General features: G+C 45.3%; 1 protein-coding gene across 2 annotated transcripts; it reads right to left on the bottom strand.

Annotated features, from left to right (window-relative positions):
* Positions 1 to 5,335: 5,335 nt before the first annotated feature.
* Sel1l3 (SEL1L family member 3) lies at positions 5,336 to 119,140 on the bottom strand. Of its 2 annotated transcripts, none has more exons than XM_042674814.1 (24): positions 118,961 to 119,140; positions 106,182 to 106,752; positions 95,696 to 95,822; positions 93,756 to 93,877; positions 92,134 to 92,249; positions 88,763 to 88,821; positions 80,125 to 80,257; positions 77,542 to 77,674; positions 75,118 to 75,249; positions 59,631 to 59,842; positions 56,476 to 56,655; positions 48,197 to 48,316; positions 47,353 to 47,493; positions 42,915 to 42,977; positions 39,435 to 39,611; positions 36,938 to 37,065; positions 32,712 to 32,795; positions 23,089 to 23,179; positions 22,858 to 22,942; positions 21,270 to 21,379; positions 17,455 to 17,582; positions 16,776 to 16,878; positions 16,636 to 16,699; positions 5,336 to 6,489 (listed from the first exon to the last, which is right to left on the bottom strand). In XM_042674814.1, the coding sequence occupies exons 1-24, from the start codon at positions 119,138 to 119,140 to the stop codon at positions 6,338 to 6,340; spliced, it is 3,411 nt and encodes a 1,136-aa protein (XP_042530748.1). In that variant the 3' UTR covers positions 5,336 to 6,337. The 2 variants fall into 2 exon arrangements, with proteins under 2 accessions (XP_042530748.1, XP_042530749.1); XM_042674815.1 differs by having other exon boundaries at positions 5,336 to 6,477; positions 16,627 to 16,699.
* Positions 119,141 to 144,179: the final 25,039 nt, after the last annotated feature.

Below are 144,179 nucleotides of genomic sequence, written 5' to 3' on the forward strand. Positions count from 1 at the left end.
GATTTCACTATAAGAAGTTGCATTCTGACATAAAGTTGCTAATGAAGTCTTCAAGGACAAAGTGTGAGTTATTTTTGCTGTATCTTCTGGTAGAAGATCCTCCAAAATAATAAAAAGCTGTCCAATTCTTCAAGTGCTGTGGAGCCTCACAGAAAGCCCAGCTCTTTAGGGGCTTGTTTATATGTAATCTGCCAGGATACCCATAGTGGCACTTGTTATAGGCTTCTTGGTGGGAAGGTAGGAGGAAAAATACACCTGACCAGTGTATTCTACAGTGATGGGCTGGGTAGCTTAGTGGTAAAGTATGTCCTTTGCACCTCAAAACAAAATATTGTTGACATGATGAGCAATGTGCTTTCTCTATGCCTGCATTGTGCAGTGCTGGGGGTGACCAGAAGTGCCCTGCCTTAATAACTCACCAAGTCCCCTGGGGAGACAAAGCAAACCCTGAAGAACTAAGGTCTAAGTAATGACAGGGGTATGTGATTAAGTGCTTCATTGAGTGGTAAAGACAATGAGCCAGGGAAATTCTCAGAGGGGGCTTTAAGGTAAACAGCTCAAAACTTTCCTGTTCGACAAATGAGAATACCCCTCCCACTTTTATAGGAAACATATACTTGTTTTGTTTCTTGGCTTCTGCTTACTCATCTAATTTGCTTTGGCCAAGGAAATAGTAGGCTGAGATATAAGGATCACAGTTCGAAAGCAGCCAGGGCAAGAAAGACCATAAGACTCTTATATCCAATTAGCTACCAGAAAACCAGAAGTGGTGCTCAAGTGGTAGAGTGCTAGCCTTTAGCAAAAGAAGCTTAGGAACAGTGAGCAGGCCCAGAGTTCAAGCCCCAAGAGTGACAAAAATTTAAAAGACTTCAAAACGCAGTTGCTCTATTGTGCTTTTGAGCCTTTTTGTCTTGAGATTTCTGAGGAGGAAAATCATACCCTCTTAGGTTATTCCTGGGGGCTTGAGAACTAAATTAACAAAAGAGATGAACAAGAGGAAAGGCATATAATTGTTATAAATATGTGTCAGGCACAGGCGTTTATAGGAGAAAAAGTTGAAGTGTGAGCACTAGTATATATACTTTTTTTTTTTTGCCAGTCACTAAATCAACTGAACTATACAGTTGACCTACACATTTCTGGGTTAGAAAGTATTTCATGTTTGCCTATCACTTGGTATATTATAACAATAGTTTATCCCTCTGCGAAATGGGGAAATGGTATATCTTTAACTTGGAGTGGTATTGTGAAGATTAGTGAAATATAAACCAAAGGCCTCAGATTTCAACACTCTGAGACTGCTACTGTGGTCACATGATGCAGCTACCTTGTTTGGAATGATTCCTCTGCTCAAGGGGAAAGTCCCCTCCCAGGAGAGGATCCATAGATAGCTGATGTGCTCTGTATCATGGTGTCCCCCCCCTCCCTCCTACCCCCACCCCCACCCGGACCAATGAGCAGCTGGAGCTCCACTCTGCCAGGGTACTAATCCATGATCAGGTCCAGGCTGATCATCTGTGGAAGTACAGTGGAGACTCACCAGCAAAGAGCACTGGACTTGTATTTCATGATGCAAGACGACCCAACTCACTTATTGACTTAACAGCTATCTATTGTGAACCTTATACGTGCCAAGTGGTGCATAGAGGCATGCGAAGCCAGATGCAGGAATTACAGTAATTGCTTTTGATCAGGAAATGAAAAGAGAAAATGTTCTTCCTCTTACTTGTCCTCAGTACTGAACTCCACGGTCTGGTCAAGACCCAGAGAGTCAGAATTTAGTAACTCTTCAAATTTGTTTGAAATGCTTCTACAATGACAAGTTTAGAAGAAGAACCTTCATCTGCAGCAGCAGGAACTCAAGCCTGTTCTACCTGAGCCCTTAGGGTCTCTGACGGGATTGGATGAGAAGACAGCACCTTTGCGCTTCTCATTTTCAGCTCTTGATAGTTTTCATTGTATTGGATGCCTCTGCTTCCCATTGGTTCTGCCCAGGTTGCTCTGCCCTCTCATTGCTGTTGCCAGTGTCACGGTGGCCACCTTTTCGACTGCCATCACTTTTTCCATTCTCTTTTTGAGGTACCAATGATAAAGAGCAAAAGTAGGCAAGAAAAGACCACCAGAGAGAAGCATTTTGATTATGTTTATTGCTGCAACACTAAGAAGCAGCACAGGAAGATGTCTCCCGGGCAGTTCCTAAAGTGAGCCTAATGGTCCGTTTACTTAGCCAGAAATAGGGTGTGGCAAGGGTGTCTGTACCAATCAGAGTAGTCCATGGCAAAAGAAGGGTTACGTTTGCACCAATCAGAGCACAGGCCCTCATTCAACACTCTGTCTGGGGTTTGCTCCTTGGTTTTTTGGGCTTGTCCTAGCTGACCATATCTCTGGTCGACTTCATGGTTCTGATGTCTTTCAAAGCCCAGTCTTTGCTTCCCTTTTCACTTCTGGGTAGGAGAGAGAGAAAGCTTGGGGCGTGGGGGGTAGGGAAGTGGGGAGAGAGTATGTGTGTATGCCCTGGGCTACAGAGTGACAATATGTCCTGGCTGGCTGAGCTGGAGGAAGTCTGAGCCCCGCTGGCTCTTGATGATTGATCCAGACTGTCTTGATGGGGTGAATAAGAGCAGCTCTCAGCCCAGGGCGCCAGGCAGGGTTTCACGCCCTTGTTTATGCGGTCTTGCCAAGGTTAGAGAGGTAGGCATGACCTTTGGTGTTTCTCCTGCCCCCTATCAATACAAGACTCTCTATTCCTCCCACTGACTCTGGAAGCTGTTTGCAGCTCTGAAAATGATCAGACGGCCACTTTCAGCCTCTTGACCCGAGGGGAAAGCAACCGGCCTTTGGGTGGCCGCAGCCGAGGTTTTCTTTGCAGTGTCTTGAAGGCAAGTCCAGGGCTGAGGAGAGCCAGCCTTTCCTAAGCTCATGCATGGCTGACTTTCTGGGTCATTTTAACCAAACTTGGGGCCAGGCGCTTTCTCCCTCCCTCTCTCCCTCCCTTCCTCCCTTCCCCCTTCTCTCTTTCTCCCTCCCTCTCCCTTCCTTCCCCCCTTCTCCCTCCCTCTCCCTCTCTCTCTGACAACAGGAGCCTTCAGCTCCCAGTCTCCTTCACTGTTTCCGGTAGCAGACACACAGGTGCTGCCTTGGTGCCATACCCCGTTGTCCCCATTCCCTAAGTTCCCTTTTTCTGTTGTTTCTGTTCCATCCTGCAGGCAGAGAGAAGTGTGTTTTCTCCTCTATTTCCCTAGTCACAACTGCCACGATTGTCCAGAACACTCCGAAAGAAAGAAAGAAAGAAAGAAAGAAAGAAAGAAAGAAAGACCTTAAGTTCTAATCAGTTTTTTATATCATCTTGATCTTTTCTAAGTAGATATAAGGCTCGTTTTATCTTCAATGGGATTCTAGAAACTACTCAGAGTAAACTCACACAAGAAAATTAACAATCAAATTAGTGCCTTCCTTGAGGTACATTTGATCTATAATACATTGCACATATTTAGCTGGATATTGTAGTACATGCCTGTAATCCCAGCTACTATATAAATAGAAGCAGGAGGGTTATGGAGCTTGAGGCCAGCTAAGCAAAGTTAGCAAAAATACAATTATTATTATTGTGCTGGGGCTCAAACTCAAGGCTTCAGGAATGCTAGGCAAGTATTCTGCCATGGGGCCACACCTTCAGCCTCTGGATTTGGGTCTTTGTTTCAGACAGATTCTCTCTAAGTAGTTCAAAACAATCTGAGAGATGGGTTTACAGGTTTACCACCTGGGATTATGGTTTACTACCTCAGCTGGTTACGGTTTAGATCTTAAGTATCTCTCAAAGAGGCACAAAGTTTTGGGCACTATTCTGTGGCACTCTGGAGTTGGAAGAAGAATTAAAACAAAACAAAACTTGTGTCCAGCTGGGTGCCCGGTGGCTCACACCTGTAATCCTAGCTACTCAGGAGCTAAAATCTGAGGGTCAAGGTTCAAAGCCATCTTGAGCAGGAAAATCCATGAGACTCTTACCTCCAGTAAACCACTCAGAAAACCGGAAGTGGTGCTGTGGCTCAAGCGGTAGAGTGCTCGCCTTGAGCTGAAGAGCTGAGGGACAGCACCCAAGCCCAGAGTTCAAGCCCTATGACCGACAACAAACAAACAAACTTGTGTTCAAGCTACCCAGTATGTGACCCTTAGTTGTGGCCACCTCATCAAGCTAATCTATTTGGGTTTCTTGGAGCTGAGGAATGGGGCTCAGGGTGAAGGTTCCGGATCAGTGTTATGAGATGGACAGTGAGAAGCTGGATTGCAGCGATGCAGAGTTCTGGAGCAAGGATGCCCTGTGGGTTCTCCCAGTTTGAAGAAAGGGGACTTTCCTGTGTTGATTGTTCTTCTATGCAGGGGACAGTGGGGTGGATGGGACTTTTATTCCCAAGGGAGTATTTGGCAATGTCTGTTACAGCTGAGAAGAGTGGGTACTAGTGATATCCTATAGCGGCCAGATGTGCTGCATAGCATCCCACTTACACAACAACCCCCTGAAACAAAAAGCCATCAGTCCAAATGTCCATAGGTCTGTGACTGAAAAGCCGTGCCCACTGTGAGCCCATGGCTATGGGCTGCACTTGCCAAGGCATGACCTTGAGCAGGACCTGCAGTCCAATGTGTCTTCCAGGAAGGAGCATCACTGTGAGTTCTCAGCAGCCCAATTCCCAGCAGCTGTGGGTGAGTGTGCTTTTTGAAGAGTTCTGGACAGTGCTAAGTCTCCATTCCCCGCCCCTCCATTCCACTCCTCCTTTCCCTCTCCTCCTCCTAATAGTAACAACAATAATAACAATGACCTGGCCACACCCAGGACCTTGTCCTGTGGGCTTGACGCAAACAATCTCACATAAGCTTCATGAGAGGCTCTTTTACAGCACAGAACCAAAGAGGGTCCTTTCAATCATGCCCCAAATCTGCCGAGTTAGTAAGTCACAGACACAGAATTTGAACCCATGACTGTTAGATACCTGGAATCTGTTCTTTTGCTAACAATCAGGGATAACCTTTGGGGAAATCAGAGCAGCAAAGGAAGGAGGAAGAGGGCCAACCGTGGATTTATTCTAGAATTAATGGCAAGCCCCAAAACAATGCATCCTGCAGTGCAAACATCACATGCCGACACTGACTGAGCTCAGGGTTCCGGGAGAGGGGCTGCCGGCCACCTCCATCACTCATGTTAATGGTTACCAAGAAACAGTACCTCCCCCAAGGGGAATGTGAGGGAACTTAGCACTTTGTATCCTGACCACAGAAACTGATAAAGAAAAGAAAACCAATTTCCGGTAGTCAAGTGTATAAAAATAATTTTATTTACTACTGTAAATAAAGTAGTGCAAAGAGTAGTTTGGACCCACAATATTGCATTACTGATTTATTTACTACCTTAGCAGCATACCGTAGTCAGACATTCTGCCCTTGCTTGTCCTCTGACACACGCATGCGCACACACATATACATACCGACACACACATGTGCATGCTCATGCACGCACACGCGCGCGCGCGCGCGCACACACACACACACACACACACACACACACACACTCCTATACAGACTCAGGCAGGCATAGAGGGGCTGGAATGAATCTATGAGCTAAAGGCTTGTTTTCTGCATATTGCATTGCCGCCAGTCTATCCTCATGGGTAATTCATGGAGAAGGACTACACTTAAATACTAAGGATTTGCTAGATGTTACTTTTAGGGACTGCAATAGAAACATAAAACAATGTCCTCCGATGATTTGAAAGCACTATGACCTTAGAAAAATTCAAGGGGAAAAAATGTAAACCAATTTACAAAACCATCGCCTTCCTTGTATTTCTAGCCACACACGATTCATTCCTAGATGCCTTCTAACTATTGTGTTTGGAAATCAAGGAGCAATCTGTCAAGTGGGCTATGGCAAATACTGGGAAGGAAACATTATGGGATTTTCTGTTCTCTGATAAAAGGGAATATACAAAGGATGAAGACACTTCCTTGTGTGTAAGCATCCTGCTGTAACACAGGGCAAACTCTGACTCCCAATCAATCACCAGGAACAAGTGTATGATGATCCGGTTATACAGATCCTTCTCTGATCAAGATATTCCTTGGATCTTGATAACCTCTGGTAACTGTCTGTTCTGGGAACATCCTTGTAATTTGATTAAAAGTGAAGAAAAGAAAAGAACAAGACACCAAGTGCAAAAATCTGTATCCAGCTGACAAGACTTTTAAGGTGTTGGTCAGTATAATGCCCTAGCTCCCAGCCTTTCAGTACCAGCTGTTATAAAGGTTTTTCTCTTGGCCGGGGAGATAGATCTGGATACACAGTTCACCCGTGTGGCTCAGGGTTGTTAGTGATTGAGGGCTGGTCCTGGTTAGAGATATCTGCAGCTGGAGGCACAGCTGGATTTGCTGTGGGCATGGTGGACTCTGGTGAGGCCCAGGCTGGTGCTGGAGGGGATCCAGTGGCTGCAGAGACAGGCACAAAATGAGGCAGAATATGTAAATTAGCATGTGAAAGGCTGCCCGCCCCCCCCGCCCCCCCACCCCCTCCGGTCTCCAGGAGAGATGTGAATCCAGGGTCATTATCTAGGTTCTCTGGACTTTGTTACATCCTTCTATAAAATGGTAGGTTGGAATGGATGTGCAAAGATCTCTGAGGTTCAGACATCCTGGGACCCAAAGCCAGGGCTTCTAGGCCCAAATCCCTCGGATCTGGGTGGTGGCCATACCTCTGGTTTTTCCATGATGATAATGCAAATTAAGCCATAAATCATTCCGTTGGGCCATGAGCCAAATTGTCTAGAAATTGTTTTATTTAAATAACTGTATATAAAAGTTTGCAAACAGCCAGGTGCCAGTGGCTCACACCTAGCTACTCAGAAGGCAGCCCAGGCAGAAAAGTCCATGAGATTTTTATTTCCAATTAACTCAGAAAGAGCTGAAGTGGCACTGTGGGCCAAGTGGCAGAATGCTAGCCTTGAGCAAAAAGAAGCTCAAGGACAATGTCCAGGCCCTGAGTTCAAGCCCCAGGCCCTGGGCACGTGCGCGCGTACACACACACACACACACACACACACACACAATTTGGAAACATAATTGCTAGGTTTAATTATTTATCCATTTATCTTTAGGAGTGCTTATAGTTTTTGTGTTTGTTGTTGTTGTTGCTATTTGTGGGGCTTGAACTCTGGGCCTGGGTGTTATTCCTGAGCTCTTCAGCTTAAGGCTAGCGCTCTACCTCTTGAGCCACAGTGCCACTTCTGGTTTTCTGTTGGCTAATTGGAGATAAGAGTTTCACAGACTTTCCTGCCCAGGCTGGCTTTGAACTGTGATCCTCAGATCTCAGCCTCAGTAGCTAGGATTACAGGCATGAGCCACTGGCACCGGCTTGTGCTTACAGTTTTATATGTTGGTATTACTCATTTTCAAATGAGAGTGGCTTTTGAGGTTATCTATCAGTGTCTAGAGATGCTGGTTGCCATAACCCCAGGATGGGAAGATGAAGTCTGGTGGGCAGAGCCCAGGGATGCTTCTAGGCCTCCTGGCATGCACAGGACAACCCCATGACAGAGAGCAGTAAGTTGTAAATGTCAGCTCCTGGAGCTGATAAGTCCTCCTGTATGTACTGAGATGTAGAAATGTTCAGACTGGGCTCTGGAGCCTGTCTGGTCTGTCCTATCATAGCTGTGTGATCTTGGACACGTTAGCCATCCTCCCTACCTCCAAGGAAAATGGAAGAAATCAAAGCATCTCAACCTCACTGAGCTGGTGTAGGGGTTGAACAAGTTAATATTTACAGAGTGCTCCAATCAATATCTGACATGAATGAGTACACTGGGCAAATGTTAGCTATGACCTGGGTTACTGAGGAAATGTGTTAAGATTTGTTCATTCCAGGCACGTGGCTTTACAGGACTGATAGTGAATTTGATTGTGTGATGTCTACAGTTCTCTTTGGGGCCACAAGAGCCTAAGAAAACAGCATCAACTTCAAAGCCAGAAAGGCCAGGAGACAAATAGTTCTGATGTTTATCAACTAGGTAAGCTTGAGCCAGTTTCTAAACTTCTCTGAGCCTTCGGATCTTTATCGGTAAATTAGGGGAAGCAATTTTCAGAGCTGGATGGTTAACTTAGTAAGCAAATTTTGTGCAAATAATTGTCACTTTGCCTTCAACAGGGATCCTAATTACTCTCAGCAATGTCCTGCTCTTCTGTTCTTAGTAAGTAGGTCTATTTTTTTCCTCTTTGAAACACAGTCTTACTATATAGCTCAGGTTGGCCTTGAATTCACTCCCTTTCCCTCAGCCTGCTGAATGCTGGGGTATGGCAACGTGCCTGGGATATGGGGCCATTTTGAAAGGTTCTCAAATATCTGTCGGGGTTCTATGATCCAGCCACAAGGTGTCAATGATTTGTAGGTAAAAGCCTTCAGGAGTTACGCCATGGCTGTGAGGAGCCAAAGGCCCTTGCAGGAAGCCCTGGTATGGACCTCACAAGCCCTTGGCTTTTCTGGACTTTTCCATCAAGCCTCTCCCAACACCTTCAGAAGAGGCTGTGGAGCCCGAGGCTTTTCTAAAAGAATAGAACAGTGGGAGCCGGGTACCAGTGGCTCATGCCTGTAATCCTAGCTACTCAGGAGGCTGAGATCTGAGGACCATAGTTCAAAGCCAGCCTGGGCAGGAAAGTCTGTGAGACTCTTATCTCCAATAAACCACTAGAAAACCAGAAGTGGCGCTGTGGCTTAAGCGGTAGAGCACTCACCCAGAGCTGAAGAGCACAGGGACAGCGCCCAAGCCCAGAGTTCAAGCCCCACGACCGACAAGACAAAACAAACAAACAAACAAAAAACAGTGGGGGGCTGGGAAGGTGGCTCAGTGGTAGAGTGCTTGCCTTGCATGCTCAAGGCCCTGGGTTCGATTCCTCAGCACCACATAAGCAAAAAAGAAAAAAGCCGGAAGTGGCGCTGTGACTCAAGTGGTAGAGCGCTAGCCTTGAGCTGAATTGCTGAGGGACAGCGCCCAGGCCCAGAGTTCAGGCCCCAGGACTAGACCCCCCCCCCCAAAAAAAACAAAACAAACAAACAAAAAACAGTGGGAGCCGGGTACCAGTGGCTCACGCCTGTAATCCTAGCTACTCAGGAGGCTGAGACCTGAAGATCCTAATTCCAAACAAGCCTAGGCAGGAAAGTCCTTGAAATTCTTATCTACAAGTAGCCACCCAAAAGCAAGAAGTGGAGTGGCCTAGAGTTCAAGCCTCAATATCTGCACCCAGACAAAACAGACAAACAAACAAAAAGGGTAACAAGGGGATGGGAAGATGGCTTAGTGGTAGAGTGCTTGCCTTGCATGCATGAGGCCCTGGGTTTAATTCCTCAGCATCACATAAGCAAAAAAGCCGGAAGTGGCACTGTGGCTCAAGTGGTAGAGGGCTAGCCTTGAGCTGAAGAGCTGAGGGACAGTGCCCAGACCCAGAGTTAAGGCCCCACGACCGCCCCCACCCCCCAAGACCACTTGACAGCAGTCAGGAGACCTACTCTAGAAAATCTCAATTATCTGCCACTAACTCACTTTGGATGGATACGGAATGGTGGATGCTTCAGTTCTAAAGTGCCTGAATCCCATAGGACTCCGTTTCCTCCCCTGTGAATTGTGGGACCCCGATGGTGTGCAGATCTACTTGGTCCCCAGGCTTTATCTTTCTGCTGATCTCCCTGGATGTGAATTCCACACTGCAGCCTGGAATTGTTCGAGCTGAGGGAAATGTTTAAATCACCATGGTAACAAGATAACTCAGCAATCACTTTTCTGATTAAAACAAAAAGTGCCAGTGTGTAAATGTAGAAGGAATGCCTAATTAGCACTGTCACCATTTCAACCTTCTGATAAGAACACAATAAAAACCTGCTAGAAGGTTTTGCAGGGAGTTTATTATCCAGTGAGAGCTGGATTGCAGGCTTTGTAATCACCCCCACTTCCCCCACCGTCTGTCCTAATTTTAAAGTGGTCCCTTTGTCTCTACTCACCTGGAAGCCATGCTAATTTTATTACTGGACTGGAATCAAGGCAACCAGGAAAACCAGTGCGCTGTTCAAAATGAATTACAGAGTAGATTCCAGAGCCAAATAAAAGGGATTTGTGGATTCTCTGTACATTAGTGAGCATAACCAGGGGTTTGCTCAAACTATATAGGAGCTAAAGGTAGCCCCTGTTTTTACATGGTCCTTGAGTTAAGGACTGGCTTTTACACCTAGAATGGGTGAACACAAACTAAAAAAGGAAGAAGAGAAGAAGAAGAAGAAGAAGAAGAAGAAGAAGAAGAAGAAGAAGAAGAAGAAGAAGAAGAAGAAGAAGAAGAAGAAGAAGAAGAAGAAGAAGAAGAAGAAGAAGAAGAAGAAGAAGAAGAAGAAGAAGAAGAAGAAGAAGAAGAAGAAGAAAAAGAAGAAGAAGAGCAGCAGCTGCTGCTGCTAGTGTAAGCCTATATTCCTAGTTACTCAGGATGCTGAGATCTGAGGATCGAGGTTCAAAACCAGCCCCAGGCAGAAAAGTCCATGAGATTCTTATCTCCAATTAATCAGCAAAAGGTCCAAAGTGGAGCTGTGGTTCAAGTAGTAGAGTGCTAGCCTTGAGGGAAAAAAAAAGAAAAAGAAAAAGCAAGCAAGCAAGCTTAGGGACAGCAATGAGCCCTGAGTTCAAGTTTTAGGACTGGCACCAAAAAAAAGTTTGAAGTGGAGCTGTGGCTCAAGTAGTACAGTGCTAGCCTTGGGCAAAAAGAGGTAAGGGAGGGCACCCTGGCCCGGAGTTCAAGCCCCAGTATCACTGCACACAAAAAAGAAAAGACTTTTGAAATTTAAGTAAGTCTGACATGGAGTTGGGCATCTGACAGAGATAGCCAGAAAACTCAAATAATTGCTTATCTATAGTTTTGCAGAAAAGTTTGCCAATCTCTGTTGGGACAGTTGTCTCCATCTGCTTGCCAGCTGGAAAGAACATGGGGCGTGCACTGAGTTAATGCTGGAATGGCAGAGTGCTTGCAAGAATGAGGTGCACCAGCGAGACCCTGGAAATCTCACACTTCACAGTGGCAGCACTCTGCGCTGGCACAGACTCCTGTCAACAGTTTAGAGTGTCAGGGCAATGAGCCAAGGCAACACAGGATGACCCGGACCCAGAAATCCCTGACTCGAAGGCCATTGCCTTCCTCCCCTGCCTTGTGCTAGGCCAGGAGCAGAGACTGTATTAAATGTAGATTCAGTGACAGAAAAAGAGCAAGGAAAGGCTTAATTAATCCCACTCAGATCATCTTACTCTTTTCAAAAGGATCTGGGGCTGACCATTCATCCAGAAAGGATAAAAAGGTTTAACTGGTTTAAATGGTGAATTCGGTGATTAGGATGGTCTAGGATGGGCTTGCCTTGTGGTGCTTTTGACTTAGACATTAACACCCAAACGGCAGGCTGAGTTTTCCTTATCTGAAATACTTGAGATTAGAAATAGTTTAGATTCCAGATGTTCCTGGATTGGGGTCATTGGCATACAAGTAAGGAGAGATCTTGGAGATGGGACTTAAATCTAAACATGAAATTCACCTGGGTTCCGTGTGTGCCATTTACACGGACAGCATGAAAGGCAATTTTTATACAATGAATAAATGGAGTTCACCTGTAGTTTGACTGTAACCACACAACACGAGGTCAGACCAGGTGTGGGCTTTTCCACTGGTGGAGTCGTGATGGTGCTCACCATAGTCTCAGAGTTTGGAGCACTTAAGATTTTGTACTTTCAAATGAGCAATGCTCAGTCTACAGGAAGACAGGATTCTTTCTTTGAAATGGCATTTCTATCTAAATCGCCTCTCTTCCTTGACCTCCCTTGGGCAGCCAGTCAGGCTCCAGGGTTTTTTTTTTTTTGGCTATTGTTTTGTTTTTTGGCTGTTGTTTCCAGGGGAGTTGTGGGCAGAGTGGACAGAACTCTAAATGTATTTTACTCTGGATTCTTTTTTCATTTTGTTTCTCAAAAGCCTGCTCCATTAAAGTAATTATGTCTGGTATCCTCAGTGGGGTGGGTGGGAGAGAGTACTTTTGAGATGCAGTGAGGCAGGGAAAGAGCTTTCTGGAATCTGGAGAGGGGCCGAGCCTGTCCGCGGGTTGTCCTTGCAGCTTTCTGAAATGGGAAGAGTTGATGGGAGAGGAAGGCAAATGGTGTTTATCTTCTTCAAAGAGGGTAGAGCTGCCAGGTGACCCAGAAGTTATGTATCTGATGGACCCCAGAGGGACAGTCTAGGCCAGGGAAGATGTGTGTTTTGCTCTCTGACTAGTGACAGCGAAGTGACTCCAGGACTACAAGAGGCCCAGGGACTTTTCTGCTATCCTGGGAAGCATTAAGCTCATGAAAGATGAAGCTGCCTGTGGACTACAAGCTCAGAGTGAAAAATAAGGCCCTTAAAGGAAACGCAAGATGTGCACAGTCATGCACTATCTTCGTACTTTTGATAAATTAGTTGTCAAAAGTTTAAATGCTCTGAAAAAGAAGCTTACAGTGTAGAAAGAGTCTCACAAAACAGAAAAAAAAAGTTTGCTTGGGCTAGGAAAGTGGCTCAGTGGTAGAAGTGCCTAGATTGTATGAAGCCCCGGGTTCGATTCCTCAGTACCACATATACAGAAAAAAGCCTGAAGTGGTGCTGTGGCTCAAGTGATAGAGTGTTAGCCTTGAGCCAAAGCAGCTCAGAGACAGGCCTTGAGTTCAAGCCCCATGACAGACAAAAAGAAAAAGAAAAAAAAAGTCTTGCTATAGGCACTAGTAATTGTTAGCACTAAATGAAGCAATTTAAGGGCAGCTGCTCCTGGTGGCAGCACCCTCTAATTGCAGGTGAAATGCTCCATAAAACCTAACTCCTTGGGAGTACCACAGGTGAAGATCTCAGCACTACGCATGGTGTCATTTCATGAGAAGACAATGTGCTACTCTTGTGCAGTAAAATTACACCTTAAATCAGATAGAAAACCAGCCATGAGAATATGGAGAAACCACATTGAGAGGTCGAGTTCTGGAGTCTTTATTTGAGCACTAGCGAACTGCAGATGGCCAATTACAAAGATCTGCCCTCCAAAACAGAGCTTACACCAAGCTTTTAGAGACAAAGGTTAGGGCTAGGAATATGGCTTATGGTAGAGTGCTTGCCTAGCATGCATGAAGCCCTGGGTTCAATTCCTCAGTACCACATACACAGAAAAAGCTGGAAGTAGTGCTGTAGCTCAAGTGGTAGAGTGCTAGTCTTGAGCAAAAGAAGCTCAGGGACAGTGCCCAGGCCCTGAGTGCAAGCCCCAGGACTGGTAAAAAAAAAAAGCAAAACAACAACAACAACAACAACAACAACAAAAAACGAGAGAGAGAGAGAGAGAGAGAGAGAGGAAGAAGGAAGGGAAGGAAGGAAGATCAAATCACTGATTTCCTCATTTCTGCTGTTATAGAAGAGGAAACTGAGGCACAGGTAGGATCCTCTGATTTTTAAAGTCACCACAGTTTACGGTGGAGCAAGAATCATAGACGCCTACCACTGATTTCTAAGTGAGTTAGGCAAAGGCTAGGGCAAGCCGGGTGCTGGTAGCACCTAGCAACTATAATCCAAGCTACTAAGGAAGCTGAGATCTGAGGATCACTGTTCAAAGCCAGCCAGGCAAGTCCTTGAGACTCATCTCCAATGAACTACTACAAAGATGAAGTGGAGCTGTGGCTCAAGTGGTAGAGTTCTGTCTATGAGCAGAAAAAGCTAAGGGACCTCCTCAGGCCCTGAGTTCAAGACCAAGACCACACACACACACACACACACACACACACACACTCTCTCTCTCTCTCTCTCTCTCTCTCTCTCTCTCTCTCTCTCTCTCTGAATTGGTCCAGTGGGTAGGGGGGTATGCTGGACAAAGGCTGAAGGAACAAGGGGAATGTGTGACCCAATGAACGCAGGAGTCACAGAAAAGGAAGGATATCTCAACAGACAGGAAGGACAGGGGGAGGAGAATGCAGACAGACTGACAATGGAGAAGAGAGAGAAGACAAGGGAAAAAGCCGACTTCTGAAAAAGCTCTTCACCGCCCATGAATTTTCATGGCTACCAGCTGGTATAAAATCATCAAGGCAATTTTCAGCTCCTCTAACGGAACTGCATTTGTAATAATCATAACAATATTTCTACAGAGTGAAAAAAAATGACAAAGATAATTTGAAATGGAAAACACTGACAAGATGCAAAATAAATGTGCCCGACCTGGCAACAAATTTAGCGATGGGACACAATCTGCATGAGGCAGGTTTATTAACTGGGAGGGCATGAGCCCTCACGTGTGGAAGGGCTTTGAATGAGCTAAATCACGGGAAAGGACTCTGGGTCACCTTGCAAACAGCCATTTCTTCCTCCTCAAGAAGAGGTGTGGCAGCGGCATTCCTTTCCTTTTCCTTGTCGACTACATAAATAATGGCCACAATAATACACAAATATCACCGTACCCCTGATTTATCTTTTTGTACGTCTCTGTTAGTCTTCATGAGTTTATACGCCTTTGGTCACAGTAAGGTCTGCCCTGGGCCTCTGCAGGCCCTGTGCAGTTGCCTCCCAACATCTTGGCTAAGTTTCTGCCCAGTATCTGCGTTACCTAGGTAACTGGCACACCTGGAGGCAGTCACCTCCCCTTCCGGCTAGGTCACATCTTGGGGCCACCCCTGTTCACAGGCCTCTCATCTGACCATAGGAGAGACCTAGACCCTGAGGTCACATCCCATCCAGTGTGGCCACACCTTTCCTCCACCTGGCCACACCTCTTCCTTTCCCAGGTCTAGATAAATCCTGGCTTGGGGGTAGGTCATGGCTGGGGCAGCAGCTTGGTAAATAAGCTTCTTTTCCTGCCTGAATACCATGAGGTGTTCTCTTCATCGGTTACCTAATTAAGCCTATTTAATATCCCCTACAGTCACCACCATGATGGTGGAAAACTGCAATTTTTCCACCAAGAGACATTTATAGGGCTGACATTTGTAGTAAGAGTTCTTGTGAATGCCAGGCTTAAGCCTTAGCCTTTCCTCTAACTCAGCTTACCTAAGTTAGAGAGAATACAATCAGTAATGGCTAAGCTTTATCCAGAGGGCATTATATGCCAGAGAAGTATAGTAGCTACCATTTAACCCCAGTTGCCATTTAGATAAGCATCTTTTTTTTTTTTGGCCCAAGACTGGAACTTGAACTCAGTACCTGATGCTTTTATTCATTGGCTAGTGATCTACCAATTGAGCCATGCTTCCAACCCCTAGATAAGCGACTTTTTTGTTGTTGGTCATGGGGCTTGAACTCTGGGCCTGGGCGCTGTCCCTTAGCTCTTCAACTTAAGGCAAGTGTTGTACCACTTGAACCACAGCATCATTTCCGGAGCTAAGAGTCTCATGGACATTCCTGCCTGGGCTGGCTTTGAACCATGATCCTCAGATCTCAGCCTCCTTAATACCTAGGGTTACAGACATGAGCCACCAGAGCTCTGCTTAGGTAAGTATCTTAAATACAATTTTTTTTTTTTCCTGCCTGGGCTAGCTTTGACCATGATCCATAGATCTCAGTATCCTGAGTGTCTAGGATTACAGGCGTGAGCCACCAATATCCAGCTTACATTTACTTTTAAATGCAATTTTTATATCTTCTATCCTTGGGAAATGGCTATTCTTAGAACTTCCATGTGGCTTAGTGGTAGAGTGCTCGCTTAGCATGCATGAAGCCCTGGGTTCAATTCCTCAGTACCACATAAATAGAAAAAAAAAAAGCCGAAGTAGCACTGTGGCTCAAGTGGTAGAGTGCTAGTCTTGAGCAAAAGAAGCTCAAGGGACAGTGCCAAGGCCCTGAGTTCAAGCCCCAGGTCTGGGGGAAAAAAAAACCCAAAACAACAACAACCTCCAAAACAACAACAACAAAAAACTTCCAAGAGAAACTGGGGATTAAGTAGGTTGAATAGTTTACCTAAGTGACAAGCTAATGAGAAGTCAAGTTTGGGCTTAGCCTGAATGGAAGGGATGGAGGAAGCATGTCCTTAAAGATCCCTTACTACAGCTCAGAAGAACAGTACTTAGTAGTGAAAAAAACAAAGGGGAGAATGCTACTTGGACCCTCCTTCCGAGTCCCTGCGGCTTGGCCTGTTTGTTCAGTCAATGGTGGTCCAACCTTTCTTGCATTGGATGCTTGATTGGAATAAACAAAAGGCTTCACGCAGGCTTTGGAAGTGGATTCTCAAGCACAGGGGGAGAATTTTGGTATATGATGTCTTTTTAATGGGAGAAAATATTCTAGACTAATTTCTTTCACTGGTTCTGGGGCTTGAACTCAGGGCCTGAGTATTGTCTCTTACATTTCACTCAAGGCTAGTGCTCTACCACCTGAGCCACACTTTTACTTCTTTAATTTCTTAAGCTCTTTAAACACACACACACACACACACACACACACACACAACACCTTACTTTGACAAAGTTGTTCAGTGGCTTCCTGACAGGGACTATATATATACCCTAATAAACCCTAGAGGAGACTCCCCCCCAGAGAATTCCCCTTTCTATCCTACCTTGGCTTTTTGTAAGACTTTACCTGAGATGGACTGGAAATGGTGCACAATCCAGGCAATCAACGCAGACAGCAGGAAGGTTCCCAAAAAGTAGATCTGCAAACATCCAGAGCATGTGTTAGATGACTGACAGGGTAGGGACCGGGAGGACAGGGCTGAGGGAGATACCTACTAGGGCAGAGTGCAGGATGGCACTCCAGATAAGCCTCAAGTGCAGGTAAAGCCAGGCCAGGGTACAGGGGCTGAGGGATTCCTCATTGCTGTGGCTCCAGCACCTACGGATGAAGCCCGGATGTGTCAGTCAGTTGTCATGGCACCATTCACAACCAGCCTTTCAGACTCTCCCACCCGCACTCAGGACTTGGCACCGGGAATGCACTCCATTAGAGATGCAGAGAATAAAGTAGTTCTGGCATTCTGAGATCCTAGCAGCAATTTCTTTCCCAAAAGGTTATTGCCATCCTTCGTTATTAGGGAGGACTCTGAGCCCAGAACTTGCCAGAATGATATTTCTGAGTCTCTGTCCAAAGTCCAAGTGTAGGCACGCTTGCTATCTTTCTGGAAATCGTAAGCCAATCAAGTGTGTTCATTTTCCCACTCTGCATGGAAACTCTTGGTCAGCACTTGAACTTCAGATCAAGTACATTCTCTATCTCAACCCTCAGATACTACAAAAGGGAAATGAATGTGGGTTTGGTTGAGTGCTTTCCAAGCAAAGCAAATCCTGAGTTCTTTTTTTCCAACACGTGATATCGCAAAACAAGGGAGTGGCTAACCTGAATCTTAGAGCAAGCCCCACCCACTGGGGTCTGCTGGAGTTCCTGGTGTTAGAGGAGAAGCAGAGGACTGACCTTTCGTACAGCTCTCGGAGAATGGAGACATTATTAGAATGGAGTGTTGGGTCAATTTCCAAGAAATCCAAAATGTGGTGTGGGATTATAGCACCTTCCTCAATTAGCAGGGCCAGGTTAAAAAATCCCTGAAAACAAGCCATAAACCAAACTTACCAAGTTTTCAGAATACATATAATAACCCAGACACACATACACGTCCTTCACTAGAATATAAACTTTTATAACCCCCTAAAAATATTTTTTTCTGCAGTCCCTAGAGCCAGATGGCTTTGTCATTTCATTGATGAATTGTTTCCCTAAATATATGCATCTGAGAAATTTATTTGCAGGAGAACCAGGAGGTTTACAAAGGATGCTGCGTCCCATCTGCTCAGCAGCCAGTCAACCGAGAGATCTGGCCTTTTCCATCCAAGCTCGGGAAACAAAACTCGTTGGAAAACATGCCAATGGACCAGCCGCAAAACCAAGACACTAGGCCGTTGGTCACCATCAACCTGTCAGAAATCTGACAAAATGTTTTGAGGCTGGGGTGCTACTCATGCCTGATGATCTTATGTCAAGTGTCTCCTTTCTATACATAAAAATGTACGGGTTGGGCACGGGTGGCTCATGCCTGTATCCTAGCTACTCAGAAGGCTGAGATCCGAGGATCAGAGTTAGAAGCCAGCCTGCAACGTCTGGAAAGTCTTTGAGACTCTTTATTGCCAATTCACCAATAAAAAGCCTGAAGTGGAGCTGTGGCTCAAATGGTAGAGCACTAGCCTTGAGCATAAAAGCTCAGAGAAAATACCCAGCCCCTGAGTTCAAGCCCTAGGACCCATCCCAAAAAGTGGGGAAAAAAAGCATTAAGATCCATTTGCTCAATGAAATCTAGGGCAGCCTGCCAATGAGTAATAAAGATACTATATCATTAATTACACAGTGTTGTGATTATTGATAAGGCAGATTTAAAGTGGCAGTCACACCACAGATAACACAGCAGACCCATGTGCTGGTAGGCCTGGCCTGGAAGGTTACATGAAGACAGAAGGAACTGCAGACATTCTTTGCTACTTTTCTTTTAACATTATCTTTGTTGTTTATGGAGTATTATCTTTCTAAAAAATAACCAAACTGAAACCCAAATTATCCAGGCCTCTTTTAAGTAACAATGGTTATCTTCTGAGGGAGTTTGTACCTCAAATCCCTTGTGCAGTAACTGCTGTTGCATTCCAGTGGTTATAATAATAGAATCGCTGGTGTTTATTGAATGTACATAGCGCGGGGCCCAGAGACTTGCACCAAACATTTAACTTAACCCTCACATCTGATGAATTGGGCGCCGTTATTACTCCAATGGACAGATGACAAAACAGAGACTTGAGGACTCACTGTGTGCAAGCAGTTATAAGAGGAGAAGGGAAAAAAATGGAAGAATAGAGAGAGGGAATAAAGAAATTGAATACTTCCATAAAAAGAAAGGCAGAAGAAGAGAAATGGAAAGAAGAGGGGAAAAAGGAAGTAGAGGAGTAGGAGGAGAGGGGAGGAATCCAAGAAACACAGAGGAAGGCTGGGACAAGTTTCCAACTTCTGCTCTGTGATCAGAGTACAAAGCATACCACCATAACTTGCATAAACAGGCCATGGCTATACCAGCTTCCTATGTGGAAATGACCCTGAGATCCTCACAGGAGAATTCCAATTAGCAATTGGAGAGGGAATGAGGGAAATAGAAAAATTATCATTACAATACCAGGCTAATAATTATTGCTGGGGTGCAATACACTTAAATCTCAGGGGCAAACTTTTGAGGCCAAGCATGATCTTTGCATTGTCTCAAACTATCCCTTCAAGATATTTACAAATTAGCAAGGAAAAATAGAAACTGTACAGAGGAGAGATGCAACAGAAACCACTTAACTAGGTGCTGAATTGCACCTTGCTGGTCCCATATACCCCTAATATGACCCAACACAAACATATTCCCCTGTAGTATTCTTGCTTGCCCAAATCTTCAATCTCAAAGTTATTCATGAGAAAACAGAAGATGGACCAAAATCAAGAGACCTTCTACAAAACACTCAACCAAGTATGCAGGCCATTACTGAGACTGAAGGGCTGCCTCAGGCCAAAGAAGAAGGATGGCACCAGGCACTGGTGGCTCGCACTTCCAATCCCAGCTACTCAGGAGGCTGAGATCTGAGGACAATGGTTCAAAGGTAACCCCAAGCAGAAAAGTCCATGAGACTTCTATCTCCAGCCAGCAAAAAGCCAGAAGTTTTATCTCTAATTAACCAGCAAAAAGCCAGAAGTAGAGCTGTGGCTCAAGTGGTAGAGTGCCAGCTTTGAGCAAAACAGCCACAAATACTTCCCACCTACCAACGAGATGTCATAGAATCCTGCATTGGTTATGGGACAGAGAGGGAATGTTAGTAACAAGGCAGATGAAACCCAAAGTCTGAAGTATAAATAATATCACTGTCCCCTAGTGAATGGTTTCACTGGCATGGCTTCATTCATATTAAAGGAAGGAAGTAGCTGGGTACCAGTGGCTCATCGCTGTAATCCTAGCTACTCAGAAGGCTGAGAACTGAGGATTGTGGTTGAAAGACAGCCCAGGCAGAAAAGCCCATGAGACTTTTATCTCCAATAAGCTACTGAGAAAAAAAAAATGGAAGTGATGCAGCTCAATGTGGTAGAGTACTAGCTTTGTGTAAAAGAAGCCTAGGGACAATGTGTAGTCCCTAAGTTCAAGCCCCAGGACCAACACACACACACACACACACACACACACACACACACACACACACACACACACACGAAGTAAGTAAAGAGTACACAGGAACTCTCTAGATTCTTTTTGTGCTTTTCAATAAATTGAACATTATTTTGAAAGAAGTTTCAAGCTGAGTGACGGTAGCTCATTCCTGTCATCCTAGCTACTGAGGAGGCTGAGATCTGAGGATTGTGGTTCAAAGCCAGCCCGGGCAGGAAAGTCTGTGTGATTCTTATTTCTAATGAACCACCAGAGAACTGGAAATGGTGCTGTAGCTCCAAGTGGTAGAGTGCTAGCCTTGAGCCAAAGAGCTCAGGGACAGTGCCCAGGCCTTATATTCAAGCCCCAAGCCCAACAAAATTAAATAAATACATGAAATAAAATAAGTTTAAAAAAAAAACCCAGTCATGGGGCTGGGAAGGTGGCTCAGTGGTAGAGCGCTTGCCTTGCATGCATGAGGCCCTGGGTTCCCTTCCTCAGCACCACATAAGCAAAAAGAAAAAAAGCCGGAAGTGGTGCTGTGGCTCAAGTGGTAGAGTGCTAGCCTTGAGCTGAAGAGCTGAGGGACAGTGCCCAGGCCCAGAGTTCAGGCCCCATGACCGGATCCACAAACAAACAAACAAACAAAAAACCAGTCATTGAGAAGTCTTATTACAGAAGCATGGTCTAACCATATATAAACCACACCCACCGTGATGACGTCGCTAGAGTGTCAGTTACCACCAGGTGAATTAGTTCCACGGAATCTGGTAGAAGCATCCTCAGGCTTAGAGCTATACATACCCGGTACTATGCTCTGGCATCTTTGCTTCCCCTGAGTAATTTAGCCTTAAGAAACCCATTACCTGGCCTCTCAGATTAGAAAGGAAATGACAGAAATGCCCCCAGAGATTGTAAGGAGGGAAAGCCACAGAGTAGGGGCTCAACCAAGGCCACCATGCTAGTTGGCATTCTCTAGGAGCTGCTGCACTCTGCGTAGATGTCAGCAAGCTATGCAGCCTAAGGACCCAGAGAGATGCTCAGCCCTTGCTTCAGAGCGGGAGCTGTGGATGCTCACCTGGGAGTCTCCATCCAGGGCTGCTTGGGCGTACATCTGCACAGACAGCTCCAAGTCTTGGGTCTGGTTTGGGTGGCCATAATAGTAGAGGTCTCCCATTTTCAAATATGCTGCAGAACACAAGACAATGTACTCATTGGTCAAGTAGTTCTATTCTAGACCCACTGGGGGTGTGCTCGCTACATACTGTGAATTCAGAACATCTTTATGTTGCCCTGCTGTCTAGCTTTTGGCCTGACCATCCCTCATCTCTGGATATAGCTTGTCTTCCAAGTGGCTTATCATCCAGGTTGCCTTTAGTTCACATCTAAAGTATTGCTACCTGTGTTGGCTGTCTTTGTTCTGTGTGTGTGTATGTGTGTGTGTGTGTGTGTGTGTGTGTGTGTGTGTGTGTGTATGTGCCGGGACTTGAACTCAGGACCTTGGGCTCTCATTTTTTGCTCAAGACTGGTGTTCTCCTACTTAACCCACACCTCCATTTCTGGCTTTTTGTTGGTTAACTGGACAAAAGAGTATGTCAGATTTGTCTGCATGGGCTGGCTTCAAGCCTCCAACACTCAGATCTCAGTCTCCTGAGCAGCTAGGATTATAGGCATGAGCCACTGGTGCCTGGCTCTTTTTTTTTTTTTTTTTTCATTTTTGCCGGTCGTGGGGCCTAAACTCTGGGCCTGGGCACTGTCCCTCAGCTCTTCAGCTCAAGGCTAGCACTCTACCACTTGAGCCACAGTGTCACTTCCAGATTTTTCTGCTTATGTGGTGCTGAGGAAGGGAACCCAGGGCCTCATGCATGCAAGGCAAGCACTCTACCACTGAGCCACCTTCCCAGCCCCTGCCTGGCTCTTTACTTTGGTTTAGCCATGCATTTCCTTTTTTAAAAAGTTTATTTTTATTGTTATTGTAAAGTTGATGTGTGGCTAAGAGGGTAGGTACCAATGTTCAACTGGAAGAGCAGAATCCATCATGGGGAGCTAGAGAGAGAAGTTTCATCATGGAAAAGTAATTGCTAGGCTTCGGGGGTGGGGGGGGGGGGGGGGGAGCTATAAAGCTAAGCCTGGAGGAAGCTAGGTCTGAGTGTGGCTGTGTAACACCAGAGCCTCTTGGTCCTGCGGGAGCAGAGGGGGCTGGAGGGAGTGGGTGGAGCCACGGAAGGGCAGTCAGTGGCAGAAACTGGGCACAACTGTGGACAGAGGGAGGAATGCCTCCTACTAGGCTACCCGCCCACCAGGGCCCCCATTGGCTGAAATTCATCAGAAGCCCTTGAGCAACATCCGGGTCCTAAAGGCCAGACTCCGCCACAGGGAAGACAGTAACAAAGCAAAATAACCAGCCCAGGAACCTGCATCCTCATAGCATTCTCTTGAGAAGTAGTCATGGGTTCCCACTACACCTCAGGACCAGGGGCAAGGAGGAGGGCGTGGGCCTGGCGGCGGAGAGCAGTTTAGCATTAACCTTCTTAGCAGAGGTCTTTCACTTCTCTTCCTAATTGCTTAGCAATATCACACGCCACACAAAGCTGTCAGCTGTTCCCCATTACAGAAGATGAAAAGTTTCCAAGGCTTCTGTTCAGCACCTGTTTTTCTATACATACCAAATGAAGGCGCATCGATCTGAAACACAGAGAAGTTATAGTATCTCCAGACACAATTCACACCCAAGTATCTCCCAGCCAGGTCCTACGAGGTAAACCAGGAGGAAAATGTTAATTCATGAATATTTTGGTCAAGTGACTAATTACCTCCCCCAACCCCCCGCCTCGTAAAACTCAATTCATGATCTTTGATCCTGGAGATTCTACTTGGAAAAGTATTCATGTACTTACCGGCCTCTCCTCACAGATGTGGGCTAAATTCGTCTGTGATATTTCAATGCCAGTTTCTGCTGCTAACACATAGTACAGTAAAGCTTCATGCCTAAAAATTTAGATGATTAACAATAAATTTCATAAACGGGTTCTTCCTAATATTTGCAGAGAGCTTTATATTCAAGCATAAGAGTGCAGAAAATAGGCAGTTTTCTTTTATAAAACCACAAAGTCCTGAATTTGTTGTGTCTCTTTTTAAAAAAAACAAAAAACTGTTAAAAATACTGTCTGCACTGATTTATTTTCTATCTTTAAGTCTGAAGTTGCAGATTAAACTGGGAGCTAGTCAATACAACAGCGACCTCTACTGGCCAAATGGTAGGCCAAGCGCAGGCTTGGGGATGTGTTTATCAATCCTGAGCTCTTGAATTCTTCCTTCTTGGCTTAGAGGAGATAAGAGGTATTAAGAAAAAGCTCTGAGCTTTACAGTTCTGTTTTGTGAAAAGCTTTCTAGGGCTTAGGATTCTGAACAAGCTTAATTAAAGCAGAGCTTTTGTCGTGCATTACAAGTTTGGCAAAGGACAGGCGCTTGATAGCAGTGGCCAAAGCACATGACTGAATGAATGCTGGATGTCGTTGGCAATTACAGAACAATGAGAGACTACTTTACAATCCATTCAAAGACTGACGTAGGATTCTCCTGTGCAGTAATGACAGGGGTTGGGGTAGTGGACATACCCCTCTATCCAAGCCCTAGTGTGCACACCAATTGGCAATTCTTGCAATGGCTCTAAAGGACCACCAGGTAGCCATACTAATTTGGCAAGTTTTAGGAATTCACACACCTTTTAGCCCTATCCTTCTCCCTGTGATGTTGACTGGAAAGGAACAGTCAGAGATAGGTTTAGTTGCCAAGAAGTCCAGAGTAGAGATGTTCATGCCAACAATGACAACAAAGCAAACCAGAAAGAACTTGAATATCTGAAAGTCAGTGACTGGTTTAATGAGTCCACTTTCACTGTGGCCATTCAAAACACAGAAAGAATCTGGGTGTTGGAGGCTTACAGTAGGCTAATCTTAGCTACTCAGTAGGCTGAGATCTGAAGATGGCAATTTGAAGCCAGTCCTGGAAGGAAAGTCCATGAGACTCTTATCTCCAATTAACTACTCCAAACAACCAGAAATGGTGCTGTGGCTCAAGTGGTAGAATGCCCAGCCTTGAGCAAAATGGCTCATGGACAGCACCTAGGCCCCAGAGTTCAAGCCCCAGGACTGGCACACACACATAAAACCTTCCCCCATATGCAAAAATATGTTAATACACAATTTTCCATTCTGTGCACATTTTTTAAAAAACAGAACACAAAACAGTATATCCCCTTTTCACAGCAACAATAACAACAACAAATAAGTCAGACACTGGAGGCTCATGCCTATGTTCCTAGCTGTTCAGGAGGCTGAGATCTTAGGATCACAGTTCAAAGCCAGCCCAGGCAGAAAAGTCCATAAGACTCTTTTATCTCCAATTAACCAAAACACTGTGGTGGATCTGTGGCTCAAGTGGTAGAGTACCATCCTTAAGCGAAAAAAGCTAAGGGACAGTACCCAGGCCAGACCCCAGGACCAGCACAAAAAAGCCCAAACAAACAAACAAACAAACAACAACAACAACCCAGGCTCACCCCCAGACAGAAGAAAGGCCAGGAAAGGCTCAGTAGAAAGCCCCATCTTTTATAACAAGGTCTTGTTGTGAAGGCTGTGTAATCTCACAATTGTTTGGAGACACATGGGCGTGCTAATGCCTCAGTTTCCAGCAGGGACGATGGAGGGAAGGAGAAGGTCAAGGTCAAATATTAGACCAACACCCCCTGCCACCAGGACTGGCTGGACCGACCATGACTCACATGATTAAAACGTAACACCCTGTGTCTTGGTTGGACAGCAGAAACCCATTTTGCTATAGCTATTAAAACTGAGGTGCACCGAGTGCTGGTGGCTCACGTCTGTAATCCTAGCTACTCAGGAGGCTGAGATCTGAGGATCACGGTTCAAAGCCAGGCCGGGCAGGAAAGTTTCCTAGATTCTTATTTCCAATTAAGCCACCAGAAAACTGGAAGTGGTGTTGTGGCTCAAGTGGTAGAGTGCTAACCTTGAGCAGAAGAGCTCAGGGACAGTGCCCAGGCCCACAGTTCAAGCCCCACGACTGACTGGAAAAACAAACAAACAAAAAAACCCAACTGAGGTGTGGGAGATGGGCATGGGGTAAGAGCATTTGCTATGAGAAACTTTATGAAGACAATATCTCACCTCTGTGAAGTTTCCTGGGAGATAGGGGAGGGTGGAAAGGAACAAGCTTTATAGGAAGACTTCTTGCTCTCCCTATTATTACATAAACCAAGAGGAGATTTTCTAGGATGTGTAAGCATTTCCATCAAAAAGGAACCAAAAATCTATCAAAATTTGATGTCTGAAAACACTGATGTCAACAGAAGTACTGAGCAGAAACCCGCCTCTGTCTTCCATCTGCAAAATCAATCACGACGCGGTGCCCGTGTGCATCAATGCCACCATCATCCAATTCACTCTGTATATTGAAGCATGAGCTCACAGGGGCTGGGGGGGGGGGTGGATGTCCCTCACCAGCTTTTCCAGCTTATTAAAATTTGACAAAGATGTCACTCCCACCCCAAACAGCCTCTCCGCATTCCCTTATCCATATCTCCATAGAAGCCATTGCAATACCGGGTGCTGGAAGCTCATGACTCTAATCCTAGCTATTCAGGAGGCTGAGATCTGAGGATTGAGGTTCAGAGCCCAGGAAGGAAAGTCCATGAGACTCTTATCTCCAGTTAACCAGTGAACAGCCAGAAGTGGAGCTGTGACTCAAGTGGTAGGGTACCAGCCTTAAGCAAAAAAGCTAAGACAGCACCCAGGCCTTGAGTTCAAACTCTAGTATTAGCACACATACACACAAAAGCCATTCCCAGTATTATTGGCAGTGATTTCTACACTTATATTTCAGATCAAGCACTTGCTCAGTACTTGCTAATGGCTAGAAACCCAAAGACAAACCTCAAAACTCTCTTGCCCTACCATGATTTCTTTCCAAGTGGGAAAACACTCAGGCCTCAAGTTTCATTTCCATTACCCTGAGCTGAACCCCCTATACCCCAACAATCATGTGACTGAGATTAAGAATGGGTACAGATAAGAAAGACATGCACAGAAAAGAGGTTCGGGTTCGCCTGCTACGCTCTCACAACAGACCTGGCACAGACTTGTCCTAGAACTTTTAGAATACATTTATTTGTTTGTTTGTTGGTTGGTTGGTTGGTTGGGGGTCATGGGGCTTAAACTCAGGGCCTGGGCATTGTCCCTGAGCTTTTTTGCTCAAGGTAGTACTCTACCACTCTGAGCCACAGAGTCGCTTCTGGTTTTCTGGTGGTTAGCTGGATATAAGAGTTGTTGTTGTTGGTCCTGGGGTTTGAACTCTGGGCTTGGGCGCTGTCCCTCAGCTCTTCAGCTCAACGCTAGCGCTCTACCACTTGAGCCACAATGCCACTTTCAGTTCTCATGGACTTTGCTGACTGAGCTGGCTTTGAACTGCAATCCTCAGATCTCAGCCTCCTGAGTAGCTAGGATTATAGGCACAAGCCACCAGCACCTGGCTAGAATAATACATTTCAAGAATCAATTCTTTGGCTACTTGCTATGAATTGTGAATTTGAGAACCTCTGAGCAGTTTCTTGAAAAACCATATTATTTCCTCTGTGGTTTTTTTTTTTTTTTTCTGCCAATGCCTGCTGCAGCTCCGATAGGAAGGGTGGGGGAAAAGATCCTGGGGTCTCTGTGGAGTTCACTTCTGTACTGAAAAAGGTGAATCTCTTTCAGCAGGAACTTCTATCTCTTTGTCTTGCTCAAGCTTCCCCCGTACAGCTAACCTCCAGGGTTAAGTATTTGGGGTTTGTTTAAGTCAAAGGGCAATAAAATATGCATCTCCCAGATAAAACATACATGGGTAAGGCAGAGAGAAATGAAACATGACAGCTGGACTTTCCTTGCTAACTCCTTCTGGTGTCCAAGGACCACCTGCGGCCTGACAGCTTTTATTCTCCCCATTATGCCAATACAGCAGAAAGCCTTCTTTTCAATCACACTCTTTTTCAAAACGACCCCACATAAATCTTGGAACCACACAGACAAGCCCAAGCGCAGCAAAGTGACACATGTAATTTGGAAATAACACCCAGAGTAAATTCACTCGCATGAAAATGAAAAAGAGGGATGAACTGGGGACATTGATGGATGCTTCCGTTCAGTTAGAACAAAATAGATGGCATAAAGAAGTCACATCGTAGGTGAGAGAGAGCCAACCACGTCTGTTTCCTATTTACCTCTGGGGAGATGAGAAGGTCATGAGAAAGAAGCCAAGAAACAAGTTGCCTTGACTCCATTTTTTTTTTCCAGTCCTGGGGCTTGAACTCAGGGCCTGGGCACTGTCCCAGAGCTTCTTTTGCTCAAGGCTAGCACTCTACCACTTGAGCCACAGCACCACTTGCAGCTTTTTCCATGTATGTGGTACTGAGGAATTGAACCCAGGGCTTCATGCATGCTAGACCAGCACTCTACCACTAAGCCACATTTCCAGCCCCCATCCTTGACTCCATTTTGACAAAGATGGTTCCAGTGGTATGGGTACTAGATGTTTCTTCTGTGGAGACTAAGAGTTCTCCAGGCCAAACAGAATCTTCTCTTCAGTCATACTCAGCAAGGGGCCAGGACTGGTGGAATCTTAACTAATTAGGAGGTTGAGACCTGAGGATGGAGGTTTGAAGCCAGCCCAGGTAGACCAATCTGACACTCTTCTCTCCAATTCACTAGCAAAAAGCCAGAAGTGGAGATATGGCTCAAAGGATAGAGTGCCATCTTTGAGAGGAAAAAGCCAAGCAAGAGCCTGAGGCCCTGAATTCAAGCCTTAGTACTGACACAGAAAGAAAGAAAGGAAGAAAGAAAGAAAGAAAGAAAGAAAGAAAGAAAGAAAGAAAGAAAGAAAGAAAGAAAGAAGGAAGGAAGGAAGGAAGGAAGGAAAGAAAGAAAGAAAGAGAAAGAAAAAGGCCGAGAAGGTGGCTTAGTGGTAGAGCACTAGCCTTGAGCTGAAGAGCTGAGGGACAGTGCCCAGGCCCGGAGTTCCGACCCACAACCAGACCAAAAAAAAAAAAACCAAAACCACAAAATAACCTCAGCAGGCATATGGAGAAACAGATATTTGTAAGTGGTGGGAAGAAGACTAAATTAGTTAAAAAAAGAAAAAAGAAACAATCTTGGAAAACAACTGGTATTGGCTTGAAGGTTTGGCAGGTGCCTATTCTGAGGCCCAGAGCCCTACTCCCAAGTTTATACCCTTTTTTTGTTGTTGTTGGTCCTGGGGCTTGAACTCTGGGCCTGGACGCTGTCTCTCAGCTATTCAGTTCAAGGCAAGCGCTCTACCAGTTGAGCCACAGCGCCACTTCCAGTTTTCCAGTGGTTTTATTGGAGATAAGTGTCTCATGGACTTTCCTGCTCAGGCTGGCTTTGAACAATGATCCTCAGATCTCCCCCTCCTAAGTAGCTAGAATTACAGCAGTGAGCCACTGATTCCCAGCCCAAGTTTATATTCTACAGCAAATCTTCCTCATATGCCAGGAGATACACAGAAAAATGTTCATGACCATATAGTCCTTAAGAGTAAGAGGAAACCGTGCAAGTTAGTGTTTACATGAAAATTCATAAATAAGCATGTAAATAAATTGTAATACATGGAAGCAAGCTGCAGGTATCAAAGTGTAGGAATCTTAAAAATAGACTAAGTTTAAAAAGAAGTGGAAGAATGACATATGATTTTAATAACATAAAGGTCAGACATAAGCCCATGTCAATCCGTTGCATAGGAATATATGGATAGGTTGCAGAATGTATAAGGAAAATGAGAAAAGGACCAGAAAATTCAGTGATGGTTATTTCTGGGGAGGGGAATTTAATCTGTGACAGACACAAGTTGGGAAGGAGTAGCTGGTACTGGTAGTATTATTTTCTCAAGTAGGATGGATGGTTTACAGGCATTCATTTTATTCTTATGCTTTGGAACTTACAAATGCATTGCCTATGATTTCATGTGTATCACTATGCAATAAACAAAGAAAAGCTACTTAACTGGTTCAAGCCACATCTTCAGAGCAAATGCTGGCTTCCTTTTACCTAGATCTCAAACCGGCCCCACTTCAGCTTCTTGCTTGACTACTTAAGATAAAGTAAAAAGTGTATAATCTGCTATTCCAAGTTCCATATGAGAATATTTCTTTGGCATACATATACACACACACACATATATTTCTATACTTAATTCTCATAGAAATTAAATGACTTTAAAGTTTCCAGACATAGAGGTATGTGCCAGGGCTCACATCTGTAATCCTAGCTACTCAGAAGGCTGCAGTCTGAAGATGGAGGTTTGAAACCAGGAAAGTCCATGAGACTCTTATCTCCAATTAACCACCCAAAGGCCAAAAATGGAGCTGCAGTTCAAGTGGTAGAGAGCCTGCCTTGTGCATAAAAGCTAAGGGAACAGTGTTTATAGTCCCTGAGTTCAAGCCTTCACCCCCCCACTTCCAGACTTACCCCAAACTTATTTCTGCTTTTGTCCCTCAATGTCCCTTTAGAGTAAATGTTGTTCCTTGCATGGCTAAGGGGAAATCCCATCCATCCTCCAAGGCCATACTACCTACACCTCTGCCATTAAGGCTCACAGGAGTGACAGACAGACAGCAGCCTTTCTCCTCCAATCCCACAAGTTCTTTGTACATTGATCATGGCCCCAGAGTTATGGTTGCTCTGACTTTTTGCCAAGTACCAGGATACAAGCCATGAGATAGACCAGCCAAGATTCACATGGGAGGTCAGAAGGAGTAAGGAGTAAGGTGGGATTCCTGGGGTAGAGGAAACAGCAGGTGCTAGGGCCCTGAGGCCAGCTGGACATGGAGCATGTGAGAAAATGCATGTGGAAGGGCGGGGCAGCAAAGGTCCCCTGTGGTGTGTGTCAGGACGCCTGCATTTGAATCTGCTAACTGGAATAAACACACACACACACACACACACACACACACACACACACACACACACACACACACACACACAGTGCAAAGTACACTTCTCCTTCCCTGCTACCCCAAACAGGGAGGGGAATCCCATGTTGAATCTCAGAGCTCTGAGAAAGGAAACAAGACATTTTAATTCACCTAACTTTCCGTGGTATAGATTTACACGCGTTAGCTCACGCGCACTGTGAGGTTAAATTGAAAAGTAGGCAAGAAAGCTTAGCTATGAGCAAACATTCTCTTTATGGGGAAAACTGTATCATTTCAGGGTGTGTGTGTGTGTGTGTGTGTGTGTGTGTGTGTGTGTGTGTGTAGATATGCTATGCACAGAAATGCTTTGAAATTAGAACATTGATTTCAACCTGAGAAGCTTTGGGGGAACAGAGAATGTATATGTGCACCACATACACACAAGAGAGAGAATGAGAGAGAGAGAGAGAGAGAGAGAGAGAGAGAGAGAGAGAGAGTGCTCAAGTTGGATTTGAGAGATGGTTTTGCTTATTTTTTGTTTGGTTGGAAACAGAGACACAGCCAAGCACTGGTGGCTCATGCCTGTAATCCTGGCTACTCAGGAGGCTGAGATCTGAGGATTGAGATTTAAAGCCAGCCCAGGTAGGAAAGTCTGTGTGACTCATACCTTCAGTTAACCAGCAAAAAGTGAGAAATGGAGCTTGTGGTTCAAGTGGTAACACCAGCCTCTAGAAAAAATAGATAAGGGCTCTGTACACCTTTACAGCATCTTAGTAATAACAATAAAATTATATTTTTAAAAAATAAGGGGAATGTAGGCCTTGAGTTTAAGCCCCAGTACATGCACGTACACGCGTGCGCTCACACACACACTCACAGAAACAAGTCTCACAGTGAAGCCTAGGCTGGCTCTGAACATGAGTCCTCCTACTTCAACCTCCCAGATTGTAGGATTACAGTCATGCATCACCACGCTCAGCTCCAGATTTGAGTTTTATGAGATTCACTCAGGAAACAAGATGACATCCCACAAAAATGGAAAGGTATACTTATAGTTGGAAAGCAGCAGTTTCATTTAAGGTAATTTCTTTCCGATTGTGCAAAGTAAGGCCACAGACAATAAACTTTCAACAACACACACTCTGTATTCCATGCCTTTTTCACTGGGCTCATTTCTCCCACGTGCTCTAATGTACGATTCTTGCTTGCCAAGATGGTATCTGTGGATTTGTGTGTCAGTGATGAGCCAAAAGGGACAATAACGTTCTTTCAGATCTGTATTTTTATTTTTAATTAAAGTTCAGATCAAGGTGTGATTCACACCCGGCCTGCTCTTATGTCCTGGAGGGGTGGACTGAAGGCATACTTGCTGATTTGCATATCCATTTTAGTGAGAATGGAAATACCCAGATCATTTGGGCAATAAAACAGCCAAGCAAATGTGGCCCGAGGGGACACGAAGGAGGAGCACCAGCCCTGACAAGACCAGAAAAAGCAGCCAGGTAGTGTTTGAAGAGGTGACTGCTCATGTGCAAACCACTCTGCACAATATGGACTCTGTAAGTCGTGTGTGTGTGTGTGTGTGTGTGTGTGTGTGTGTGTGTGTGTGTGTGTGTGTATGTGTAGAGAGAGAGAGAGAGTTCAAATTTCTTACAGGACAAGATGGGACACATCAGTTTTAAGAGAAGGTCAAGCTGGGTGCTGGTGGTCCACACCTGTAATCCTTGCTACTTAGGAAGCTGAGATCTGAGGATCTCAGTTCAAAGATTGCCTAGGCAGGAAAGCCTATGTGGAGTTTATCTCCAATTAGCCACCAAAAATCCAGAAGTGGGGCTGTGGCACTAGCCTTGTGCAAAAAGCTCAGGGAATACATCCAGGCCCTGAGCTCAAGCCTCAGAACACACACACACACACACACTCTCTCTCTCTCTCTCTCTCTCTTTCTCTCTCTCTCTCTCTCTCTCTCTCTCTCTCTCTCTCTCACACACACACACACACACACACACAGAGTAGATTAAGAAGGGGACATCATTTGGTTTTAACACAGGAGACTGGCAAGTGACTTCTAGCAAGTCACTTCTAGACTCTAGACTCTCGGTCATGACAAACACAGTAAACCATCTATGAAAAGAGGTACCCAGAGTCAGCCTTAAGCATACTGATCCTTATTCCCAAGAAGGGAAGATACTGGACTTCAAGGAAAGGCAGAGGCTCTCACCTCTCATGTGGTCCCCAGTTCTAAAACCAAGAGGAAGGAGCGGAAGGATCAATGTATTTGTGTGTGTATGCCGCAACTTGATGGCTGTGGACACTCGGCCTAGAGAACTAATTTTTGTGTATAATTAAACATGGAAATGCCATGTTTTCCAATCAACAGCCAATCAGTCTGTGATGCTCTGAATAGCATTACTGAGAAGCTCTGATTTCCCTGCAAATTACTTTTTCAGTTGCATTTTAACACATTCCCTTTCCGAAGCCTCTACTGATAGACCAAAAGGTAAGGGGCAAGAAAGCTGGCTCTAACATGGAACCCAAGCTTACCAGGATCCCTCCAGGTAGGCGTTAAGGCCTTTGCGAATGACGTGGCCCAAGTAGCCATTTTTCTCAGCTACGTGCTTTGCCCATCTGAAAAGGAAAGGGAACGGAAAAATAAGCAAATTGTGGCAAATTAAATAATCATTTTTTTCTTCATATGATCTCGATAAATCCCATTTGGGGAATATTTTGCTTGTTAGAATTTTTACAAAGCAACAAGGCGGAACTGAATGTGAAGAAGTTAAAGCAAATGCACTCTGAAGGCTTTGCACTTAGCGGCCTTACTTACGAATGCTTAGCATGGTGTTCAATGGAAACAAAGACATGCGACATACATAATGAAAAGTCTCTATTGCCACGGAGAAAATAATCTCCACCAAGAGTTCTATATTTATTGAGCCTAGTAGTGTAGCTCCGTGGAAGAGTACTTGACTTTCAGGGGTGAGGTCCTAGGTGCCACAAAATATAAATTAAAATAAGTAAAATATATTTACTAATTTATCATATGATTTCTGTTTTTTGTCTGTCTCCTAATGTGGGGCTTCATGAAATGGTAATATAATCTTTAGACTTAAAAAGAAAAAAAAGACTAGTGTAAGAACACAGATCAAGAAGTAAAAGGGATGCCGGGCGCTGGTGGCTCACGCCTGTAATCCTAGCTACTCAGGAGGCTGAGATCTGAGGATCGCGGTTCAAAGCCAGCCTGGGCAGGAGAGACCGTGAGACTCCTATCTCCAATAAACCACCAGAAAACCGGAAGTGGCGCTGTAGCTCAAGTGGTAGAGCGCTCGCCTTGAGCTGAAGAGCTGAGGGACAGCGCCCAGGCCCAGAGTTCAAGCCCCACGACCGACAAAAAAAAAAAAAAAAAGAAGTAAAAGGGAGAAATAGTCTTAAGGAAAATCTTAACTAAAGCTGGGCACTGGTGGCTAGCCCTTCAGGAAGCTGAGACCTGAGGAACACAATTCAAAGCCAGCCTGTGCAGGAAAGTCCATGAGACTCCAATCTTGAAGTAACCAGCAAAAAGCTGGAAGTGGCCGGGCACTGGTAGCTCATGCCTGTAACCCAACTACTCAGGAGGCTGAGATCTCAGGATCTTGGTTCAAAACCAGCCTGGGCAAGTCCATGAGACTCTTACCTCCAATTAACCACTAGAAAACAGGAAGCAGTGCTGTGGTAGAGCACTAGCCTGTAGCTGAAGAGTTCAGGGACAGAACCTGGGCCCAGAGTTCAAGCCCCATGACCAACTAAAAAAAAAAAAAGCTGGAGGTGGAGGTGTTGTTCTAGTGAAAGAACACTAGCCTTGAGTTTTGAAAAAGGCAAAGGAGAGCCAAGGCCCGGAATTCAACCCCAGTACTAGCAAACACAAAACAAAACAAAAAAACCAAAAGAACCCCCCTTCAAAAAAAAACAATAACAAAAAACTTGATTAATACAAATGAAGGGCAAGACAAGGCACAAACAAAACAGATGAAACAATATATTTATGACTACATTAAATGTAGACAGAGTAAATGTAACTGCTACAAACTAAAAGTGCCAAATTGAGTAAGTAATGTACATAATCCTAGTTATATGTGACTTATAAGAGATATGCATTAAAATTAAGGAACAAAAATATTCAAAGCAAAAGGATGGGGGAAAAAGATATATATCCTCTGACAATAAAATGGTATTATTGAATGAGCATCAGAAAACAGAGGCTAAGGTGAGAAGCATCTATGGAGATAAACTCTAAGCTGATAAAAGTATCAACTCAAAGGTAAAAAAAAATCAATCTGTGTGACTCTATGTCATAAATTCAAGATACACAATGCAAAACTGACAGAATTGAAAAGAGAGACGAATAAATCTATAAGCACAATGGGGAATTTTAACACATTTCTGTTCATAACTAATACAGTAAATAGACAAAAGACAAATCGGAAAGGATGTAGGTCTGAGCCATATAATTAATGAACTTGAGATAACTGATGAATACACTGACATTGAATTCATCAAGTTCACAAAATGGACCAGAAAGTATTTATCAAAAGTGACTGCATTCTGATCATGGAGTAGTTCTCCATAAATTTCAAAAGGTTGCCACCATTCAGAATATGTTCTCTGAGCATATTAGAACTAAGCCAGCAATCAACAGTAAAGGACAAACAACAGGAAAATCTCCAAAACAAGAAGATTCACACCAGTTCTGCCACATGACTGATAAAAGCCTTCAAGCCAGGGTTAGTTAGTTAGATTACCATGTTCAAGTCAGAATGGGTTGATGCTACACATCTCATGAGGAAAGAAAAAAAACAAACACTTTGGAGAACCAATGTGTAGCTAGGAGGTAGCCTGCAAGACAGCTAGGTAATGGGGTTTTTCTGTTAAGGGCAAGATGGAAAATATTTTCCTGTGTGGCCACAAGTGGTCTTGTTACTGTTCTTCCTCCTCCTCCTCTTCCTCTTCCTCTTCAAAGAAGGAATGCTTAGCACTTGGTGCTACCCACAACAGGCCTGATTCACATTTTATCTGTGGGTCAAGGTTTGCCAACCCAAGAAAACATTTTCAGAGGCAAGACCTCAAAAATGTGCCTCCTGGTGGCCATTCTTCAAGAAATTACTTGATAGGCTGGGCAAAAACCTGGATGTAAGCCAGGAAAGAGGAAGAAAGGGGTCCAGCAAAGAAGGCCAAAGAAGTCTCTCCAAAACAGGTAGATGGAGGAAAAGAGAACCTGCACGCTGGTGTCCAAATCAGCCTCCGGTCATAGCACTGTCCTGAGAGATTCTACCAAGAAGGTTCAAGAATACCAAGTGGTAGCCGGGCATTGGTGGCTCACACCTGTAATCCTAGCTTCTCAGGAGGTTGAGATCTGAGGATCTAAGTTCAAAGACAGCCCTCGCAGGAAACTCCATGAGACTCTTATCTCCAATAAATCACCAGAAAACCAGAAGTGGCGCTGTGGCTCAAGCAGTGAAGTACTCGCCTTGAGCTGAAGAGCTGAGGGACAGCACCCAGGCCCAAAGTTCAAGCCCCACAACGAACAACAACAACAAAAAGAATACCAAATGGTTCTGGCTATATCAAGAGGAGATTTAGGTGGAGGAGAATTTGGAGATATCAAAGGGTAGAGAAAAAAAGATTAAAATATATATAAAGAGAGGGCTAAGCAAATAGAGGATAACTATGATTGTTGTCTCGTAGAAAGAATACATCGCCTAAGATAGGAAAGCAACGCATCGTTTGCAACGTGGCTCTGCTCCACGTGGCAGTCACATGGCCTTGACAATGTCAACCCTGACACCAGGTAATTTTCTTGGGAAGATGGAAGCATGCAGAGAGCGTCAGTTGCTGGTAGAGAAGATGGCAGAGGAAAAGAACCACAGCGGGGCTTTCCCAGGGCATCACTGGACAAGGCCTATGACACCACCACCAAAGACAGTGGCATGAACATGAGACAGGAAGACAAACAGTGAGAAGATTGGAAGTGATTTATTCCAGGAGCAGAAAGTGGGGGTGGGGTGCGGTGGGAGGGTTGGAAGGCAGGGATTGCCTGTTTTCCTTGATGACTTAGTTAATTTTTAATTTAAAAAGACTAAAAATTGCCTTGTCAATGATTGGGCTCTCTGAACTAAATACATATATAAGTGATAAAAGAAGAAACCTAGTTTTAAAAATGCAAAGGAAGAAGGCAAGAGGGAGGGAAAAGGAAGCGATAGAGGAGAAGAGAGAGAGGGCAATGGGGAGGAAGGGAGGAAGAAAGATGGAAAGTGGGGAGAGAGGGAGGAAGAAGAGAGGAAAGGAAGAAAGGAGGGAGTGAAGGAAGGAAGAGAAGGAGAAAAGGACAGAGGAAGGAGCAAGGAAGGGAGGGAGAGGGGAGCGGAAAGAAGCAAGATGGATAGAAGGAGAGAGCAAGGGAGAGAAGGAAGGCAGAAAGGAGGGAGGGATGGAAGAAGGAAAGAAGGGAGAAAGAGGATAGAAAGAGGGAGGGAGGGAAGGAGGAGAGGCAGAAAGGAGGGAGGGAAAGGAGGTAGGGAGGGAGAAGAAGGAGGGAGAAAGGGAGAGAGGAAGCAAAGTATAGGAGGGAGGGAAAAAAAGGGAGGGAGGGAAGAAGAAAGAGGCTGGTGGGAGGGAAGGCAGGAAGGAGGGACGGAGGGAGGGAGGGAGGGAGCGAGGAAGAGGGAAGCCCCCCTTTCTCAGGTGGCATAAGAGGACATGGCTTTCCCATCCCAGGCAACATTGGTCATTCTTACACGACAGCTTTCTCCGGATCTCTAGGGAAGGTCTCCAGGTTGCCAGTGATGAAGTAGAGGGAACACCACAGGGTCCCCTCGATGTGTCCCCCCTGGGCAGCCTTGTGGAAATATTCCCCGGCTAAGGTCTGTGAAGAGAAGACCAAACAAGGCTGTCAGTGGTGGCACCCAGGCCCAGCGCTTCCACCACCAGAGCCAGGGCGGGGAGGATTTTAAGGCCCACATTTACCAGGGCTTGTGACTTCTGACACTTGTCAGAAAACCAGGACAAGCAACAGTTCCAGGAAGACAGCTCATCACCAAAGCCAGGGACATATGACCTGGCCAAAAGCTACTGTGCTGATTAAATTGACTCCATACATAAGACACCCTGAAATCACAGAGCACCAGTGACATCTTGTTCTATCGCCACCCCTGAGCGCTAGACCCGAGACAACGTCACAGGTTATGCTGGGTGAAAACTCAGGCATTGGCTTTTTAACCTTGCTTAATACCTCTCTAAACTCATGCACAAAAACTGCATTTCCAGTAGGCAGGTGAGAATTAGAATATGACAATAAAATAAATCCATGCTCCCAGATGTGTGGGAGGGTTACCAGACATTTTCAATGCCTAAAAATATCAGCCTTGTGGGTAATCAGAGAGGTGGAGGGAAATACAGAAAACAAACACTTACATTGGCAATGAAAATAATGAATTTCCATCATTTACAGAGCAGTGAACTGCTTTGTGTGTGTACATGTACCTGTGCGCATGTGCATGCAGGACTTTTGTGTGTCTGTACTAGGGTTTGAATTCAGGACTAGGAGTTTTCCCTTATCTTTTTCACTCACAGCTGAGGTTCAACCATTTGAGCCACAGTTCTACTTCCAGTCTTTTGGTGGTTAATTGGAGATAAGTGTCTCATGGACTTTCCTGTCTGGGTTGGCTTCGAAATGTGATCCTGACCCATAAGAAGCAATGAGATCAAGGAAGTAGTAGAGTCTTCCATCAAGGAAAAGTCTAGGTCCTGATAGATTCACAGCTGAATTCTTCAAAACCCTTAAAGTAAAACTAGCACCAATACTCCTCAAGCTCTTCCATGAGATATAAGGATCACTACCAAATACATTTTATGAAGCCAGTATTACACCTGTCCCCAACCCAGGCAGGGACCCAATAAAGAAAGAAAACCATAGACCCATCAGCTGATGAACATAGATGCAAAAGTTCTTAATAAAATACAAGGCAACAGAATTCAACAATGAATCAAAATCCTTAGACTTCAGGCTCTCAAGTAGCGAGGATTAGAGGCGTGAGTCACTGGTGCCCGCCATGAACTGTTCTTTTTGGAAGCATTGTGCTTTGCAGGCAGTTAGGTTCGAGGTTCTGGCTCGGTGGACGAGCCATGTGGCCTCTGGCATGTTAATGACTCTCTCCAAACTTCCTTCTACACTCAGCACACGCCTGCTGCAGGAGTGTGTGCACTTCCCGGCAAAGCTGGGTGTCAAGGTGAGATGGTGATCCACCTCCTCAGCCTCATCTCCCATCAGCCCGCTGACTGCTCCTACTTCTAGTTCACAGAGCCTGCCTCCTTTTGTAGGGCCTTTGCCCCATCTGCCACCTCCCACTGGAATGTTCTTCCATGTGACCAGGAGACTCCTGGAGCCTGCACAATGTCACTTCACCTCATGAGAGGCAACTTCCCCATCTCCCCTTGTGAAATAGCATCTCTCCACCTCTCCCGCCCAGTGTGCTGCTTTAACCCCCGCCTCCCCTCATATCAGCTATCTGTGATTGTCTTTGTCCCCCAAAGGGGCATGGAAGCTGGCCCAGAGTAGGGCTGTTTGGCCTGCTGTTGTGGCCCTGTACAGACCAGTGCCTGGCAGGGGTGGCTGTTCACCGGCTGCTTCTGGATAGAGAGGGTCCCATTCCCCTGGGATTCCAATGCTGACTCGGCCTAGTGTAGGATGCAGTTACCTATCTGCTCACAGATAGACTCTGTCACTGTGTGGTGCATGGGCATTGTCATAGTATGATGTGAGCTGCTTGTTGTGTGAGGTGCAGGGCACACACAACACCAAAGACCCACTGCACTTCTGCTTCAGTATTGTGGCACAAGGGAACCCTAGGCAACCCCAGCTGCACCCACTCTTGCACTGCTAGTGAGACCGGTGTGGTGGTCATGTCTCACTCATTCCCACCTGCCTCACTTGCCTGCCCTCTCCTAGCTCACGCCTCAGCCTCCTCCACACAGCCCTCCTGGTTGCGCTGGCCTTTCCCAATTTTCCTCTCTAGATCTGTTTGCATGGTGCCTCTATGTCTCGGCACCTGGAGAAATGCATCCTTTGTTCTTTACCCTCCTGGCCCCATATTGGATCCTGAGCTCGGTGAAGGCAGACCACATCCTCATGCCTTGATCCTCTCTGGTATATAGTTCAGGCTGGCACACAAGGCACCTTCCACAAGCTCTCATGATTGGATGACGACATCCTCCGGTTGGTCTCAGCTCACTTACCAGATTCCTTCCAGGAACTCCTGGGAAAATGCCGTCTAAATATAGGACCCCCAGATTGTAGGATGCATCAGGGTTCCCCATTTCTTCTGCTTTTAACCAGTACTTTGCTGCTCTGGCATAATTTTTCTTGAATTTGTGGTAATACCATCCCAGGCCATTGACTGCCTGGTGCAACCCCTGAATTTTAAAACAAGAAAGAAACAATGATTCTTATTTTGTTTGTTTTAAATGAAATCTAAAGAGATCTGGAAGCCGTTGCTGTGGATTCTGCTTGAGCCTGAGCAGAACCTTCCCTTTCTTGGGAGACTGGGTGGATGGAGGGGGCGGGGTGGGGGGGGAGGCGGGGTGACAGATGGCACTAAAGACAATCTAAGTGTGAGAAACATGAGCCCGTCAAGGAGACTGCCCTGGTGGGGTTTGCCGGCTGCTTGCTGGGATTTCTGCCTCCCAGCTCAGCAATGACATGGGCTTCTAAATCGTCATGCAGAGCTACAAATGCCTCTCCTCACCCTAAGGATCCACAGTGCCCGTGAAACTCAGGAGCCCTGCACTGTGCAGGTGGCCTGAACCTGCCCTTGCGGCACGGTTTCAAGGTGAGCGGCTGCCCATTGGATCCTTCGGTCTGCCTGAACGCCATCAAGCCCTGCTAGGGAAGCAGCACTGATGACCCACTTGCAGAGCTCAGTACGGCTTGTCGCCAGCTCTCAAGGGGTTCAGAGTCCGGAAGGGGCTGAGGCAGAAGGGGAGGGTGGAGAAGGAAAGAAGGCTTTCATAGGAATCTGGAGCTGATCAAAGGAAGTGTTCCTTCATGTTACACTAGCCTTGTGTCTCTTTTTGTTGTTGTTGTTGTTGGTCATGGGGCTCCAACTCAAAGCCTAGGCACTGCCCCTGAGTCCTTTTTGTTCAAGGCTAGTGCTCTACTACAACACAACTCTACTTCCAATTTTCTGGTGGTTAATTAAGTTTCATGGACTTTCCTGCCCTGGCTGGCTTTGAACTGCGACCTTCAGATCTCAGCCTCCTGAGGAGCTAGGAGTACAGGCGTGAGCCACCCAGCGACCAGCTAGCATCTTGATTTTTTTTGGGGGGGGGGCAGTCCTGGGGCTTGAACTCAGTCTGGGCAGTATTCCTGAGCTTCTTTTGCTCAAGGCTACCACTCTACCACTTGAGCCACAGCACCACTTCCAGCTTTTTCTGTGTATGTGATACTGAGGAATTGAACCCAGGGGTTCATGCATGCTAGGCAAGCACTCTACCATTAAGCCACATTCCCTGTCCCTAACATCTTGATTTTTATCCCATGTATAGAGTAGCTACTCAGCAAATACTGTGTCAAAAAATAAAAGTCATGCTTTAACTATTGATACAAAACCAAAGGGACTCCACATCCTACATCTCCAGGGTTGAGAGTAGAGCTGCCATCCCCAGGCTACCGAGATATTCAGCCTGAGAGTGACACTCAGGGAGCGCCAATGCTGTGGACACAAGCATTCATGTCTCCTTCTTCTTGTGTGTGCTGGGCTTGGGCTTGAATTCAGGGCCTGTCTTTGAGGTGTTTTTGTTTGTTTGTTTGTTTTGCTCAAGGCTAGGGCTTTACCATTGGAGCTAACCCTCCAATTTCAGCTTTTTTATTCCCTTACCAGCAACAAAGAAAAACCTCTTGTTTCCATTTCCTGAAGTTCATTTCAATAATACGATCAAATGTACTTCCAGCTTTTTGCTGATTAATTAGAGATAAGAGTCTCATGGACTTCCTGCTTGGACTGGCTTCAAACCAAGATTCTCAGATATCAGCCTCCTGAGTGGCTAGGATGCTGGGGCTACATGCATCCTTCTTGAGCCCAGGGAAGGTAAGCTCTCAGCAAGGACTACAGACTGCATGTTACTGGATGAATTGACAAGGTCATACCCTAAAGTGGCTGGAACCTGCTTTGGACATGCCTACAGAGGGAGCTCATCAAATGGCTTTTGTGCTCATCTGGAGAGGCCATGTTCTGATGAAGATGTACTTGCGTTTGGCTAAAATCTCTACAGAACTGCTTCTCCCAATATTGCAGTTTCTGAGCCCATAAGAAATCTTGCCTTATTGCTTAGTACTCAGACTTCACTCTGAACCATTTACCCAGGTACATCAGTAGATCTGCCTGAGTGTAACTTCTAATTCCCAAAATCAAGCTCTATGCATCTTTCACCACAGTGCCTGACAAAGATTAGGCTGAGTGGGTAAATAAGAATCACACTTCAAAGACATTAAGACTCCAGGGCACAAGACTTCATTTCTCCAATCCTTGTGTAAGCTCTGGTGAGGTGGTGGGTATTGGAGGGGTTGGGGGGGGGGAGACACTCAAAGTGAAGCACCTAGATGTGCAATTACCACTAGGGGGCACTAAAGAGATGCCCATTTCACCTGCTGGGGAACCCTCTGGATGCCCCACTGGAAGCCCCTCTGGATGCTTTGGGCACTGTGCTCTCATAGACCACCATTGGTTTGTTGGTTTGCTTTTTAATTCCTGTTCTGTTACTGGGGTTGGGTCAGAAGTAGGTGTGCACATCAGCAAGGTCCCTCTTTCTGGATCATGTTCCCTCTTCACAGCCCCTGGCTAGAGAGATGCCTCTTGAGTTTTTCCCTCCCTGGTCCCACTTCCTGGAACAGGGCAGTCTGAGCATCTCAAGAAGAATGGGGAAGAAAAATCAGCACAGCTACTGAGTCCTAATGAGTCAAGCTAGTATCAGCAGCCCTGGAACAGAGGCACTGCCAGGACTCAAGAGTTATAACGTTGCCTTGTCAAAGTATAGAATCAGTGGTTTCTGCAAATCTATGTGCTTGCAAATCTGTATGCAGATAAATGTATGGAGCACATGAAAGTACATGCTGTACATGCATTGGGTTTGTATGTGCTTGCATGAGGTATATATGTGCACACATGCACCCACAAATACACACCTCTCTCAAGTGCTATAAGAACCTCTATTCTATATCTTTATGTAGAAACTTGCTGACTTGAAGACATGATGGAAGCGTTAACTAGTGTTAACTTGGCAAAATAATTCCCAAAGCTGGTAATGACCTTAGTAAACAGCTCAGCATCAAAGCGCAAGAAGCAAATGCGAATTGGACAGGAGAGGGTTAACTTTTCAAAAAATTAAGACTTTGGGTCTCCCTAATTCAATGGCATTTGTACCATTCAATTTCAAGGAGCCCTGCTGCTTGTTATCAGGGTGGCTCATGATGATAATTTCAGCCTTCAAACAAAATCAGCCTGAATTATATTGACGGGAAGGTGAATTTAGCTTTTGAATGTTGCTAATCCCAATGTGTGTGCTGTAACTCAAAAAACAACCTATCAGGGAGCCGGCCAGCCCCTCCCCACCCCGTTCCCACCTAGGCCCCGTGGAAGTGGCTGGCTATTTCATCACCCAGACTTGTGAGCGTGTGGGGCTGTGGGGGACCCGTGTCTGCTGACCTTGCGCATGCGTTACCTTGGAGGCTGCTTTCTTCATCAGCTCTAAGGCAAGCCGTCTGTTCTTTTGTACTCCTTGACCCTAAACAGTGATAAATAGACATGATTAGGGGGGAAATAACCTCCGAGCATCCCCAGGACCACCACAGACATACTGGTATGCAGTAGAAAGCACAACTCCAACCTGAATCTTTTTAGTTCCACATTTTATCTTACATGCATCTATACCTAGCACATTCCATCACATCTCCTTGGTCATCCTCATTTTGCTCCAACTCATAGCCCCCAGGCCACAAACCTCTATCTCCAGCTCAGCAGTGAGGCAAGGTCCCCTACTGATCACTTCTCTGGTTGTGTGGGGAGAAGCCAAGAATTGGTGAATGTGTTTGGTCATCCTGAATGCTTTCCTCTGAAAGTACTGTCTGATTGGCCAGCCATAAAGAACTTAATCTCTGCTAGATGGTCAGGAATTATTAGGCTGTTACCTGCACCCTTCCTTATCCTGGCTAAGGCCCCAGAATGTAACATTTGTGGCTTCAAAACCAGCTCCAGAACCTGCTATGAAGACAATAGGACCCCCATGAATCAGGCTGAGTCACAGGCAACTAACAAGCTTCTTCCAGAAAAGTTAGGATTTTCCACAAGCAGTGGTTTGTCCTTCACAGACAGAAACAATCTTTGGCATGCTTATTGCAAGAAAGAAATTCTGTGGACTTGGGTGTTGAAGGAGTTTGTAGGGAAATGGAAGGCCTGAGAGGAATGGGGCGGGGAACCCCAAGGCCTTTTTGAACCAAATGTGATGGCAAAGATGCCAGGTAAAGGGAGCCAGCTGGAAACAGCTGCAGGTCCAGACTCATCTAGAACTTCTTTTTTCCCCCATCTAGATTCCTATGTTAATTAATAAATATGGGTCACACAAACTGTCCAACAAAAATGTAACTTTTTACCTGACTTATGTAACTGTAATCCCTCTATACATCACCTTTGTAATAACTATATGTATGTATGTATATATATATATTTATTTATTTAAGTATGGGTCACACATGGTCCTGTCATGTCTAATCATGATATCACACCTCCAGGGTGGTTTACAACTCCCATCCCAGAGTCTCTCACTGTGGGAGAACTGGAGGCAAATTTAAACTCAGCCAAGTGGACTCAGGCAGGCATGTAAGGTACACTTTCCCACTGCTGAGAAAGCACAGTGACTCATACCTCCCTCAGGATGAAGGAGAAATACAGCTTGCCTGACACTGTATTTATGATTCGAATTAAAGGTTAACTTACATGTAGCAAGTTTCTACTAAGTTTTTATAACTTTCCAGTTAAATCAAACTGGCAAATCAAAGCCAAGGGGATGATGAAGATATTTTTCAGAAGCGCATCATTACTTCTTCTAATTAGAGGGAAGAGAACATGGAAAAACTGGACAAGAAATGAAGTGGTTTTTTGGTGGTTTTTTTTTTTTTGGCTGGCTAGGACTGGACTCATAGAATGTCAGACCTGGGTTAGACTCGCCCTTTGTCTCCTCCATGTTTTGAAGGAATAAAATGGATCCAGAGAAAGTGGTTTATGTCAAGCCTCACAATTAAGCCGCATTTATATATTCCCATTTCCAGGCAAGGGCAGCTTCCTGTGTGCCTGCCGGGTAGTTGCTCAGTATACCTGCTAGCTTCCTGAGAGGACTTCGTACACAAACGCAATGTACACTCTCCCTGGCTATGAGGAGAATCAGAAGCTGTCAAAGGAGATAAATGCCAAGTGCAGGTGAGGGAGGTCAGTTGCTACAAAGTCACTTAATTGTCACGTGGATGAAAGATGGGATGTATGTGACTGCCTTGGACAACCCAGGGCCACTATCCTACCACCATCTTTGCACACAATATGTTTTAGGGTGTCTCCACAGCCAAATGCATGCCCTCCTCCTTTACATTTGGAAAGCCTGTTTTTCCATTTGGGGGTTCTTTCCCATGGAATGCACTTAGAAAGACCACCTGGCCAGAGGTGAAATGTTTCCCTGAGATACCAATAATAAAGGACTTCCTTTCCCCCACCCAGAAATAACTGGGTACTCCAGAATGCAGAACAAGAGGAAACATTAAGGTATGGAAAATGAGATCCTGAAGAGACATGTAGCCTGCAGAGTCATTTACTTATGCATTTGCCTCTCCCTCTAGTCTTGAAGCTCTTGGTAGGCAGATTTAAGGCTTGATTTTACTGTATTTATTGTTTGCCAGTATTGAGGCTTGAACTCAGGGCCTAGGAGCTATTTCATTCAAGGCTAGCACTCTACCACTTGAGCCACAGCTCCACTTCTGCATTTTGGTAGTTCAATAAAGATAAGAGTCTCACAGACTTTCCTGCCTGGGTTGACTTTGAACTGAGATTTTCAGATCTCAGCTTCCTGAGTAGCTAGGATTACAGGTGTGAGCCACTAGCATCAATCAGCCCAAGGCTGGTTTATGCCTTTATCTTCATACTTGGCACAGTTAACAGCCTCAAGTCTGGTGGATGATGTCTTGCTCTGTGCCACCCCTATCTGCTGTCTTCTTCTCCAGCGTATGAATCCCCGAGGCCAAGGATCTGACTCACGCATGTGTAAGTCCCTCCATCTTAGCATTTTTCCACCTGGAGTGGATGTTTACTGAATAAATACATGGATGCACTGGCATATGGCAAAAATTCAGAAATTTCTATGCTGATTCGATGCTTTGGAAGACAAGGTTTAGCCTCTTAATTTGGAAACCATAACAACCAATAGGTTTTCAGGCTTCAACGGGGTGTTCAGGTAGAAATGTCTCTAGACTCTTGGTTGTTGATTAATGAGTGGCCCTAGCTAGGATTCTGGACACAGGCCTGCCTGCGTGAATATAGGTCATCATTGCTCAAAGACACACACTTCTGGGGGCAGCTGCACTCTTGGGCATGGGTATAAGGTTTAAGGGTTTCTTTCCCACAGCTAAAGCTTTTCACTTTACAAGACTGGTAAAGATGCCAGCAGTTGGTAGCTCACGCCTATAATCCTAGCTATTTAGGAGGCTGAGATCTGAGGACTGCATTTCAAAGTCAGCCCCAGCAGGAAAAAGTCCATGAGACTCTTATTTCTACTTAATCACCAGAAAACTGGAAGTGGCGCTGTGCCTCAAAGTGATAGAACACTAGCCTTGAGCAAAAGAACTCAGGGAGTACCCAGTCCCTGAGTTCAAGCCCCGAAACTTATAGGAAAAAAAACAAAAAGATTGGCGAAGATGAAGAATACAGATGGTAAAGCTTTGCCTGGATCCCTGTCCCAAGGGATCAGCTAGGCAACGCTGGATAAGTGACAAGGCCTTTCTGTGCCTGTTTCTATATAGACCATGATGTGGTCCATAGGTGATAATACTTGGCTAAGGGGCTCTGGAGGTTCAAGGCATTTATTCATGGAAAGCAAGGAACAAGGGCTCCTCAGTCGGCGTGGATGACTACCTTTTGTGTAAGGCAAACACATTTTACAATCCTCAATGGACACTGGTTATATTCTCTCATCCAATCCAAGATGATGACCATCATCCCCTCAGACCGCATGTCTCTGAAGACATCCACGATTGCTATAGAGATGTTTTCATCCCTGTCCTCTGTCCCCAGCTCTTGCCAGCTCCTCCTTCTTACTGTTCCCTTGGCTCAAACCCAAGATCATTTCCATTCACAGGCTATAGGAATCTGGCCCAAATAAGCCCTCTCCCTGGGTGAGCATTCGGTGGCAAGTCTGGTGGTCACTATGCTGCCCTGGGATGAGTGGCCACTGGGTGCAAACCAACGAAACACGGGCGTCAGAAGGCCACAGTGCTCGGGAAATCATAAAGACTCTAGGTGCCACACAGAAGGTTGATGGAAAAAAAATGCAAATGGGAGGTGATAGAGTGCCTTCTTTGGAAGTATGAGGTCCTGAGTTCAAGCCCTAGTATCTCAAAAAAGAAAATAAAATGGAACCAAAAAAGGCTTCTTTTGTTCAAACTTGAGCCTTTGTGCATGCTGGGCAGGCAGCCCTTGCTCTGATTATTTTGAGATGGGGGTCTTTTTTTTTTTAAAGGTAGATGGCAGGGCTAGCTCAGTTTTTAATCCCCTAGTTATGCTTCCTGCTTATCTGGATGACACACACATCACCACCATGCCTAGTCTCTTCTGTTGAGATGGAGGCCTCATCAGCTTTGTTTCTGGGCTGGCCTGGAACCTCAGTCTTACCCATCTCAGTCTCCTGCTTGTAGCTGGGATTACAGATATGAGCCACTAGACTAGCCAGAGTAGTGCTTCAGGCTGTCTTGTCTTCTAGCATCCTTCCCTATCGTAAGTGACAGAAGCATGTGCTACATGTCTTCTGTGACAGACCCCCTGCTTGCCTGCACACCCACTGGAAATGACTCAGGAAGTCTATTATCCAAATTACACAAGTTCAGCCCCAATTAAATCATTCTTACCTTGAATAACACAATGGCGTAGTCGTATATTAATGCAGGATCCTCTGTCTCCAGAGCCCCCTTGGCGTACCACTCGATGGCTGCTTCCGGGTTCTTGGCCACACCTTGTTGCCCCCAGAATAGCATCTGGGCTAATCGTTGCTTAAAGACAATAGCAATTTAGAACAGTGATTCTTCCTGTGCACATGCATGCAACAGAAGACTTTAAAAAGTGGGAGGACAAACCTGATATATAACGCTTTACACAGAGAATTAGACATATTTGTCTTCTAAAGCCTGAAGGTGGGTGCCTGTAATCCTAGCTACTCGGGAAGCTGAGATTTGAGGATCACAGTTCAAAGCCAGCCAGGTCAGGTAAGGTTAGGAGACTCTTATCTCCAATAAACTACTAAAAAAGTGGGAAGGAGAGCTGTGGCTCAAGTGGTAGAGAGCTAGCCTTAAACACAAGAGCTCAAGGACAGCACCCAGACCCTAGGTCCAAGCCCCAGGACCAGCACACGCATACAAAAGAAGAAAAATCCAGCAGGAGTCTTGTGCCGCTCTCTGGGTGGGTGGTAAGGCTATGCTCTGCCCACGTGGAAGTCAACTATGCTCCAGTGACATGCTTTGGCCAGTGAAATGGCCGTACAGTAGTGGCTCACTGATGGATGAGCAGGGGCCACCACTCTACCATGACTCTGAAAGCAGGTGTAGAGGAGCCTGGTCAGCCTGGGCCCGAGGGGCTGTAGGAGCAGAGCCCTTGCCCATCTCCATTACTTCCATAGGATAAAGAAGAAATACACAGAAAGTGTTCGAAGGCTTTGGCATTTGGGAGGCTTTGTTGTACATCTTGGTCTCGTTGTACCTGGGCTGCTGCGTTGCCTCGGGTGGCTTCATGTTTCAACCACATAAAGACATCGCCATCTTCTCTGGTTTGCACCTTGAGTACTTCATCGTCTTTTAATCTGATGGTTTCCACATAGGCCTACAAGGGAAGGAAGAAGAGGTGGAAAAAAGGGAGGGTGGGAGGGAAAAAGGAAGGGGGAGAAAAGGAGGAAAAGGAAGAAGGGAGGGAAATAAGGAGGGAAGAAAGCAGGGAAGAGAAGAAAGAAAAAGAAAGGAGGGAACAAAGGAAGGAAGGAAAGAAGGAAGGAAGGAAGGAAAAGGTAGGGAGGGACAGGAGAAAGAAGGAAGGGGAAAGGGAGGGGAAAAGGAGGGAGGAAAAGGAGTGAGGGAGGAGGAAGGAAAGAATAAAGGGAGGGAGGTAGTGAAAGAGGAAGGGAAGGAAGAACGGAGGAAAGGATTCAAATGGTTATGGCATGCAAAGAACATGACTTGTTTTAAAACCAGCAGTTGTTAAACAAAAGCCATATGAATAATTGAAATATGAGGCAAGCCTACAGTGCCACAAGATCAAATTCTTTTGAAACAAATGTCTCACATCTCACATCTCATATATGTATATGGGCATTTGTTCTTATCGAAATGTTTGCTTTGGAATGAAGCATTCCCCCTTCCCCTCCCCACTTCTGTTTCTATTATTCAAGCTTGTTCGGAACTTCACTGCTGTTACTCACCTCAATGCTAGCTTGATCTCTGCTACTCTCTCTCTTTCTCTCTCTCTCTCTCTCTCACACACACACATACACATCAAAGAGGTAAATCAATATTTTCTGAGTATCTCTTTAATTTTTCATCCCCAAATACGCCTACCCATTTTATTTTTGCAGGCTTTGTTTCAGATACTGTGTGTGTGTGTTACATTTTTATTAGCTTTCAGTAGTTGTACTAAAGGCTTACCCTCCAACAAATCAGTTTATAAGTACCAGGCATTTTGATCATCTTTTGGTATTTCTAGCAAATTTTAAATCTATTCTGAAAAGAAGTGGGCATGTTAGCTCTGAGAATTACAAAAAAAAATACTCTGGAGATGAACATTCACAGAGCGACTCGAATTTGTGCCCAAGCTTCTAGCTATTTGACACCTTTGAAGAAAATAAATTCATTTTGGTGTATCCATTGTGGCTGTTTATTAGAAATCTGGTCCCTTTGTTTCATGGTTTCTCCTTCCGCATAGTGAAGGCCATGGAACCTTCCTCAAGGGGACCCTGGAGAGTGTTTTCTGTACCCGCACAGGCCATAGGCAGGTGTGAGAAATTGCATTGGGTAGTGTGCAAAAGCAGCTTCAGAACAAGGAGCCAGGCTGGAATTTCCTTTGGCCACCAAGGATTGAGAGTCTCAACTGTCACTGTACCTGTCCTTCCGAATATCTCTCAGTTGCCTCTGCTTTGTGGCCCTGTAGGGTCTGGGGTCCCTTTGTGGGGCTAGGGGACATCTTCTCAGAGAGTCTCGGAGCCCAGCCAGAATGATGGCTCACCTCAGGAGGTGACAATTAGAATAGTGACAGCCACTACCTTTTATTGAGACCTACCAAGTACTGGGCATCTAACGAGAGCTTTTTTATTTAATCCTCACGGAAAAGCTGTGACCTAGGTATCACTTCCCCCAGTGTCTAGGCAAACCAACCAACCAACCAACCAACCAAGAGCCCTGAGAAAACATGGAAAGCCAGTTGGTTGGACTCCAATGACGCTCAATGGCGCCCCCTAGAGAGGCAGAAGCCATGTTGCTTCATTCTTTGTCAAGCGCATGGCTGTGGGGCTGTGTGTTGTAGGTTTGGCATGAGCTCTTGCTTGGGGAGACACTGTCTTCTGTGAGGAGCCTGGGGTTGGGCCAGAGCTGGAGCCATTCTGATAAGGAACTGTCAAATGGGAGATTTTGTGTTTGGGCATTTTGCATTTTGGTTTCCCTGTTCTGTTTTCTTGCTATGGGTCCTGAATGAGCGGCAGGGAAGGTTAGAATGCTGTCTTGGCAGAGTTCATGTTTTGGAGTGACCCGGCATACCTGAAGAAACATCACAGTTGGTTGTGTGGACCACTGGCCCCTTTCCACTCTCTTGAGTGGTGGCGTTGAGTTTTTCCAGCAAGGCAGGGCCTTTGGAAGCTCGACCTTGCCTACCTGACCCAGGTGATTTGAATTTGAACTCATCACCAACTCTCCCTGCAGGCTTTGGGCCAGTTACTTCATTTAAACACTCCTTTTTTGTTGTTGCTGGTTGTCAGGCTTGAACTCTGGGCCTGGGCGCTGTCTCTGAGCTCTTTGGCTCAAGGCTAGCATTCTACCACTTGAGCCACAGTGCTACTTCCAGTTTTCTGGTGGTTTATTGGAGATAAGAGTCTTACAAACTCTCCTTCCCGAGCTGGCTTTGAACCACAGTCCTCAGATCTCAGCCTCCTGAGTAGCCAAGATTACAGGTGTAAGCCACCAGCACCCGGCAATGCTCCTTTTTTTGTATTTATAAAATGGAGCTTTACCAGGCGCCGTGGCTTATGTCTGTAATCCTAGCTATACTCAGCCTGGCACACAAACCTGAGAGACTCATCTCCAATTGACCACGAAAAAAGTTGGAAGTGGAGCTGTGGCTCAAGTAGTAGAGCGCCAGCCTTGGGGGCAAAAAAGCTAAGAGACAGTGCCCAGGTTCTCTGAGTTAAATCCCTAGTAATGACATATACACACACCAAAAAAAAGGAGGAGTGGGAGAAAGAAAGAAAATGCGAGGATGACAGTTTGGGGAGAGGGTGCAAAGGCCATACATCTGAAGAGCTCAGACTACAAGCTGGGCTCGGATCAGTGTTGTACTGGAGACAGGGGGCGGGGAAACCAATGGTTTCACCCAATGAAATCAGGCTTAGGACTCATGGCAAGCCAGTCTGGAGTCCCCTACTGCTTGCCTCTTCCCACAGGGGGTGTCTCGACATACTTGTAGGCTAACCAAGGCAGCCATCAGCACATGGCAGAGCACATGCCTGGGCCCGCTGAGAAAGTGGGTGACTGTCAGCCACAGGCCATCTGGAGACAGAATGACTTAAAAGGAACAACAGCCAGTTGTTCTTTCATCGAAACAGCAGCGTGGTGGCCAGGAAAGAAGCCAGGTGGAGAAGAGCAGCAGTAGAGGGGGTGGGACAGGTCATGCAGCCCTGGGGTACCCGTAAGCATCCAGAGCCCCCAAAAGACCAGTTCTGGGATCTTCCATGTTTTCTAGAGTCAGAGTCTGCAGAATGAGCAGCTGTGATTTTCCAGTCTTACACTGTGGGGTTAACATGTGCTGCCAGCTCCCAGGAGGCATAGTGAGTGGAAAGCAAGCGGTCCTCAGGCCCCACTGCCTCTTCCATGCACACCAAGCGCCAAGGAGGCACCACATGGGCCAGGAGATGTCCATGCTGGTGCCTTTGCTTTGCTTGTGGCTGCCCAGCCTGTAGACACCAAACACAATGTTTCTGTCAGACCAGGTGGCTGCTCTCACTGATTTCTGGGAAGGCTGGGAGGAGGGGGAGAAGAAAAGGAGTAGGGAGGGAGAAGGCAAGAGAGCGAGAGAAGAGAAAGGGGACAGAGAAGGGAAAAGAAGGGGGGATAGGGATAGAAAGGAAAAGAAAGAAGAGAAGAAGGGAAGAAAGAGTGGAGAGGGCTGGGAAGGTGGCTCAGTGGTAGAGCGTTTGCCTTGCATGCCTGAGGCCCTGGGTTCGATTCCTCAGCACCACATAAGCAGAAAAAAAAAAGCCAGAAGCTAGTCTTGAGCTGAAGAGCTGAGGGACAGCGCCCAGGCCCAGAGTTCAGGCCCCATGACCGGACCCAAAAAAAAAGAAAGAATGGAGAAAAGGAAGAACAAAAAGAGTGAGGAAGAAAGGAAGGAAGGAGAGAGAGACAGAGAAAAAAAGGAAGAAAAGAAAGGAGAAAGAAGGGAACAGGGGAGGGAAGAAAGGGTGGGAAAGAGGAAGGGAAATAAAGAGAACAATGGAATGAGGGAGACAGAGAGAGACAGAGACAGAGAGAGACAGAGAGAGGCAGACAGACTGGCAGAGAAGAGGAAGAAGGTAGAGGGAGAGAGGACAAGAAGACAGAAGAGGTCAAGCAGGTAAAAGTCCCCTGGATCTGGATCTGAAGACCTTTCAGCAGCCCCAGATCAGAAGCTTCTGCAGCTCTGCAGCTCTGAAGATTTTTGTGAGTTAAATGGCTCAGCCAGCATTCTGGGATCCAAGGAACTGCAGGCAAGAATGGGCAATTTCCTAGGCTCCATTTGCCCCACCCACCTGCACAAATGTCCTGCAGAGCGCCCCTGGCAACTGTGAGAGGAGCTGCCTCCAGCAGTGTTCAGGGCTCCTCAGGAGGGATGCTCGTGCTTTGTACTCTCTTCCTGTGCTGGGTTATGCCCATGGAGTCCAGCAAGCTTCCAGGGGGGCTGTTAGCATAGCCCAGGGGGAGAGGATGAAGGACAAAATCAGGCAATGGAGCCGGGAGCTGGTGGCTCACACCTGTGTTCCTAGCTACTCAGGAGGCTGAGATCTGAGGATTGCTAGTTTGAAGCCAGCCTGAGCCAGGAAAGTCCGTGAGACTCTCATCTCCAATAAGTTATTCAAAAATTGTCGGAAGTGGGACTGTGGCTCAAGTCACAGAGTGCTAGTCTTGAGCAAAAGAAGTTCATGGACAGTGCCCAGGTCCTGAGCTCAAGCCCTAGGACAGGCAAAAAATAAAAATAAATAAATAAATAAAAATAGGCAGTAATGGTGGGGATGAAGAGGAACTGGCATGGGTGGAGAGATCAAGGATGACTTCCCAGTTTCAGCACCAACAATGGTAGAGGTGCTGGAGCAGGGTGGGGGCAGGTGGAGGGGTGCTTCTAGGTGTGATAATGACAGATAAGGAAGTATAGAAAGATCCCAGCCAGAGATCAAGATGGAATTCCACCCATGCGCTGGGCGGCTGAAGCTCCCAGAAGATGCAGAGAACACAAATCTGGGTCTGAGCCTTAAAGAAGGACTTTTGGAGAGTGAATGAGAGACATGATTTGCAATTTAAACCACAAACAAACAGAAACATTCCCCTCTTTCTGGTTCGTGTGAAAGCAAAGCCTTATTCCATCACAAAAGAGGTGTGCAGAAAGAGCTCTGATACAGAAGAAGGATCAGGGGAAGGGTGAGTTCCACAAAAGAGAAGATGAAACCAGAGTCTAGAAAAGGAGCTATTGACAGATTCTTGGTTTGTTAATTAGAGGTCTGGCTTTCGAGAGCTCCTCTTGGTAGCATTATGTTTGTGAATTAATAGATATCTCAACAAAAGGACATTTAGATCAATGCATGGCACCTGCTTAAATGCTTAAGAAGTCATTAATTACACATTCTTAAGAAAATGAGCTATGACACAACCCATCTAAGTGTATAATTCCTATCTGTGATTCTTCATCACAGGACTTTTCAGCTGCAAGATGGATCTGTCCTGTTCATCTCTCCGCCCCCCCTTCTGACCAATTAAACATTTCCTTTCATAATCATAACATTTCATATGCCAAATCTTCAAAAGAAAAGGAGCTTGTTAGCAACGTATCATTTCCTGCTGCTAATTCATGCTGAATTAGAAGTCTTAAAAGTATAATCTATACATACAGGACATTATTAACACATTCGGGTTTAGTGGAAAGACAAAGGCGGTATTATTTTGTGGCTTGATTTTGTAAAATTGTTTATATATATATAAATACAGGGCTAGGGTGGAACTCAGGATCTCTACCACTTGATCTATGCTCCCAGCATGCAGGATATTTGTAGTTTGTTTTTTTTTTTAATTATTGATTAAAAGCCAAGCTCTGGTTCAGGGCTGTAATCCTAGCTATTCAGGAGGCTGAGAGCTGAAGATGACAGTAGAAAGCCAGCCAGGCAGGAAAGTGCATGAGATGTTTAATTCCCCCCAAAAGCCAGAAGTGGCGCTGTAGCTAAAGTGGTAGAGCACTAGCCTTGAGCAAAAAAGCTCAGTGAAGGCCAGTTGGTGGTGGCTCACACCTGTAATCATTGCTACTGAGGAGGCTGAAATCTGAGGATTGTGTTTCAAAGCCAGCCCGGGCAGGAAAGTCCATGAGTCTCTTATCTCCAATAAACCACCAGAAAACAGAAAGTGGCACTGTGGCTCAAGTGGTAGAGCGCTCGCCTTGAGCTGAAGAGCTTAGGAACTGTCAGGCCCAGAGTTCAAGCCCCACGACCAACAAAACAAAACAAAACATAAAAACCCTCAGGGACAGTGGCAGGCCCACCCACAAAAATACTGATTGCCAGGTGCTAGTAGCTCACACTTGTAATCCTAGCTACTCAGGAGGCTGAGATCTGAGGATCACAGTTTAAAGCCAGTCTAGGCAGGAAAGTCTGTGAGACTCTTCTCTCTAATTAATCACCAGAAAAACTGGAAGTGGCGCTGTGGCTCAAGTGGTAGAGCACTAGCCTTGAGCTGAAGAGTTGAGGGACAGCACCCAGGCCCAGAGTTCAAGCCCCACAAACGACCAAAAACAAAACAACAAACAAACAAAAAAGAAATTACTTCCTATTAAGTTAAGGCCATATAATTCAATATATTTTTTGTGTGTATATGTCCGTGTGTGTGTGTGTGTGTGTGTGTGTGTGTGTGTGTGTGTTACTGGAGGAAAGAGTCTCATGGGCTTTCCTACTAGGCTGGCTTTGAACTGTAATCCTGAGCTCAGCCTCCTGAGTAGCTAGGATTACAAGCATGGGCCACTAGCACCTGGCCTGGCTAGGGGTGTGTGTGTGTGTGTGTGTGTGTGTGTGTGTGTGTGTGTGTGTGTGTGTGTGTGTGTGTGTGTGTGTGTGTGTGTGTGTGTGTGTGTGTGTGTGTGTGTGTGTGTGTGTGTGTGTGTGTGTGTTTAAATCTGGAGCCTTGTGATTGCTGAGTGTGTGCTCTGCTACTTGACCTCTATCACTAGCCCAAACTGGAGTCAAATTTTGTCTATCATTCTATACACTGAAAGAACACTCACTCTAGATAATATACTAGAGAATTTATAGAATCCTTATAGAGGGACCATCTATCTCCAAATAGCAAAGCATTCATTTTCTGCACTGTAGGTTTCTGGCATCATCCAACAGCACAGCTAGAGACAAGTGATCTGGCTCCCAGTTAGTCACTAAGCCTGAGATTCAATAACCCTGGCCTAGCCAGGCCTCCCCCTGGGCCTGTGCAGCAAGCAGGGCAAAGTCCAGCTCACAGCCCAGATCACAGCCAAATCCTGCCACACAGTTGCATACCACCCATGGCTGCACAAACCCAGGCTTCTCAATTCTCTCTGTATTTCCATGGCAGAGCTGAGCAGCTACCACTGCTGAAGAGGGCAAAAAAGCTCTTCTCCACATAGACAAAGCCCAAAATAGTTACCAGTTGATCCTTTATAGAAAAAAAAAGAAAGAAAAGAAAAAAGTAAAGCCAGTTCCTTGAATAGATCATTTGCACTTCTCAACTTGACCATACACGTGTAATGACCACAAAGTCAGTACCTCACTGCTCCGATACCATCAAGAGGCAGTATGCCTTCTCTTCTCACTCACCCATCTTTCTTTCGTAAGAGTCTTTTATTCTCTGTCCTCCAGAGAAGTCTGGAAACAAGCCACCGGTGAGTCTAATCTAACACATTACGGGATTTTTTTTTGGCAGATCTAAGCCATTAATTTCTTTGCCAATAAGATTTGTCAATACGATTCAAGAGCCTACAAAATGAGGGGCTAGAGTTAGTGACCACATCCAGTCCTTAGTTCTTGCAAAGAAAAAAGTGTTAAGCGTCACTTGTGAGAGTATTATGCCAGAAGGATCATGGGATGGGGGCAGACATTTCTCAAGTGCCCATTCTTGGCACCTTGGCTGGGTATGGCGCTGGCTTTGTGAATTATAGAGCCTGCTTGCTCGTCACATGGTAACGGGAGCCCTGGGAGATTACTGCTTCCACACAATTTGACTCCATCCTTCTTAACATCTCCAGACCTTGCCATCTCTCATAATGTCTTCGGACAAGACCAGATGCTTAGATGTTTCTGGTGCCTACTTTTTACAAAATCAAAATCTGTCCAGAGCCAAATCACCCCTTCATGTGCCAGGGAATTGCACCCAGAGACAGGAAGGAAGCTTGTCTCTCTATTTGATTATGCATTTTTCTCTATAAGCCAACGAATAAGCCAGCCACGGGTGCAGACCCAATGAAATTGTGCAGGAAGCCCTGGTAAGCAGGCCCATAGCCACCTCCGACCATCTCTGTCCTACCTGGTCTCCCTGCAGTGTGTGTTGGTCAAGCGGGGTCTTTGTGGCGATGTTGCTGTAGTAGGCATAGGAGAGTTCCCAATCTAGAGGATAGTTGTCAACCCCCTGGTAGTGTTTATATCCAAGATTCATTGAAGATAGTCTCTCGCTGCCCTGGCCGCCAACCAAACTATATAACATGCCCTGTTAGGAAGAAATGAACAACATGTTTCCCAAGATTGTTGCTCCTGTAGGGTCATAAAATGCTAACACTGAAAGTTCATGCCATTCTAGCTTAACTTCCCTTTACAAATAAATAATCTTAATTTTTTTTTTTTTGGAGTCCGGTCATGGGGTCTGAACTCTGGGCCTGGGTGCTGTCCCTCAGCTCTTCAGCTCAAGTAGGCTAGCACACTACTACGTGAGCCATAGCACCACTTCCATTTTTTTTTTTTTCTGCTTATGAAGTGCTGAGGAATCGAACCCAGGGCCTCATGCATGCAAGGCAAGCGCTCTACCTTCTCAGCCCCTAATCTTAATTTTTTTTACTGTTTTCAAAAGGTGATGTGCAGAGGGGTTACAGTTATAGCAGTCAGTTTCACCCTTGCTTTCCTTCTCTTCCAGTTTTCCCTTCCCATCTCCACCCACAAGGTGTATTGTGCATTTTCCACATGCTGTCTAGTGAGTTCCACTGCTGCATTTATTCATCCTTTGTCTCTCCATTTCTGTGCCTACCCTTACACTCCCAAAGACATATAAGTGAACAAATATGACTAAAAAGAAAACAAAAACAGCAAAAAAGAAAAAAAAAATCTTGTTTCCATTTTCTGGAATTTATTAAATAAATAAATCTCTTTTTTTGTCAGGTGTGGGGCTTGAACTCAGGTCCCTGGAGCTTCCTTGAGCTATTTCCACTTAAAGCTGGTGCTCTATCACTTTGAAGCCACAGTTTCACTTCCAGTTTTCTGGTGGTTAATTGGCGATAAGATAGACTTTCCTGCCCAAGCTGGCTTTGAACCACGATCCTTAGATCTCAGCTTCCTGGTTAACTAAGATTACAGGCATGAGCTACCAGTGCCTGGCAAATAAATCTTGAATAAAGAAGTTGACCCAACTCTCTAATGGATTCCTAATTCCCAGGTGTTTGATTTTCCTAATGTTTAACACTTAGAATGCTCTTTTGTCATTTTTTGGTAGAAACAGAGTTCTTCCTTGGCTTCTCTCAACACTGTTGTGTGTACCTTCACTGTATGAAGACCCCTGTACAAGAGCTATCCAGTCTATGAACTCATGATCTACATAACACATATGTGCTCCAACCTTCCACTGTCAGAATACTAGTGCTAGACAGGTCCTTACAGACCAGCTGGTCCCACAATCTCATTTCATAGTTGAGGAAACAGAAGCCTAGAAAAGTGAAGTCATTTGCCCATAGTCAGTGGACAGGGCTAGATTTTCTACACCATTCCATTTGTGGGGCTGCCTCGGGGTCTCAGGAAAACATTCCATCAGTCAGGAGCATCTATAAATCAGAAAAGCAACAATGAACCAACCCTGGGGAAGTCTAAACAGAATGAGTTTCACCTAAACAGAGGCAAAAACCTTAAAAAAAAAAATTCAAAAGGCGGTCATGTGAAGGTCATTAGGTCAATTTGGCTACCCAATTGGGTGCTACAAAGCTTTAGCACTATTTCTTGGTTTATCTGGGAGGGCGTTTCCAGATAAGATTAGCATTGGTAAGGCTGGGAGTAGTGGTACACACTTGGAATCCCCACTATTTAGAAAGCAGAAATTAGGAGCATCAAGGTTTGAGGCCAGTCTATGGGAAGAAGTTAGGGAGAACCTATCTCAGTTAATAAACCAGGGTTGGTAGTTCATACCTGTAATCCCAGCTATGACAGTTATCACGGAGGCATACATAGGTGGATTGAGGTCCAGGCTGGCCAGAGGTAAAAAGGCTAGACCCCTAGTTGAAAATTAACTAAAGCAATTCACTAGGAGTAAGACTCAAGTAGCAGAGTGCCTGCCTGGCAAGCATGAGGCCCTGAGTTCAAACTCCAATTCTTAAAAAAAAAAAAAAAGAATTTGGACGGAGTGGAGTAAATGGCAGTGGTGGGTACATAGCAGCCAATCGCCTGAGATCCTAAAGAGACTCAAGGCCTGCATCCTGCCGACTGCTTTGCCCTACGGGATACCATGGCCCTTCCCACCCCTACCCCCACTCGCAGTGGATCAGAACTTCACACTATCATCTCTCCTGGCCTTCGGGCTTGGGCTGAAAACACCAACACACTTCCCAGCTTCCCTCTCTGAGATGGTAGGTCACGGGACTTCTCCTCTCCAAGAGTATGCAAACCAATTCTTCCTAATCAATCTCTTTCTATCTACATAATCCCCTTGGTTTCGTTCCTCAGGGGACCTCTGGCTGAGGCACTTATGAAGCTGGGATTCTAAATGTTAGACAAGTTGCATCATCAATTTCGATTTCCAAACCTCCCTCCCCCCGCCCCCCACCAAAAAAAAATCGAGTAGAATGTCATTTCACTCTGATGCTAGATGGCTGGCTGTCACCATACTCTCTTAAGAGATTCAAATGGCTTCTCTTAGCTAAAAGTAAAATGGGATGAATAGGAAGCTCACAGTGAGCGGAGCTGCACACATCAGAAGCCTCTTATTTTCTTTTCTATTTTTTCTTTCTTTTTGAACTAAGGTCCTGGGCACTGTCCCTGAGCTTTTTATTTTATTTTATTTTGCTCAAGGCTAGCGCTCTACCACTTGAGCCGCAGCACCACTTCCGTTTTTTTCCGTGTATGTAGTACTGAGGAATCGAACTCAGGGCTTCATGCATGCTAGGCAAGCACTCTACCACTAAGCCACATTCCCAGCCCAGAAGCCTCTTATTCTGAAGGACTAGAATTCTGGCCATCCTGACCCAAATGGTCCCTTAGATGATACAACAACCATACCCTCAAGGCCCAGAGTGGAAATGGATGATGTTCCCTTTCTGCTCATTGGAAACTGGCTATCCTATATATTTCCACAGCCCAAGGACATTTTTTCTGGGTGTAAAGACTTTTAAGGGACTCCAAGGAGCCACCACACGTGGAAGTCTAGCAGGGGCATTACTTGGCAAGCATAACCCAGTGACAGGTGCTCCTGGACCCCATGAAATACTCCACCTGCAGCGGGTCTCGGGGTACATTTAATCCGGTTTCATAGAAGACGGCGAGATAGTAGGATGCTTTATGGTATCCACAGCAGCTGGAATCCATCAGGAAGGGGACGACCGAGCTAATTTGGTGAAGCCCGTCCACGCTGGAGAGTCTCTTTACAGCCTGCTCAAATATCTTCCCACCGATTTCTAATACAGATTCATTTTGGCTCCTCGGCACTGTAAATAACACAATCCACAGTACACAAAATTAATTACCACGGGATTGACGTGGCTTGAGAAAGAAGAGGCAAAAGCCAATTAAATCACCTGAGTTATTGATACAGTTGGTTTTGGCATACCTTGAAATATACCACCTTCTGGGGACATAAATTAAATCCTTTGGGGATGCCGTGGTGTCATTCTGTTTAATAGCTTTTTTCTTTGGCACTAAATGACAGCCTAGTACCCTGGGAAAAAGGATGTGCCTAACATAGCTGAGAAAGTACCTCGAGAGAAGAATTCACTCTATGTAATTCACCACGCAATCAGGACCACTGAAACTTCCAAGAGCCTTTTTTCTCCCTTTAAGAGTCTCTGGAAAAGAATGTGTCTTATCCCAGAAATAGTTCCCAAATAGTTCTCAAAATTTTGGGGACAGACAGACAGACAGACAGACACACACACACACACTCACACACACACACACACACACACACACACACACACACACACACACACAATCTAATTTTGAGACGCTCCTTCAGCATCTTTTGCTTTCTGGTTTGTTTTGTGTGTGTCTGGGGAGGGTTTGGTGGGTCTCTGAATTCAATACAAAAGATGGGTGAACTTTCATGGAAGCCTTACCATAAGGTGTCCAATATCTGGGAAAGTAGCCTTTGCCAATTCTGTCATTTGATCTGTAAACTCTTATGAGGTTGGTCCTATTATTAGCCTCCTTGTTTTTCACAAGAAGAGACTAAGATCTGGAGAAGCAACTCTGTAACTTGGCTAAAGTTACCAAGGCTGGCAAAGGGCAGTGGGACCAACCTTTGAACCCAGCTTTGTCTCCATCGCCCATAAAGAGCTTGCATGCAATCTGTAGTGCCAGTCGTGGTGGACAACCAAGTGCTGGTCTCCACCTGCACCTTTGTGCCATGAAAGGAGTATTATGCACACAGCTGCTTTAAGCTACATGATTCCTTTTACATAATCCTGCCACGAATCTATAAACTGACCCATATCTAAGCAAACAAGTTTAATAGCCCTGTGATGTCACTGGTAGAGTCAGCTAAAATCTATCTTTGTTATTCATCTCTCTTGTTGATTAGTTCAGTCCAATGAATGTTTACTTTCTAGGTAACAATTTCTTTTTTCAATTTTTGTGCCAGAACTGGGCTTGAACCCAGGGCCTGGAGATGTTCCTTAGATTTTTGCTCAACATTCATACTCTACTACTTGAGTCATGCCTCTACTTCTGGCTTTTAGGTGGTTAACTGAAGACAAGAGTATCTCAGATTTATCTACTGGGGTTGGCTTTGAATCTTGATCCTCACATCTCTACCTCCTCTATAAGTAGGATTACAGGCATGAGCCCCTAAGCACCCAGGGGACTAGGCAACAGTTTTGCAGGTGTCATGTTAACAAAAGACCAGACAGGATCCAACATATGTTATTTACATGTAACTTACATCCTAAGCTACATGTAAATAATGTCAGCTTGAATGTTAAATATCAACACAAACTAAAATTTCACCTGCCTAAAATCTGTTGCATGTGACATTTTTCCATTTTTCTTTATTCTATTCAAAATAAAAGTGTTATTTAAAAAGAAAAAAAAATTTAGGTGGCAACAAGAGACTCACTACTTGGACAAAGAAGGAGGGGAGAGGAGTTGCCTGATATAGGCAAGTTTGGGGTTCATTTATTTGAGGTCAGTTCCCTTGCAGAAGTCCTTGTAGATGTCAGAGATCAAGTTCAGAAAGGTCAGGGTGAGGGAGTGAAAGCTGACACCACGTTCATGAGCAGGTGCTGGTCCCTGTGGACACAAAGGTGGACTGGGCTGACCCTGAGAGGGGACACTGTGTTTGTCCTGACAGACTCTGGGCTGTGGGGCCAAAACAAAACTCATCTTACTGAATGAACAGATTGTCCCTTCTTCTGTATTTCTTGTATAGCTGTTTGTTGCCAGAAAAAATAATAGTAATAAAATGTGCTGGGTACTGATGGTACCAGCGGTTACATGCCTGTAACCCTGGCTACTCAGGAGGATGAGATCTAAGGATTGTGGTTTGAAGCCAGCCCAGACAGACAAACCTGAGGCTCTTATCTCCAAATAACCAGCAAAATGCCAGATGCAGAGCATGGCTCAAGACGTAAAGTGCCAGCCTGGGTAGGAAGGTCTGTGAGACTCGTAATCTCCAATTAACCACCAGAAAACCAGAAGTGACACTATGGATCAAGTGGTAGAGCGCTAGCCTTGAGCTGAAGAGCTGAGGGACAGCACCCAGGCCCAGAGTTCAAGCCCCATGAGTGACAAAAAAAAAAAAAAAAAGGTGTCAGTCTTGAGTAAAAAAGCTAAGTAAGAGCATGAGGCCCTTAGTTCAAGCCCTAGTACCAACCCACACACACACACCAACACATAAATTGGTATGAAGCAACAACAAAAATCCAGAAGTTTCCTCTCCCTCTGCATATATAATTCATCTATATATGTACATATTCATTTTCTTTCAAAAATGGTCTATTTGCTATAGATTATGACTTTTTTTTGTCAGTTGTGGGGTTTGAACTCTGGACCTGAGCGCTATCCTTCAGCATTTCAGCTCAAGGCAAGCGCTCTACCACATGAGTCACAGCATCACTTCCAGTTTTCTGAGTGGTTTATTGGAGATAAGAGTCTCACAGACTTTCCTGCTTGGGCTGGCTTTGAAGCTCGATCCTCAGATCTCAGCTTCCTGAGTAGCTAGGATTACAGGTGTGAGCCACCAGCACCTGGGTCTCAACTTCATTTTCTAAATTAATTTTATAGTATGAGGAGCTGTCAGAGCCTGACAGATTATTCTTTTCCTTTTGTTTCCATTGCTTAAAACTGAACCTAGGGCTTTGCATGTGCAAGGCTATTTTACAGCTGAGACAAATTTCCAGCCTTGGAGGCTTGTTCTCTCCATTGTTTCAATAATACCATCATCCCTCGGTGTCTGGGGTGGGGGAGTGGTTTTGAGATCCCAAGACCCATATATAAACCACGCTGTACTGGCATATGATGTACACATCCCTACAATGCACACATCTCTGTGTGCTTTACCTTTAAATCACATATTTAATACAACGGAAATGCTATGGAAATTGGTGCCATGCTATACCATTTAGGGACTGATAGCAGAAAAAACATGTCTGTCTATGTTCATTATAGATGTAATTTTTCTCTGTGCGTGTGTGTGGTTTTGTTGTTTGTTTTTTCTCTCCCAATACTGGGGATTGAACCAAAGGCCTCACACACACCAGGCAAAGTACTTTACCATGGAGCTACCCTCCAGCCTGCTTTTCCAAATATTTCTGCTTCATGGTTGATTGAAGCTGCACAAGTTGGTAGAAAGGACCAACTGTGATGCCCTTTAGAATACCTCATGTCCCCAACTCATTCTTGATTGTTTTAGACCTTCGGATTGCTTCCAGCTCTGTGTGTGTGTGTGTGTGTGTGTGTGTGTGTGTGTGTGTATGTGTGTGTGTGTGTTCTATTGGTCATGGGGCTTGAACTCTGGGCCTACACTCTTCAGCTCATGACTGGCTAGTGTTCTACCACTTAAGCCACAGTGCCACTTCCAGTTTTCTGGTGGTTTATTGGAGTTAAGAGTCTCACAGATTTTCCTGCTTGAGCTGGTTTTGAACCTGGATCCTCAGATGTCAGCCTCCTGAGTAGCTAGGATTACAGGCGTGAGCCACAGGTGCCTGGCTCCAACAGCACAGCAGTGGGCCACCTAGAATGCTTTTCCTGAACTCGCTCACCCCTTGGGACAGAGCTAAATGATAACATCCGTCCCCATCTGAATCTGAGATTTCCCTTTGCAGAGTTGGGGCAAGAATTCCATCCCACCCAACCAACTGCCACAATCACAAAGTCTCCTAAAGGGTTGCAACATAAACCCTTCCTCTCTTAATCTGCGTATTTAGTTTTAAATGTGCTCATTTCAGAAGCCTCCCTGTGAACATCCCCAGCAAAGCAACACTGGCATTTTCTTAACAATTCATCTTTACCTTACCTGCTCTACTAATGCCTAACTAAGAGGCCCAGGTTTGCTGAGCATGCCTGGGCCTGCACTTTGTGGACTCAGAGGAAGAGAGAGACTTCAAACCAAATGAAGTTCTAAAGGAAACAATTGCCCTGCTGACCCCTCATACAGAACTCCAGAAACCGTTAATAGTAATGCCCAGGAAGCTGAGATTGCTGGGAAAATCCTTCACAAAGCTGAAATTCTTAGAACAAAAATAACTTCACAGACTGAAAGGACTTCATTATTTCTTTCCTATATGAAAACCTTTCACCACGACCAATATTACCAATCAGTATTTTCTCTGCACAAGAATCTAAACAGTGTTCTGCACTACCAAATTTAATTTAAAAAAAAAAAGTGATTCTAAGGTAAAATACTCATTCAGCACATTTGTTAAAAGTTTGCATTTCTAATTGTTGCCTAAAATCAAAACTATGATGTCTTTTGGTTGGTATTGCAGAACTGGTGATGTGAAAGTTGGTTTAGTGAAACTGTTAATTTCACCCATCTGGTTTAGCATATGTATTTTTTCTTAGCTGATCATTAACTAAAAACATGCCTTGTTTATGAAGATCGATGGAGCCATAAAGAAATAAACAAACAAAATAGCTGAAGCCATATCTCTCTTTCTTTCTTTCTGTACCAGAAACTGAAAAAGAAAAGTTCTAGCCCTACCTATTAGCCACTACAATTGTCCAAGTAGCACAGTTAGCACTTATTCTGCCATTTTCCTGTTTTACAGTAATGCCATAAGGTCAGCATTTCTGGGCTCACTGGTAAAAGAGTAAAGAAGCAGATGAGAGAAGGTAGCCAGCCGCTTGTGGAAGGCTCCAGACAGGCCAGAGCTGCAGCTGATTGAGAATTCAGGAGAAAGACTCCTTCACTCCTTGTGAGAGGAATGGAGACATCAATAGGAAAGTCATTTTTAGTTTCAGGCTTCTGAAAGGTGTAATGCATTCAAAGTAGAAGTTTGAAAGAGGAAAAAAATTAAGAGGAGAAAATGTCACTTGACCACTAAAAGGCATACTCTTCATCAGGTTTATTGGTTTAAAACACACACACACACATGCACATGCACACACACACACACACACACACACACACACACACACACACACACACACACACACACAGAAGAGCCAATGGCTCCTGCCTATAATCCTAACTACTGGGGAGGCTGAAATCTGAGGATCATGGTTCAAAGCCAACCTGGGGAGAAAACTCCACAAGACTCCAATAAACCTGCAAAAAAGCTGGACTACAGCAAAGTATCAGTAGCTCACACCTATAAACCTAACTACTTAGGAGGCTGAGATAGGAGGACCCTGGTTTGTAGCCAGCCCTAGAAGGAAGGTCTCTAAGACTCTTATAATCACCAAAAAAATATGCCAGAAGTGGAACTGTGGCTCAAATGGCAGAGTGCTAGCCTCAAAATCTCATAAATAGCAAATCAGACCCTGAGTCCAGCCCCAGGACCAGTACACACACACAAAAAAAGCTAGAATGGAGTGGAGGTGTGGCTCAAGTGGTAGAATGCCAGTCAGTCAAGCCCCAGTACTAGGATATGTTCATGTGTCCGTGCACACGCGTGTGCACACACACGCACACATACACACAGAGTCCATTTTTTATTTGCATGGTAATCTGGGAAGGTCTATGGATCCTAAAACTTAAGGAGATGGCTCAACTCTCTGCAAGGTAAGGTATTAAAACCTTTTGGTACTGTGCAAATTTCCTAGTTGAATGCATGTGATTCCCTTTCCTCTCTCCTTCAGATCGGTCTCTCTGTCTGTCTCTGTCTCTCCTCCATGTTTCATTCTTGGTTTTCTTCTTCATGTATTGTTTAAAAAAAACAACAACTACAATGTATGATTTAAAAATATTCCAGATGGCATTTCTTCAACAAATGACCATGAAAATAGCTCATAAAGAAAAACAGTATCCTGGCGCTATTCAGTAACATAACTGTATGTCTCCCGTGTCCGTGCTCTGCATTTTAGGGTCTCCGAATAAACACTGCAATTGTTGGCACGAACAAAATTGAGCTTTTCTGGTGCAGCCAGCAACCCCTTGGCGTATTGCAAGGGGACATGTCTTCCCTCCTCAGCTCTCCAAATCTTCCCTCCGCAGCTCTGCAAAGCCTGGGACAAGAGGCAGACAGGGGTAGGAACAAGGCAGATGGTGGCAGGCCTGGGAGATGAGCCCTGGCCTGGATCTGGCCTCATCCCAGAGAACCAATGATTGGCAAGTCCTGGACTTCCTCTAGCCACAGGTACCAGTGCTGTGGGCTCAGCAGTGCCCAGTGCGGGGTGAAGGGACAGAGAGAATAAACATGCTGGCCAGCTCACCTCAACTCTATCTCCTGTCCCTCTCAGACCCATGTTACTGCTCAGAAGACTTGATCCCACCTGCCTGGGCCTGGGTCTTTTATGTCCCTGCTGTTCCCAACCCTCTTGCAGCGAGCTGGGCTTACACTGACATCCCTGAGGTCTCTCTGCAGCCTGGCCAGACATCGTAACTTCCCTTCGTACCGGGGATCTGTTCAAAGAGCTTTTGATTTCAAACCATTCAGTTTTGACAAGGATTGCATGACAGGAGAGTAGAAGAAAGAAATAGCCATCTTACAATAATGAACTGCAGGCCCACTAAACACCCACTATTCCAGCATTTGTAAAAAGCCCAAATGCTAATAACAGGGCAATTTCTACCCCAGGTAGAACCATTTTCCTGGAGAATCTGCAGTGTCCCCAGGAAACCACCTAGAGGTTGGCCTCTCCAAATGCCTCCCCCAAGTCCTGATGGGGTTGTTAAACGTCACATTGGTGCCACCCCAGAACCAAGTGAATGCTGGCATAGACAATTCCCAGGCCATGCAAGGTAATCAGGATGCAGAGTGAGTTCTGGAAAGCCAGGGGGCAGGAAGGGCCTGGCTCCATCTATATGCATTACAGCTGGGCACCCCTGGGGAGTGCTGCCATCTTTAATTCAAAGGCTTGGGAGATGCTGGGAGGTGAGGGAGAAGTCCTGTTACACATCTTACACAGTTACACATCTTACACATCCGAGTGGGAGATGCTGGTGAGACCGGCTGGGCTTCCTACGGCTTTCGCATATCAGCTGTCAACATTTAGCAAGCCTCCCCTTCTGGCCCCCAGGCACTTGGCAGAGAGCTGTGTGGGGGCTCATCCTGCTGTTCACTGTGGTTGCCGCAGGGCCTAGCACAGTGCCAGTAGGTACCCAATACACGGTCCCAAGCTGGATCAGCAATGTACCTTGGGGCTGTTCTACAGCTGGGCACCTGTATAGCTACCCGAGTACAGATAATAGGAAGCCAAGAACAGCCAGACCTACATTTCTGGAATTCTTCAATTAGTGAGTACGTACAGCCTGAGAAGGATTTTGGGCTGTTTTTGTGTATCATCGAAGAAGGCTGACAGGGCCCTGTTAGACCTGGGGACCAGGATTGTAGCTCCTAGGCGGGAACAGCCTCAGGAAGAATGGAATAGAGAAGAAACATATAGAAGAGGTTGGGAAGGTGGCTCAGTGGTAGAGTGCTTGGCTAGCATGCATGAAGCCCAGGGTTTGATTCCTCAGTACTACATAAACAGAAAAAGCCAGAAGTGGAGCTGTGGCTCAAGTGGTAGAGTGCTAACCCTGACAATGCCCAGACCCTGAGTTCACAAGCCCCAGGACTGGCAAAAAAGAAAAAAGAAAAAGAAACACATAGAAGGAAGGACAAGATGTCCTGTGAACTCTTATTTTGTGTCAGTCCTGGGGCTTGAACTCAGGGCCAGGGTGCTGTTCCTGAGTGTTATTGCTCAAGGCTAATGCTCTACCACCTACGCCACAGCTCCACTTTCAGGTTGTTGTTGTTGTTGCTGTTGTTTTGAGATTAATTGGAGATAGTATCTCACAGACTTTTCTGCCCAGGCTGGCTTTGTACCAGGATCCTCAGACCTCAGACTCCTGAGTAGCTAGGATTTTAGGCAGGAGCCACTGGTGCCAGGCTTCCAGAAACTTTATGAGTCTGGACTTGAGCCATGACTTGGTTAGTGCTGAAGAGCAAATATTTGACCTGAGTTAGGCAGTTAGGGGTAGAAAGTGACTGGGACAAAGGCCCATCTTGTTGTAAACAAAGAAAGGACATAAATTTCTTTTTCTTATTCCCCCACAGGTTCCAAGTCCCAGAACAAGTACAAGGGCATAGATGAACACAGAAGCAGAAGGCAAGCCCTCCCACCTTTACCCAGGATGGGAGAGGTCCAACTTACATCCAATCGTAGATGCCCTTGACAGTGAGTAATCACTGCTTAACAAATCAAATCAAAGACATCTCCCAAGAGGGAGGGGACTAAGGACCAAATATCTAGCAGAAACAGACAAAGAAGACTTGGACTTTCCTTCATGGGATGACACAGGGGTCCCCTCCACACTTAAGAGAGTCTGCTAATTCTTCCTAGTTGGCTTCTTTTAACTTCAAATAAACTTAATTTTGTGTACTTTAAACATGTTCCTCCCCTTATATTCTTTAAAGGGCAGAGAAAAGGACTGGAACACTAGACTGTAACAGTACAGAACTTGAACTTAGGTCTCCTGGGAGCCATTCCTCATTCTCTTAGTGAACCATTAACCTCACAGAGATATTCTGAGCACAGAAGGTACAGAGATCCATTATGCATTTGAAGACCACTCAACTCCTCAGCAAGCAATTACTGAAGTGAGGCCCTTGCGCTGTGTTTGAGGAGCTTGCCTAGTTTCTAGTGTGGAAGCAGGCAAATACACCGTCACAGTTACCTTACTGTTAAGGGGTATTCCTATATGATGGCCAGGATATATGCAAGAAGGGAGAGGCTGTGTGCCTGGAGAGAGAACCTTGGGGCACTGTTGGTGGGAAGAGGAAAATGATGTGGCTGATTTGTGCTTCTATACTCAGAGTAGCATTATTCATGATAGGGAGAGGTAGAAGGCACCCAATGAACACCAGTGGATGAAAGAATAAATAAAATGGCCCATATACATACAATGGAATATTTTTCAATGGAAGGAAGTAAAGGAAGGAAGGAAGGGAGAGAGGGAGAGAGAGCGGGAGGAGAGAAGGGAGAGAGGGAGGAAGGAATTGAGGGAGAGAAAAAAAGAAGTTAGGCTCAGAGAAACGAAGGACCCATGTTTTCTCTCATATGTGGAAGTTAGATCTAATTTATACATATATATGTAAAGATATCCAAGGTCATACACATACGTACACAAACATATTGACTAAAGTATGGTATAAGGTATGCAGGGGAGGATTCTAATGGTGTGACTCCTTTGAACAACTAACTTATAGTCCTAACAAAATGAATACCAGGAAGCTGGAACTTGAGGTGTTGTTGGGGGAGGGGGATGAGGTCAAGGGGAGGGGAGTAGACCAAGGAAGAGAAGAGGGGTGGGCAAACACAGTCATAATATTGTGTGTGTGTGTGTCTGTGTGTGTGTGTGAGAGAGAGAGAGAGAGAGAGAGAGAGAAATGTAAACTGGCAACTTGAGGGGATGGGTTGGGGTTGGAGAGATGCATTGGGCTCATAAACTGACATGTTGAACTGAAACTCCTTTGTACAACTACTTAAAAATAATTTAAAAAAAGAGGGAGGGAGAGAAGGAAAGAGGGAGGAAGAGGAGAATAGAAGAAAAAAGAAAAGGAAGGAAGGAAAGAGAAAGAAAGAAAGTAAGAAAGAAAGAGAAAGATAAAAGGAAAGACAGAAAGAGAAAGAAAGAAAGAAAAGAAAGAAAGAAACGAAGGAGGGAAGGAAGGAAGGAAGAGAAAGATAGAAGGAAAGACAGAAAGAAAGAAAGGAAGACAGAAAGGAAGGAAGGAAGGAAGGAAGGAAGGAAGGAAGGAAGGAAGGAAGAAAAAAGAAAGAAAGAAAGAAAGAAAGAAAGAAAGAAAGAAAGAAAGAAGGAAAGAAAGAAAGAAAGAAAGAAAGAAAGAAAGAAAGAAGAGAAGAGAGATTTCTGTTTTTCTAGATGCAAAGTCACCCATGCAAGGATACTGAACTGTATTCTTGGAAATGGTCAGATGGCAAATTCTGCACCATGTGTATTTCAGTACATTAAAAATTAAACAATACAAAATTCCAGGTGTCAATGCTTGGTGATCCTCTCATATGTGAAGGAGAAAGTGGTCTGGGGAACAAGCGGAAGGTGCTGGTCACTGCTGACCCCACCAGGCAGGATGCTGAGACTCCTGGCTCTTCAAGTACCTCCTACTTGACATGAAGCTGCAGCCCGGCACGCTCCACCCCTGCAAGGCTGCCATCCCTCCTGTGAAGTGTGGGCTTGGCTTAGATGGAGAGCAGATGAGCCATCTAAAATCACAGTGTGGGGAGAAATCGCTCCAGTCTGAAACGTGGAGAAGTAGCAGCCTGGGAGCTGAGTGTTGACTGTGGCTATGAGGAGATAATACCCAGAACAAAGAGGACTCCCTCAGAGAACACCAGACATGCCAGGCATGGGTTCTGTCCATCTAATCTATTAAATGCAGGAAAGACAATTCTACAGATTAATTCCCTTGGGGGAATGAAGGGAGTTGATGCGTTTCCTTACTGTTGGTTCCCAATAACTCTTGTTTAAACTCAGCCTTGGTTCATTCTTTGCTCCCTCCTGGCTCAATCTAAGCCCGCAGTGTGGAGTGAATGAGTGAGTGGGCAGTTGAGAATGACTTGAGAATGTGCGCTTCACTTCAATGCCTTGCCTTCGTTTTGCACCTATTCTGTTCCTTTGATAAGAAGTCCAAGCATCAAATGCTGACACTCAAGTTGGTTTTCCTAGCTTTTTTCAGGTATGGAAAATGCAATGCCATGAATGTATTAGTCTGTTTTGTGTTACTGTAATGACATGCCCAAGGCATGCTATCTTTATAAGGAAAAGGGTTATTTTAGCTCATAGTTCTGGGGGTTCAAGGGATGATGTCTGGCTTTTTTAACTGTACTTCTATTTTTTTTTATTTTTTGGGTCCGGTCGTGGGGCCTGAACTCTGGGCCTATGTGCTGTCCCTCAGCTCTTTAGCTCAAGGCTAGCGCTCTACCACTTGAGCCACAGCGCCACTTCCAGCTTTTTTCTTTTTACTTATGTGGTGCTGAGGAATCGAACCCAGGGCCTCATGCATGAAAGGCAAGCGCTCTACCACTGAGCCACCTTCCTAGCCCCTAACTGTACTTTTATGATTTGTTTTTTTCTTTCTTTTTTTGGTAGTGGGGACCGAAGCCGGGATGTTTCACTTTCTGGGAAAGTGCTTTGCCACTGAGCTCTATCCCAGCCCTGGTGCCTGGCTTTTGGGAAAGTCTCATGTTTGCACTTGGTGCACATGTGAGAGAAATCATATCACTGAACAGAGAGTGAGCCAGAGGCTGGGCTTACTCTATATAATAAACAACTCCCTCTCTCAAAGGCTCAAGGGTGCCATGAGAATGACCCAAACCCGCCCCCCCCACACACACATACCTTTTTGGGGTCATAGGGCTTGAACTCTGGGCCTGGGCACTGTCCCTGAGCTCTTCACTCAAGGGGAGCACTCTACTACTTGAGTCACAGTGCCACTTCCAGTTTTCTGGTGGTTAATTGGAGATAAGGGTCACCTAGACTTTCCTGCAGGGGTTGCCTTTGAACTGAGATCCTCAGATCTCAGTCTCCTAGGTAGCTAGGATTACAGGCGTGAGCCACCAGTGCCTGGCTCCATTTTTGAGGCGTCATCCCCCCCACGACCTAAGGATCTCCATCAGGCTCCAACTCCTCAAGATCAGCTCCCTTCTCACATCACTATGCTGTGCCTGCGAGGCACAGACTCTTAGAGAACATGCCAGGAGGATGTTCTAATAAAGTCTGTTCATCAACAGGTCGGGACAGCAGCAGAAAGCAGAAGCAAGACACAATTCCTATCAATGAAACATGTCCTCAGCACGCGAGGCCCCGCTCGACACTGATGGAGGAAGAGCCCTGAGAGAACGGGCAGGGAGAGTCATGCCAATCTCACTGCCATTCTCTTTGTAAAAGACCAAAAAGATGCTCCAACGTGAACTTAGTGTTTTTCTTTTAGCCTCAATGTATAAGATCTAATTTTCTGCCTTTTTCTCAACCTTGTTAGGAAGCTGGGTACATGGTACATGACACTGGTCTCTCTCTTGAGAGAGCTACAAGATGCTATTACAGCTCTAGGCTAGGGCGCTGTGCCAGGTACAGAGATGAACTGGGGGGAGGGAGTGGAGAAGAATGGCCCTTGCTTTGCACGAGGCTCCCCAGTCCTTTCTAACTTAGAAAATCAGGCACTGAAGGCAGAATGGAGCCTTGGGAATGGTTCTGAAGAGTGACTTGTCTGTCCACTTTCCCTTCCCTCTCTTCCTAGTGCAGGAAGCAGGTGGCTATGTGCTCTGGTAGCAGGAAATGTGCTGTGTACATCTCTCATGGTATACTCTAGGATGCTATTATAATTTGTCCCCAGGAACGTCTGACTGGCAGGTCTAGCACCAACAGTGACACATCTGGGCTTTGCCCCTCTCCCTGGCAATCTATGGGGATCTAAGTAGCCAAATTGTGGTCAGTGGAACTCTCTGGGATCTCATTATTCTTTAACGATAAGATCCTGGGAGTTATTGTGGTTACAGAGCTCATGATTTGAGTTTTTAATTAGATCCCATTTCCAGGCCTCTGTGGAGAATAAAATAGTCCTGTATTTTTATAAATAAAACTTTGAGCTATAAAAATATATATACAGCATAAAAATATTCTTCCTGGGAATATTTTTCTTTAAAAAGAATGTATTGTGAAAAATGATTCACTCCTCTTCTCACCAATGACACTATATTTAACAATGATTAGAAATCGCATAAAAGTAATTTTAGATGGCTGTGGTCCTGGCTGCAACACTGCACACCATCTCCCTCCCCTCCCTGTTGGAACCATCTGGGGGGCTGAGGGAAGGGAAACCCAGAATTATTTCCATCCAGTAATCCTGGCAGTACCCCCAACAGTAGTGGTTCTCAGTCTAGTGTGACTTGGCCTGGTGCCTGTAGAGGCTTTTGAAGGAGAGGGGGTTGGGGAGCTATTGAGTATCAGAGTAGAGGCCAGAAAGGTATCAGAAGCAACCCCAAACTCCCTCACATACACACACACAAATACCCATACACACACACACAAATCCTCCTGTCCAAAATGTCATAGCCCCAAGGTTGGGAACCCCTACTCCCTGGGGGCCAAACACTGCCATGACAGCTCCCAAGCAGTCCACACACATGCCAGGTCTCTACCCAGCACCAGGACAGCCTATAGATGAGGAAACAGACGCTCACAGAAACCACTTGTCCAAGAGCACATAGTTAATGAGTGTTAGCTTAAACTGGAGCCACAGCACCCTACTCCGAAGGCCATGTTGTCCAAGGACTTGACACCATTTGCCAGCGCCTTGCCCTTCTTACCCATAGACCAGCGGTCATGGGTCCTCTGGGGACTCTTTTCCTGTCTTTTAGGTCTGTTTCAATCTGCCTGCATGCTTGCCTTTCTGGGTTCATGTCAATGCACCCCTTGCCTCCAGCTCCACTCCTAACCCTCACCCTAGTCCTAAATCCCCAACTCCTAACCCTCACCCTAATCCTAAATCCCCAACTCCTAACCCCTAACCCTAACCCCAACCCTAACTCTAAACCCTAATCCTAAACCCATAACCATAACTTTAAACCCTAACCCTAACTCTGAACATTAAACCTAAGTCCTCACCTTGACCCTATCACCACCAAAAAAAAAAAAAAAAAACCCATTATCATGCTTTTCTCCCTGCCTGACACCTCACAGACAGCCCCAGATCCTCAGACTGTGCTCGAGTTGCAGCTGGATTCCTCCTTCTCCAGGGCTTTCAGCTCCTCATGCTGCAACTCCTTGAGAATCCCTCTGCCTCCCACACCTGCCTCACGTACCTGGCAAACACCTTCAAGAATCAGTCCCAATGTCACCTCCTCCAGGAAGCCTTCTGGCACTCCAGGTAGAGCTGACCACTCTGCTACTCTAATTAAAATGCCTTACAATTTGTCTTTGCTTTCAAATCCATCCCTGGGGACTCTGTGTCCTTAGGTGTATCTCCCAGCCAAGGGACCCAATAACCACTCAAGCAACTATTGGGAGAATAAAAGATGGGATATTCCATTACAGGATGAATTCCTCCGGGCAGAGAGTCCCTTTTTACAAAGCAGACCCATGTCAGTGAATACTAGTATTTACTTTTCCCCCTGCTGGTACTGGTACTTGAATTCAGGTCCTCATGCTCTCACTTAGCTTTTCTGCTCAGAGCTGGAATTCTACCACCTGAGCCACACATGCACTTCCAGCTTTCTGTTGGTTAGTCTTAACTATTCTGCCTTGTCTGGCTTCGACTGGCAATCCTCAGATCTCAGCTTCCTGAGAAGCTAGGATTATAGATGTGAACCAGTGGTGCCTAGCTACTGTACTTCTTAGTTAAGTTTCTGCCACTTTGACCCAAAGTGTTGTCTCCCTGCCTAGGAATACTACATGTAGCCCCTGACTACTGAGGCAGCTGTTACAATCCCAGCTTCCTCTTCCTGACAGGCACAGTGTTTCTAACCCTCACAGCCTTCTAGTGCACACTTGATTACTAGGCCCAATGGGTCTAACCAGAAGCTGGCCCTGTGTTGCATGCAAATTCCTGGTAGTCAATCAGCAGTCTCCAGTTGAAGTACCTAAGGGCCCAGAGAGACAGATCCTTGAAGGTAAGAAGTGGGAGGTAAGGCTCGGGGAAGAGGGTAGTGGATGCACACAGCACATCTAGGCCCGAGCCTCACCTCCAGTCTTGCTGCCTGGAGGAACATATATCTCTGGATATCTGAAGTAGAGCTAGAAAGTTACATTTTGTTTTCTACAACAGATCCTTAGGCTCATTTCAAATACACAGCAAGGTATCTTGCAAATCAACTGCATTTGAGAAATCAGCTCGGCCTGTGAGCTGGTCCATTTGTGGCCTTGGCTTTAGATAAAGCACTGCCTGAGCGATTCCTAAATTTAAGTCTTTATGTTTAGCATTGGATATGTGCTTAGATATATTGAGAGTTGTGGGCACACAAGGGCAGAATTTAAATTGAAATTAATCTAGAGCACTAGGATTAAAAATAACACAGAGTCCTGAATCGCCAAAAGAGGGTGAGTAAAACAGAAAAACAGAAAAGCATTCTAACCAGCATCCAAAGGAACCCAAGGCGCAATTACCTTCCATCTCCAGCAACACCTGGAACAGGCCGGGGTGTTTGCCTCTCAGCTCCTTCTCCCAGGGGAAAGTGGTGCACATCGAGGGTCTCCCATACCTGCGCCACAGGTCCAGGTAGGAGTTGTGGAGGCCACCTACACAGTAACAAGCATAAGCTGTTACACCTGTAGAAGATACTGAGCCTTCTTCCCTAGCAAAGTACCTTTCCTGCCAGGTGTCAGTGGCTCACATCTGTAATCCTATCTACTCAGGAGGCTGAGATCTGAGGATTGTGGGTCAAAGCTATCACGGGCAGGAAAGTCTAGGGGGGTTTGAAATGGATCTTGATGTCACTGTCTTGAGCTCAGCGTTCAAAGCCAAGGCCACAAAAACATGCCAACATTGCTGATGGCTGTTGACTACTTCTTCAGCACAAGCAGCTGGCCTTGGACCGGTCCCCGGGAAGCTGATATCTAAGCAGCTGCTCTGTTGTCATGTGGGTTGAAGAGCCAAGCCCAAGGACACCCCCGCCCCAGAACAGCGGGTCAGAGACATTAGGAAAATCTCCCTGATGCCCCCCAGCATAGCAGCACTCAAGGCTGGACTTGATGGGGAGAACTCTGATGTGGCATTAGTCACCGAAATCAGAGTTTTCCCCATTTCTGACAGTGTCATAGTTTCTGGGTGCCTCAGCAGTGAGCACAGAAGCTGACCTGCCAGGACATTCTATTCTGCTTTGTTTGGTTTGGGTGGCACTAGAGTTTAAACTCCAGGCTTCCCTCTACCACTCTACCGCTGAAGCCAGGCTCACCTGTTTTGGCTTTAGTGGGTTTTGGGTTTTTTTTTTTTTTTGGAAAGGGTCTCTTACTTTTCTCCAGAGCTAGCTTTATTTTTATTTTTTGTTTTTTGGGGTTTTTTTTGCAAGTCCTGGAGCTTGACCTCTGGGCCTGGGCACCATCCCTGAGCTTCTTTTACTCAAAGCTAGTACTCTACCACTTGATCCACAGCACCACTTCTATTTATGTGGTACTGAGGAATCAAACTGAGGGTTTTGTGCATGCTAGGCAAGCACTCTACCATTAAACTACAGTCCCAGCCCCCAGAGCTAGCTTTGGACTTTGATCCTCCTATCTCTGCTTCTTGTATTCCTTGGATAATAGGCATGTACTACCATAACCAACTTGGGAGTTAAGATGGGATATTGCTAACTTTTTACTTGGGCCCTGAGGCCTTGAAGCTCCATCTTCCCTATCTCTACCTCCCTAGTAGCCAGGATTTCAGGACAGTCTATTCTCAACTAGAAGTAACTGCAGGGGTGCTACCTTGTAGACTGGGACATGATCAGGACACACTCATCCCTCCCATAGCCTGGAATGGAAAGTTCCACTTCAGATATGATTACATATGCCAGCAGAACTTATTTGCTGTGTGTGTATGTGTGTGTGTGTGTGTGTGTGCACACGTGCGCGCACTTGCACACTTGAACTCAGGACCTAGACACTATCCCTTAGCTTTTTTTGCTCAAGACTAGCACTTGAGCCACAGTTCCACTTCCAGCTTTTTTTGCTGGTTCACTGGAGCTAAGAGTCTCTTAAACTTTATATCCTGGGCTGGCTTTGAACCTTGATCCTCAGGTCTCAGCCTCCTGAATAAGTAGGATTACAGGCATGAACCACCATGGTCAGCTTCTCCGGTGGCGAAGACTCCACAGGAATTTCCCATCTGGACAAGCCATATATAGCTAACTCTGGTGCCACATATCAAACAAGATTTATAGCACAGAGAAATTTATAAGTTTTCAATTGAAGTTGGGACCCTGGGAGACAAGACAGGAAGGAATTTTGTAACTGATTAACACTCCTAAATGAAAGAGGTTGGTGAAAAGAGTCTAATCTGTATGAGATTCATTCTTTCTCCTGAAATTTACTAATGTCTTCCAGGAGTCAGATTTAAAAGAAATAAATCAGAGCTCCACACAACAAAGCCATTGTTCACTATTTTTGAAAGCTCATCTTTAGATACTAATGACCCAAGACAAAGGCGAGCGGATGGGGAAACGCTTCTAATGATTAATTTATTTTCCAATTCATTTTTTGTTTTTATTTTCTGAAACTAGCCTTCTGGATGGAAATAATACCATGCAAAGCTCAAAACACCCCTTTGCATTTGTATTCTGAAACAAGATCAGGTTTGGCAGAAGCGATGAGACAAATCTTGGTTATTCTTGGCTGTTGTTGGTAGGCTTTTGTTTTTTTGTGTGTTTTGAATCCAGGTGGAATGTTCATTTTCATTTGCATCCATCTGTAGAGGGCTTGAGGTCACACTCGTCCCTACTGGTATCTGAGCCAAGCCATACGTGTTCTATTTTAGTCCATTAGGAGAAAGCTAATCATGTTACTACAGATGCACTGTGTTTAAACATGGCCCTCCTAGAGCTCCATACTTACATGCTTCTTGCCTCTCTCGCCCCACCTGTGCTGTTGAAGTATACACAGATATTATTTCTTGCACCTCAGCACATCGTTCATAATACAACTTGACTTGTTCAGCTAGCTGCTTCTGGAGGAAGGGATTATGGATCTACAAAAGGAAGATAGGATGAACAGAAATCATCAGATCCCACTGACTAATCTAGAAGGATACAACCTATCTACTTCATTCTCCTGAGATACCACCACGGATCTTGTCTGAACACCTATCATCTTCTCTCAGTGTGTAAATCAAGGTTATTACTTGGGTTCAAGGACACCTCTGGCTTCTTGTGACATCTCCCTCCTTTGTCAGGATTTCCCAGAGACCAGGCCTCTATCTTTTTCTTTGATCCTGCTATAGGTGGTCCCTAGACAATTGGATCTAACTTGGTCTTCCTTCTCACACAGTGATGCCAATTCTGACCAGGCTGCGCCTGCTGCCTCCCACTTCTTTCTGCTTGACAAGCTCCTACTCAACCATCAAAAGCCCAGTAAAAGCACAATCAGGAGTCACTAGATAAAGCCATAGTTAGGACGCTACTTCTGGACACATTTCCCTACAGTACCCCTTCTGGCCTGCGGGTGCACACATGCATCTTCAAATGCTCAAACACATGCTTATGTGAGATTTAAAACCTGTCATGTGTTCTTTTGTGGCCTATCCATTGCAGGCCCAGAAAGGGAGCACCTCAGGAACAGGGGATCTGTCTTAACTCTGAGTTTCCAAATGCATCTTTGGGCCCAACAGGAGCTCATGAAATGAGCTTTGAACTCATGGTTTCAGAACTATGCCATTTGATTGTAAGGTGTTGGTGGCTCAAGCCTGCAATCTTAACTACTTAGGAAGCTGAGACCTGAGGATTAAGGTTCAAAGCCAATATGGGTAGGAAAGTCCTGGCTCTTATCTCCAATTAATCACCAAAAAAAAAAAACAGAAGTAAGAGTTGTGGCTCAAGTGATAAGAAGGCTGGTCTTGAGCAGGGACAGTGCTCAGACCCTGAGTTCAAGCCCAGGTTGGGTGCACACATACTCTATCCCCATAAAATTGCTACCATTTGAGCCATACCCCAGCCCATTTTTTTTTGCCAGTCCTGAGGCCTGAACTCAGGGCTGGACACTTTCCCTGAGCTTCTTTTGTTCAAGGCTAGCACTCTACCACGTTAGCCATTGCACTATTTCTGGCTTTTTCTGTTTATGTGCTACTGAGGAATGGAACTCAGGGCTTCATATATGCTAGGCAAGCACTCTACCTCTAAGTCACATTCCCAGCCCCAATTTTTTCTTTCCTTTGTCATTGCTGTTGTTGTTTTAAACTGGGGTTTGAACTCAGGGCCTACTGCTTGCTTCTCTTGCTTGCTGGCTGGTACTCTACCACTTGAGCCACACCTTCAGCCTGGCATTTTGCTAATTATTTTAGAGGTGGCCTCTAGCAAGCAGACTTTTCTGACTAGGCTGGCATTAAACTGATCTTCCAGATCTCAGATTCCTGAATGTGTTTTCTCTGAGTGGAGAATACAAAATACCACAGTACATTGTATGTACATAGCAAGAGTATGTCTTCTTAGTAAAAACTTTTGGGTCCATTTTGTATAAATATATGTGTGCATATGTTTGCTGATGCTATTAAATAGACTGTCTTCAAAAAATATTTAAAGCACCATTCCAATCTAGCTCAGTATCTAGCCCAGAGTCTGATGTGCAGTAGGTATTCAGTGTTTACTGCACAACCAAATGAATTTCCTCTTTCCACCTCCTAGAATTTTTACGATGTCTCTATAGGCAGAAGGACTTCCCATTTGTTCTAATTATGACTTTGCCTAGTGCTTTCTGCATTCTCCAGAATAAACCCTGCAGGTCAGGAACATGAGAATGAAACTTCCAGAGAGTATGTGGGGATTCTGATCTCCCTAATACTGCTGACAAAACAGACTCCCCTGAAGTTTTATGCTAGAGAGCCCCCTCCTCTGTCCCCCAGCTGGCTGGAGCCACCAGCAGCTACAAGGTCCCTTCATGGGTGGGAGCTCCTCAGGGCTCCGGAAGGGGTGGGCCGTACTTAGTCCTCAGCAGTTCAGGCCTCTGCAGCCAGCCCACCACAGCAGGAGCCCAAATCCCAGCTTCTGCAGAGAGCAGGAGACACCATCAAGATTTTAATTCGCTGGAGTATCTATCTCCTCTTGTGATACTTTAAATAATAGCGTATAAAAGAAGCTTTACCAAATAACTAAGATTCTCTCCTTTCATTAGCTTAATCACTAGATAGGCAACGGCCTGATAAAAATCTACTCTATAATTAAGCTAGTAGTTATTAAAACAGAGCAAGTAAATGGGTTCCATTTTATGAGTACTAAATGAAGCAAATGTGCACAGAAATCTATTATTGTATTGGCTGGGGGAAAGACCTCGGTATTAATTACGTTTGATGACTGAGCCCGTGGCTCAGGGGGCTGATCCGCTTGGGTAAATCTTTTGTTTACAGTGGGTTCCTTGCCTGTTAGTGGCCCACCCATCACCAATGCATCCCATAATTTTCTTCTTGGTGCCCCCCCCCCCCCATCTCACCTGATCAGGCTGGAGACTTCGAAGGCGATAGTACTTCAGAGGTCCAAAAAAACCTTGGATACCAGCCACATACCTGCTCCCGCCAATAATGAAGTATCCAGCTGTGTCATTGTAATGGAAATCCTCCCGGAAGCTAGAGAAACACACACACACACACACACACACACACACACACACACAGGATCACTGAACTGAACTGTAATCAGATTATTTTAAAACATACTTTTCAGCCTATGGCTCACATCTATCATCCTAGCTGTTTAGGAGCTGATATCTGAGGATCATAGTTCAAAGTCAGCCCAGGGAAGAAAATCTGTGAGACTCTTATCTCCAATTACACCAAAAGTTGGAAGTAGAGCTGTGGCTCAAGTGGAGAGCTCCAGCCTTAAGTGAAAAAAGAAAAAAATATTAGCAGCTGGGTGCTAGTGACTCACACCTGTAATCCTAGCTACTCAGGAGGCTGAGATCTGAGGACTGAATTTCAAAGCCAGTCAGAAAGGAAAGTCTATGAGACTCTCATATCCAATTAAACACCAAAAAAGCCAGAAGTGGAGCTGTAGCTCAAGTGATAGAGAGCTAGCCTTGAGCAAAGAAAGCTCAGGGACAATGCTCTGGGTTCAAGCCCTAGAATCAGGAGGAGGAGGAGGAGGAGGAGGAGGAGAAGGATACATTAGTTTTCTGAGGAGAAAGACTTGTGACATTTTTTTTTTTGGGTCCGGTCGTGGGGCCTGAACTCTGGGCCTGGGCGCTGTCCCTCAGCTCTTCAGCTCAGGGCTAGCGCTCTACCACTTGAGCCACAGTGCCACTTCCGGCTTTTTTCTTTTTGCTTATGTGGTGCTGAGGAATCGAACCCAGGGCCTCAGGCATACAAGGCAAGCGCTCTACCACTGAGCCAACTTCCCAGCCCCGACTTGTGACATTTTTACACACAGGTCAAGATCTATGATCAAGCCCACTGACTTCACTGTGGCCTGCTCCTCAGCAGTCCTTATCAATAGTCTGCGTTTTAAGCTCTCTGCATTCACTTTCTCTATTTGTTCAATGAGTTTTTGTTTCTTGTAGAGTAAAATAATTTCAGTTAAAACTAACAATCACAAACAATTCTATCAGTTTCATTGATTGATCCATTTTCAGAATCAATATTCAGCCTGTGAGGTTGGCTGGTATACACAGTGGCCACCACAGGGGACGCGATGGTTGTCCAGGGCCCTGGAAGCAAGAGGAAGGATGTGGAAAATAGATGTTCTATGTGAAATGCCTGACACGTTCCTTGATGTGTTGTTTACATTCACCAAAGATTGGAAAACTCCAGGTGTCTAGAGGTAAGAGCTGGTACATCCATTCCTTCACAAAGCCCACAATGTGGGCTGTTTATTATGCAGCTTAAGAAAGGGTCAGAAAGAACTGGAAAGATCTGCAAAACATACTGTCCAATAAGAAATAAACATGCAAGGACAGGAGTAGTGGCTTACATTTGTAATCCCAGTTACTCAGGAGTTGAGTTGGGATTATCTACCAAAACAATCTAGTGTAGGCACAAAGTTAGCAAATACCCCATCTAAATCAATAAGCCAAAGTGGCCCTTGCCTGTGGTCTTAGTTACTCAGGAGGAATAGGTAGGAGAATTATGATTCAAGACAAGTAAAAAAAAAAAAAAAGACCTATCTGAAGAATCAAAAAAGGGCTGGGAGGGGATGGGGGGGATTACTCAAGTGGTAGACCTGCCTACTGAGGACAAGGTCCTGAGTTCAAAGCTCAGCAGAGCAAATGGAATAAAATAGTACAGTAAAAATAAAGGGGCAGAACAGATTATAGTATCCATCTAAAAAAGAAATGTATGATTTTTTTCCCTGTATAAACTCTAGAAGTTTATATAAGAAAATAATAACAGGGGCTGGGAAGGTGGCTCAGTGGTAGAGCGCTTGCCTTGCATACCTGAGGCTCTGGGTTCGATTCCTCAGCACCACATAAGCAAAAAGAAAAAAGCCAGAAATGGTGCTGTGGCTCAAGTGGTAGAGCGCTAGCCTTGAGCTGAAGAGCTGAGGGACAGCGCCCAGGCCCAGAGTTCAGGCCCCACGACCGGACCCCCCAAAAAAAAACAAAAACAAAAGAAAATGATAACAGTATTTCCCCATAGGATAGAGAATAACGCAGCTAGGCAAATGGGGAGCAGAGTTGAAAAGGAAAGAAACACATTTAATTGTTTTTCTGTGATTATTACAACTTCCTTTTTCCTCTTTGAAACCATGTGCACTTATTAGCTGTTTCAAAAATTAAAATAGGATGGATGGCCATGGTAGTACCAGAACATATGTGAGCAGCAGGGATGGACGAGGCCCAGGACAGGTGCCAGGTGAGAAACTAGGCAAAGGAGAAAGAGCCAAGAAGCTCTGAGGGCAGATGGGAGCACAAGGAGAGAGAAGAAAATGCTAGGCAGGCCACCAGGAGCTGGGGGAGTGGAGGAGGCAAAGGGCCAGGGTGACAGCAAGATAAACACACAGTTGGATGCGGGACGTCAGACAACCAGGGTCATTCCAGGACAGGGGAGGGACTGACTGCCTCTGAGCAAAGACCACAGTCCCGGCTCTCACAGGCGCACCAGGCTGGAGAGGAGGCAGGTAAGGGAAAGTGAAAAGTCTGCACCTCCTACACAGTAGTGTACACTAACACAACTCAAAGGAAAGGAAGGACTTCTCTTGGAGGTATTTATCCTTTTAGAATCTCAGCCTTGAACACTAGAAGAAGTGTCTTCCTTTTTTTTTTTTTTTTTTACACTCCTCCCTCTTCCCCCTCCAGCCTCTCAGGAGGGAAGACAGACTTATTAAGTCTGAACAAAACTGACTCTCTTTTCCAAGACCTTGAAAAGACTCAAACATTCTATTCTACCAACTCTCGGGAGACAGGTCCTGGCACTGGATACAAGGTTTTTGCAGTAGAAGCAGAAATGGCTTCCATTTAACCAACCTAGTGGGTTACCAAGGTCCCATCTCCTCTGCTCTGCAGCCTAGGACATGATATGATCCAGATACTGGCTGCACCTCTGGTGACTTCATCTCCCCACTTTAAGAATGGAAATAGTAGCTGGGTGCTGGTGGCTCCCATCTATAATTCTAGCTACTTAGGAGGCTGAGTTCTGAGGATCATGGTTCAAAGCTAGCCTAGGCAGGAAAGTCTGTGAATCTCTTATTTCCAATTAACTACCAAAAAAGTCAGAAGTGGAGGTGTGGTTCAAGGGGTAGGGTGCTAGCCTTGAGCAAAAGAAGTTCAGGGTCAGAGGCCAGGCCCTGAGTTCAAGTCCTAAGTCACACACACACACACACAAACACACACACACAGAGCGCACCCAAGCCCTGAATTCAAGCCCCAGGAACCAGTAATAACACTTGCGTATTTGGTTATTGAGGCTAAATTAATGACAGGTTGAAATGGATAAAATATTTAGAATCAAAAGTCTTCTAGATTGTGGAGATATTTTGGGGGGGTTGGGAGTATTTGAATAGGTTCTAATGGCTGAGCAACTCTATTCAGAATATCCAAATCCCAAGTACTCTGAAATCAAACTTTTTTTTTTTTTTTTTTGGTCATGGGGCTTGAACTCTGGGTCTGGCGCTGTCCCTGAGCTCTTCAGCTCAAGGTGAGTGCTCTACCATTTGAACCACAGCACTACTTCTGGTTTTCTGGTAGTTAATTGGAGATCAGTCTCACAGACTTTCCTGCCTGGGCTGGCCTTGAACCTTGATCCTCAGACCTCAGCCTCCTGAGTAGCTAGGATTATAGGCGTGAGCCAGCGCCACCTGAAAAACTAATGTTTTTCAACCAACAAGAAATTACTTGGTCCCAATGGCACTGGACTATACTTTTTAAGTTGTCATTATTATCAGCCATCAGGAGATCTGTCTGATGGTGTCCTCCAGCTCTAGGTTGATGTTCCCACTTAGTCTTCTGAAATTCCTCTGTGTCTATACAAAGATTACAAGAGAATCCCTTGTACTGTGCATTGTTAGATGGTCATCAATTTTGTTGACATAAAAGCTAAGCAACATTCTTTCAAAGCCCAAACTGGTCTCTTTTGAAAATCTCAGCTATACCAGCAAACTATTTTTCCTCTTATCTGGACACAGAGTGCCCTGCTTTATTACCGCCCAGCACCAGGGGTCCAAAAGATTCACAGACATTGTCAGGCAGGCCCCACTCAGAATCAAGAAACAGATCTGTGTGAGTGGGGATGGGAGGGAAAAACTGGGAGGGTGCAAGCGGGGTGATATTGTCCAAAGAGAAACATACTCTTTACTTTTATAACTGTAACCCCTCTGTACGTTACTTTTATAATAACTATAAAAAATTAAAAAAAGAAAGAGTCGGATCTGGTGGAAAACTCTGAGCCTCAAAATAGCTGCCCTCCACCGCTGATGTAACTATAGCTCACAGTGCCACTTCCTCAGGACTTGGTCAAAAGTTTGACCTACTAGAGATTCTCCCAAGCTACCCTGTTTGTTTTCTTCTCAGCAATTTTTCCAACTTAAAATTTTAATTGATTTGTGAATTTTGTATTATCTTTGTTCCCCTATTAGGTTTCTTAGCTCCCTGAAGGCAGGAACTGTATTCTTTTTGTTTATTATGTTATTCTCAGAATCAAGCACTGTGTCTGATACATGATGTATATGCAACAAATATATGTTGAATGAGTGGGTGGATGATGGACCGAAGAATTATAAATGGATGGATGGATGGATGGATAGGTAAGGGGGTGAATAGATGGATGTGTGGGTGGATGATAAATGGATGGATAGATAGATGGGTGAGTGAATGAATGGATGAATGAATGGATGAATGGGTGGATGGATGATAGACGGATCGTAGATAATGGATAGATGGAGAATGGAAGGATGGAAAATGGATAGATGGATAGAAGGTAGAGGGATGATAAATGGATGGCAAATGATGGGTAGATGGTGGATGTTGGATGGATGGATGGATGGATAGATAGATGGATGTTGTTCCTGTCATTGAGTGTTACTGACAGCCCTTTTCCTGAGCACTTTCTTTCATGGTCTTCTAACACCACCTTTGTAGGGCAGAGCCAACATCATGTTTACATTGCAAGAACAAATGGAGCATGTAACACTTTCTTGAGAACATCTCTGACCAGAAAGCCTGAACTATTTGATGTTCACTTCACTGGCTTGGCTCACTATGAAAATGGGGCTCTGGCAAAGCTGAGTCCCGGTCTCTAAACCTAGGAGCCCCAGGACAGATCTTTACTCTGGTGGGACTAGCAGGACTCTAGATCTTCTGCTGTTGGGGGGGGGGGGCCGCAGAAGTGCAGGCAGGGCCTCTGAGGCGGTGATAAAGTATACTTGGGCCCCCTATTGCCTGCATCACCTTTGAAGATTTCACTGAGATGCTAAAGAGATATCACCTCTCCCCAATCAGACCTGGTTTCTTAAATAGTCATCTTAATCCCATCTTTACTTCAAAGTTTAATATTTTACTTGTCACCGAGTCTTTACACCCATTTTCTTGGTAAAATTGTATTCAAATGTTGTGCTATCATGATTGGTATTGAGTGGAATTGCCCTCCCCGCACCCGCCTGCCATATGCTGAAGTCTGAAGTCCTGTGAATTAGACTATGACCTCAGTTGCTAGTACAATCATTGCAAATGCAGTAAGTTAAGGTCATGTTGGAGTCAGATGATCTCCATATGACAAATATTCTTATCAGAAAGGACATCAGGATATAGACACATGCACAGGAAGATCCCAGATGGACGATGCAGTTACACTGCTCCATGGAGCCAGAAGAGAGGCCAGGAACCAATCCTCTCCTAACACCTTTAGAGAGAGAACAGGCCTGCAGAACCATGATTTTGAACCTGTGGCCTCTAGAAATAGGAAGATAAGGTTCGGTTCCTGAAGACATTTGGCTTCCGGATGCCCCAGTTTTGAGCTTTCTGGTACTCCCCAAAATGCTATGTGGAAGGCATGCCTGTCAGTCACCTCACCCGATCCCCATCCTGTCACCATCCTGTCCCCCTCACTCACTCACATCGGCCTCCAGGCTTCTGGAATTTCAGAGGCGACGAGGCCCTTACATGAGAAATAGAAAGGAGCCAGTGATATTTGATCAGTTGTCAAACACATCCTTAGGTTGGAGTGGGTGGCAGGGGAAGGGGAGAAGCTACTATTTTAGACTTCACATCCTAAAATAAAAACCCTCAGTTCCTAGAGTTTCACAGAATATGGCTCTAGGAGGGATTTCCAAAGGAGCCGAAGATCTTGTTTTTCCAGTGAGAAGTCTCTAGCCTCTGCAGTCTTGAGTTTGTCACCGAAGACTCAGAGCCCGCTACACAACTAAAAGCGGCTGTCTGCTGAACGTCTTTGCTGACCTTGGAGCAGTATAAGGCATTTGCTCTGGCCTGGCCCCTCTTCTATGCTTCACTGGAGTGATCAAGTTGTTCTCTGACCTTCTCCTTTCAGGCTAAGTGACAACGCTTCTTTAGCCTGCCTATAAACCTCTAATCCTCTAATCCAGCCAGGAAAATAAGAATTGTTCTAAGTGTCCAGAGTCCAAAAGAAATCAGTTTGACTTAAATGTAAAAAAGAATGGCTTAAAGAAGAGAGAGGGGGAGGGAGAGAGAGTGAGAGACAGAGACAGAGAGACACATAGAAAGAGAGAGAGAGATGTTCCTCTATTCCTACCTCTGCCCTCCTGTGCCTTTAAGAATTTAAGATTCTTTAAGAATCTGACAGAAGTTGGGTTGGATGAGACTTCATACTTCGATCCTGCACAAAAGGCATCTCTGAATGAAAGCAAGCCAAAAAACCTCTTCCCCATATGAAGTTCCAAGCTGGCTCGACGTTTTGTTTTTGTTTTTATTTTTGTTTTTGCCAGTCCTGGGGCTTGAACTCAGGGCCTGGGCACTGTCCCTGAACTTCTTTTGCTCAAAGATAGCACTCTACCACTTGAGCCACAGTGCCACTTCCAGCATTTTCAGTTTATGTGGTACTGAGGAATCAAACCCCGAGCTTCATGCATGCTAGGCAAGCACTCTACCACTAAGCCACATTCCCAGGTCCAGACATTTTTTTAAGTCATATATTTAAAATCTGGTAATTTTTATTTCTGATCTTTACACTTACGAACATTTAGTGTTTTATATATATATATATTACCTAACTATAGTGGGACATTGCACATTTCTGGGTTTTTTTTGTTTTCATTATTATTAATTTCTTTTTGTGCTGATTCTGGAGCTTGAACTAAAGCCCTGGGTGCTAACTGCTATCTTTTTTGTTTTGTTTTGTTTTTGTGCTGGTCTTAGGAGTTATCTCTGAGCTTCTTTTTCTCAAGGCTAGCACTCTACCACTTGAGCCAGAGTTCCACTGCTGGCTTTTTTGGGGTAGTTTATTGGAGATAAGAGTCTCATGGATGTCCCTATTTGGGCTGGCTTTGATCCATCAGCCTCACAGCTCAGCCTCTTGAGTAACTAGGATTACAGGTGTGAGCTACCAGTGTCACCCTGGGAATTGCAAATTACTAATGAAGGTGTTCTTGTGGTTCTAACTCTGTAAAAACCCCCATTACAAACACGTAGAGAGCAAACTAAAAAAAAATTATGAAGCAAAGGCAAGGAATCCAGTTCTCTGTTGCAGTAATCTTGGAGAGAACAGTTCTACAAGGATGAAAAGTTACTCTAATATCAATAGTTGCACACATTTCAAATCTAGATTATGATCATAAATATGGAGGCTGTCTGCTTTTATGTTTTACACCAAGCCAAAGTTACCAACCATTCTCAATAAGCAACATTAATACTTTGATTTATATTTTGCTGAATCCTTTGTAGAAGATAATTTTCAAAGAAAATGAATTATGAAGTGCCTTGAAAGGAAGAATTTACAATGAGAGCTGGAGAGAGAACTAGTTTCTATTGCTTAGAAATAAAAAAAAAAGGTTGCAGGAAAAGTAGGGTGAGTTTATGCCTAGTGAAAGAAATAAAAAAAAAAGGAACAAAGCCTAGCTAAAGGGCAGGGAATAGTCTATGCATGGAAAAGCTGAATTAGGTGTATAGAATAATATTAGTTTTGAAGGCTAAAGTGTGAAGATCCCTTAGCCCTTGACTAGGCCAAGATGAAAAAAGACAAAACAAACAAACAAAAATGAAACAGTTCACACTCATTAGCTAAGTATCAGTGGCTCATGCTGTAATACTAACAATTTAGGAGTCTAAGATCAGGAGGATCATGGTTTGAAACTAGTCCAAGAATATATATGAGATCTCTTCTCAACCAATAGCTGGGTACAGGTGCACTTGTCATTCTAGCTACATGGTAGGCTGGGATTGGGAGGACTATGTTTCCAGATTACCCCAGGCAGGAGAGCCCACGGAAGTCTATCTCAATGGAAGAAGCTGGTCATGGTAGTTTGCTCCTTTCATCCTAGCTTTGACAATAAGCAAAAAATAAGAGGACCACAGTTCAGATACATGTCTGGGCAGGAAGCAAGGTCCGATCTCAAAAATATAGTAACCAGTTGACCAAAGGGATGAAGTGTATCTCAGAGGTACAGTGCCTGCCAATCAAGTGCAAGGCCCTGAGTTCAAACCCTAGTACTACCCATACAAATACTGCACTTACCTAATGGTCTGATTATGATGGCTTTTCAAGTCCTGGCCAAAGCTGGTGGTCACCATTATCTACATTGGAAGAGAGATACAAGGATCAGTAATCTCCCATTACAAACAGAGTCCTCGATATAAATTACTCATAAAAAATGCTCGTCTTTCACCTGATCCGTTTCTGCAAAAATAAGCTCAACAGTCTACTAGCCCTGTACATATTTTAAGACTTAACAAATGTAACGTCCCTAAATGGCTTGGTTAAAAATATCTACAGCGTAGTTTCTGCCAATGGCTTTCAGATGCTTTCAAACTCCAAGCCAAAGGTTCATTTGATGTGTCTGGGCTTACAAGCTTGTTTCATGAAAAGACAAGGAAATGTGTGTGATACCACAAGGAGGTTTTGAACTTTACTCTGATTCCCTAAGAGCCTTAGGGATAGAAATAAGATTGTGACAGGATGTTCACACTCTGTTCTTCCTACTTCCCTTTCCCTAAGCACAAAGAATCATCACTCTTGTTCAGCAGGGACAGTGTTTCTGTCATGAATGCTGTTTGTGGTCTCATATGGATCTTTCTTGTGCTGTGACTTATAAGTTAAGTCCATGGACTTACAAGCTACTTTTATTTCTCCAACATTTCCATACAAATCATTGAGCAGCCAGACGCTGGTGGCGCAGGACTGTATTTCTAGCTACTAAGGAGGTTAAAATCTGAGAATCACAGTTCAAAGCTAGATTATAAGACTTTTATCTCCAATTAACCAATAAAAGACTAGGAGTGATTGTGACGACTTACCTAATAATTTGTACAGGACACTATGTTGAAAATGAACTTTACAATTGGGGGGGGGGGGGGGCGGGGGGCAGAGTGGAGTTGCTGTGGCTCAAGTGGTAGAGCTCCAGCCTTGAGTGAAAAAGCTCCAGGACAGCCCTCAGGCCCTGAGTTCAAGCCCTTGTACTGGCACACACACAAAATCACTGAGTAGATTTCCTAGTTTCCCTTTGTTTTCTTCAGAAAACAAAGAGTAGAAACCAACCCAAATCACCAATGCAGCGTGCTTTAGGGAGAGCAGATAGAACGGAAAGGAAAACAAATAGGCAAAGTCTTCCTACACAGAAAAACTCTTTGTTTTCTCTTCACCTTTCTGGCCTCCTAGCTTCTCTTCCATTTTACCCGACATGTTCATCTTTCTAAGGGATTTTTTTTTTATTCTGCTCAAAACCTCTCCAAGATGCCCAACTGCCTTATAAATGGAAGAATGAATTCCCTGATACTCAAGATTCTGCATATTCTAGCCTGAAAGATATACTTGTTAGGTTTTAAATTTTTGTTTTGGTGCCAGTCCTGAGGCTTGAACTCAGGGCCTGAGCACTGTTTCTGAGCTTTTTTGCTCAAGACTAGCACTCTACCACTTGAACCACAGCCTCACTTCTGGTTTTTGGGTGGTTAATTGGAGATAACAGTCTCACAGACTTTCTTGCCTAAGTGGGCTGTGAACCTCCATCCTCAGATCTCTGCCTTTTGAGTAGCTAGGCTTACATATGCCCAGCCTATTATGTTTTTTTATAATATGCAATTTTCTAATCCAGTGACTTCAGTTTGTATGTGACCCCCAACTAAATTCACTTCTTGAAAGCTTACTCCCTAAATTCATGTTAATGGTATTTGAAAGTGGGGCTTTGGAGAAGTGTTAGTGACAGATGAGGCCATGAGGATGCGGCCCCCATGATGGTATTAGTGACTTTATAATAAGAGGAAGAAACACACCAGGACAGAGGCTCCATCCTTATGCTCTTACTCTCTAGCCCTGTTGGGATGCAGGAAGAAGGCCCTCAGCAGATACTGACACTTGATGTTGAACTTGCCACTTCTACTGCTGTGAGAAAAGAACTCCTTTTATACAGAATATCTTGATATTCTATTGTAGTCAGATGCCAGTGGCTCACTCTTATAATCCTAGCAACTCGGGAGGCTGAGATGTGGAGGATCAGGATTCAAGGCCAGCCTGGGCAGAAACATTCGCTAGATATCCTGAAAAACTGCTTATTCTTTTCTCCATCTAAATTCTTCTCCCCAAACGTAAAGATTTTGCTCACAAAACCTCCCCCAACATGAAAAAACTGTCTCCCTTCTGGAAATCAATATGAATCATTTGGCAATTAAACTTGTCTTGTGACTTCTCTTCACGTGCTTAATGTTGCTTCCATAAATAGTCTATAGGCAACTGGAGCCTAATGCTTTACATACAGCAGGTGCAAAGTAAGATGTGTGAATGTGCTCTGAAGACCGGATGGATGCCTGCCTTGATGACACACAGCACTCCATAGAAAACAGCAGCCGGGCACCACCACTGTCATCAGCCTCCAGACACCAAAGGGAAATCGAGGACCACAGCGAAGTCATCTCACAGTTTTAAGGAAATATTTATATACCCCAGAACACTCAGCTATGAAGACTTCGAAAGCCTTCTTGGGAAGGCAGCAAGAACTGGCTTGATTTATTTTTCTCTTTAGAAAAAAAAGGAAATGTGATCAACCCCAAGCATCAGGGGAAAGCTGTGTAGTATCTAATATACAAGAACAAACAAAACGCCTCTTCCAGTTTTGTTGCAGGAAAATCACAAATCAATAAAGAAAGCTGATGAGAAAAATAAAGTAACCAGAAAAGAAGATGAAAAAAAAAAAACGTACGCTGGCTTTGGGTACAGGAATAAATGGATTTGTCTTCAATTATAACAACAGATTTGCCATCATCCATAAAATCTGTGTTATGGGAGTTTGGAACAGTCAGTTTTTACTTATAAAGCAGATAAAGATCCTCCAACCTACTAGGGTTTACCATTATTACAAGTGCATTTAATGCCAAATACAAGTACTTGTTTCAACTAACACACACACACACATACACACACACGTGTGCGCACGCACACACATACACACACACACATACAAAGCAATCCAACCATTTTTCAGCTGAATGAAGCCAATAAATTTCCTTTAAAAAAAAAAAAAGTCCTGGCTCTGATCATCTGATCACACAATGTAACATGGCTGATGCAGTCTTCACATCAATCCCTTTCACATCTATCTCCCTAGGGGAAAAGGGCCTAGATTTGCTCAGATAATTGTGTCTCAAGAGCAGCTAGATTATTTACTCATTCACGCCGTAGTCGAAAGAAGCACTTTAAAAGTTAATTAAATGGGATGAGATTCTGATGATTGAAACTTCTGTCTATAAAAGTTTGATTTAGCCAAGTGCAGTGCTGTAAAGAGGCGTCATTTACTGCAAAATTGCTGGCAAATTTGGTTACTTTCTGGCTCTATAGCTGTTGCTTAAGTGGAAAGGAAAACGCCACCATGATTTGAGATGAAGCGTGCTGATAGATACCTGGCCTCCATGGAAAGATATGTCCAGGAGAAACCACTCCTTCAGAGGTAAGGTGAATTTGGTTTTGACAGCCAGGTCTTCTCCTTTGACAAGGTGCATCTGAATATGCAAATAACCTAAAAAGAACATGACAGGTCATGAAAATGAAGAACAAAAATGAGCACCTCTTAGAAGTAAACAGCTACGTCTTTACAATTGTCCTAAGAAGCTTGAATACTATGTTCTGTTTTCCCTTTAAACAAACAAAAAGCAAAAGCTGGGTGTGGTGATGTATACCTGTAATTCAGCACTCAAGAGTCTGAGGCAGAAAGAAGTACTGCAAGTTCTTTAAATTCTTTTTTTTTTTTTAAAGTTTATTATAAAGGTGATGTGCTGAGGGGTACAGTTACTTAAGTTAGGTAATGAGCACATTTCTTTTTGAACAATATGGAGTGCAAGTTCTTGATCAGTCTGGACCAACTAGCAAGACCCAATCCTTTAAAACCCACAAGCAAAAACAAAAACAAAAACAACAAAAGTAAAAATGCATTTATAAACAACACATTTATTTTAAGCTTCTAGGAAAAAAAACATAAAGGTTTCATTTGAAGCTCACATTTGGTTCCCTGTGGTCTTTATTTTGCATAAAAAACAACCCATCTCTGTTTTTTCCAAATCAAAAGAAAACAAAGAGACTTGGCAAACAATCCCAAGCCCAAGAGCCATCTAGATTTTCTCAATTTATATTCTCAAACTGTCCTTGTCTTAACTCCATAACCTTTTTTGTAACCTCTTTTTACTGTGTCTTCCCAAACTAATTAACTTGTTTTTTGTTGTTGTTGTTGTTTTGTTTTTGTATGCCAGCCCTAAGGCTTAAACTCTGAACTCTGCCCTTTCATTTAGCTTTTACACTCACTGCTGGTATTCTACCACTTGAGCCACACCTCCACCTCCAGCTTCTTGCTGGTTAATTGAAGATTTGTCTGTCCAGGCTGGCTTCAAACTGAAATCTTCAGATCTCAGCCTCCTGAGTTACTAGGATTACAGCTAGGGGCCACTGACAGTTGGCTGAATTTGGATTTTATAGAAGGACTTCATTTTTCTTGCCCAGTCTAATTTTATTGGATTTCATATTTAAGTAACTGGTATGATTGACATACAGTCTGGAGCTGGTGGCTCATGCCTGTAATCCAGCAACAAAAGGCTGAGATCAGAGGATCCCAGTTCATAGCCAGCCTTGGCAAGGAAGTCTGTGAGACTGATCCTCAATTAAGCTCCCAAAATGCTGCAAGTGGAGTTGTGGCTCAAGTGGTAGAGCATTAGCCTTGAGCAAAAATGCTCAGGGACAGTGCCGAGACCCTGAGTTCAAGCCTCAGGACCAGTACACACACACACACACACACACACACACACACACACACACACACACACACACACACACACACACACACACACACACACACACACACACACACACACACACACACACACACACACACACACACACACAGAGTAAACAATACAATTTATGTACTTACTATCCTACATTGACAAAATCCTCCTTGTTCTAGACAGATGCATCTGCTAACAGACAGCGGATAAGAAAATGACAGTATCACTTTAAAGGTTCTGTTTACACTCACCCTCTTCAGTAAGGAATATGGAAGGAGTGCCATACATCTCATCAGCATCCACAAAGTACAGAATCCCACAGAGATTGGCCTTGCAATAATGGAGTAAATAAAGCCACAACGAAACAGTAAACCTGAAGGAGTGAGGGAAAAAAAATAATCTGTAGATTTATATCATCCAAGAATGGGTAATTACAGTTAACAATGGCCAACTAAATTGCTTTCTTTGCCTTAGTGTTCATCGTGGGAGATCCGCTTGCAAAGCCTGATATTTTGAGACAAAAGTAGCAGTCCTCATAACTACAGACACAGGACTTAAGCTTCATCAGACGAGGCCAGTAGACATTCTAACTCTTCCTTGCCTCCTGGAGTATCTCACGTGCTTGCCATTTGAATTCTTGATTAAGGCTAATAAAGCCCAGACATCAAATAAAAATATGGATTTTAATAAGAGGTGGTTTGATAAGAAGCTCTTCTAATATGTATGATTAAGAGAAAAAACACAATTAGAGATTCTTAGGCAATTTTGTTTCTTTCAAAGATAAAAGCCCTAAGGTAGAACAATGTAATAATCTGCAAATAGCTTCCCTACAGGATAACTGGACCTACAGAAACATCTTAGTACTTGCTTCAGGTTGTTCAGTCTTGGGTGTCTGGCTAGCCAAGATGGGGCTATTTCAATTGCAAACACACATCTGTGATTTGTGGAGCTACTTAACTAGTACATGCTTAGCCAAGCTATGTGTGATCCATCAAGTGACTCAGAAAATACTTGAACACTTGTTTTAGGCCACACATTACACCATGGCCAGTAATTCAAAGATAAAGAGCTGGGAATGGATTCCTTTTCCATAGGAAACACACAAATCAAGGTCAAAGGCAAGCAGAATCAAGGTCAAAAAATACATCAAGTTCTCTCCATTTTCCTCTGGAGCCAATTCAGTTTGGAATAAAGTATCAGTAGCTCTGGGGTTCTTTGGGGATATATCCAAACAAGTCCTTTAGAATATTCTTGGCTTTATAATGCAGCCTCAAAATCAGGGACACGATATGCAAACAGATGGTGTCCCAAAGCTCCCTCCTGACCCGCCCAGCTGAGCAAGCTCATGACGACAAGTTATTACAAGGAAGCTTAGCAAGAACATACGCTCAGTAAAGTGAGTCAAGATCTTCCTGCAGCCGGCAGCATGGAAGAATTAAATCACTTTGCTAAATCCATCTGATCTGAGGTGAATCAGGAACCATATTCGGCATTTCCAATTCAGCAGAAGGCAAAAATAGATATATGTGGATTTTGCCCAAATCAATGGATGGAGATGGGAAGCTGGGAGATTTCTAGCAGCTCATCCAGTCTTCCAGAACAGAACAGGCAAAACCAAGGCCACCGTCTGTGCTGGCTTGGGCCAGCTACCCTGGAAACCTTCTAAGGTCTCTACATGGGGAACCCCTTGACCTGCTCACTTCATTCCAGGGACTGAAATATAAAGGCAAATGGAGGGCTTCCAACCCTACGTTCCAGGTCCACAGGTCTCTCTGCACATTTGTGCTGAATATTAGATCTGAACATTTGAACAAAGCACCTGGCCAAGCTGTGTCCTTTTAAGCAGTTCTTCCGCTAGCCAGCTTGGACTCAGATAAAAGAGCCCTGCCACATGGCACTGGAATCCTGCTACTCAGGAGGCTGAGGCCTGAGGATCTCAGTTCCAAATGAGCCTGAGAAGGAAAGTCCCTGAGATTCTTATGTTCAAATAACCACCAAAAACCTGAACGTGAAGGTGTAGATCAAATGGTAGAGTGCCAGCCTTGAGCAAAAAAGAGGTAGCGCTCAGGCTCTCAGCCCAAGCCTCAATACCAGCACACACACACACACACACACACACACACACACACACACACCAAACCCAAGGAAACAATTCCCATCAAACCAGCCCCCCAGAGTCGCCCACCCTTACACGGGGTAGTCTGTCCGCTGGCATCGGGTGGCCTCCAGCTCTCGGTTCTGAAACCTCAGAAGCTTCTTCACGATGCCTGTGTTTTCTCCACTGGAGGCATAGGGAAAGGCAAGGAGGGTAGCCTCATCTGCAAACAGCAAAGGAGTCAGCATCCATTAGCTCTAGGAAAACATCCCTCTCCAAATCACGCTCCCTGGGCCCCTCTGCCCAGCTGCTATCAAGCATATAAATGTAATCGCCTAGAAATTCAAGCAAATGTTCATGGTACACTAAATACAAGCCAGGAGCAATGCCATACAAGCCTATTCTCTCTCATTTTTCTAACAACCCTATGAGTCTGGATTCTATTATTAGCCCTGTTCTACAGATGGAATGTCCAAGGTTAAGTTCACAAAGTTTAACAGTGGCAAAGTCAAATTTCAGGTCTCAAACTCAGGTTTCTATTTATTTGGGGGTTAAAAAACAACAACCACAGGGCTGGGAAGGTGACTCAGTGGTAGAGCGCTTGCCTTGCATGCCTGAGGCCCTGGGTTCAATTCCTCAGCACCACATAAGCAAAAAGAAAAAAGCCAGAAGTGGCACTGTGGCTCAAGTGGTAGAGCGCTAGCCTTGAGCTGAGGAGCTGAACCAGCCCCCCAGATCCGCCCCCCCCCCCAAAAAAAAACAAGAAACAACAACAACAACAAAAAATGTTTTTTTTTTTTGGGTCCGGTAGTGGGGCCTGAACTCGGGCCTGGGCGCTGTCTCTCAGCTCTTCAGCTCAAGGCTAGCGCTCTACCACTTGAGCCACAGCGCCACTTCCGGCTTTTTTTCTTTTTGCTTATGTGGTGCTAAGGAATCGAACCCAGGGCCTCGAGCACGCAAGGCAAGTGCTCTACCACTGAGCCACCTTCCCAGCCCCCCAAAAATGTTTTTTAACCAGGTGCTGGTGGTTCATACCTGTCATCCTAGGTACTCAGGAAGCTGAGATCTGAGGATCCCAGTTCAAAGCCAGCCAGGGCAGGAATTTTAACCATCAGAAAGTGGGAAATGGAGCTGTGGCTCAAGTGGTAGAGCACTAGTCTTGAGCAAAAAAGCTAAGAACAATACTGAGGCAAGCTAGTACTGGTGAGCGTGCTCACGCACGTGCACACGCGTGCACAGGCATGCATGCGCGCACGTGCACACACACACACACACACACACACACACACACATAATGGTTTATATGCCAAGCAAGTGCTCTACCACAGAGCTACATCCCAAGCATTGTTTTAGTTTAGTTTTGGTGCGAAGTTTCCAGAAACACTGAGCACATTGCCCTACATAAAAGGGACTAACAACTACTCTTACAGCAGGTTCACAATCCTGGGAGATTTCTGTGGTTCTAGAAAACACAGGGATGCCTAACTATTATCACACAAGGAAAACTGAATTCTTTCAGTTCCGTATTCAATACTTATTTCCATGAATAAGGCTAAGTATACATTTTCTTTTTTCCTTATTTCCCCCACCAAAGAAAAAGGATTCTGTGGCTCCTGCCTGTAACCCTACCTATTCAGGAGACTGTGATCTAAGGATCATGGTTCAGAGCCAGCTTGGGCAGGAAAGTCCATGATACTCTTATCTCCAATTAGCCACCAGAAAACTAGAAATAGCATTTGGGCTCAAAGTGGTATAGCACTAGTCTTGAGCAAAAGAGCTTAGGGACAGAGTCCAGGCTTGAGTTCCAGCCCCAAGCTACATGACTGACAAAAAAACAAAAAATAAAACAAAAAACAAAAAAAAAAAACACGTATACTTTTCTCTTTCTTAAAATGTTTCTTGAGGCCAGGTGCTGGTGGCTCATGTCTATAATCCTAGCTACTCAGGAAAGTTAGATCTGAGGATCGTGGTTTAAAGCTAACCTGGGCAGAAGAGTTCATGAGACTCTTATCTCCAATTAGCCACCAAAAAAAGAGCAATACTCATTTTAAAAAGTTGAAAAAACAATGTTTCTGTGTTTAACCATCCATAATTAATTGATGGAAGCATCCATTTTTTCTGAGCTTCACAAAGAAGAGTTAGCTCCTGTGAGAGTTACCAAACATCAATATTGGCACAAATTATGAGGCCCTCTGCTTGGGGCACTAGCCATTCTAGCTCTCATTTCCCAAAAGGAAACAAGAAATTTTACTAAGTAGAGCAGTACCTTTGGTTTAATATAATTTGGAAATTGTAAGAGCAGTTTGGAGAATCTCAGGCCCTTGTGTATATATTTAATAAGATTAAATAAGCCAGTGTTCCCTCAGTGCCTATAAATGTTCTTAAAGATGTATATGAAGACCCAAAAGGGTAGAATAATCAGTTCCAACAGAAACACTTAGCAATTTTTTTATTTGAGCTCACTTGGGCACACTGGACTTGCTGGTATGTTTTGATGGTGGAGATGGGATTAATGCAAAGGTGTCATTGGAATCTGAGGGAGAGATTTCCCAGAAAGGGTGACAATCAGTTCAACATTGGTTTGCCTTCCACCATGCTGAATGAAGCAGAAGAGACCAGACGGGCATGTTAGACCCCAGAAGGAATTCTGAGAGTGATGGTTATCTAAAATAACTTTACAAAAACATTTCTTTACTACCCAACAAAGCTAAAGTAAGGATCATTTTCTTGTAAAATCTGTAGTTTCAATAATCTAATTTCAGACTTCTGTGGTAGTCTCCCTAGGTATAATATTGTCTGCTATAATCAGAAGTTCTGAATGCCATTTTGGAACGGGACTTTTTAATTCATCTAGCCCAACATAACATTTAGATTATTGTCTAGTAGCTGATTACAACTGCTAAGAAGGCTATAGAGATATTCCTTAATGGTGGGGCTACCGTCCAATAAATGGGAGTGGTAAAACTTAAGTATCAAATACAAATTTCATACACTTAGCCTACCAAATGTCATAGCTTAACCTGTCCTAACTTACTTCAAATATGCTCAGCGCTGGATGTGATGGTTCAAGCTTGTAATAATTTCAGCTTTTTGGGAAGCAGAGATCAGGATATCATGGCTGAGGCCAGCCAGAGCATAGGTTTATAAGACTCCATCTCTAGCAATGGCTTGGTGGAGTGGCTCAAGTAGTAGAACATCAAGCATGAAGCTCTCAGTTCAAACTCTATAAAAACTCCAATAAAAAAAGAAGTCTCACAACATGTACACTTGCCTACCATTGGGCAAAGCCTATATTATGATAAAATATTGAATGTCATATAATTTCTTGAATACAATCCTCAAAGTGAACTGCCAAGGCCCTACTGTCCAAGCTAACCCCACCTTCAGGTTAGAGCTGTGGGGCTTCTTTCTTTGGCACTAAGTATAGCACTCTCATAAAACTAATTGTAGATCCCAATCCTTCCTGCTTGCTAACTACTCTGTGTGTGTATGTGTGTGTGTGTGTGTGTGTGTGTGTGTGTGTGTGCGTGCGTGCGCGCGCACGTGTGCTGGGCCTGGGGTTTGAACTTAGGGCCTAGGTGCTATCTCTGAGCTTTTGTGCTCAAGGTTAATGCTTTATCACCTGAGCCACAGCTCCACTTCTGGCTTTCTGATGGTTAATTGGAGTTAAGAGTATCCAGGATTTTCTTGTCCAGGGTTGTCTTTGAGCTGTGATGCTCAAATCTGAGCCTCCTGTGTAACTAGGATTACAGGAATGAGCCACAGGCTCCAGCTTGCTAACCACTTTTAATCTCATTCCTGGTGGGGGGAACCCCGAGGCCCATTTTCTAGGTTAGCCAAGGGATTCAAAACCTTGTCTGGGGAAGGTCCTTTCACCATGTGACACAGACTTAGTCAGACTGAACTTCAAACTGAGCCCAGAATGAAGCTGAGCCCAACCTTCATCTTGCGTGTGGAGAAGTTAGCCAGACTCCCTGGGAGGAATCACTGTGTCTAAGTCTGTGATTGCAACCTGGGGGCAGAGAAAGTACAGTCTTTCAACTTGAGAAGTGCAGCCCAAAAGCCCAGGTAACTCGATAATGCTCTCCAAACACAGGACATTAAAAAGGCAGTAGCGAACGGATGTTTTATTGCCTTTAAAGCCAAAGCTTGAGACTAAAGATTCTAGCAAAGGTGATTTAAGTCACAACTTCCCCCAAGAAGAATATGAGCTGGGGATGTGGAAGTCTATGGAATACTGAGAATGAAATAAATCCCACTCCTAGTAATTTATCCTCCAAATACACTTACATGTCTGTAGAAAGACACATGTGCAGGGATGTTCAACGAAGCCTAGTTGAAAGAAAAAAAGACTAGAAATGACCTGCATAACTATCCATAGAAGATGGGTTAAATAAATTATAGACTGTCAGGCAATGGAATGCTAAAGATTGGTTGAAAAAGAACGAGGTCATGCATTGGTACTGATAAAGAAAGATCTCTACTGTATTGCTAATGAGCACAGGCAGGAGTTGCTAGAATTCTCTCATTTGCTCATGCAGACAAGCTAAACTTAATGCTTCTATGTGCAGAGAATATTTCTGGAAGGAGACACAAGAAACTCTTGTACCAAGTTTGCTTCTGGGAATAGGACCAGAAGACTGGGGTGGGCAGAGAGTATTCTTTCTTCTAAACCTTTTACACTATTTGAATTTTTTTTTATAGCAGCAACATGCATTACTTTGGCAGCTAAGGAAGAAGAGAACAAAAGCCTCAAACATCTCTGCACAGGTAGAGAGAAGAAATCAGCCATGATCCACAGTCTCCCACTCGAGATTCTGAATCTCTTCAGCACGGCCCAATTGGCTTCAAAGAGGCAAAGTCCAGTGGGTGAAGGAGACGGATGATTCACATAGATAAAAATTCAACTTAAAAAAAAAAGTATTCCTTCTAATTTAGAACCTGAGTTAGGATTGTATTAGCATATTGCACAGAGGCGGCCTAACAGCATCGAAAGAAGGAAGAACTAGTTAAATAAATTCCCTGAATCTTGCTTTTCCCCCTCGTTAAAGATGGGATGAAAATAATACTGTCTTTCCCCTGGGACTATCAGGAGGATTAAATGAGACAATGTGCATGGAAAAAGTGTTTTGAAAATTGGAAAGGGCAATGCAGATACTAGGCACTAATTAGTGTTATTACTGAAAAATTCAGACTGCCGTGATTAACGGGGGAGAAAAAGAATTAGGTCTGTATGGTGTTGTTTTTTTTTTTAAGTACCAAATATATAGCTTATAATTAGAAGAAGGATCGTCGCCTTGTTGGCTTGAACAGGCTGCTGCATAACCTTTTATTTTTTACAAAGACAAGTCAAGCCTGACTCTAACATTTGACTTAACTTTGAATTATTTGGTTATAAGGGGAATGTGTTACAAGGAGATCATACTTCTGATCCATTGAGCTGATGATCACAATGAACTTTTAGGGGGAAAGAAGGAAACTGTCAGGTTTCTTAACTAAAGAAGCAAGACAGGAGAAATGTTCATAAAGGCTGGCATGAGGAGAGATTTTTTTAATCACCCTTGGCTTGGTGCTTAACAGCATGGTCCTAACTTGAAATGTCTATCTCACACCTGAGATTCTGCTTTTGGACTCAAATATGTCCACATTCCATTCTATGGCAGATATTTATAACTAAATGACATGGTTCTCCAACCAAGAGAGACTCAGCCCCAGAACCTGTCAATCAACACACTGTGTGCTCTGGGTAGCCCCTCCCATCAGCCCTAGGAAGCACACACAGTAAAGCCTGTCTGCCATCTGTATATCAAGGGAGGCAGGTGAGTCATTAGTCCCCAGTCAGGCTGTGGTGGCTCATGCTTTCCCTTCTGCCTGGATGTCCTTCACTCTATTCTTTTGATGGTGAAAGCTATAGTCACAGTTTGGATATCTGTCCAAATGTCACCTCTGTAAAGAAGCCTAGCAAAGCACTTAATATATAAAGACATCTCAGAAACTGTCAACCGTGAATGTTTTTAAGTAAACAAATAGAGAAACAGCTTCATGATCTCATCCCTCAGGGTGGCCATGGACAAGTCATGATGTCTGCACAAGTCCCTTCCCTCTTCTGCCCTGCAGAAAAGTCCCATTCTCACGAGAAGTGCTTCACACAGCGCCTGGCACACAAGGAGGCCTTACCAGGCCAAGCAGCTACAACCCTTGGGAACTGCTCACCTCCCGGGAACCACCATCATCCCTGAGCTTCCAAATCTGAGTCTAGAAATTGGAACCTAGTAGAGGGGTTCAGTCAGCCTTTGTTTCATGGAAGTGAATTTGAAACTTATCATGAGAGGTTCCCACAGAGGGCTCTGTGAAGCCAAGGAGTTTATTTCTGATTGTGGAAATAAAATTAAGTAGGGATAGGAATGTGGCTTAATGATAGAGTACTTGTCTGGCATACACGGAGCCCTGGGTTCGATTCATCAGTACCATATAAACAGAAAAAGCCAGAAGTGGCACTGTGGCTGAAGGCCTTGAGCAAAAGAAGCTTAGGGACAGTGCCTAAGCCCTGAGATCAAGCCCCAGAACTGGCAAAAAAAAAAAAAAGTATATATACACACACATATTCACATATATAGACACATGCATATCTATATTCAGAGTGGGGGTAGAAATTGACCTGGCTATGGAAGGACTAGCATGATTGTGCCAGGAAGACAAGGAAGGTGGAAATGGGCTGAGGTTGGTGCAGGGCATTGGGGCTAGGGTAGAGCAGTGGGAGGGGCTATGAGAACCACAGACTCCGCCCACTAAGATGGATCCAGGTGGGTATGCAAAAGAGAATGGATGACTAGGAGTCTGCCATCTTAACCAGTGCCCCTTGGGGGTGACCCCCTGGGAAGTTATGAGAGGGTACACTGCTGTTCCTTACCTCCCCATGCTCCTCAGTGCCACAATACAGCAACTGGGGACACCACAGGATGTTGTTCCCAGGACTCAAAGCAAGGGGCCCTGGCCTTCTCCAGTGGGACTTCTAATATGGGAACCATCCAACAGGCAAACTGGCAAGAATGGTCACTTAACTATAATGCCTGTTGGTGATGAGGCTGTAGAGAAAACTAAAGGTGCGGGGAGGTGAAGGCTGGGTGCTAGGGCAGAATTGCTAGGGAGGAGGAGGCTTTGTCTTAGGGGGTTATGGCGTGCAGGGCCCTACCTTGGACCAAGTGTCCAGAGAAGCTGGCATTTGAGCAGCAGTATGAAGCAGACAAGAAGGGAGCCACACAGAGATCTTACAGAAGGGGACAGAGACAGACCCCAAAGGGGACAAGGATAAAGCTGGGGACCACTTGCAGGCAGTGGTTGGAGTCTTGCAGGTGACTTAGACCAGGATGAGGCAAGGAGAGCTTGAACACGTGATATATATGAGCTGAAGCTGTCCCTCACAGCACCTGCTGAGTCTTAGCATAGGGTGTGGCAGAAAAAGTCCAAAAGTCCCAGACTGGGGAGACTGGTGGGGGGCAGGGGGAGGACTAGGGGGGTGATTTCTTTTCTTCCACTGGGAGTTCATGCATGAGTCAGGCACACGGGACTTGTGTGGGACAACAGATTCTGCCTGATCCCTCCCTCAAGGAAGCAGACAACAATAGAGCCACAGGCGTTGCCTGCCTAACTACCTAAGAGGCCCACACCCTGCATGCAGTAGGGAAAGGGGCACTGGAGGGGCATTGCTGAGCCTGGCACACACATATCTGAAAGGGTGCTGACTTCTGATTTGGGCTAAGTTTGCTCTCAGGGACAGATTAAAGTCTGCTTCAGTGGCCTGGCCGGGTCCTAGTGAAGGAGCTATACACCCTCCACACAACCCTCACCCAGGAGAGCAGAAGCCAGACTGGTGGCTGAGGCACAACATTCATGCTGCAGCACCAAGCAGAGATGCTGCAGTTCAGAGGCAGGGCCACGGCAAGACCTCAGGCGCATGACACAGAAACACCCCCAAGCCCTCAGAATTGAGGGCTGCAGATGGTGACGAGGAGCAGATGTGGCCAGTGGCCCCAAAGCTCAGTTCTGTGCCTTACCATGCTTTCTCCTGTTGTGACTTGACTCTCTGGTTGAGAGTGGGGTAAAGAGGACAGAGGGCAGTCACACGGAGGACCGAGGTCAGGGTCACCTGCCACAGAGCTGCTGCTCTGTCTCTGCAATTTGTCTTATTGTGTGTGAGGGGGCAGGAGGGAGTATGAGGGCTTGAACTCAGGACCTGGGCACTGTGCCTTAGCTTTTTCAGTTAAGGCTGGCACTCTACTATTTGAGCCACACTTGCATTTCTGACTATTCGCTGGTTAATTGGCGATAAGAGTCTCACAGACTTTCCCTGCTTGGGCTGGCCTTGAACTGTGATCCTGAGATCTCAGCCTCCTGAGGAACTGGGACTACAGGTGTGAGTCATCAGAGCTCAGCTTTTAAGGAGAAAAAGAGGAAATGTTCCCTTATTCTGGTCAACAAAACATGGTTGGAACAGAGCTGGTTTTGAGAGGGCTTGGATCTCTCTACATCATTTTCAGCCACTTTAACTCTTAGCAAAGGTTTTCCTCTGCATTCTGATTTGATTACGTTAGTTCTCACACCAAGACTAATGCTCCAAGAAAGGTGGGGAGAAAAAAAAATCCCACTGTGCCATTCCTGAAAACTGTAAGCCCTGAAAAGGAACAACAAAAGAATGAAAAGGACATTTCACATTTTCAGGGCATGTTCAGGTGCCTTAAGAACGGAGCCGGTTCATAAATGATTTCATTTGGAAACTTCCAGCTTGCAATCCAGCCATTCTTCAATGAGAAATATGTGATTTGCCAAACATGAAATGGAATCATTAAGGCCTGACAAAGTCAGAGGCGAAGCAAAAACTGTGGCTGCGTGTGCCCCGCGTTCCTTCTGCTCAACAAATTAAGAATCCCTGTGGAAGGCATTCCAGACAGATGTGAGCATGGGGCTCTGCCTGGAGGAGGGCCGCACATCGGTCATGCAAATGCACGCAGCTCAACTTATTTCAGACATCTAATTACCCTCCCTACTCTACCTAGGACACATGCATACACATAGGGGCGAGAGTCTGCCTCATTCTATGGATCTCTGTATCAAAGTACCACCAGGATGCAGGATGAAGCTGAACAGAATGCACACATCCGTACATGCACACAGAAATGAGTGTGAAAAGCAGAGGAACCTGAGTTCTGCCTGTAGTCTAGTTAACAGGACTCCATCAGCGCTAGTTATCTGCCTTTGCTGTTGTACTAGAGTTACAGAGAAATGTAACAGGACGTCCATCTAGGAGGTGACCTACTGGAAGGGGAGAAGGGGGGACTCTGAGGGCTGATGAAGATCAAAGGGCATCACACACATTTATTTCTCTATATATGAAGATATTATAATGAAACTCACCAAATGCTGTTTGACAAAGGAGGGAGGAGGGAAGGAAGCAAAGGGAACCTGTGAAGATCATGAATTTGCCCAAAGGGCATTATGTGACCTACAAATGTATGTTAATTCAGAAAAAATTTAATTAAAAAAAAAACTGGCTGGATGTTGGTGGCACATGCCTGTAGTTCTGGCTACTCTGGATCTGAGCGGAGACCTAAGGATCACAGTTCGAGGCTAACCTGTGCAGAAAGTCCGTGAGACTCTTATCTCCAATTCACCACCCAACAGCCAGAAGTGTGGTTGGCCCAAGTGGCAGAGCACTACCCTTGAATGGAAAAGCTAAGCGACAACCCAAACAAAGCTCTGGGGAATTCTCTCAGGCGGTGCTAATAGGAAGCATACCAGATCTTGGCCGAGGGCTTGAGTGTCAGCCTGGCTTCACTTCTTGGTACAGGTGGGGGGTAGAACTGGCAGGAACTCAGCACCCCCACAGCCAGGTGACTCCTGGGACCTGCAGGTCTTCAGACCCAATTCTAAGTAGCACCAGAGATCTCTAGTCCCCACACAGAAGGGTCCGAGGTCTCCTGTGCTGTACTGTGGGGGCTCTGCCAGGTGAGTGTGAGGATATCATGCAGAATATAGACTCTGTCACCACTATCACTACATCTTAATGAGTGCTGACATAAATCCCCTCCATGTTCTCTGAGGGGATTGTGTTCCCATTTTACAAATACAGAAAACTGAGTCATGCAAAGAGTTCTATCGTTACATAGAAGCAGACCAAGGCAGGAGTTAGCATTCTGAACTCCAACCTCCCTGTGTAACAGAAGGATTCCTTCAGGGCTGTATTTCCACTGGGATAAAACATTCTTTGGAAAAAGAAAAAAAAAACCAGCTGAAACTTGCGGGGTAGGGGAGGCCAGAGCCAGGAGGAAGAGCTCCCAGCCTTTGTTCCTGGGAGCATTCATGTTCTTAGCCAGCAATTCAGCTCTGAACTTCTCAAAACCTCCCTGTCTTCATCTCCTCTCCTCATCTTCCTCCTCTCTTCCCCCTTTTTCTTTTCTCCTCTTGTCCCCAAAGTCCAAATGCACCCCCTACATTTGCATTCGCAACCCCACTGCTAATTGAAGAACCTTCTCCTGCCATCTATAAAGACACATGGATAGGATTCCTAGCAAAGCCAATGACCTACCATTCTCCACAGGACACTGGGGAATCCTGTTCACCCAAAGGTTCCAAAGATAGCCCATGTTCCACTCCAGGCACACCTGGTGGTCTTTAAAGGGGCGCTGGAAAGGGGGGATGGAATGCAGCAGCGTGTAATTCTTGGCCACTGCATGGAGCAAGTGTTCCTCCCATTTAACATTCAAGTCTCCACCGTGGTGTTGGTGCGTAATCCAGCCCCGTAGTATCACCGCGGAGACAGAAATGGAGTTCCGGATGAAGTAGTCATCTCTGTACACCATAATGCTTGGAAATTTCACGCGCACTATCTGTGTCCTGCTGGTGTGAAGATGCTTCTCGTTCTTCCACCGTTTTTTGTACACGGGGATGCTACTTCTGAACTCGGAGGAAACCACGGCTTCCAGATGGACAACGCAAGGCTGCGAGCATAAATATTCCACCGAGACCTCAGACACGTTGCGCACGCTTCCTTCAAAGGCAGTAAAAGAAATAAAGTCTTTGTAAGTCGTGCTCTGCTCGGCTTTGGGCATCACCCAGGTAGTCAGGGAAGTCTGCCTACCCAAAGATGGAACAACATTCTGGAAAGGTGAAGAAAAAAACAAAAGCAAGATACAGAAAGTTAAAAAAAATCATGATCTTACGAAGTGGAGGGAAGGTGTGGTTCAAGTGGTAGAGCGCCAGCCTTAACTGGAAAAAGACAAATGAGAATGTGAGGTTATGAGTTCAATTTCTAGTACTGGCACAAGTACGTGCACGTGCACGCGCACACATGGATCATCATATTAATAGATGTGTGAATCATTATTTTTCCTGGATAAATTGACAGAAGCAATGAATGTGAAGCAATGTATTACTAAACATTTGGAGAAACCCAACACATACACACACACACACACACACACACACACACACACACACACACACACACACACACACACACACACACACACTGAACTCTCTCCCCAGGCTCAGTAACATCTGTTGATCAAATGTGACTTTCAAAGTTCCTCGCAGTGATTCCAGAGCAATCCGGCAGCAGAGAAAGCTGCTTTGCAGGGAACAGAAGACACCCAGCTTCAGACATTTGCAAACTACTGTCCTGACTCCAAATGGTGGCCAGACACTACCAACTCGAATGGTTTTAGAAACCTATTGAAGATGCCAACCTGGCCCTCTTATGCCCTGCAAATGCAGGGCCAGAACAAGCCTACAAGATGGATGGGCCAGCAGGGGGTCTCCACTGCTCCAGGTCACCCGCCGGCACTTCTGGATCAGGAGCTAGGCTGTCTGATCTTTTCACCATGAATGATGCTACCTGTGCCAAGAGAGATTTGTAGCTATGTGTTCACTTTGTTGCTTCGTTCAATGACAAGGGCTCTCACTGTGGGCATTTCTTCCTGAAGAAATCCAGGAAGCTTGGCTATGAAATCAAGGTGTTGTTTAGAGTATGAGGTTCTGAAATGTGTGTGGCTAAGAGTTCTTGTGAACGTGGCTGTGGTTCACGTATTCAAAACACAACAGTGTAAAGGTCACCTTGGACCACTTCACATCTATTAGTATAGCTTCTATACCAAGAAAGAAAAACAGAAAATAAGCATTGATGGGGTTGTAGGGAAGTTGGAACCCCCATGCATGGTTGGTGGGAACTTAAAATGTAGTAGTTGCAATGGAAAACAGTATGGAAGTTTCTCGAAAACAGATAAATAAACAGGGTGCTAGTGGCTCATGCCTGTAATCCTAACTCCTTAGGAGGCTGAGATCTGAGGATTGAGGTTCAAAGCCAGCACAGGCATGAAAGTCTATAGACTCTAATCTCCAATTAACCAGGAAAAAAAAATCAAAACAAAAACAGAAGTAGAATTATGGCTCAAGTGGTAGAGTGCCAGTCTTGAGTGAAAAAGTTATGGAACAGGGCCCAGGACCTGAGTTCAAGCCCCAATACCAGCACAAAACCAGCAAGAAAACAGGTATTATAGGATCTAATCCAGCAACTCCACTTCTGTGTGTATACATACAAAAAAATTAAAAACAAGCACTTGAACAAATATTTATATTCCTAATCGCTAAAAGCAACTCAAGTATCTATCAATGGGGTAATCAAAAGTAGGAAGGAAATGAGGGAGGGAAGAGGGAGGGAGAATGGGAAGGAAGGAGGGCAGAAGGTGATGTAGGCAGACTTTTCATGGCAGCACTATTTGTCACAACAGGAGATGGGAAGTTTAAATGTCCATCAAAGGAGGTCTCATTAAATAAATTGCAACAGATCTGTCCTCGGAGTACTATACTACTATGAAAAGAGGAGCAACTTCATGTGCAACTAATGGAATGGTATTTAAAGGGTATGGGGTGGGGTGAGGCTACTGTTGTTCTTAGTAGGTTTAGAATATGATATGGATCACACGTACATACATGGTTTTTAAAAATATTCTTGAAGGCTAGAAGTGTAGCTGAGCTGGTAGAATGCCTCTGAAAGGCTCCACGTTCCGTCCTTAGTGCCATCCCCACAAAGAAAAACCCACTTGATACACAAGGGCAGGTATTGCTCCCAGGGACCACAGATAAGGAGGAGGTAGGTGACTGACCAGGAGACAGTAAGAGGGAGAGAGCTGTGTGTTATCCGCTCTCATTTCTCTTTCCATTTCAAACCACATGAATATTCAAAAAGGGTGGAGGGCAATCCTACTAAAAGGTGCACATGGGAAATGCAGTTTCTGGAAAAGGCAGAAGAGAGAAGGGGTGGCTATTCCTTTCCATCCATCCTGAAGATTTTATGGGAATAAATATATGTAAATAGTACGAGCCAAAACTGTCCACCCCCACTTAATTGTTTCATGCTCTCATTTATACTGCCAAATTACAGGGAGAAAACAAATACAAAAATAATCTTATAATTAGAAGTAGAGCATGCATTAGAGTGCACAGGCCCTCGCAGGTGCCCCGCCTGCCCCTTCTCAGGGGATGAGGAAGTGACAACCCACAAGTGTCTCCCATATGGCTCACCTTGGGGGGGGGGGGAGAAGGGACAGCAGGAAGGGGCAGCGGGGGAGGAGGGAGAGCAGAGGCCAGCCTAAAGTCTGGCACCTTTCCATCATCTACCCACTTGGGAGCAAGATGGAGTTTCATGGCTCTGTGAAGTCTGGATTGCACTCTGCATGCACACACATAAAGGGATACACCCACCATCCCAGCATGTGGATGGCACATCCGTCATTGGATGAATGAAAGACCAGGTGTGCTAAATCACAGCACCTAATCAAGCCACTGGGACACGTCAGAACTCACCCACAGCTATGGCTCTCCAGAGCCACTAAAAGCCTAGCCCACTAGCCTCTGCACCTTAAGCCGGGCAGGGACGACAGGCCTCCTCACTAGCTCCTGCACAAGAAGACATCCCTTCCACACTCTTTTTATACAGTGCTGAAAAACTCACCCTGGTCTAGTTCTCGCTCCTGTTTTGATTGTTTCATTTCCAGCACATTTCTAATGCCAATACTACAAACTTCAGCAAAATACTCTTTTAAAACAGCATGTTGGAGAACTGCCATTTGATTTCATTAGATTTCATTGCAAAGTGCATTTAGTAATAATCCCGTTCGTTCTTTTACATCTGATTGCCAAAAATGTCCCCATCATACTTTTCTGCATTAATAAGCACAATGTACTGGCCAGTAAGCTTGGCCAGAAATGTCACCCTCCTAACACAGTGGGTGAAGGAATTCCACACCTGCTGTCCCTCTCTGGGGCCTTGCCTTCAAATCCTTGCTCAAAGCAAATCTTTCTTTTACTTTTTCTTTCTTTTTGTTTTTTGGTTGGTCGTGGGGCTTGAACTCTGGGCTTGGGCGCTGTCCCTGCGCTCTTCAGCTCAAGGTGAGCACTGTACCACTTGAGCCACAGCACCACTTGCAGTTTTCTAGTGGTTTATTGGAGATAAGAACCTCACGGACTTTCCTGCCTGGGCTGCCTCTGAACCAAGATCCTCAGATCTCAGCCTCCTGAATAGCTAGGATTACAGGTGTGAGCCACCAGACCCCGGCTTTCAAAGAAAATCTCTATACATTCATGGGACGATTATTTTGTTTTTACCTGGCTCCACACTTCAAGTGCAAAAGCATACCCAAAGATACAGATTCCAGACATATGTTAACTGACAAGGTAGAGGAGCCACTAGTAATGAAATGTGGCTGGTCCTCACTAAGCCAGGCTGGAAAGGGAAAAGTAAACCAGATTTCAAAGCCTTGCTAATTTCAAAAAGGCTATGAACTATCTTTTAATAATTTTTATGTTGAATGCATGTTGAAGTGGTAATAGATGGATACATCAAGTTAATTAAAACATATTTAAGCTAATCACACTTGTTCTTGTTTATTTATTTATCTATTTATTTAGTACCTGTCCTGAGGCTTGAACTCAGGGCCTGGGCTCTGTCCCTGAGCCTTTTATGCTCAAGGCTGGCACGCCACCACTTGAACCACACCTCTACTTCGGGGTTGGGGTTTTTTCTTTTTTTGCTGGTTTATTGGAGATAAGAGTCTCATGGATTTTCCTGCCCAGGCTGACTTTGAACCATAATCCTCAGATCTCAGAATACTAAGTAGCTAGGATTAGAGGTATGAGCCACTGGTACCCAGCTTTTGTTTACTTTTATTAATACGGTAACTGCTGAATATAAAATTGTGTATGTCACTTAGATCGTCTATGGATGGTATTATTCTCCATTTGAGATTCTCTGTAAATAATTATAGCAGATAGTACCCTCTCCCCCCCCCCCCCACCTCATTCACTTACATTGGGTTTGAACTCAGCCTCATGCTTTCTTGCTCAGATGGCATTCTACCACTTCAGCCACTTCTCCAGTTTGGCATTTTGCTAGTTAACTGGAGATGGTGTGTCCTGTACTTTTCTCCTCAAGCTGGCTTCTAGCCACAATAGTCCAGGTTTCCTAAGTAGCTAGGATTACAGGCATTAGCCACTGATACCAGGCTTTTCTGTATACTTTAACTCATATCTGGATTTCTTATACTATCCGATACAAAACAAATGCAATGCACATAGTTATAGGACTATAGTTTTTAGAGAATGACATGAAAAATTTGTACATATTTGGTACAGAAGTAATTACTTTTCAAATATTTTCGATTTTCGGTTGGTTGAGTTTCAGGATTGAGCTCATGGATTTGGAGGGTTTATTCCAGGTGTTTCAGATGACTTGGCTCTGCTATGGTGTCAAAGGAACCAGAGGGGCATCACAGGAACAAATAGAAGTGTGGTCCCACATTTCATTTAGAAACATAGGCAGCTGGCTGCACTGGCCTGTGGGCCATAGTTTGCCAGCCACTGTTTTAGATTACCATGAGATTATCCTAGGTAGGGTTTGAAGTGCACAAAGTGACAGAAGATATGCTTTGTAAGGAGTTATCACCTGGGAGAAATGGGATGAGAAACCCAATTAGGCGCAATTTCATATCTCGGCAGTCAATGAGGCTTGACACCATAGTTTTCTAAAGTTCCCAGGTGGTGGGTGTTGACATCTTGCTATTGTTTATTTTAGAGCCAAGTCAGATGAAAGCTTGAAGCAAGGCTAGTCAGAGAGAGATAATTTCACAGACTGTGATGGCTTATTCAAGAAGTAAAAGCCAGAGTGTGAGGGAAGAGCAACATAAGGGAAGGGACAATGGCTTTGGAATGCAAGTGCGCTGTGTAGGCCCTCATCTGGGCCTCCAAATAATCCTACGTGGTGGGTGCAGAGCAGAGCCTGAATCCCTCCAGCAGGCCTCACACTTCTTGATCTTTGGGGCTCCTGTCATGAAGGAAGCTGGCATCTCACAGGCTGGACCAGGCCCAGTGGGCAGCTGCTACACTATGAGTTGTGGTTACCTCTGTTATGTACAAAACCAACACCGATTAGCAACACATCACACTCTAAATATTGATTAAGCTGAAGCTGATTTCCTGGCTCAAGTCATGTGTGTGGTTATAAGCTGTTTCCTGCCAGGAAAATAAGGCAATTAACTTGAAGAGTTCCGGCTACAGGCATGACACGTGTCCAACCTCTATAGGTATTTTCACATGCCAAGTCCCATTAGCGTGAGGTTAAAAATTATTCACATAGTCTTGTGTCTAGAAACTAGGAAGACAGAGTCTATGCCCTTGTGTGGGCAGTTTCTAGGACAGACTTGACATGCTGTAAGAATTTAGTGGGATCCTGGCTGGAATCAAGTTCTGGGCATGGGTATGGGTATTCCTGCCTGGTACCTCAATGATCCAGCCCTGGGGTACCTGCCTAGAAACCAAAAGATCAGAATCAAACCTGGGCATCCATTAACCTCCCCCTACAGCCCCAAGTCCTCTGCAGGTATAGACACCTCTCTACTTTCTACTCAGCCATGTCAGTTCCCTCCAAAGAGCCCGAAGCCCCTGGGGACTATTAATTCCCAGAAGATGACACTCTGGTCCCCACTTAACCCATTTGGGAGGAACTTCATGCTCCTTTTGTTCCTCCAGATCTTTCAGGCAGCAACCTTATATTCTAGAGTTTTTCCATTTCTCCACACTAACAATGTAAAATTAAAAGTTTAAATTTTCCTATTCCTTTCCCCTCTACTGGGCTCCTATTCCCATGGCAAATGTGTCCATGTTAATGTGATAATGAATAAATACCGAAATAATGTCACATACCTGCATTCCTATGTCAGCTTGGAGAGATAATGCCCTAAAAAAAAAAAAGCCCAGCTCGACTGCACTGCAGCTCCATGTGAGCGATTTGAGGTGGAGAGAGGGCACTTGCGGGCTCTTCACATAATGCCATTTAGGCGGCCGTGTAGATGCTCTCACTCAAAACCACGGGTCTGCCCTGGCTACTTGGAGCTGGGAGCTGAAAGCAATCTGGGCTCTCAAATATCTGTGGACAGCAGAAGTAAGACCTAATGTACAGCCACAACAGTCCAGGCTTTGCCTTTGTGCAATGGTGTATGTATTGTCATTTTTTTTTTTTTTTTACAAAATAAAGAAATGGACCGGCTAATGCATGTGAATAGTAAAAGACTCACATTTGGAGAGCTGGGTGCATACATTCAGGCTAGAAATCAAAAACACAAATGAATTCATGTATCTTCTGGCTGGAAGAAAAAAAAAACAAAACTGACAATGCAACCTAAACTTCTTTTAGGATGACTGCATTTGGTTCCTTTAAACAAAATCAATAAGGACAGACTCTATTCAGCTGACCCTCTAGCACTGAATCTGAGAAACTTGGCCTTTTCTCTCTATGGTCCACTTAGTATCAAAGGCAGGAACAAAACTGGAAAATCTTAAAGCATTCACATCTCGCTATGGGAAGGTCACTTGCACACATATGTACATGTGAATAGGACAGATATGAACACAGTAATGGAATGTCTGTTTCTCTCACCCCTGCTTATTTCTCTCTGTCACCTAAGAAAGCCTTGGTGGTTTTTTTCTCTTCAAGCTGGCTGGATCAAACTTTCTATAGGTCAACAAGGTAACTGTATTGGCTTAAAAGGCCTTTTCTTTTTTTTTTTTTTTTTCAATTCTGCTGACTAGATATAAGCAAAAAAAATCTGTTTATGTCAACAAAGCATGCACTTAAGTAGAATGGACAAGATGATGTTAATATGGATTTCAAGATGTGCCTGGGGAAACAGTTCTTAGCTGAGAACCACTCTTTCCCGAAGTGAGCTAGCCAGAGAAAAACATCTTCATGACAGTAGTCAATATTCCTAGTTGAGTAAGAGCCCCTCCCCCTGTCCCCTACTTAGTTCTTTCCTTCTGACTCCAATCGAATCTGGATCACTAAAGTTGATCTGGTTTTATTTCATGGAGGACCTACTGTGTGCTAGCCATTAGCACAAGCACATAAAATCATCTTACTTGCTAATGTCTAACCACGTCCTCTCGTGTATAACATCACAAACCTAACCCTTTCCTAGAAGCCTATGGGGAGAACAACATTCCTATTTTACAGCTGAGGGCATGGAATAGATTCAGGTGGGTTTGTAACTTGTCCAGGCTCAACCAGCCTCTGAAAAGCAGAATCAAAAAATCAAATCCACATTGGTTGACTTTAAAGGCAAAGATAGTTTGCCTCTTGTCTTCCAGAAACACCCGAAGTGATGCTCTCCACTCATTAGCTTTTGCCTGTTGCCACTCTCTGGCTACAAGTTAGAGCATCTGGAACTATCACTTCCATCTTGAAAATGAGAGAGGGCTCAGATTCCTGCTCATCTGTATGCTTCCAGTCTAGGGATAACAGTTAGTAACTTTCCCACAGTCTCACACACCTAAGGGAGTCAACTTGCCACCGGGAAGAGCCCCTTCTTTTGGTAGGCAAGAGCTGGCAAAGCAGAGACTATAATTCCTCACTGCCCTTCTGCCCCTCAGTTCCACTCTCAGAGGGACAGGACTAGCCAATAAAGAGGATAACTAAATTCACTTTAGGCTATTTATGGTGCACTCAAGTCTATCTATCTTCTCAGTGAATTGCCTGGGTTCTTTTATTTCTTCTCCTCTACCTTTCCCCTTGCTCCTATGCTCTCGCCAACAGGCAGCCAGGGGAAATAGAAGGCAGAAAAGGCAGATACCCTGGTGGGGAAAATGTTACAGCTCTGGTTAGTACAAACATGTAGTGTACTGGAGGACGCGGAATTGGGAGAAGGTCTCTGTATTTCAAATACACAACCACGTTTTCCCAAGCTGAGTAACAGTCTCTAATCTTCTTTCGCTCTTCCTACATCCTGCACTGCACGTACAGTAAGGGGCTAATAGAGACTCCTGGGTGGATAACGGATGCCATGTGGCACTTGCAGAGACTCCTGTACAAGACTGTATCCCAGCCGGCATCTGCTAACGATCCATCCCTACACACATCTGAGCTGCTAATGTCTCTGGTTTCTTTGTCACCTAGATGTCTAACAAGCTCAAATGGTCACTCAGATTATTTCAGCACTACGGTTGACACCAGTATTGACTGTGATGAGACTTATTTTCTCACTTAAGAAAAAAAATTATGCATTCGAGACTAGAGTTGGGATGGCCAGAATTTCGTTCTAGAAGCTTGTTTGTCACAGGCAGGGCTGGGGTAGACTCAGGCTGGCTCTAGCTAGGCGTAGAGGAAGTAGATTTCAATGGTGTGAGAAAATGGCAGGAGGATCTGCTAGGCAGGGAGAAAAAGAATCCTGCACGGAGTGGGATTGTCAGGCACAGTGACCCCAGCAGAAGCAATTTCCTTACCGTTCGCTTTGGGGGCGCCTGCCCTCTCTGAGGAGGCTCTCTGCCTGTTGACCTTTGGTGACCTCAGAATTTGCTGGCAGTCATTGGGGACCAGGGATCATCTTTTCAGAAATCTCCTTGGCATCATTCTGCAACTTATCTTGCACGCCTCATCACAATTATTCATGCTTTGGCAGTAGCCTAGCTAGTCACACTACTTGTCGTGGGCTGATCCTGAAGGTTACTCTGTCCCAGCTGATGGAGAAGAAAGGCACCCCTCCCTCGGAACCCTGACTGCCCGTGAGGGCAAGGGTTCAGAGCTATCTGCTCAGAAAAGCCATGCTCAACCCAGTCCTTGTGAGCAGGCTAACACAAAGTGGCAATCCAGAATCGGTGCTCAAATCAGACTTCGTCTCTGAAACATTGCCATGCACACTCACTGTACACTTGGGACATGCATTCACACTGATGCAAAGGCTCAACCTGCCAGCTGCCTCCTGCTACTTAAAGGCCCAATCTTTTACCTCTCCATTACCAATGGCAAATATTTTCTTTTACTTTTTTTTTTTTTTTTGCCTTTAACATCCTGCTTCTATTCTGTAGACTCAGCTTCCTTCTTTGTATATTTTAGATTACTTTAGAAATGACCTCACATCCTGACCAATGGCACAGTAGCTGCTAATTGCTAGAACTTTGCTAATGGACTGTACATTTATGCATGAGGGAATGGGTTACAAGCAGCAAATGCCCAAAGGTAATAAATATACTACCACGGGTTAAAGCTAGGACTCTGTAGGATATATAGACTTGGGTTTAATCTCAGACTATTTATGAGGCTTAAGGGACTTTACTTGACCTCTCTGAGCCTCTCTTATTTACCTGAATGGAGGAGACCCTAACAGCACTTACAAGGTTACTGTTAAAATTAATATAACGTAATGCCTATAAAGTGACTTAGCACAACGGAAGCTATTATTGTGGATTCAAATTTTTGGACTCACTTTCCCCTTCGTGTGCTTGTGTGGCTGAGATCCCGCCTAGCTGCTGTGTTCCACCCACCTACCTATCTTCTGTGACAAGTCATTGCCAATTAAAGACACATTCTTGATTGAGCAGGAGGGACACAATGATGGATCCACATCTGTCTGTGGACCTTTCATGTTTTCATGTGGATGTTTACATTTGCCCTAACCTTCTCCACAATCAAGAAGCCTAACTTTTCAGAAGCATCAGGGAGAATGCAGCCAGACAGCAGAATAAAATCCACAGCACACGGCTAGACTTCAGAATAAAGCCTGGAGCCCACCTCCTAAGGTGACTTTAGCTGTCTTGGGTCTGTAAACCCTGCTACATCGTCACAGCACCAGAAGGAAGCCCACCTAGGCAGGAAGCATCAACAAGGCCCCTCCATTTGCTCCCAATCTTCTCTGACTGCCAAGACATTCATCCATACGCCAGTTATTTTCCACACTATAGTATTTTTTGTGTGTGTGCCAGTCCTGGGACTTGAATTCAAGGCCTGGAAGCTGTCCCTGAAATTATTTTGCTCAAAACTAGCACTCTATTACTTGAGCCACTGCTCTACTTCTAGATTTGTGTGTGTGTGTGTGTGTGTGTGTGTGTGTGTGTGTGTGTGTGTGTGTTTAATTAGAGATAAGAAATTGGTGGACTTTCCTGCTGGGGCTGATGTGGAACCTCAATTCTCAGATCTCAGACTCCTGAGTAGGTAGGATTATAGGCATGAACCACTGATGCATAGCTTATCATATTTGTTAGAGTCTCTTATTCTAAAGCTCTATCCCACCACTTCCTTCCATGGCTCCAATCTACCCTGGCATCGTGTCCCCTCTTAGGGCTCTGTTCTCTCTACCTGGCCTTCGCCCATATAGAACTTCTGAATTTGCTCCATCCTTTGCATCTCTCCTCACAGACTGCCTATGAAGCCCACCAGGTTTTGAACTTGAACTGTTGAGATGCTCATGTAGAACTTTTCAGATCCCCACCTGTGTGTGAATATTCCCCACACTGTTCTACAACAGCATTTCTGCTTCTATGGGGAACCAGCAGCGCCTTGTGTACAAGGATCATCTGTTTAAACTGAAAACCCTGTCATTTGTTATGGCAGATTTATTTATGAGCCTGCATGCTATAACCCTGTGGCATAAATATTAAATAACAATATCCCTTAGGCCAAAAAGAAATCATTCATGTTAACTGACAACTTCTTATGAAAATATGAAGTAAACTCAGCCACAAAATTTAATATTGGCTAATTCTGAAACACAAGTCAAAGCAGGATTGCTCAACAGGTAGATCTAAAAACAGCAGAATTACAATGTGCATTTTTACATTTATTTTTTTGCTTCAAGAAATAAAACATCCAAGCGGTAAAGAGTGTTTAAAACAACAACACTTGGGTTGAGTGGCAAATTTGTTCAGAATTCAATTCAAATTCCTGCCAGTATCTCCTAAAGCAGCTTTTGGCTTCTCTGAAGAAAAGATTCCAAAGAATGCCAATGACACATAAATGAAAAGAATTCTGGACAATGACACTGCTCATTTTTTTTTTTTTTTAGCATTCTGTGAATTTCCTATTACATCAGTTTCATGATTCAGCAATTTCCATTTCATATATTTACAGTAATATTTAGTGAGATAACCCCAAGGTTTCCTCGGGGTCCTGGAACAGAAGGTAGGCTGGGCTGTGAGGGTGTTCCTGGTGTAAATTTGCTATGGTACATTTAAGGCAATGGAAAACCAGCAGAGAAGCGAGCCATCAAAGAATCTGAGAAATACCCCCCCACACACACACACCTCCTCCTGAGGGTCTCAGTTACTCTGGTATTTAAAAATGAGTCGGTTCTCTTAAGAAAATAAGTTCTTGCGTGTGTCTGAGGAGTAAACCAGCAGCCAGGAAGTGTGCAAACACAGCCCAGCACAAGTCTTTGAAAAGACACCGTTCGAGTCGCCGCTCGGGCGCGGAGCGGGGACCGGGAAAACTAGGTTTCTCTTGGCATCTGCAACTTGGCTGGAGTGACCCAAGGAGGAGTGGAAGAGTTCTGGGAGCGGGAGGCGCGTGGGCACCAAACCGTCCCGGCCAGGAGGACCTCGTGGAAGGAAACTAAGGGTGGAAGGGAGTGGGTGGCAGAGACCAAGTTGGGCACCAGAAGGAAAGGAGCTTGGAGCAGAAGAGAGGGGAGGGAAGGAGGGACGGAGGGAGGGTCTGGAGAGCCGCGGGGCAGGGAGTGATCGCGGGGCGGCGAAGCCCCCCGCCCCCCGGAGGGAGTGGGGGACCCGAAGGGGTCTCCTGGGGGCCCGGACAGGGTCGACGGGGAGTCTGGGAGGGTGCGGCATGGACGCGAGGGAGTAGCCCGCAAGTCCGGTCCACGCGCCCCACTTTGCGCCTCGGGCTCCCAGCGCCGGTGCCCGGAGCGCCCGCAGCGGGGGAGGAGAGAAGAACTAGCCTCGCGCTCCCCGCCTCCGGGGGCGAAGGTTCCCGCCGTCCCCCCGCCCCGTCCCCACCACCGCGTCCCCAGGACCCGAGCCGGGTCCGGCGCTCACCAGGTAGCAGAGCAGGAGCAGTGCGCCGGCAGGGTGACCGCCGAGCCCCGGGGGGACCCGGGCGCCCCGGGGAACCATCGCTGCGGCCCGGGGACCCAGAGCGGCCGGCGGGGGTTGGTGCTGCTGCTGCTGCCGCCGCGGCCACCGGAGCCACCCGAGCCCCGCGCCGCGCCGCTGCATGGCCAGGCCTCGGGGATCCCGGCCGGAACGGGTCACCTGGTGCAGGGACCGGCCCCCGCCCGAGGCGCCACCTTCCCGCCCGCCCCCGGCCGGGCCGGCGCGCGCGCGGGGCCACCTGCCACCACCGCCACCGCCACCACCGCCACCGGACCCGCCACCGCCGCCACCGCCGCTCCCGCCGCGCCGCCCCCGCGCCCCGCCGAGCGCCGGCTCCTCCCCGCTCCGTCCCGTCCCCTCCCTCCCTCCCTCCCTCCCTCCGCCCGCCGCCCGGCTGCTCCCTCCCCACCCACCCCGCTCCCCACCCCAGGGCAGCGGGCGCCCGCGCAGGTGGGGACCGACCAGGGTCCCGCCTCCCCCGCCCCCCCCCCCGGCCCGCTCCACTCCGGCCCGCCCTCCCGTGCCCTCCCTTCCCTCCCCCGGCACCCCTCCGCGCCCCCGCCCGCCCCACCTCCCTCCTCTCCCCAGCGTCCCTCCTTCCCGCGCTCTCTCTTCTGGCCGGTCCTGACCCCCCCCTTTCCCCGCCCTCCCCCACTTTCTCCCCAACTCCCCTCCCCCTCTTGCTGTTCCCACACCCCGATCTCCCCCCCCACCCCCATCCTCCCTTGCCCGCCGCGCGACCCAGTTCCCGCCGGTGCAAGGGGTTTTGTTTGTTCGGTTTGGGCTGGGGCGCCATTCCCACAGGGCGAGTGTGCCCCCTGGAGTTGTGCCACGCGTCACACACACACACACATACAGTCCTGAGGGATGGATTTTGACCCCGGCCTCCCTCCACCTGTCCACCTGCAGGGCTGGGGCGGCGCGGCCGCCCGCGGTGTCTCAGCCCCACCCAGCCGGCGGGCTGGCCACGCGCGGCTCCGGAGGTTTCCGGAGGGCTTTTGTGCGGTGCCACCACCGCCGTCGCCGCACTCTTTGTTTTAATTGCCCTGAGTATTGGCGCCCAGCGCGGGTTTGTATTTGATTTGCATCCCTGGGCTCCGGCTTCCACTTTGGAGTGGAAAGAAAAACGAATTAATTAGGCCAGTCCCACTCTGCTCCAGCCCCAAAAGAAAGAGGGGCGAGGCCCTTGAAGTGCGCCAACAGCTTTAGAAATCAGGACACATCCTCCCCGGCCCGGGGAACGTGGGTTGGCACTGGCTGGTCGCCCATCTGGGTTCTGGGGACCATGGGACGGCAAGGCCACCAGCTCCAGGTAGCGCTTGGCTGGGGCTCTGCTCTGGGGCCCAAGGGCTGTTGCTCCGAAACAGTTAATCCACCTCCGAAAGTTCTCCGCAGCTTCCCCCTTGGCACTGGTGGATTTGTGCGGATTGGAACTAATAATAGATTGGAAGTCTGAGAGGACACAGCCCTTTCCCCCCCGTGGAGAGGTGCCTTTGCTGGGGTCAAGTCGCAACAGGCCTAGGGAGAAGCTTGGTGGAGGCCTGGTGGGTCCTGGGTTGGTCAGCCCCGCCCCCTTGGGCCTGGGCCTGCACCTGCCCTTGGCGCAGGCCTGGCCCTACTGGGGCTGTCAGCTGGAAGCTGAGTCATCCCTAACTCTTTTTTAGGTCACCCAAGAGCCACGGCCCTGGGCGAGGCCCCTGCCCCAGCCGGCACTGACTCCCAAGGTTCTCAAGCAACTTGGTGGGAAGCCACGGGAGGGATTGCTAGAGCAGCGGTGGAGCCAGTCCTGGAGTTTCTGTTTCACGGACTGGGTCCTCACAGGCTCTCAGGTAGCACTGACCTGGACCAGAGGCCCTGCTTTCAGACCCATTGGTCCTGCTCTCTATGAGCCAGCTGCCACCACACTGAGGCATGCATGCGAGGGGTATGAGAAATGTTGCCACTGTCCCTGTCCCAGTTCTACAAAAACAAAACACTTAAAATTCTCCTGTTGGATGCAGAAAACGATTTATTCTATTGGGTGTGCAGGGGAACAAAAGATGGGGTGGCTTTGTCCCAGTTCCTGCCTGTATTTTTTCCATCAGGCCAAATACAGGCTCTGCTTGCCCCCTACCTTCTTCTGAAATCCTTTCCTTTTTCCTTTTATTTTATTTTTATTTTATTTTATTTTTTTATCTTTTTTGCCAGTCCTGGGGCTTGACCTCAAGGACTGGGCATTGTCCCTGAGCTTCTTTTGCTCGTTAGCATTCTGCCACTTGAGCCACAGTGCCACTTCTGACTTTTTCTGTTTATGTGGTACTGAGGACTCAAACCCAGCACTGTACCACTAAGCCACATTCCCAGCCTGCTTGCTTGCTTGCTTGCTTGCTTCCTTCCTTCCTTCCTTCCTTGCTTGCTTGCTTGCTTCCTTTCTTCCTTCCTTCCTTCCTTCCTTCCTTCCTTTTGTTCTTTCATTCTTTTGTTCTTTCTTTCTTTTTGACAGGGTCTTGCTATCTATGTATGTGGCCCAGATTGGCCTCACACTCATAATCCTCCTACTTCAGCTCCCAAGTGCTCAGATTACAGGACTGAACCACCATACCTGTTCAGATTATAGTTTTGATGCATGTACAAGGAAAATTGTTGGCTGTTTCAAGAGGAGGGGGCTTTAGTATGCATAAAAGATTTTCTGGGATTCTCCCTGTTTTCCTGGGCCTTTGTGCAGACTTTCTCCTTTCTTGGTCCAGTCACACTCTAACTCCAGGGAACAGAATGGTTCTCGTAGCTTGCCTTAATGGGAACTTGGGGGTATATCACGAGTCAGAGGGCTTGGGGTGTATTTACCTGGGAACTCTATGTCCAACTGCTTGCTTATATTTTCAGCCACATGCCTGAAGTGGGCAGGGGACCCAGAGGTTGGCAGGACCATCCATGTCTGCCAGGAGCAACAGGCATGCAGAAAGAAAACACCGCAGTGCAGTTTGGGATGCTTCTTTCTCTGCCAGTGCAGCTGGAGGTGGGGGTGAATCCAATACCAAGAGGGACAGAGGCATCAAGGCTTGCTTTCACAGGGAGGTGTGACATTTTTGGTCTAGAGGATAGTGTTCATTCTTACCACAGCCTCCTATCTAGAGGATTATTCAAAGGGTGTAGTAGTTTGTTTTCAGAAGACCCTTTATGTAAAAAATAAATATCTATTTCCCATTGAAAGTCCTGAAATCCCATCACTGCGATTCATTGGTATGAATTAAGTTTTTATACTCTGCTAAAATCCAAAGGCACCCCTTGGGGAGACTGCATGGATCTTGCCTCTCTAGGGACTGTGTTAGCATGAGTCAGTTTATCACATTCCCTTTAAGGAGAGACTAGAAGAAGAAAGTAACTCCACACACAACACAGAAAGGGACCAAGACCAACTAGGCTAGGGAGCCTGGGAGAAGGAGCTGCTAGACACCTGAGCAGAGAGGAGGACAAAGGTCATGCCTCACTGAATGCCCAACTGCCTCTCTGAGCGCTGCATGGCACCTAGCTATCCTCAGGGCGCCCAGTTGTTCTCAGACTCTGAGATAGCTAAGATCAACAAAAAGAAATGTGGTGGGCTAGGAACGTGGCTTAGTGGTAGAGTACTTGTCTAGCATGCATGAAGCCCTGGGTTCAATTCCTCAGTACCACATACACAGAAAAAGCTGGAAGTGGTGCTGTGACTCAAGTGGTAGAGTGGTAGTCCTGAGCAAAAGAAGCTCGAGGACAGTGCCCAGGCCTTGATTTCAAGCCCCAGGACTGGAAGAAAGAAAGAGAAAGAAAAAGGAAGAAGGAAGGAAGGAAGAGAGGGGAGGGAAGAAGAGAGGGGAGGGAGGAAGGGAGGGAAGGGAAGAAGGGAAGGAAGGGAAGAAGGGAGGGAAGGAAGGAAGGAAGGAAAGAAGGAAGGAGGCAACAATACAGTTGTTCTATTAACTTGCCAAGTAGAAATACTTCTGAAAAAAACTAAAAATATACTGTCTTTAATCATTATTTTATTAAAAAGAGAATGCTTTTTTTTTGGGGGGGGGGGGTCCGGTTGTGGGGCCTGAACTCTGGGCCTGGGCGCTGTCCCTCAGCTCTTCAGCTCAAGGCTAGCGCTCTACCACTTGAGCCACAGCGCCACTTCCGGCTTTTTTCTTTTTTGCTTATGTGGTGCTGAGGAATCGAACCCAGGGCCTCGAGCATGCAAGGCAAGCACTCTACCACTGAGCCACCTTCCCAGCCCCGAGAATGCATTTTTTTATGATCAGAAAGTCAGGAAAGTTGGGTGCCAGTGACTCATGCCTGTAATCCTAGCTATTCAGTGGCTGAGATTTGAGAATCACAGTTCAAAGCCAGCCTAAGCAGGAATACCTGTGAGACTCTTATCTCCAACTAGCCACAAAAAGCTGCCAGTGAACTGTGACTCAGGTGGTAGAGCACTAGCCTTGAGTATAAAAGGTCAGAGACAGTACCAGGCTATGACTTCAACCTGAGGACAGGCAAAAAAAAATCTTAAATGGTCAGGAAAGAAAGATGGCACATGCCTGTAAGCCAAGACTTTGGCTAGAGAATCAAGATTTCAACCAGTCAGTACAATGGAAGACCTTACCTCAAATATCTATGCATGCATACATACATACATACATACATACATACATACGTACATACGAAGGACCCGTGACCATAACAAAAGGTAGCTTATTAGGCAGAAGGTAATTTACTTGTGGAAAACACATAACTTGTCTTTGTGTCCTTTCTATGTGAGTCTGGAAAGGTTCATGTGGACACTTGAAAACAGGCCTGTCCAGGGCACACATCTGTCCCTGCAAGGACACTTGGCTCTGAAGAGCTGATGAGGAAGTAAGTACTCTATAGATGGCAGTAAGCTCTCTGCCCATTCATCCCACACCTTAGGTTAGCTCTTGGCAACTTCCAGTTGGCCTGTTCTTAAGCAGAGGTAGGTTGCCTGAGCATAGGGCTTGTTTCCTCAGGGCCTACCTGCTAACTGCAAGCCATGTGTGCAGGAAGTTTTCGGACGTGGTCATTGGATGATATTGAACCCAACATCCTTTCCATTTTTTCCCTTGTCTTCCCTTGTTCTTCTCCCTCTCCCCTGTCTTCTCCGCTCCTTTCTTTCCTTCTTTTCTTTTCTCATTCACTGTTATCTTCCCATCCATTTCCAAGCTCAGGGTTCTGTGGGCTCCCTGTCTTTTGCCTTCCCTCCCCCTCTTCCTCCTTTCTGTAATTTTACTTATTCAAAAGGAAGATGAATGAACTGTGACGCTTGCCTTTTGTATCAAAATAGAAGAAAAGACAGCATAAATAGAAGAAAGCAAACTATGAAAAACAAGCTGGCACCGTGCTTTCCATCTCCACAGAGAATCTGTGACCTTTTTTCCTGCCCCATGACCTCTGGGAAGCCAGCTACATGCTACAGGCCTTTTTTGTTTTTAATGTTCAATAATATTTCCATGTTTTTATGATCCCGCAGGCTTTGCCTTCTCAGAGTCCATGTCTCCTCTGTGTTCTTTGTTTGGCATCTTCCATATTTGCTGGTTACCTCTTGTTCTTTCTTAGAGCATCCCACCACCTCCCAAGCCCAGCCTCAGCCTCACCTCCTGAGCCTGGAGACCCGAGGGCTCTTTCTAGGGCCACGGAGACTGGTCCCAGAGCTGCAGTGAGGAGGTCATAGAGTTTTATGGGGATGCTGAAGGTCTCCGAGTCTCTGGGTCTATAGCCCTGATATGCTCCGAAATGAGCTCTATTTCTGGGCCTGTCAGATGAAATGCTATTGCTCCTAGTTATTTTTGGCTCTTTGCCCTTCTGAATAGGTGCATATTCAGCTCAATTCTCCCCCCAACCCTGAGCTAGGGGAAGCACGCAGCTTCCCCGAGCCAAGCTTTAGCCAAGCACTCGCCCCTTAAATCGCAGCTAACAATGGAAGCTCTCTGGGCTGTGAGCAGGCTGCTTGTGCAGGGTGCAGGGGAGCAGCAAGGAAATCTGTCCTCAGACTCTCTTGGGTCCCTGATGAAGAGCTCAGCTCGGTGGGCGGAACATCGCTGGGTGCGTGCAGCCAGATGTCCAGAATCTCCCGGATTATGCAGAGGTTTGCTTGCTGTCCTGCCAGGTAGAACTACATCCTCAGGGACACTTGGGATGGGATGGGAGCACAGAGATGTCTGAAGTTGGAAGGTACCTGAGATGCAGAAGAAGGTCAAGGGTATATGTCTGGGTGAGTGTGTTGAGAGCATGTCTGTGCACAAGAAGTGCAGTGGAGAGAAGTTGGGTGTGAAGGTGCAGATGCACTTGAAGCAGAGTGAGAGAAGAGAGTGCCCAAAGAGAGAATGTCAATATAAATCATCAAAAATAGAGCATGAGTACACCAGGACTCAGGGGAAAGCAGTCCCTGTCTACCAGTCCTGAGTGTTTTATAACTGTGTCCTGCAAGTGAACTCACAGTACTTGGGCAGGCATTAACATGGATTTAGGACTTTTAGTCCACCTGGTAATATAGTATTAGGCAAAATGATATGTCATGAGCTGATAAAATGAAGAAAAATATACAGAAGAGGTAACCAAGGCCAGGGTACTCTACAACTTTTCACTGAGAGATTCTCCCCACCCCATCTCTTTATTTGGTGCCAGTATTGTTGCTTGAACTTAAGACCAGGTTTTTTTTTTCTCTATACTGGCAATCTACCACTTGAGCCATACCTCCACTTCTGACTTTTTGATGGTTAATTAAAGAGTCCCATGGACTTTACTGCCTGGACTGGCTTCAAAGCACAGTCTTCAAACCTCAGCTTCCTAAGTAGCTAGGATTATAGACAAGAGCCATTGGCTCCTGGTGAAAGATTTCCTTTTAGGGTTCTCATCAAGCATTGTTTTTGTTTTTTTCTAGTCTTTGGGTTTGAACTCTGGGCCTGGGCGCTTTCCCTCAGCTCTAAAGCTCAAGGCTAGTGCTCTACCACTTGAGCCACAGTGCCACTTTCAGTTTTCTGAGTGGTTTATTGGAGACAAGAGTCTCACGGACTTTCCTTCCCCAGGCTGGCTTGGAACCTCGATCCTCAAATCTCAGCCTCCTGAGTAGCTATGATTATAGGTGTGAGCCACTGGCACCTGGGTAGCATTTTGTTGTTTGTTTTTTTGTTTTGTTTTGTTTTTGTGCTGTCCCTGGAGCTTGGGCACTGTCCCTTGGCTTCTTGCGCTCGAGGTTAGTGCTCTACTATTTGAGCCACAGCTCCACTTGCAGTTGTGTGTGTGTGTGTGTGTGTTTTGCTTTGTTTTGTTTTGTTTTTCGTAATTAGAGAGTCTCATGGATGTTTTTGCCAGGGCTGGCTTTGAACCTCAATCCTCAGATCTCAGCTTCCTAGTAGCTAGGATTATAGGCTTGAGCTACAGGTGCCCAGCCAAATTCCTCACAACAACCTTCAGAGATGGGAACAATCACTACCACCCACCTTCATTCTACAGATAAGGAAACTGAGAATATGAAAGTTCCTAGGTCCTCAGCAGGAACAGCGCAGCCAATGTGGAGCCTGGAAATTCTGCTTGAAGACTAGTACTCACAGCACTAGCTCAAAACTCTTGCTATGCCAGGACAGCCAGATGTTGAACAGGGTGTGGAGAATTCCACCTGGGTCTTGGATTCAATTCTCTGCTGGTGCTTCACCAAGTGCTCCAAGCCAAAGTTCACCGTGTCAGCGATCACATCACCTGTCCAGGGCTTATGTGACCCATCACTCTGGCTATGTTAGTTAGGCCAGTCACTAATCATCACTGATCTCCATGCCTACAAATATGGAGAACAAGTTACTGCTGGGCTCATCGGGCAGGTAGAGAATGCACAGTACACAGTAACCCATCAGGCATGAGACAAAAGGAAAGTATTGCTTGGGTATGCTTGCCAATAGCCAAAAAAGACTAAGAGAAAAGATACATCTCACATTAGACCCTGGAAAATAGGAAAAGATCCCCAAAAGATCGGATGAGCCATAATATCCTTGGTAATCATAGAGGGAGTATCTCCCCAATATGTGTTCCCCACCCCTCTCCCTGCCCAGGTACCAGCTACAGTGTCCTGAGCTCTTTGAGTACCACCAGGCTACAAGACAGCATAGCCAGCCATGTGGAAGTACAGAGAAATGCTCAGCCAGCCTCAGGCATCCCAGCCAGCCAGCTCAGCCCAGCCAGGGACTTGTTCCCATGAGAAGGAAGAAGGCATCTTCAATTCCCCAAGAGAGAATTGATTCACCAAGTCCTACCAACCATCAAAGATTTTTTTTAAAAAAATGGTTATTTGGGGCAACCAATTTTTGAGGCACACTCAAAATCCAAATTCACAGTCATAAGTAAGTCAAACAATGCCTTGGGTTTGTATTCATCTTTGTGTTAACTGAACAATGTTAACCGAACAGTCTTATTAGCTATGAGCTTCCTAGCATTCATAGAAAAAAAAAGTGGTAGGATGGATTACATGTACCTATTATCCTGAGGTACTGACTGACCTGTCACAGACAGTTCATCTATCTCCTTGGAGTTAAGTTAGAAGAAAATTAACCCATTTTTATTATACAAGAATCTCCCCTATCTTTCCCAAAAAATTACAGCTATACCAATTCTGTAATCCCTCCTTTCTAGAGCAAAGCAAAGATCTGCATTTATCACAAAGAAGCAAATGTTCCTTATATCTAGCCCAAATCTTTCAGACGATTGCTCAAGTTCATTTCCCCCTATTTGGTTATCAGTGCATCTTGTGCCTCCTGCCTTTCTCTCATCCCAAATGAAGTCACATTCAGGGTTGGTGACTCCGGGGTCTTAAGCAGGCAGAATTAATGATGAGAGTAGAAATGCTGAAAATAGTTGAAACTGAAGCCGCAGATTGGATGATTTATTCAAGCCTTCAGGAAAAAATTACTATTCAGCCCAGAATTGAAATTTAGACCTGAGGTTTGTAATCAACTAGAATGCACCTTTCCCTGATACTAACCCCCAACAACAAGAAGAAAGAAATATATAAACTCTGCTATCCCATTGGCTGTCCTTGATTCCTTAGAGCTTGTGCTCTGGGACCCCAGGAACTATGACAGTAGTCTTCAGCGAGGTTCTTACATGGTCCTGGTGCTTAGTAAAACTTTGCTTTATTAAGTGGCTGTGGAAGATCACTGTAATAGAAGGCATCAGAGCTGAGGGAGAAGATGGGGATTTCATTCTCCCTGGTGTGGCTCTGTGGTTGGCTGGCAGGATGTTCTTGCCTGCAGGTCCACATTGTTTTATTTGTTGTTGCTTTATTTGCCAGTCGTGGGCTTGAACTATGGGCCTGGGTGCTGTCCCTCAGCTCTTCAGCTCAAGGGAAGCGCTGTACCACTTGAGTCACAGCGCCACTTCTGGTTTTCTGGTGGTTAATTGGAGATAAGAGTCTCATGGACTTTCCTGCCCAGGCTGGCTTTGAACCATGATCCTCTGATCTCAGCTTCCTGAGTAGCTAGGATTATAGGTGTGAGCCACCAGTTCCTGGCCCACATTGTTAGAAGTCTATGTTGTCACATGGGGGGGACATCTGAGGTCACTCCATTCACTTTGGACCCAAACTAGGTCCAGACTAACCCTTCAAAGATGATGAATTTCTCCCTCCCCCCCCTCTTTCTCTCTCTCTTTGCCTTGACCTCATTTTTCAAACTCCCCTCACAACTGGTCTTTATCCCCCTAAATTGGAACTCAGAGGCTTATGGTGAAATTCTGCTTGAGTGGATTGCTGATTGAGAGAAAGGGGCAGACTCCAGTGCTGGCTGAGCTCCTGGTTCTGTGTTGGTATAAATACTTTCCACATCCATTCCATTTCACTCTCTCAACAAGCCTGTGAAGTTAGTTGCTGTGGGTTGAACTGTGACACGCAAAAAGGCATGTGGGAGTCCTGAGAACCCCTCCACCCCTCTATCTGTGGATGACTATTTGTAAATGGCGGCTAGGGAGATGTCATTAAGTTAAGGTGAACTCACAGGGTGGGGCCTAATCCAATGTGATTGGCTGGCTGTGGTGATATACAGCTATAATTTCAGCACTCAGGAGGTTAAAACAGAGGGATCACAAATTTGTAGTCAGCCTAGACTACATAGTGAGATCCTGTCTCAAAAATAAGAAGAAAAGGAAGGATGAGGGAGGAGGAGGAAAAGGAGGAAGTCTGGACACATATACACAGAGAGAAGACAATGTAAAGACATAGAGAGTGTGTGTGGGAGGATGGAGATTAACACTAGAGGGATGCGACCACAAGCCAAGGGATGGCTGCAATACTAGATCCTGTAGAGATGAGGGAGGATGTTCCTCCAGATGTTTCATAGGGAACAGGGCTCTCCTGGTATACTGGTTTTGGATTTCCACCTTCCTAGACTGCGAGAATATAAGTGCCCATAGTTTCAAGTCACCCAAGATGTCATGCTTTGCTCTGGCTGACTTAGAAATCATAACACATAGCTAAGTGTTAATGTTCCATAGTATTTCGTCCAATGTTATTGGATACCTATTGTGTAGCAGGCAGTGTGCTAAGCTCTGGAACCCAGATCCTGGGGTAGAGATTGACCCAAACAAGCTAACGTTCCCTGGCTAACTTCTATGTTTAGTTCCATGTCCAGCCCCCCTCCAGTGGCCTCACACCCGGGAGCCCCTTGCCCTTCTGCACATCTGGTTCTTGCCCATGCCACAGCTGTCTTACACATACCTATTGCCGAGCCTCCAAGCATTTCTGGAGGCCTATTTCCCTCTAGCTCTGCAGGTATTGAAGCTGAGATGCAGACCAGTGGAACCACCAGGAGAAAGCCATTGTCACACAAGTACACCTTCTCACCCTTTCACTTTGTTATTTCCTAGCAAGCAACACGTCTTGTCAAAGAAATAAATTAATCCTGTCTGGTAAAGACCATGTGCCTATCAGTTACCTTTGGCTCACACCTGCAATCTTAGCTACGCAGGAGACTGAGATCTGAGGACTGAGATTCGAAGCCAGCCAAGGCAAGAAAGTCCATGAGAATCTTATCTCCAAGTAATCATCAAAAAACTGGAAAGTGAAGATGTGGCTCAATTAGTAAAGTACAAAGCTAAAGGGCAGTGTCCAGGCCCTGAGTTCAAGCCCTAGGACTGGCACCAAAATAACACCACCACTAACAAAACCCAAACCCAACAATAACATCAACAGGATATAGGATATTTTCATTCAGAATTCAATATTTTCATTCAGAAAAGTGTCCTTCTACTAGTAAAATGTGATCCGGATCGGAGTCATGCTACCAAGGACAGGGTCTTTAACTGAGCCTGTAGCTCCTAGCCTTGAAGAAGCATCCTTGTCTGCTGAGGGTAGACTGGTTCCTTAGAGAATTCTGGAAGCAACCTGAGAAGAGCTAGTTTCCTGTGTGCTTTGGAGGCCAGGTAGGCTGTGACCAGTGCCCTCCCAGATGCAGGAAGAGACAGTGGCCTCATTATATGCATGTACTGCCAACTGCTGTTCTAAACTCCAATACTGCTGAACAATTCAGAAATAGATCCATTATGGGTCTGCCGTAGCCCCAGGGCTCTCACACAGGTCACTAGAAAACCCAAGATTTCACAGTAATTCAAACTCTTAAGAGGGAAAAGGAAAAAAAAATTCTCTTCAGCACTTCCTTGTCCCCCCTCTTTCTACCCCCTCTTCCCCGGGTACCTCAGGAGCACCTCTTCATTTCCTTAATGCATTGGAATAAACAGTTCTTACGTGGAACTTGAAATCTCAATTTTTCTTCAGCTATTAATTGATAAGAGCAGCTCATTTTCCCTCCCGTGCTCTGAAATAAGATTCTAGTATAAATAAACTGGGTCAGGTTTAGCAGGATGGCCGTGAACTATTCTCTAATAATTCTCCTTAATCTACAGTAAAGAAATAACTAGGATTGAGGTGTCAACATTCAATAAGCAATGATGTCACCTTTGCCTCATACTCTGTCTCTAATGGTCCACGGTTGCTTCAAAGAAAAGCGAACGAACCTCCAATTATAAATCTCCTTACAGGATTCTCACTGATTAGAGATGAGAGAGGAGGCAGTGGGCGGATCTGACTGGATTTATATTCGTCTTGAGACTACCAGGGATCTCTTATTTGCCTTGAAATGGATCAGGGTAAAGGGGGTCAGTAAACAAGAGTTTTCCTTGACTACTGATCACTGCGCTCTGCTCAGCATTTCCAGAGCCTGCTTCTCATCTTCACAGCACATTAGAATCATTATCTAATTATTAATCTCACCCTAGAGCTCTTAGGAGCTTACGATGCCCATAGAAGTTAATGAAGGCTTTTACCTATAGATCTGTGCTAAATCACGGTGATTGACTGAGTGCCCACCACAGGTTAGGTACAGAGAGAATCAGCAGAAGGGAGGAAGAATTAAACAGAAGGAAATTAAGGACAGGAAGAAGAAAGGTACAGGAAAAAGGGGCGGGGTGTGGAGCGAGGGAGAGCCCTAAACTGGATTGTAACTTCAAAACACCTCGTTAGGAAAATGGGGAGGCAGTTAAGGAAGCACTCACCAAAGTAATCTGCTTAAAGTTTAATTAATTATTCATTTATATTTTTTTCCCGTGGCATACTTTCTCTGGGGAACCCCCATGTGCTTGGCAAACATATTAAATAATTAACTCTCTCAAATCTGAGTGAAACAGAGAAAGACCACAAACGAGTCCATTCCTGGGTGAGCAGCTTGGGGTTTGGTCAATGTCTTTCTTGGGAGAAATGATTCAATGTGCCATACAGCAGAGGCCCCCTGGCCTGGGGCCTCTCCTAGGGGATACAAAAATATTTGGGGATCTGTTCTGGTACCTTGACATAAGAAGCAGTTTCTGTGTCTGTGGACAGATGATGATAGATGGGTAGACAGATGGACAAATGAACACCTGAATGGGAAGAAATTGCTCCAGAAACCAAAGAGATTTACCTGGAAGAACAAATGGAGTCCATTTTTTAAAATGCTGCCGTCAAGACAAAAATAAAATAAAGTATTTCAAAGCAAGAATATCGATCATAGCATTACATAAAATGAAACTGTGAAGGCCAAATGTCAAATGATGAGCAATAACATTTACTAACTTGGGTTTAACACATCTCGAGCTTCTAAAATTGATCCTTCAAGTGGCTGTTGACAGTGTACCAGATTTAAACAAACACCTTTAACAAAAGTGGCTAAACATCCCCCCAGAAAGGAGAGAGAAACCACAGGAGGGCAAAAACCACAGTACAGCAGAACAAACCTGAGTGAATTAATGAAGAAGATGAAAGAGAAGGAGGAACAGGAAGAGGAGGAAGGAAGCAGAAGGACAGAGTAGGAAGGAAGGAGAAAAGGAGGGAGAGGAGGAGGGAGCCAACGAAGGATGTGGTGAACTACATACATGTAGGGGCTATTGGTATCATTGTTGCCCAAGGGAAAGTTATTACTCTCCAGGGCACACATTTCTACCACCCTCTTCCATGAGCATCCAATAATGCTGGAATGTTCCAGAATCAAGCTCCAGTTTACAAGATTTGGTCTTATTTTTATTATTTGATTTATCCTTCGGACAAATCCAATTTTAGCTAGAGAATTTCCACACTCATCAGGGACCAGACTCTAAACTTAGTCTAAACCAACTAACATTTTGCTACCTAATCAGAGTAGGCTCTGTGCACCATAGAGCCAGGAAACAAATTGTCTCTCTCCAGATTCTTCAGGAGCTGTAGATAAATTCTCCTTGCAAAGATACATGGGTATGCTGCTTCAGGGATGGAGGGGAGGGGTGGGCAGATGACACTCCACAGCTTTCCTGTATTTGGACCAACCAAGGCTTTCTAAGCTATTCATCTTCTTAGTAGATGCTGCCATCTAAAAGTGTGTTCCTCCTGATTCTTTTTTTTTTTTTTTTTTGTGGAGGGGCATCCGGTCGTGGGCCTGAACTCTGGGCCTGGGCACTGTCCCTCTTCAGCTTAAGGCTAACGCTCTACCACTTGAGCCACAGTGCCACTTCCGGCTTTTTTTTCCTGCTTATGTGGTGCTGAGGAATCGAACCCAGGGCCTCATGCATGCAAGGCAAGCACTCTACCACTGAGCCACCTTCCCAGCCCCTCCTCCCGATTCTTATGTGAAGCCTAAAACTCAAGGTGATGGTACCTCATTAGAGCCCTCATGAACCAGATTCGTGCCATAGATTCCAGAGATTTCTGCACCCTTCCACCTTGTGAGGACATGATAGGAAGGTCCCATCCATGAAAAAAACACCAAATCATTTCCTAGCACCCAGAACTGAGCAACAAGCTTCTGTTCTTTTTAAGCCATCCAGTCTGTAGCATTTTGTTAGAGCAATTCAAACGGACTAAGACAGGCAGAATTTTGCCTATAGCTCATAATCCAAAATACCTACCCCAAATTTCAAATCAGGAAAGCCATGGTGCTATTGATAAATTTAGGTAGTACTTTATTATTTATATTATGATTCTATCCAAGGATATTTACTACATATAATATGTATATATAATCAATGTCATTTATTATCTATTAGCTATCTATCTATCTCCCTTTCTATCTCTTCTACCTATTTGTCTAATGGGGTGAAAGTCACTAATAACCTGATAACTTCTAGTCACCTGATTGAAATTAATGGTGGTCAAAATTCTTCCAGTGACAGCTGGGCACTGGTAGCTGTAATCCTAGCTACTCAGGAGGCTGAGACCTAGGATCGCAGTTCAAAGCCAGACTGGGCAGTAAAGTCTCCAATTAATCACAGAAAAAGTCAGAAATGGTGCTGTGGCTCAAATGGTAGAGCATTAGCCTGGAGCAAAAGAGCTCAGGGACAGTGCCCAGGTCCAGAGTTTAAGCCCTAAGATCAGGAAAAAAAATAATAAATAGTTTCAGTGACACTTCTGAATTCTGCATCTCCAGTCACTTAAAAGAAAATGCCCACCTGCTTAACCAATTCAACAGAAAGTAGGCAAAAATGCCAGGAAGATCCATCTTCCTGAAGATGGGAAGTTAAGGCTCCTCAACCCATAGCTGTGGATCCCGGGTAGAGAGCTCATTAAACCTCACACATGCTGGAGAGGGACTCAGACACTGCACTGAATTTTATTTTCAGAAACAGGACCGTAGTGGTCCAAAGAGATTTGGTCATTTTTCAAGGTCACACACGAGCGGCATGGGAAGAAGGCAGCAAGCCGACCGTCCTCAGCGGGTCTCAGCCGTGCAGCTCTAGCGTGGGGGTGAATTCTGTCCGAGCCGAGGACATCGGGCAGGAGACCCCTGTCAGTGCCCTGCTGTCTCCTGGGAAATCTCACAGAGCTTTTCCAATTCCTCCCAGCTACAGTTAAGCATCCAAATGATTCTATTATGGCTTTTAATACCCTCCAATCTCCCACCAAAACAGAGATAGGAGAAAGAGTTAAAGTCTCCAGAGCACGGAGAGCAGACAGCTATTTCCTTTCTGATTTTTCTGCAAATGAAGAAATAGCAAAGCTCTTTTTTTTCCCCCTTGATAAACTTTAACTTTAAAAGTTGACCTACAAAATCCTCAGCTCAACTTTACTCACTAAATCAGACAACGGCTGCCTAGTTGGGAGTTTAGAGGAAGCCGAATAACAAGTCCTTTTTCCTGCTTTATGTCTAAAGAGGTGATTTGAGGTTGAGAACCCTCTCCCCACATTCTATAAGAAATTGTTTAATTTCAACGTCGACGAATTAGAAGGATTTCTGTTTTCACCTCGCCAAACCTTCCACACTATGTGTGTTAATTACAGATCCTCTCTTATGGGCATGGGGAGGGTTTGCCACCAAGGAGAAACGTGGCAATGTCTGGAATCTGAAGATGGCATGCTATCAGCATTTAGTAGACAGAGACCAGAGACGTTGTTCAGCATTCTATGGATGCATAGCGTGGCTTGCAGAAAAGAAGGATCTGACTCAAAATATTGATAGCACTGAGACTGGAAAATTTTGCTCAGTGGTAATCACAGATGTAACACAGCTAACATCCAGTCTTCCTTCTGCCTTCCACCCCGATGGCGACCTGTGCTGGGTACTGGGCTAGCTTTAACCAAAAAAAAGAAAATTTTTGCTCAGATCCTTTCAATGTCTGAATGCCTAATACCTGGAATGTGAAAATACTATTGGGACGTATTTATTATTATTATTATTATGAGCATTCTACACCGTGTCGAGTGTTCATACATCTTGAGCTTGTCTATATTTCATTTCTGTTGTAAATAGAGCCCAGAGCACACCTTTCAGGAGGGAGATTATGCCACTTGGTTGGGTGCCTTGTGTTCTATTAAAGTTTAAACCAGGTTTCCTGTCAAGGCTGTTCCAGCTTTGAACACATTCGATGTGTGAGCTGCAGGCCCAGGCTTCTGGCCCCAACGGCTCATTTTGTGCAGAGAAGAGAGCTGACCCGGACCACTGGAGCATGTCCCTCTTCACTCTGAGCAACCTCCCTGTTAGCTACTTAGACTCGGGTGATCGGCCTGCCTGACAGGCAACAGCTGCTGGAGAACACCTGTAATTGAGTCAAGAGACCCGCCAGGGACTCTGTACAGAAGTTCTGAAGCCACAACTCAGCTGTGAAATTGGAGTCCTCTCTGCCCCCACCCCTCCCTGACTTCACCTCGGACAAGAACAGAGCCCCATAAGGCACACAAGGCTTTGGCCACACGCTACTCTTGACATGTTGACCTTCATGTCTTCAGGTATGTCACATTTTCTCAGCACAGGGCCTTTGCACAAGCCGTTCTGATTTCCTCAAGCTTCCCCTTTCTACTCCTTGACCTCATTGACTTTCCTGCCCACTTACCAGAATCAGCCTCGTTATCACTTCCTCAAAGTCACCGCCAAGTCCTCCAGAAGTCAAGTTCTAATATGCATTTTCATCATGCCACGTTCATATGCCTTCAGCATACGCACACTGATGTGCTATCACTATAATGCGTGTTTTCATTAACATAAAGTCTGGTTAGGAAACACCATAGTATACTAAAGTTCAGCACTCAGTATAGAACAGATGCGGAGGAATTATTTGACATATAACCATTAATTTTTGAGAGGAACAAAGGAATGAGAAAATGAATGAAAGGAAAGGAAGGAAGGAAGGAAGAAAGGAAGGAAGGAAGTAAGAAGGGAAAAAGGAAGGAAGGAAGGAAGGAAAGGACAGAAGGAAGGAAAAAGAAAGCAAACAAGCAAGCACAGTAAGATCTAAAATCAAAACCAGTCGTAGCTATGATGCTGTGTGTGCTGAGATCTAGGTAGCCATTTAGACTGTAAGCATTCGTTGCCTCGAATATTTCAAGGAACAGGTATTAAACCTTTGTAGTGGGGCACTGGTGGCTCATGCCTGTAATCCTAGCTATACAGGAGGCTAAAATCTGAGGATCGCAGTTCAAAGTCTGGATAGGAAACTCTGTGAAACTCTTATCTCTGGTTAATCAAAAAAAGCCAGGGTGGAGGTGTGGCTCAGGTGGTAGAGCACTAGTCTTGAGTGGAAAAGCTAAGGGACAACGGCCCAGGTACTGAGTTCAAGCTCCAGTGCCAGCACAAAAAATGAAAGAGAGAAAGAGGGAGAGAAGGAAAAAAGGAAGGAAGAAGGAGGAAAGAAGGAAGGAAGGAAGGAAAGAAGGAAGGAAGGAAGAAAAGAAGAAAGGAAGGAAGTCTATAAAACTGGAATTCAGGAAGAACATGTCTACCTCTAGAACATCTCCCATACTCCCACAATCCCACATTCCCACACTTCTACACTCAGCTTCATGAGAAGCCAACACCCAGATTCTCAATACCAGCCGGGCTCACTCCGAATTCTCCTTTCCTTTCTTCCATCCCTGCCCCTTTCTACACGAGAAAATCCATACCTGTACCATTTCTTCTCAGCTCTTCCAGCGAGGTGAACCTTCTCCATTCCTTAGCAAGTGGAGCAATACCCGCAAGGCCAGCAGTACCCGTTGGAGAAATTTAAATATGACTTTGAGAAATGAGTCTGTCTTAGATAGAAAAGTCTACAGTCACCATGATGAACATGACTGCAATGTTTAAAAGTCCTAAATAAAGAGATGAGGCACTTTCTGCATATTCATTGCTGAGATGAATATTATACACTATGCTTGCTTTTGTAAGCTTTTGACTCAAGGAGAAGGAGAGAATATAGATTTACCTATTTTTGTCAATGGAAACAAACTCCACTTGACCAAAGGAAGAATTGTTTCCTCTGGTGGGAAGAACATTATGCACATAAAAGGCAGCTCTGTGTATTGGTCTTAGAGCAAAGCTTTATTTTTATGTCATTATGTCACTTTATGTACAATCCCCAAGTGCTTTGTCAGTGACAGCCACTCATTAAATCATTTAAACTATCATATAAAAATCAAGATGAATTTTAAGCTACACTGAGCCAGTCAGTCAGTTAGCAAATAGAGATGGCTCCCTATAGGGTCTCAAGTATCCTCTCAGATGATGGAGAAATGTAGGAACAAACCATACAGCCTATTGAGTGCCCTGAGAGGACTTACAGACGAGATGAAGTGGCAAACAGATGACCCTGAAATTAATCAAAATTATTCAGATACCGTCTTTGCAAAAAAAAAAAAAAAGACTGGAAGTTAGCTATGGAACAATTTTCAGATCTAGCCAAAATGGTGGCAAGTGCAATGGTGGTCAGAGAAGGAAGCTGGTTCATGGTACGCAATAGTTTGATAGGAAGTTGGAAGGTCATGAAATTGAGATGACCTCTCCCCCACCCCTCAGGGATCCACATAGTTAGAAAATGGTAGAGCCCCTCCAATGAAGTTTACATAAAACCACTTGGTAAACTGATACATCTTCCTCAGGTAGCATCCTCTTTTCTAGCCAAAAACATAGTATAAAATTTCTGCAAGGAAACAAATGCGACTATCTATGGGGAAGAATAAGGTAGGTAGGACAACAAGAATTCTTGTAGACATGAAGTAAGAACACAGACTGTTTCCAACGCTTTGGGAAACTGTTCTCTAATACCAACTAAGTTGGAATATGGAAGCCTATCATCTGCAATCTACTTCTAGATAGTGACAGACTCAAATTCATGTTCCTACGCACCAACAAATCATTACAAGAATGCCATGGAGAAGCATTGGTAATGCCCAACAATTGCATTCAGCCCAATGTTCATCCAAAACACCAAGCACAAACTTTGATGTACTCACACACAGCACTGAAAACCAGTAACTTAAAAACTACACATGGAATTACAGAAAGAAATCTTATCAATAGAATTCAATGATGAAACGGTTGACATTGATCAGAATTTATTGTATTTATATATTACTTTGTTTAATGGCAACTTCTTTGTATAGCTTCTTAAAGATAACAATTATATGTAATAAAAGAAATTAAAAGGAATCCATAAGGAAGTTGAGTCCTGTCAAAACAGATTTTGACTATGGAAACCAAACAAGATCTGGCAGAGTGTGATGAGAGGTTGAGATTGATTGGAATGCAATGTGAACATGTCTGGCTATGTAACAATGCCCCTGTATAACTGATAGAAGCTAATAACTTATTTTCTTGAAAAAGGAATTTATAGAGTTTGATTCTATTTGTATAAAATTTAAAATGAGTAAAACTGCTGGGTGGCTCATACCTGTAGTCCTAGCTACTCAGGAGACTGAGATCTGAGGATCGCCATTCAAAGCTAGAACAATCAGAAACGTCTGTGAGACTTACCCAGCAAAAAGTGGGTGTGAAGCTGTGGCTCAAGTGGCAGATCATTAGCCTTGAGCAAAAAATCTCAGAGACAGCATCCAGGCCCTAAGTTCAAGCCCTAGGACCAGCAAAATAAATATAAGAATAAAGCTAAATTCTAAGATCTGTGACTAGAGTCATGACTGATTATTTTCCCCTTCAGTGAGGCACAGGGGGACTCATGGGGGGACGGGGTGGGCATTTGTTCCCTGATACTCATGTCTTATAATAATTCACTGAGCTGTATTTTTATTTGTGTGTGCATTTTGGAATGTATGTTCCATAAATCTTATTCCAATGATCAATACTTTTTGTTCAAAGTGTGTGGACCTCTGAAAATAAAAAATGCAAGAATTCCATAGAAATATATTACTTCTGGGTGGGACTACCTCCCCTGCTGGTGTGGGCTGCAGAAATAGGGGACACCCTCTATGGTTAAGCTCAAGAGCCACTGGCATAGATGGTGGTGAGTGGTGTTGGGGGAAGGGCTGTGATTACAGACGACCCAGGAGCTGAAAGGCAGGTAGGGATTGGCCGGGTGCCCTTTCCCAGACTAGGCCGGGGTAGAGAATTCACCAGGGTCCTTGTTACCTCTGGGTAACAGGGACAAATGTAGCATTAGGCCAGAATTGGCCTGAAGGAGGAAAGGAAAATGGGAGTTCAGGGGAGAAGCCAGAGGGGGAGAGGGAGACAAATGGCAGCCTGTGCCTGAGGTGCAGAGAATGGATGACTGAGAAGCTGAGGTAGGGGTTAGGGGACTGGTTCACCGCATGCGACCCTGTTGCAGCATTAAGACTCCCAGAAATCCAAGTACATTCTCAATGTAAACCCACGCTTTCGAGTGATGAAGGAAGTATTTGTCGCGGCATGAAGTGAGAACATGTGTTCTGGAGCAGTGTCTTAGCTTGATTTATGATCACGAAACATTTGGACATATGGCAGGCTGGCCTCCAAGTGTATCTTGCCCCCGAGGTCTGAGACTGTTAGGGTGGACTCCCTGTCAGTGCTCCATACTCCTCCCTCAGGAGAGACTGTGTCTCTGGCACCAGCCCATTGGGCAGCTGCTCTAGTTTATCAAGATTCTTTTGAAACACCGATTCCCACCTTTCAATGCCGTGCTTCAATCGCTGGCCCCTCCCCGTCCTGAGCTGCGGGAGAACACTACATTGCTGAACATGGCCGCTCACCTGCTATGCAGTTTAAACATAGTAGGCGTTGAAAGCTTAATTGCCACATTCACATGCCAAGGTCCTGGGTGGGGGGGAGCCTTTGGGGGGTAATCAGCTGAGGCTCTGAGGCTGCCATGATGGCATCAGCAGCTTTCTAGGAAGCAGAAAGGCTCTATTCGGGATGCCCACTCTGTCATATGGGATGCCCTGTGCTACCTGACATTGAAGCAGGAGACCCTCCCTGGAGCTAAGCACATGCCAGCGCGACACCCGTGAACTTCTAGCCCAATAGACCTCTCTTCTTTATAAATCGCCCACTCTGTGGTATTCAGTGATAGAGTCAGAAACTAGACTAGCAGCTGGTTCATTTATGCCAAGGAAAGCATTAAACTGGAGGGGTGAGTTCTCAGTTTCACAGAATGTGTTAGAGATCTCTCTGAGGTTGATGCCCATTCCTTTATCCACACACTTCAGAAGGGGTACATAGCAACCAGTTTTGCTGAAAAATTTTTTGTGTTTGTTTGTGTCAGTTGTGGGTTTGAACTAGGGGCCTGGGCACTGTCCCTGAGCATTTTTGCTCAAAACTAGCACTCTATTACTTTAAGCCACAGTACCACTTCCAGTTTTCTGGTGGTTAATTAGAGATAAGAGTCTCTCAGACTTTCCTGCCCAAGCTAGCTTTGAACTGAACTGAAAGATCCTCAGATTTTAGTCTCCTGAGTATCTAGGATTACAGGTGTGAGCCACCAGCACCTGGCTTCATGAAAAGTTTTTTAATTCTGATGCAATCTATATACTTTGTACCCTTGGCAGGCTGTTGATCTGATCGTTGGGGTGTGGCTTAACTAGACTTGCCTGTCTTCTCTGTGACTGTCCCTCACCTTACACACACACACACACACACACACACACACACACACACACACACAATGTTCCTCTCCTGGCTTGATGAAAGCCATTCAGTTTGGCTGCTTTACAAAGGCAAGAGAACAAAGAAGAGGTAACCTGCAAGATGAACTTCTGGAAGTTTCTAGTCTGATGAAACAAGTGACGATGACTTTGAAGAACCTGAGGACAAGGGTCAGAAAACAGTCTGTCACATATCAAATTGCACATATTCCAGGTCTTGCACGTTCAGTCTCTATTGCAACCATTCGACTCTGCCCTGGAATCAGTCATACTACAATTAGGAGTATGAATAAAACCTTATTGACAAAAAAGAAAGTCAGGCACTGTGGCTCACATCTGTAATCCTAGAAACTCAAGAGGTGAGATCCTATGATTATGGTTCCAAGCCAGCACAGGCAGACGTTTATCTTCAAATAAGCAGCAAAAAGCTGCAAGTAGAGCTATGGCTAAAATGGTAGAGCACCGGCGTTAACAGGGTTAGAAGACAGCAAGATGAAAAGATGCTGAATTTAAGTCCTCGTTCTGGCACACACACACACACACAAACACACACACACACACACACAATTTACAAAATAAGTGACAAGCAAAAGTTGACATTCCATCCATAGTACTGAGGAATAATCCATCTTTGAGATTAAACAAAGAATATCAGGAAGTATGTTAATTTTCTGAGTCAGTGGCACTACCACATAGCACACTAAAAGTCTTCCCCTGTGTGAGAACCTTCTGGACTCCCATTCACACTGAGTTCAGCCCACCTCTCCTGCCCCCTTTCTCAGCCTCTTCCCTTGTCATTGTGACATGCACCATGCCACCCAGCCAGGCAACTCCCTCCTCTATTCCTGAGCATAGCCTACTGCTGCCTTCAAACTCTCATTGCTCAAGGGATGGTTCAAGTCAGGTATGATACACTCTTACAATCCCAGCCGCTCAGGGGGATAGAGGCATGAGGGCTTTGCGTTCAAGACCAGCCTGAGTAAAGGTAGTGAGACACTCTTTGAAAAACAAAATTTAATCAGGTGCCAGTGGTGCACACCTAAAATCCTAGTGCTCAGGAAACTGAAATCTGTGGATCGAGGTTCAAAACCAGCTCAGGAAGAAAAGTCCTGAGACTCTTATCTCTAACTAACTACCAAAAGCCAGAAGTAGAGCTGTGGCTCAAGTGGTAGAATGTTAGCCTTGATCAAAAAAGCTCAGGGGGGCTGGGAAGGTGGCTCATTGGTAGAGTGCTTGCCTTGCATGCATGAGGCCCTGGGTTCGATTCCTCAGCACCACATAAGCAAAAAGAAAAAAGCAGGAAGTGGCGCTCTGGCTCAAGTGGAAGAGCGCTAGCCTTGAGCTGAAGAGCTGAGGGACAGCGCCCAGGCCCAGAGTTCAAGCCCCATGACCGGACCCAAAATAAAAAAAAAAAAAATTCTAGCCGGGCGCTAGTGGCTCACGCCTGTAATCCTAGCTACTCAGGAGGCTGAGATCTGAGGATCGCAGTTCAAAGCCAGGCCGGGCAGGAGAGACCGTGAGACTCCTATCTCCAATAAAACCACCAGAAAACCGGAAGTGGTGCTGTAGCTCAAGTGGTAGAGTGCTCACCTTGAACTGAAGAGCAGAGCTGAGGGACAGCGCCCAGGCCCAGAGTTCAAGCCCCACGACCGACCAAAAAAAAAAAAAAAAGCTCAGGGACAGCACCGAGGCCCTGAGTTCAAACCCCAGTACTAGCACACATAAAAATGTAGGAGGGGGGGAATAACTCAAGTGGTAGAGTACTTGAGTTATCTAGAGTACCCAGGACCAAAAATTTAGGGAGGAAGGAAACTGTTCAAGTGTCTCTACCTTGGATTTCCCCAGGCATCCCTGGATGGGGTTAATGGCCCCGGTCCATTCCCATAGAGCTTTACCCAGAGCCAGACTTCGGCATAACTTCAGAGTCACCTGTCCTAATTTATCTCTAATGGTTTCACCTTATCTTGTACAGCATGTTTTCAATCTGCTCCCTCCTCACTGGGTTGTGAACTCTCTTCAAACACAGGCTGTGGCTTATTCATCTTTGTTTACTCCTCCATATCCAGGGGCCTGACACAGGATCGTGGCCGAGCACATGTCTGGTTGCTCTGAGGCCATGAGGGCTCTGCGGGCTGAGTCACAGCTCAGACTGTGTGCGGCTTTTCCTAAGACACTTGCAGTGACTTCATAAGCAACTCCTCCTGACAAGGCACTTGGGAAATGTCCATAAATGCTGGAATATTAAAATCAAATCAAGTTCAGAGGTAAATATACAAATCTCTCTGCCACCTATGCCCTGTGCTTCCTTCAAATCACACAGATACACAAAACCAATTGTTTTTATGACACTAGTGTTATGTATTATTGGGTATACGCATTTTCTCTTTCAAAGAAAGCTCATGAAAATCTCATTCTCATATTGGATTTGGGACCATATTACATTTTCTAATATGTGTGTGTATATACATTTCCAAGAGCCTGTTGATTTCCTCTCCACTTCTGCATAATTTATAATCTGCACATCTACTGGATGTCCCTTCTAGAATTAAACTCAGGCAAGAGTGGGGCTGTGGCATGGCTGAGGTCCCCAAGCCTACTTCTGTCCACATAGTTATTTAGGGCAAAGGACTGAGAGGCTCTTGAGAGGACAACATACCAGGTTGCTCGTTAGATCATGCCACATCATCAGGTCCCCAGGTGCATTTGCTTCCAGGATCCTGTTCATTCTGCAAGGGACAGACTAGGACAAACAAGTAGGGGGGTGTGGATGTCCCTCCCCCAGGCTCACCCTGGTGGGGGAGCTTACTTCCCCTCTCCCTGTTGTTAGTCCTGGCTTGGACTTGTCCGGGGTAGGCACAGGAGACCAGGGATTACTTTGCATGTGGCATCTTATCGACCAGGAACAGCCCCGTGAAAATCCAAGGCAATCATTCCCACCCATATCCTCTAAGCATCCTTGCTTCCTTTACAATGCAGATGCCTGTTCTTTTCTAAAGAATTCTTGGGCAGACATTAGGCCTGTGAGAATCTTCTCAGGTGGCAAGGTCAAGTCAGTCCTGCCCTAGTTAGGAAGTGGCACCATAATCTTCTCCCTTTCGTCTTCTACTCCTCGCTTGCCAGCCACTCAGAGTGGCAAGTCTGCCACACTCAGCAAACTCTTCTAGGTTAGAAAGGCCAGGAAACACGAGACAGAAAAAGATAAGTGGTCAAATTGGTTTACTTTAGGTTTGTCTCATCTCCTCTGGGCCCTGGGATGGGCAGGGCAGTAGGAAAAGTAAAATAATCAAAGGCTGAGTCTTCTTTTGTTTACTGAAATGTCACTGGAAGGCAATTCTCTCTGTCTCTCTCTTTCTCTGTATGTGT

The sequence above is a fragment of the Dipodomys spectabilis genome, unplaced genomic scaffold, assembly GCF_019054845.1.
Source record: "Dipodomys spectabilis isolate Male_0828 unplaced genomic scaffold, ASM1905484v1 ptg000021l, whole genome shotgun sequence".
In the NCBI taxonomy this organism is placed as follows: Eukaryota; Metazoa; Chordata; class Mammalia; order Rodentia; family Heteromyidae; genus Dipodomys; species Dipodomys spectabilis.

Bases quoted from the DNA above. Each gene is read 5' to 3' on its own strand.
- Sel1l3 (XM_042674814.1), bottom strand. From the start codon at position 119,140: ATGCAGCGGCGCGGCGCGGGGCTCGGGTGGCTCCGGTGGCCGCGGCGG. The intron at 88,822-92,133 runs GTATCTATCAGC...CTTCCAATGTAG, and splicing joins TATCTTTCCATGGAGGCCAG to ATAATGGTGACCACCAGCTT. The intron at 56,656-59,630 runs GTGGAGTATTTC...TCTTCCTAACAG, and splicing joins TACCCCGAGACCCGCTGCAG to GGCATGTTATATAGTTTGGT.